Genomic DNA, 144,179 nt, shown 5'->3' with positions numbered 1-144,179 from the left:
TTACTAAATACTGTTATACAGTTTTATGATTTGTTTCATATACATATGTCTTCGAACATAGCTTTAATATTTTAAAGGCTTAAAAATACTTCTATATAAGTAAAGCATACCGAACAAAAATTAAAACACGACTACTCAATTAGTTGTGATTTGAATATTATACTTTCAATACACTTGAAATATTTACTGTAATTGAGAAAACAGTTAGTTTGATACATATTTATGTCATTTTTTGTAAAAAAGTTTAAAATTTTTTACATACTGTACTAAAATAGATTTTATTGAAAAGACTTAACCTTTAAAAAATTTTAATAAAAAAACTAGTATGAAAAACAAAGACTGCGGTTGTACTAAAGTTAAGCTTATACAGTAACAACCACTACTCAACAATTCAGATTTTAACAAAGAAGTTTTTATTAAAATAGTTGTGGTCAACCTTGTTCATTCTTTTTTACCGTGACGGTTTTTAAAACTATTGCTCTAATTTTTATCGTAAATATTAAAATCCCTTGTTTATATCGGTTACATATGAGCCTCATGATTGAATTTTTTTTTGCAAGTGCTTTAATATGGCCACAGTTCGGTTAAAACCTTAAAACCATTTCATTAATCATAATTTTCATGTTTGTTGATATATTTTAATTTTATTCATTTTAATATAGTAGAATATTTTACTTATAAACTTTAAACTAAAACTTTTGTGTTAAAAACTAAGGGTTATATAGTTAAAAAATACTGTTTTCAACTTAATGTTTAAAAACATATTATAAAGTGAATTTATAATATAAAAATGTAGAAAAATCTATATAAGTTATAAAATTTTGTTAACTATTTGAAAAATGGAAGGAAAACTTGGGTCAAAGTAGTATTAAAAAAAATCTTAGATAATAAAGATTTCAGTTACAATTAAAAAATTGCTTGATATTTGCAAAAATAAAAACTTTTGTTTTTCACGTAATTATACCATGATTAATAGTAAATTTTTAAAAATGAGAAACGATTATGTAATTATTTTTTATCAGTAGTTCTAAAATTAAAAAAAATTACATAATAATTTAAGTATTTGTTTTCGTTTAGTAGACTAATTATGAAATTAAAAAATAAAACATTTAGATATCTTAGCTTGTTTTTTAAAACTAGAGCAATACTATTTATTTTTAGCCCAAAGGATTTTAAATATTTCAAACTATGGACGCTATACTGCTTTGATATAACTGTTAATTTTACTCACTAACATTTGTTTTAAAATTATTTTCTTAGTTGAAACCAGTTTTGAATTAGTTTAACGTTTTTAAACTATTTTTCAATTTAAAAGCTGATTGTAGTACTTTTTGCACATACTTTAGTTGTTTATGAAAAGGCTATGTTTAATGCCAACGTTTCTACACTAGTATATATGCTTACAAGCACAATTTTTAGTGATACAGTGCTTCCTCACTTATCCGGTTCTTCGCTTATCTGGCCGGTTTCAGTCAAGAAGTTATTTTAATTATTTCAGCAAAAATAAAATTTTACTACAAATACATGTTTAATTTAATTTCGATAACTAAGCAAGAAGTTTACAATTACTTTCCAATTTATTTTCAAATTTATTGTTACAATTTGTAGTTTTTGCGCTTAGTAAATGAAAGCGTGTTATATTACACATTCGCAAGTTTTTTCTAATTTTGATAAATTAATTACATACACTTTACACAGTCAAAGCATCTGGTTTGAAAATTAGATGTTACAAAAAAGGAAAGAAAACATGTTTAACTAACAATTGAAAACAAGCTAAAAGTTTGCGAAAAGGCAAAGATTAATGTGCCAGTTTAGCACAAGCAATTGAATTTGAATGACATTTTGAAGAGAGAGGAAAAATTTAACGATTAAACCTCCATTTATTTCTTATTCACAAAGAGTTCCGATTTTGGTTAAACTGTTTACGGTGTAACCTGTTTTCATTTAATTATTTTTAAACTTTACCCATTTTTTTCGTCTGTTTTAATTTTTTGGTTCTTTAAAGAAGATTAAATGAATTAAATTAACCAAAAAATCATTGTACATCTTTTTACATGCATACATAATATTAATGAGGAAGATTATAAAAAAAAGCAATACTTTATTTCTATCCGACCAAAGGCTAATCCGGCCATAATTACAAAAAAAGCTTGCCCAACATGACCGGATAAGCGAGGAAGCACTGTACCGCTAAAAATAAGAACTTGACTAACAAGACCCGCATTTACAAACTAATCAATTAACATTTCTTCGCATAAAAACTTTTTTTTAACAAATTTACATATCTAAGGTAAATAAAGGAATTTAAATTTAAAATTAAAATCACATTTAGTTAAACTCTATAATAACATAAGGTATACACTAGCTTCTGTAAAATTGACCTGCGATATCGCAAATCAATCCATAGAAACTAAACTTCTAGGTAGTACAAACTATATACTATTTCAGGGGTCGGCAGCCTTTTACATGTGGCGAGCCAATTTTAATGAAAAAAGCTGCTCACGGGCCGCACTGTATAAAAAGTGTTTTTTTGCGGTCCGCAGTTAATTGAAAATATATCTATTTATATATCCTATTTAGACCGAAAATATGGTCAAGAAGCCATAAAAGAGACAAATAAAGCTAAATTCTAAGCTTTTTACCATAAAGATGTCTTCTTCTTAATATTTAAAAGTAAGTTTTAAGCTAAAAGTACCTTTCAGGCTGCAGATTTGGGGTGTACAACTATTCAAGTTCGGATAATTTAAGTTATAAAAATATCTGTTAAATGCCACAACTAAAAAAATAAAGTATACTTGAAAAAAGTAAAATGCATTTGTAAGTCTAATTAACAGCTGAAGTACTTTTTTTTGTAAAATTTTATTTTTTGAGATATGGCTAAAATTAGTTTTAAAATTTATTATATTTAATTAACTAAACATTTTTTTTTTCAGTTGAGCATTTACAATCTGAACCTTTCTAATCAGACCTACAATCGCAATTTTTTTTTCAAATATGTGACAGTTTTTGAGATAAGTCTTTAAAACATTGTTTAAAGAACTCGGATCATTTGAATTTGAATTTCCCGAATTTGAGTTGTCATATAACCGCAGATTAGGGCTTTCAGGACTGCAGTTTGCCGACCTTGTTTTATAAACTAGTTTTTTTTTTAAAGCAATCTGATTCTTTTTAGATAACTTAAACATTCAAGGACGGATACTTTTCCATGTCTAGGTTAAATTTAGTGTGTACTTTGTTTAAATCACTTTATATTAAATTTTTCTAACGCAATAAAAACAAAATGCGTTTCAGGAGAAAAAAGTAAAGTTCTACAAAAGCTTATATCTGTAGGAAATCTTTGTTGTAACTGGGTTTCAAAGCAGACTAAAAATAAGTTTGGAAGATGAGTCGTACTCTAAAAAGTCAAAGTAGTTAAACATTTTTAGAAATTTTATTAATATCATGTGACAAAGAAGTTTATTCATAAACGTATAGATTTATTTATTTTGTATTGTTTTTTTTTAATCAGAAAGCACGAGTATCAAACGATGATACTGTCAATTTTCACAGTCAAGGTAGACTTTGAAAAATTCTGAAATATAACTTATAACAAAAAGTTGAAGTTTACCTTAATAATCTGAAAAACGATCTCACCTATTTACCATGTATAATGCTAAGCTAAGTAAAACATTTTCTGTATAAGTTTAACATTGAAATACAGCAGACTTATACAAGAATATCAGTATACCAGTATGTCTATAGAACATGATTTAAAAAAACCAATTTTGATAATAAAACGAGCTTATCTATCTTAAAATCTTGGATCAGCAGATGTTAAAACTTATATTGTTGGTAAAATAATAGACATAGTGGTAGACTTGGACTAATCAGTAGTCAGATAAAAATTCTATAGAGTATTTTGAACTAAAGCGGTTGCACAAAATTAGTATAATTTATACTTGCAAAATACCAAACAAACAGAGTTCAAAATTATATTTCAAAGAAGACACTTGCATTTCCGAAAGATCTAAGCTTCGAGGAAAAAAAGTTATAAGTACAATATTTCTTAGATCAGGGTTTCCTAAACTTTTTTCATAAGGCCTTCTTTAGATATGTAATATTATAGGAAGGTTTTTTTCGCTTTGTTTACATCGTTTAAAAAATTTAAAGTTTAAACTCCCCTCTTTAAAGTAATAAAAAAAGCTATGGCCCCTCTCAAAAAACTACCATAAAATATGCCCAAGACCTTCTTTTTTTGCTCTTCATCATCAACTCTAGAATATATAGTGACAATTTCAAACTATGGCCAATTCTTAAAATTTTCCATAATGTTTTGTATAAGTTTTAAAACTACCCTTAATACACCTAGGACTTTTTTTTGCTCTTTATCTTCAACTCCAGAACACCTAATGTCAGCTTTAAAATTAAACACACTTAGGACCTTTTTTTTTGCTCTTCATCTTCAACTCCAGGGTATCTGCTGTAAGTTTCAAATAATGGCTTTATGCCTCCCCCTTTGCACCCTTTGCCCCCTTTGTTGCTTATGGCCTAGCTTTGGGAAACCCTGCTTTCGATCCATTTTTTCGTATGGAATAAGAAAATAAGGATTTATTATTAAATGTAATAGAAAACCTGTTGGTAGGTAACTAGCATGGATTTCAAAAAGTGTATATTGTAGAAATCAATTACAGTTTTAACTAATCTTCTTATAGCTCAGCCTATGCGTAGTAGTCACATATCAATAATTTTAAAACCTTCATTATATAATTTTATAAAGTTTGTTAGGTTTTTTAATTTTTAGCTCCATAAAACATAGTTGTTTGTTTTTCAATTAAACAAATTTTGATGTCATGAATAATAAATGTATAAAATATATAATATACTTGACGTTTGGCTAAAGTAAATGTTTATTTAGTCAGTTAAAAGTTCAAAACTCATTTTAAAAATAACTTTTTGGCATAATTTTAAAACACAATCACCCCATTTGTTAGATATTGCCCCTTTACTAGTTATTTACCTATTTACTTTTTCGATCTTTTACTAGTTAATGCCTCCTGAATAGGCGATATTTCCCATATCGTCTATTATAGATATGCTACGCAAGCTTATTAGCTAAATTAAATAGTTTTTGAACCTAACAATCTTTAGTCTTGTTTTAAACGAAATAAATGAGACAAATATTTTTACCTGTAAATACTAATTTAAACAAAATTAAAGTATATTAGAAAAAGTGCCAATTTCTAGAACAAATTTTTTTTTTCGTTATCACAACGGTTCATCTGCTATAAAAGTTTTAAAATATAAGCAAAAAAAACTGTATACTTATTGTTAAAAACCTAATCATTTTAAATAGGCATAGAAGAAGTTTCATTTGTGTAAACACAAGTTTGCGTTATTTGATTAACAACAATTTAAGAAATAAACAATTGTTTTTTCAAATATCAATATATACGTAAATAATTAAAATGTATTATATGTTTTTTTGCTCAAACTGGGTTAATAAAACTTAAAATTGTGATATAAAGCTTAAAATTAAAGAAAAAAAATTTTTCATTAATATATAAATCATATATTATCTTTAGTTTTTTTTTCCTTAATAAGTAGAAAGAAACGAAATACTTTGAACTGCTTAATTGAAAAACAATTTATAATTACGAAATGAGAAAAATACGTTTTAGGGTTAGAACCAATTTATTACATACAAACAAAAAAACAAAATATAATTTGCTTAAAACCGTTGAATGAGAAAAGTACCATACACTATTTTTTTTTATGTTTCATGTCCTGTGAAGGAATTAAAAACAAATTATCTTATAGCTAAATGTGTAAAAGGTTTAGCAAAGAATTTTCAAAAATTTTTAATTCTAATTAATTTTTAAGTGTTTAACTTTTAATTTATTAAAATAGTATATTAAAGTTTGTAACGAAAACTTAAGAAATATTTTTAGTGCTATGCTTAGGTTTATGATTGTTACATTAAGAAGCTGGTAAAATAAGCGTACAAAATTTTTTGATAGTTTGCACGGTTTAAAAAACTTTAGATTAGAAAATGTTTTAAAAATATTTTATTCGTACTATCGATAAGACTATTTACCGTAAAATTTCAAAACTTTGGAAACAACAATACGAAGTGTAATCTTACATAATTAATTAATTAAAAAAATATATCAATTAAGCTTTGGATAAATTTTTTTTATTAACACAACTTCTAATATTAACAGGTGTACTTTTTATATAAACACAAACAAAATGTATTTTTGTGCTCAATATAAAAAACTTGTTTATGCATGTTTTTTTGTCAATTAAAACTTTTTTTTTGATGTTTTTAAACTTGCAATGTTTATTTTAGAAAGGCCTTTACTTGTATCTAAAGTAGTTGTATATGCCAACATATTAGGTAAATTTTTATTCCAGTGATGCAACCTTTTTTATTTTGTGATTCAGTCTATACTACTGTCAATAAATAGCTTGTGTTAAACAAGGGCTTATGGTTGGTTTGTGTCGCTAGAAAAATATTTAAACTGATCTGAATCGTATTCAAAGATTATTTATTTGGATTATAAAATTTATATAAAATAAGTATATTTTCAAATTTATGTTAATTTATTTTTTGAGCTCATTAAAATTTAACTATATCATGCGTTATGAAAAATGCCTGAAAATCTAAATTAATTTTCGCTGTGATTAAGCGCCGTATTTATTCTGTAAATACGACACTCCTGCTGCTTACTTTTCAATCACGGAGCACGAGCAACGTTAATTTGCGTTTGTTGACGTTCAGATATCACTCCGTGATGGAGAGTTGCCGTTTCATACACACAATGCAATTTTGAGTCTTCTGTTGTACGTTTGAACAGTTTTTCAAACAAACGACAAATATCTGCTAGTTTCACGGTGCATAATATTCAGACAAATGTTTTGATCTAAACATAAGAAAATTATGAGATAACCTTGCCACTAGGATTAATGTGTTTTTGTGTAAACATGGCCACGAGCTGTGCGTGAATTACACCATCAGTAAAAATCTCAAAAACTAAAGTTATCTTTTCCGTTCAGAAAGTTTAATTTATCTTGAGAACGTTTTTACCTATGAATAAAATAAAACAATGGACTATTGTTTTCAGCAAGTAGTAAAAGCCAAAAACTGTAGAACTTATGTCTTATGATTTTTATTATTATTTTAACTATTCTTATGCATACATTATTTTACAAAGCTCACTAGGTGCAATTAAGTTTACATCTTTTTATTAAAGCTTAATTTTTTTGTTTGTTAGAAAAAGCTGAATGTAGCGGTATGAGAAAATAATAAATTTCTAAACCTTTTTGTTTTTAATAAAATGACCTGATTGAAAACAACATTACCACGATAAACTAAAAAGCTCTTTACATACTTAACTAATAGATGATTTACATACAAACTTAAGCAGTCAAATAAAAAAACAATTTTAGTTTATAAACAAGTTCATATCATACTTATTTGAACCGAAAAACAGTTGTTATGTAAACAGCAAAGAAACTTCTGAGCGCGTAAGAGAAGGTCAAGCTTAAAAAGATAAAATAATTATAACATACTTTGAAAATTAGCAAAACATTTTTTACATTGCAAAGCTATGATCGGTTTACTTAAATCGAGGGATGGTGAAGTTTGAAAAAAAAAGAGTATAAAGCCGGCAATGCATCATTGAATTTGTACATGTTCAAAGGCATTGAGGCTGCAAACATTATCTAAAAAATACTTAAAATTTCACAAATATTTATTTTATTCCGTTGATCGGTGAAAGATTAAAAACCGAACAACTTATTTTAACCACAAATAAAATACCAAAAACGGAAATGCTAATAGCTGTCTTTAAACAAATCATGTGTTTGAAAACAGCAAAGGCTAATTTTTAATGAAAATAAGCAAAACCTTTAACTATTTAATGCATTAACGCATTTAATAATAGTTTCTATGTTTTAGTTTTAAAATTTTCAACTTTGTTTATATATTTGTAGTACAATAAATTTCTAAATAATATACATCTACACATCTTAAAACAAATATATTTCTAATGTAAAGAATTAGTAAACTTATGTACTTTAAATAGTTATTCTAAAAGTGTTATTTTTGTAGTTATATAAACATTTGTTGTTACATTAATAAAAAAATTCTGATTATTTGTTTACATGTAAAGTAAATAATTATCAAAAAATATTACATCTCAATTGAATATGTAAAAGAGTTTTCATACAGTCATTTTCACATGTGCAGATAGTATTTAAATAAACACATTTTTTTTTTAAATATCTTTTTAAGAAGTAAAAAAACTTAAAATACTCTACACCATACTTATTTATTCTTTCAAGTTAAATATATTTTCAACATTAAAGTTATGCAATTATTAATTGTAAGTAAAATTGTAAGTTTTAAACTTTTTCTTTAAAGATCGCTTTAAGATTGATACGAAATCGAGCTTTTTACAAAAGGTAATTCGTCATTGTAAAAAATATTATTTGATTAAGGATTTAAAATTTCATAGCTCTTTTTTTGCTACCTATAAGTTTTGATATTTTATGATCACTTATATAACCACAAATACCAGTAATTATTTTGTTAAACACTTTTAGTTATTCTTTTACTGTTACATGAGCTCTTATCCTTCTTAAAAACATAATTTTTCGGTAACAGTTTTGATTTTACCGTGATTAAAATTTTCACCACAAAACTTAAAAATAATAAGTAAACATCTAAAATGTTTTCAACTTGTAATACAAAAACAGTATAGATGGCAACTTAATTTCAGGCATTCTCTTAGCATTGTATAAATGCGTTATTTGTAGTTGATAAAAATCGTACAACAGTTGCGTTTACATGAAAACAAAAACTTGTTAGTAGTTAAGACGTATCTACGCATGAATTCTTAATAAGATCAAAAACACCTAAGTACATTTGTGTGAACATTATTTAAAACAATTAATAAAAACACGCTAATGTAGTTTTACACTAATAAGCATGCTAAAGTAACGTCACTAACACTTTGAACGTGACACTGAAAAAAACAAAGTTGTTAGACCTGACAAAAAACAACTGTTTTTCGTTCCATCCCCGTTCCTGGAAAACAACTTTATTGTGTAATAAATTTACAGATAAGAAAAAAAGTTGTACAATTTATTACTTTGTAATTTACATTTTTGTTCAAAGTTATGAATTTTACAACAACAAAAACTTATGATACAAAAAACATAACAACTAAGTTATTTTTTTCACTTTTGATTTTTGTGTTTTTAGTTTCTGTTTTGTTATAATTATGTCATTTATTATAAATTTGAAATAAAATTTAATCGTGAATGTAATAACAAACTAATGTTAAACTTATTTTCTATATTTTATATAACCTCTAAAAGTATAGCTAACAAGTTTTCAAGCTGAATGAAATTAAAACTTATTATGTTTTGTTTTTTTCAATTTAAATTTTATTAGGTTTTAAATTGTGTTATATATTTATACAACATTTTATGAAGCATATTTTAATTTAGCGTAGCCATTTTCTGTACGAAATAATTTAAAATCGGTCAACTATCTAGATTTTTAAAAGAAGTTTTAGTCAAACAGGTATGAAACTTATTGAAAGTAGATTTACTTAAGTTTTCAAAGTTCTTTGATCATATGAAAAGTAAAAAATAACATTTTTTACCCCAATTAAAAGTAATCTAATTTGTCAGCTGATTTAGACAAATTTTTTATTAATGTTTTATCGTAGTTACCTTTTCCAAATTTATTAAAACACTAGTTGTAAGTTTTAATATTTAGACTAATCAGTTAAGTAAACAGTAGTTTTTGTTTTTGTAACAATATTATAGGTTTTAAGTTCAGCAACGAAAAACAAAACCAAATTAAACTTTGTTACAAATTTTAGAGTACAAATAATCGAAAATAAATATGATTGCTTAGAAAAAGATAAATATTAAAATGTAAGTTATATTTTAATTATTTTTTATAAAAAACAAACAAGTGTTTCAGTAAAACGAATTAGAATACTTTTTTAATCCTATTAGCCCGTTCAAACCTCTAATTGCCAAAGTAATCTGGTGCCAGGGTTTAACGGAAATATTTTTGGTAACGCACGCAAATGAGTTTTATAAAAGTGTGCATAATAATTTTAAGTTTATTGTAGTTTTGTTCTTTTTAATGATTTGTACTTTTTTTTGAATTAAGTTAAGGTTTTTGAAAATTTTAGCTTTCACTTATACTTGTAAGTGCGTGTGTGAGTTTTGAAATCAAATTTAAAAATTGTCAATTATTAAATCTGAAAAACTAAACTTAAATAGTACACTTAACCTTTGTTTTTTATTTTAACTTAAGCATACAAATTTTAAGGCTAAGTTACTGTTTGAGCACTAAATAAAGAAATATGTAATAGAAAGTTCAAAAAGTTAGTCAAGTTAAATAAGTTCTATTGATTTATTTAGTATATAAGAAGCTAAGGTATAAAACTTTAGTAGCTAATTAGATTGAAGGCTTTATGAACGAATGAACATTAACAAAACAAACGTCATCGGTTAAATCTTACAAAAAGGATATATAAATCAAGTATTTTTATAACTTTCATAGCTCCGTTGAAGTGTGTTGACTTGTTAACGCACAGAAACATGTGTTAGTTAAATAAAGAAAGAGTACTGTTTAAATTTGTTATTATTATGTATACCAGTGAACTTGTTTCGCTAGGATATTTATTAGCAAACGGTTGACTTTAAACTTTAAATAGTTAAATTAAATTTTATAAACCTTAAAGTATACGACCCTTATTTTAAATACACAAACGAATCAAAATAAACTTGTTATACAAATAATTAGTTTTTTTTGTAGTATATTTAATAGTTTCAAAAAATATACAGTTTATTTAGGTCATAGGTAGGTAGCGTTTTATAAATAATGAGACGGAAGTAACATAAAAAGTTTTTCGTAAGTCCAATTTTCTTGGAAAACATCTTTCGTGGACAACACGTAAACTTCAAAGAATACTCTTGGTTTTTTTCTAAAGTAAAACATTATTTTTAATTGTATTATACAAGCATTACTATCTACTTACAACAAGATGAAGAATGCATACTTGTAATTTTTCTTTTAAAATAGCAAGAATTCAATTTCTTACATAATTTTTTTAAGATAAAATTAAGTTGGTAGCCGTAGTTTCCCGACCAGTTGATTAGAGAATGTTACGCTTTTTATCCTAAAAATTAGAAAAAAAAACTTTGGTTCAGTGAACTTAAGCAAAATTTAATTAAGTCATTCTTTATGAAATCTAAGGCAAATTTTTATAAAACTAGCTAATTAGGAAAGTATTCTATGTTAACTATATGTCAATTTAAATGATAATAAATGAAACATTTTAGCATTTAGTATAATGAAAATTATAAAAAAGTTCAACAGCTATTTTAATACTTTAAGTTTTGGTCTAAGTACAGTAAAAAATTGTTCGTGTGCTTGATTGATTATAAAAAGATAGTCTACACGAGCTGCATGATTGAAAAAACATTGTACTATAACATTTAATTAAAATTGTATTAAAATAATCCGTTATTAATTTTTTGTTATTATACGTCAATAAAAAAGTGCTTGAAATATTTGGTCCGAGGACCTGGTGCACTTTTAAGTGAGCAATATTGTGTAACATTAAGCAAAAAAAAAAGTAAATTTAAAATAGTTTTATAAAATAAAAAAAATTTCCATAAGTTGTTCTCTTGACACCTTTTCGGCCAGCTCCGTAACGTTGCCCATCTTTATAACACAACAAACTTTTTACATATTTACAAGCTGCATTTCAAAATTAAATAAAGGTAATAAAAACAACTTAAAAGTTACCACTACTTAATAAAATTAACTTTTTTAGTTTTGATAATTTACAGAACTTTAAAAATTTTAAAGATAAAACTTTTTCTACATATAGTTTTGTTTTACAAGCACTAAATTTCAATCTCAAGTTTTTAAACTACTAGCTTGCTAGTAAAATTGTTCAAAGTTGAATATTTCAATTTAATTCTTCTTATTGCAGTATAATATTGAAAAAAAAATTTCTAGGAAAAGTCTGTGACTAAAAAATTTATTCTAATTTTAAAATAAGCTATTTAGTTTAGGTGTTATAAAAATTCGATAACTAGATTAACTATTGAAAATTTTTATAATAAGTAGTAAATACACCTTATAAGATGTTCCTAAACATTTATATATTAATGTTAAATAAAAACTATGTGATTTTACTCTTTAGAACTAATTTATGTTTTTAAATTATACTAAATGAGATTTTTTTCTCTGAAACGTTTGTGTTGATAAATATTTTATGTTAGTAATTAATAAAAACAACAAAATAGAACCAAGCCTCAACTTTGTTTATACGTAGCTTCCTATTTTTCAAAGCATCTTGCAAAGCATTCATGTAAAAAATTCTAAGAGCATATTTTCTATGAAAAATATAATTAGCCAAACCTTGAAAATTTTGTGCAGCTTTCATCTTTTAGACATGTTAAAAAGTAATAACTATTTGAAGTATTTGTCTTACTTGAAAGTTTTTGAAATTAATAACAGTAAAGATAACTATTAAGTAATTTTGAATACTAGAAAATAAGAACATAAGTAAACTTTCAGTCAATTAGCTATAGCTTATAATCCAATAACTAAAATATGAGTATATACACAGTGTATATTATGGACTATAAAATATTTATATAGTAAAACATACAAGCTATGCATTCTTTAATGAACTTAACACATGTCTAATGTAAAATTACTGTTTAGATACTATCTAACAAACAGGAGTTTTAATAAGTCTTTAGTATAAAAAACTCTTACAAGTTTGAAAAAGTTTTAACTCATACAAAAAAATAAACACTAAAGTGATTTTATTTAAAACTTTATTTCTAGTAGTCGTTTTAATCATAATTAATTAATTTAACTATCAATAACAGAAGTATTTAAAAATTTGAAACTGACCATTAAACAGTTTTTCTAAAAATATAGAAGATCTTAAAGTTTATATTTTAAACTAGAATTTTTATAAATGTTTACAAAAAGAGCAGTTTATAAAGTTATCAGCTCAATTATGAATAATTAAGACAATTACATATTTTTTAAAGTTGTGTGTTGATTTATAAAAGCTAAAGAACTATATTTTGCATTAAAAAATTTAAGTTATACTTATGCTACTTTAAAAATTATACTAGTATTAATTACATAGTATTACACTTATCAATTATCAACTGTACTGTTTTGCTAAGTAAAATTATCTTATAATTTTTTGGCAAGTTTTACGATTGCCTCACTTTAGAAATAGTTTTAAACATAACAAAAAGTCAAACTTAAAATAGAAGTTCATTGAAGTTATTTTAAAGCTTAATAATAAAATTTTGAAAAAATACTAATTACTAAAAAACCGAAGCTGTAGAGTTAGAACTAAGATGAATAAAGCCAGTATCATTTGAAACTAATGTTAGGACTGTGTATCTTATCTAAACCATTAAAGTACTAGGTGGTACAGTATTTCCATTAACCTATTAAAACAAAACTATTATTTTTTTTATTATTAAACAAATTAAATATAACAAATTGTATGTGTACTCTCTTTGAACTAAATACAATTTAATAATTAAAAAAATATCATCAAGAAATTAATCAAATTTAGTTTAGATGTTTAAGTTTTAGAAAGTGATAATATTTTTTTGTAAACTAAAATTGATTAAAACTTCTAACTAATATGGTTTTTATGTTTGTAATATTTATAAATAAAAATGTTTATTAGAACTAAAAGTTCGAATTGTATGAAGTTTTGCTCAGTATTTAAATAAAATATTTTTTTATTTAGAAAGTTTTATAAAACATCGTATCACTATTGATTAAGCAAACTTAAAAATGCAACTTAGCGCTAGATTTTCTAAAAAGCAAAGTCTAATTGTTGGGCTACTTATGTATATATTTTTAGATTTGTAAAATTGTTTACTACTTAAATATTGTTTATTTTTAGTTAATGTTAACTTTATATAAAAAAATTAGTTTTGTAAAACTAGTAATTTTATTGAAATAGAATGGATTTTTTAATTTTAAAATAGTTTTATAAATTTGTTATGTGCTTGATAATAATACTTTATACGATTTGTTTTTATGTTTGTCACATTTTAAAGTAAGTACTATAGTATTTATGTACATTTTTATTTTTAGTTATGTTTAAATACATAAGCATATTTAGTATCAGTAAATATACCTCCATATTTTAGCGTAAAAATTACTAGCTTTAAATACAACAAAAATAATAAAAAATTTCGAAGTTTTACTCGGTTAAAAAACATTATTAATATTTTTTAAAGCTATATTGAAAATTATAGGCGAATTTTTATACTTTGAACCGTTTTTATATAGGTTAACTAAAAAACTCATCATTATATACTTTAAATTCATTAGCCTTTTAGTAGAATTTTATAGTTTATTTACACACATATATAAATGATATGTGTTGTTCACATTCTTAAAAATATGTAATAATTTACAATTAATTACATGCTCGACGCTATTTTAACCTAAATCGATCTATAGGGATATTTTCACATTGCTGACCACCTACTTAACTATCCGATCCCGAATTCGGGACTCATTATTACGACAAAAAACTCTCTATTTTGGCTGAGGGAGAAATATATATCACTTGATTTTCTCGAGTTATTTTATATTAAAAATTTTAACCCAAAGCTAAGTACAGTAACCTCTCGCGAGTCTAAGCACTCGTTTGTTTACTTACTCTCGATTAGTTATAAAATATAGAACTCTCAAAAAGGTTTAAACCCGTAGAGGCAAGAAACAAATTAAAAAAAACTTTGTATATACATAAACAGTTTTTATAAAAAAAATTATCTTATATTTCATCATTGTCTTTTCCAAGGAAGATATCCATTACAGCACCAAACTACAATATAAGTGACACTTGAATAAAAACAGTTAAGTTAATAATAGGGTTGATCATACCTATTCGGTCATCAGACCACAAGTCTTCGGTAGACTGAGACCGGTTTAATCCTGATTAAGGTTCATTAGTCAGTTACAACCGAAAAACTTGCAGTTATCAATCCACAAACGGTTTATACATGCAAGTATGAAGCAACCGTTTGCTGGCATTAATCAGTGACGTTGATTTAAGTAAACAAGTGATTAAAAGTTTGAAACTCGCCAAACTTCTTATCGAATGCATTATCAGAAAAAAACCAACATAATAGGTATATTTGATACCTCTAGTTTAAGTACCCCTTTTTGCTTTAAACACAATGTGCTTAGGTTCGCTAGAGTTTATTGTTTAATTTTTCGTATACAACTAACAACTATATAAATTACAGTAGTTATACGTTTTATTGTTTGAAAAAAAAAAACAATAATCAAAGATCTTTCCTTTTACAATAATAATAAATACTATTTTATTTTTTATAAATTCTATAACGCAAACAGAGTTTCGTTCAATGAGCTCGTCAGTGCTCAAACTAAAATTCTTATTCTATAAGAATCTGAAAAAGGTAGTTATTAGGTGTTGACTTTATTGTACATTTAGTTTGTAATTTATCTATATCAATTATTGTAATTTATTTGCATATTCTTATTTGTTCTCTTTAGATTTTTTATTTTTAGTGCTAAAAATAAATTTGATTTTGTCAAACTTTAACCAAGCGTTGAGTTTGTAATACTTTACTAAATTAAAGATAAAAAATTCTAATAAAAGCTGTACATAAAACAAATATAAAAGTATAATTATATATAAAATTATATAAATCATAAAAATACAAATGTAGAAGTAAGCATCTTTTGAAATTTTATACTTGAAAGTTTAAGTTAAGTTATAAACATTATTATTTAAAAAATCGTTTGTAAAAAAATATTTCTTATTTTTATTGCTCTCTGATTTACTATATGCAAATTAGTTTTTGTTTTTTACATTTATTTTTTTTGAATGCCACAAATGATTAATTTAAAACAATATTTTAGTCATACATATATAACAGTATGTATTTATTATTAAACCTTTTTATTTTAAGATTTATTTTTCAACTTTTTTTAATGTATCATTTAATTGTTTTTGTGTTCATATTAGCATAGTATATTAGATATATTTTAGTTTATTCAAAAATTTATTTAGGAAACTAAACATCGGTCAAAGAACTCGTCAGTGCTTGCACTATTTCCTGTTATAACAGTTGTTCAATTTTAAGTACTGACGAGATTTTTGAGCGAAATTTAGTTTGCCAAATTCTATTTCAAAAGAAAAAGCTTTTTCCCTTTTATGAAGTCGAGAATTCTAGTTGTATTCTAAAGAGTCAAACCTATGGTATAATAATTTAGGTCTGAGAAGAAAAGTTAACATCGACTTTTATTCTGTTTTTTTTTAAATACTGTTGTTTTATAACTAATTGTAAAATTTTTAAAGCTGGTTAGCTTTATAATCACAAAAATATAAAATTTCAAAACTAAAAATTTATAAATTGTTTAAACAGTGTTTTTTTTTTTAATTTTTACAAAAACGATGCGCAAGCTTTAGGATTCCCATGTTCTTTTACTAAGATTTATAAGTATAGCTATTTCATTTTACTTAACATCCTAAAGCTATTTTCGTATTTTTTATTATAAAAAACTTTTGTTGTTATAGTGTTTAAAGCCTAATACATTTCTTAAAATAGTTACTAAAAGATTATTTAGACTGTATGTTATATTCACTTATTTACAAAGACGAAATCTTTAAACTTATTTTATATTTATTTACTAGTAATAAATAAATTTTTATAGTTTTGATTTAATTACATGTAAAGAAGTATTTAGTTTATCATTGTATTTTCAGAATATAATCAAACATACGCGTGATCTATGTAAATCATATAAGTTTGTTGAAAAAATTAAGCAGAGTTGCTGCTATTTTTTTTAACTATATTTATCAATATATATTTAATAAGCTTTCACTGAATTTTTTTTTTAATTTAAATTTTCAATACAACCCGGAAACGGACAATTTAAGAAAATACTTCAATTATATCCTTGTGTACAAAAAAGTTGCCTTATCTGAAATAAAAATACTATGTTTTACTTGTTAAAAGATCTAATTTCACTATGCAGTTTTAAACAGCTTATTATTTTAAGATTTTTTTTGTAAAAGCCTAAATTTTTAAATCATATTTCTTAAATTTCTTTTTCTTATTGTTTGTTGTTTTAAACTTTCTAAGAAACTCGTTTAAAATATTTAAAAACTGTTTGATAAAAACTTTTAGTTTTTTTACGACAATAATTTATTAAAGCTTTAAAGACTTTGAAAACGGTTATAAAGTTTAAAAACAAATATACAAAACAATAAAAATCATTTAAGAAAATTTCTTCTTACAGTCTGATAGTTTATTTTGTTAATATTTATTAACACATTTAAAAATATTTTGATAAATTCTTAGACAAAATTAAAGTTTTTTAAGTGTTATACAAACAATTTTTGTTCTAACATCTCAAATTATTTAACTCTTTAGCTAGTTCTTTTTTAGCGTGATTTAATTACACGGTATAGGTAACAAACATACATCAAATAAACGGTTTACATAAATAATCTAATTAAATTCAAATTTCGTTTAACCTCTATTTAGAACTTTTTCATAAAATTAAACGTTTAAAATTTTCAAAAATCTAAACAATAAGCTTTTCCGATATTAAAACAAAACGTATACTATTAAAAAAAGATTAAGTGATATTTTAACTTATAGATAGTTAACCAGTTCAAAATAATGTAAAACTATGTAAAAAAGCTGCAATTAACATTTACAATTGACATTTTAGAAGTCTAATTATCTATTAAAAATATTTTTCTACATAAAACACACAAACACAGTATTTAAAAAAAATAATAATTACTTAAGTGACATATCTTTACATTTAAAGGTAGCTACTTCATAATGTTTCTTTTGAACTGAATATTATTTAATCATGATTTAACAATTAAATTGTTTATATATCTCATTGCTCCTTGTAAATTAAATTATAAAACGTTATATACAACATACTTAAACTATACTTTACAACATTATGATACACCAAACCAAACACAAAAATTGTTGCACAACATCTTGTTTGAAATTAATGTAGATGATTATTTAACCTGAGAAAACTCGCGTTCAGCATTGTGATAAACTGTGTTCACAGAAAGACATACAAGTCAAAATTCATTTCCTCGAAAACTTGAACAAGCAGTGTTATAACAACATGTTAAAAAATTAACACAGTAAAGTAAACTTTAGCTAATAAAAAAAATCGACTAAGCCTTATGTTACATATAAAGTTGTATTTGTTAAATTTTTAAAATAGTTTTATATTGTTTTAGCTTTTACTTTTTTTTTAATTGAAGTAATTCTGTGCATGCTTTTCCAATGTAAAATTTACATCAAAATTAATTGTATAATTTATAATCAATGTTTAAACAACGTTTGATAAGTTCAAAGCTATTTTTTACAACAAACTATTATACAAAAAGTTTCAATACAACAGAGTTTTATTTCTAAAATAAAATTATAATTAGTTCTTATATTAAGTTTTCTGCTTAGCAAATTATAAGTTAATATATTAGCTTTTTTAAGTATATAAATGAAAATATTTTCAAGAAATGATAAAAAAATAATTTATAAAATTAGATTTAAGTAATTCAAACTAAAAGTTTAAAATAAACCAGAAAACCCTGACTTAATATTTCAGTAATGATTTTTTCAAATATAAAATAAATAAAATAAAGTATGAAAAATAAAAATATATTTTTTTTAAATAAGGACGTTTATTAAACAAAAATATATTTCAACAAGTTTTCATCAGTGTGATACAACTGTTACAAAATAAAGAAAACTTTTAACATATATATACTTATAGTTGCATCAGAAATTAAAATTATTTACGACAGTTTAATTTTTTTATGGAAAAATTAATATTAAACGTTCGTCATCACGTTACATTAGGTTATATCGAAGTAAATACAAATTTACAGTGTTAGAGAGTACATACCTTAATTATAAAAAAAATTAAAAACAAACTACTGTAGAAAAGTCTTTAAATAAAAAGTCTACCTCTACTGCCTTTACCTTTTTAAGTTTTAAACAATTAGTAATTGTTTTCATTTATCAAGGAAATTAAATTTAATACTTTGGTATGCTATTTGCTAATGAATAATATTTAATTCTAAACATTAAAATAAAAAGAGTTATGTATATTTATCGTAAAAGTTATATTTTGCTTATAGAATTTGTGGCCAGAAAAAGTACTTTTAAGTGTATTTTAATTTTACTTCACATCAACAGTTAAAGTTTCTATATTAGATTTTTTTTATTGTTTATGATACTTAAGGATTTTGCTTTACTAGAATTTAAATTATCTTTTATGGTACTTGCTGAACAACTTATCTTAGATAAGAGATTCTACACGCTATTTAGATATGGGTGTAATATTATGTAATAGATATGGGTGCACGACATTTCAAACTCTGCCAATTCAGATATTTGTCACTTAACATTAAATATCTAATTTATTAAATATTAAATAAGTAAAGTGTTTTACCATCATAATCTTATTAATAAAACTAACATACTGGCATTTTTAGTAGATATAAATTTGTTCAATAAAATTTTGAGATATGGCTAAACAAAGTACTAGAACTTTTTACAATCTTAACATTATCATTATTATCATATACCATTACTATTTTCTGCTTTCAGATTATTTTACCTTTTTAGTTTAATTATTTAGACCTAGATGAGCACAACTTATATACAATACAAGTTATATATATTGCTTGAAATGTTGAAATATGTATTACTGTTTGATATGCAGCCCCTTAACTTTGTTTTCTAAAGAACTCGAATTGTCATGTAACCAGTAGATACTAACTTAGCTCGTTTTTATACCTGTTTTATTGACATAACGACATTATTATAGAATTAAATTTAATTGTTTTTTCATTAAGTTCTCTCTTTATAGTTAAATTTATAAGAATATATAATTATATTTATTTTTATACAGTTGTGAAAATGAATTTAAAAAACTCATAATAGGTAAATAAAGTTTCTTTCTTCATACAGCTCAAAGAGTTTAACTTTTAAAGTTTTATAACTTATATATACTATAATAAGTTGATATGCCTGATGGTTTTACAATATGCAAGATTTATTCGCTAAAGTTTAGTTTTATCTAATTTAGTTTCTTATCTTAAAAATAATTCTTATTTAGCTCGAAAAATTTAAAGTAGATATGTGGTGTGGAGGTCAATGACTAAAAGGTTTTTTTGTACATAACCTCCTTTAATCATACTTTTGAGCGTCCATTTTAAGCTTGAATAAAAGGTAGAAAAGTAAAGTTAAATGTGATAAAGTTTCTAAAACCCACAGTCAATAAGAAAAATATTGACGAAAAAAAATATTAAACTAAAAACTAGTCTTTTTGTTAAATAAATTAATAAATTCTCTAGTTGTTCTGAGAAAGACTATTTTTTCATAATACAAGTGCATCGATTAAAATGATACTATTAAAAACTACAACTGAACTAATAACCAGAGAAAAAATTAAATAAAAAGATTACACATATTATTAATAATTTTATTTCTGATTTATATTTAAAGTAAATTAAACTATTTCAATAGCTATCTAATTGTTTTGACTTTGTTAATAAAAAAAAATGAAATTACAAAAAACTATTAAAATAAATTGTTTTTGAGTTGTTTAAACAAAAAAGACAAGACAAACCCATCAGTGTTATTAAAAAATATATATAAAGCTAAACAAGTAAAAGTAAATTTTAGTTTACTTTTCTTATAAACAAAAGTTCAAGCTTTTTAATTATTTGTTTAACTTTAAAGATTACTTACATTCTAATAACAAAAAAAAACTTTTAAAAGCCGGCAAAACAAACGTTTGAGCCCTAAATTGCATACTAAAATATTTTTGAGCTAAAAGTATTGATTTAAACTTGAGATAAGAGAGTAATTTGTATTTCTTTCATCTTTTGTACCTTAATATGGTTTTGAATAATAAACGTGTCGAACAAAAACATCTAATTTATATTAAAATGGTTAATTTAAATACGTAGTTTCTTATCAAGATAAACTCAATATAGAATTCTAATTATCTTTTATCTACTAATTCTAAGTTAATCTTAAAGATGCATATGATACTGATTTTAAGCATTTAATACAAATTTTTTATTAATATAACCTAAACTAAAAGCAAATACAATTTTGTTGTAGAAATATGATATACACAAAGATAACCGAAAGTTAGTTTATCGCTTATCAAATTAAGTGCCAAGGTTCACACTATGTTTTGGTTTTTATTATGTTATAATTATTTTTTAAGTGTTTTATGGCTTTATATTCTACTTTAGAAAATTATTTGCCAGATGCAATTGCTTCTTCGCAATACTAAAGCAAATAAATTGATGTAAGATTAACTAAGAAACAAGTGTTTTTATGCTTCTGTTTGTTGTATTAAAATAGATTGTACTAATTTTGAACAAAGGAAGGCTTAAAAGTAAGCAAGTACATAAAGTTCTAACTTAAATAACTTTATCAGGATGTCAAAATAATATTGTTTTTTAAAAAGATTCGAAAAAAAAATATTATAATACATTTAGTCAGAAAACTTAAACAATTTAATAATTTGTGTACTTGAAAAACAAAACTTAGTCACCTACGTGTATATATTTTTGAAATAACTTAACAAACTAAAGTCTTATTTGCTTGAAAGTGTGAAATGTCGCTAAATAACGAAATTAGCTCATTAGTTTTGACTATAAATTTTAAATATCTGGTCGGAAGTTAACTTTTTTCAACAACATAATAAATTATTTTTTGTATCTATACATTACTTTTGCTAAAAGAGATTTAAACGCCACAAATTATGTGTGGATATCTTAGTGCTTCGGCTATGTCTTATTTTACGCTCGAGCAAAAAATTAAAAGTGCTCAATTTAAATCATTACAAATTCTTTATTCACCGCAAACAATTTAATGGATCGTACGTGCAAAAACTTATTACTTTCCACCGTAAAATCACTTTACCTTAAATCTTTTAAATCCTGATTCAACCATATTTTATAGAACATTTTTTTAATAAAGAAGTTTAAATTTTTATTAGAAGTAAAAACGAAACAGTTTTCTTAATTTTTGATTACGGATAAGTATAACATCAAAACTTTATAAATATTAAAGATATATTGCAAAACCTTTTATTCTATTTTAAAATGTAATTAGCCAAAATAATATTCTGATAGCTTCTAAAATTTTAACTTTTCTAGTTAATATTTATCAATTTCCATTTAATTTATGCAGTAGTAAATTTATATGGAAACTAGGAAAAAAATCACAAACTAGATTGAACAAAATATTTAATGGTCTTATAACTAGATAAACTCTGCTAGTTTGATATAACATATAAAAAAAATCTGTAACATTTATAATTACTGTATAAAATCAAAATAACTATTTTTTTTAATATATACTTAAATAGTACGCAGACTTTACAATAATACTATAAGTTGTTAAACTATTATTTGAAAAATAAATGTTTTAAAAAGAAATAAGGGAACTAATTACAAATATTTGTATCAAAAACTTATAACATATTTTTTTTATGTTAGTTTTGGCTTAAAAACTTTCTTTTCATTAACGTAGTTAGTGAAATTCCTTAAGATTCGTTCTTGAAACTTTTGTTCTTGAGTTTATCATTACTCTGTTAATAATGTCAGTTGCAACCAATTATTCACTTATTTGAGCATAAAAATGAAGCCGCATAACAATTAGTGAAGATTGAAGCTTTAACATTTGAGTTTCTGACTCATTTTTCTCATCAGCGCAAACAGCGACTGTTTGACGTCATAATGGACAGTTTGTTGATGTTTTTTTTGCAGTTGGCAGTTTTAATTGCCTACCAATTTTATTGTTTAATTTTTTCGCAGACTAGTTTCGAAAAATTTTAAAAATTCAAACAATTTAGTAAAATAAAGGGTAAAAAAAAAAAAACTTGTAAAATCATAAGTACACATACAACTAGTTAAAGTACAAACATAAAGTTGTTTCGAAATGTTTTAAACTTAAATAAAAAAAGTTTTTGCGTCTTATCGTGCAACGGTTCGAAAATGTATTTATGTTACAAGCTCGAAATGTTGAGTGTTAGTCACGTAGCTATATATAATGGAAAATTTTCTGATAAACTAGATCATTGTTCACAAAAGATAACTTTGTACTATTTTAATTCTACTTTTAAATATTTTTTTGTTGAAACGGTTAAAAAACAACTTAAAAAACTTTGATCTTTTAAATACTAAACAATGTTCTATTGTTTTCATATAATTTTGTTAATTTTAAATACATTCTTTTAAATGAAATAGTTCATTTTTCACAACAACAGTTTTAAAGTTGAGTATTTTTATTTCCAAGAAAAAACTCAAATTTTCTTATTATATGATTTAAGGAAATATATGAATAAATCAATTTTTTTTATAATAGTAAAACTGATTTTATAAAAACTTTATTGCTTATAGATAACAAAATTTTTTTTTTTTTGATATTCTGAAAACTTTTTAAACAAAATCGCTTTTTAGTCATAATTAGTTTTTAATTAATATATTAAAACTTGGTGGTTAATAGACTTTACCATATAAAGTGTTTTGGTTAGAATATTTACCTTGTGACAAGATAATCACGTTTCCCAATAAAAACACCAGGTGCTTATGTAAAAGCTTTTTATTTAAACTTATTGTATAGAATCTTTTTCTATTGTTTTTTTAATGGTATACAACCACCTAAGTACTCTATACAAAAGGAAAGCTTTTCAGCTAATTAAAAACAAAATCTAGATATTTTACGCAATAATTTAAAATGAAAAATACTTTAAATATAATAGAATAGTTCACTTATGACTAAACCTTTAAGTTTTATAAGATGTTTCAGATATAAATAACCTCAACTTTTCTTTTTTATAAATCACAAAAAGGTTCTTTTCTTGAAAAAATGTTTCTTGCATGTAAATTGTTTTGTAGACATAACTTTGAGTTATTTTTGCAAATCTTGTAATTATAGCTCGTAAAATATACATAAGTTTTATTAATTTCCGGAAAAAGATAAGCCTCGTACTAACTAATTAACAAAAAATTATTCATCAGTTCAAAAAAAAGTGTCTTTATAAAAAATTCCTTGATAGGACATTATTTCTTCTAGGTTCTTTTGATATTAATTTAAAAAATAAATAAAGTGATAAAAGTCGCTTAAAAAGTACAAGTGGTTGTATAATATTTTGATTTTTTTTAAATGCTTTATTTTGATTGTTTATTTCGTTTGCTAGTTTTTGATTTACATAAAAACCTTAGTTTTTAAAACTCAAAAAAGTCTAACTAGCCTTGAATTAAAAAAAAAAAAGTTACACGCATACTTTTTTTAACTCTTCATTTACTTTTTTTAAATATGAGTTATTGTAATACACAAGTAATTATTTATTGTAATACTTAGTTTATCTATCTTCATTCTCGAACATACTACCGTAGTATTGAAAAATCACTATAAGCTAAAAAAAAAGTGATGTAGGTTATAGTATTGCAGTTAATGTTTATGTTGGCATAAAGATGCATCAAAGCGTGTAATTTATCAAACACAGGTGTGCATCTCTTACATTAAATTTATGTTCAATTTCATAATAAATTTGAATGTAAAAAAATAACTTATAGTAATATTTTAGTAGTTTTATGCTAATTCTTATACCTGCCAGATTTTATATTTTTTTATCAGTGTTTTAGTAATTTATCTTGTTGACTGAGGTTTCACAGTTCTTAGATTTTAATTACTTTGAATATTTGCTTAGTGCGTAACACTTTTAACCATTAGTTAACATGATTAATAACATTTTAGAATTAATTATACACCTTACGTTTACTAGATAGTTACTAACACGATAAACTACTTTAAAATAACAAGCGAAATGATAAGAATTTAAGATAAAAACTTATTTATTTAATCTGTAAGTTACTGAATTATGTTCATTAACACTTACCACACATATGTTTTGTTTATTTAAAAGTAGGATGGTAACACTATAAAATTAACAAATATGTTTTATAATATTTTCATGTTGAAAACATTATTATGTTTGTAAAAAAAAGTTCAAAAAGTTTTTTCTAAGGACCTGGTGCACGAAAAACTTCTCAGTTATCGAGTCGTACACCACATATAGAGTTTAATGTATTTTCCAGGACTAAACATAGTAAAAAAAGAATAAATAATTATTGTTGGATAATATTTTTAGTCTTCTTAGTTTGTACGAAGATAATTTTAAAACAAAATAATTGTTTCTTAAATAATTGTATTTAGAATATAGTTGTACAATCCGTAACTATGCGAAAAACAAACAAACTAAATTATTATTTCAGTAGATTTAGACAACTACCGTTTTAGATAAAGTTTGAAAATAATTTTCTACATATTAATAGTACTTTATAAGCAGCTATAATTTGTTGCCCTTTTGATATGATTTTTTTAACAGTATATTTTTAAAAGTAAATTGAAAACAGTCGTCATCGAAAATAAAGTTGAATAAACCTCAAAAATAAAAAATTAAATACAAAACAGACTAAAGTTTGGACGGAGCATACCACATTAAAGAACAGCGTTAGACTTCTGCTAATACGATTTTCTTACCGCGCATACCAATAACCGTAGCTTAATCTCAAATTAAAACCTTAAACAATAAATAACTTTAGCAAAATTTTAGTTTGTAAACTTAAAATAAATTCAAACATCACAAGAGCTTCTTTTATTTGTTTGTCCTACTGTTGTTCTAATTTTTTTTCAAAAAATTTTTAAGCTGTAATCTCAGTCGAAAAGTATCAAGACGCAAAAATTGTAAACGACCTATTATTACTCCTTCAAAATAACACCTTAAGTCTTTTTCGTGGTTCCCAGCGGCATTCCAACAGTACTAAATTGAGTGAAATGGATGGCAGACTAAAGTTTAACTCATTGAAGTGAAAAATCCGTGTTATTTGCTACCAAACAATAAAGCTCTTTCAATACGTGAGCTCGTTATTGGTGATGTTTTTCGGTGCAAAAAAACACAAATTTTAAACAAGTATCAAGTTAAGGCACTGCAGATTACTTAATGTCTACCTTTAATTCCGTGTGCACAGTTTGCTTGCTTTGTTCTAACTCGTCTAAAGCCATTCAGCTTTGTTCCGAAGCATCTTTACTTTTTAAGACCTTTTTTTAAACCAAACGATGCAACCACACAACATTATTTATCGTTTCAAATTAATATGAACTCGTTTTTAAGACATAAATAAATTAAAATCGTTCTCTTTTATATATAATGATTTATTTTTTCAACTTTGTGTATTAATTGTTAAAATTAACTCTGTTTATGATAGTTGCTTAGATCTAAATCTAGTATGTTAAATTAAGAATTATATAATAATTGTACTCTAAAAAACAATAAATACTATAATACAACTTTTTCAAAAAAAAAAATATATCTTTAAATTTTCTTTTGGTTTATCTTAATACTACGAGAAAAGTTTTGAACTGTTATTTACAATTCACAGGTATTTAAAGAATAAAGCTATCTTACCAATGTGTTCAAAAAAGTAGACACACGTACTACTTTTATTTGTATACCAAAGACAGAATTTTTTAAAGTAAAACTGTTTTTTTTTTCTATTTATACATACCTAAATTAGTCTACGTATTTTTCACACAATTATTACTATAGTAAAGTGTGAACTTAATTTGTGTTTAAGGTATACAGAAAAAGAAAACTGCTATTTACTTAAGACGATCGATCTAATTTAGAGAAAAATAATGAGTAAAGTTTATCATAATAAATTTTTATGAACAAGATTGTTTTTTGTTCGTTAGTGGTTTTTTTTTTACAAACATTCATAAAATAATTAGTTTTTATATACTAAAAAAATTTTTAAATAAAAAAAAGTTTTTTTAACCTACCATGTAAACTTTTTGCAATTATACTACCACATTTATAAAAAAAGGTAAATATAATAACAACAGTGGGATAAAAAAATTATAAAAATGATTTTATTTAACAATAAGCTAATTCTATTTTCATCTATTTCTTTAAATTCTAAAGTGAATTTATGTTTTAAATTCTAAATCATAAATCTATAAATTATGCTGTAATTGAAACTAATTGACGTTGCTTTCATAAAGAAAATGCAAGGTTTTAACATTTTTAGCAAAGTAAAAAAATTTTTTGTGTTGTTTATGTAAAATTACAATCGCAAGTAGTCAAATTTTTTGTGTAAAATAACAATTTTTTGAATTAAAAATCTCTTATTTAGATAAAAAAAAAATAAATATTATTGGTCTGAGACTGCTTTTGCAACTTATTTTTAAGCTTAACTTTAATTAATCAAGTTATATAAAATGTTTAATTGTTTTTGAGTAAGAGTACTTATTAAGAAAAATTAAATATTTACTTATTTAATGGTTTTCGAGAAAAACCTTAACTCGTCAGCATGTTTATATCAGTTGTTTTGTATTGCTTAATTTAACAGACATAAGTTTCTTGTGTTTATCAATATGTTAAAGCTCAAATACGTAGATATTAACGTGTAAACAAGTTCTCTACATGCTTTTTTAGTGTTTTAAAGTGCATTTTGCGAGCAGTTTTACTATATGTGTCGAAAAATAGTTAAAAACAGTTTAAATTTAAAACTGTAAATTGGTTAGATTTTTTAGTTTTTAACATTAAATTACGATTAAAAATTCAAATATTTAAAAGTTTGTTACTATTACTGTCTGTATTAGTTTTTTACTATTATAGACAAGTTCATAAAATAAACTACTTTTACAGCATATTTAAAAGCTAACAAGCACTAAATATTCAATGTGAAAAATAAGTTATCTTCTGTAAGATGTTTAATGTCAATTTTGACACATTGGAAAATTGAAGATAAACATATGTAAATGAATTATGTAAGTTTTCTATACACATGAGAGACCTCAGTGAGTTTTAAATTGTGGTACTTACTAAGATTTGATTTCTAAAAAACAAATGCAGTGTCATTGAAAAATAGAAAAGCTTTTAATAGCTTTTGAGCCATTCATCAAAGGGCAACTGACAAAACTTTAAAATATTATTTGACTAAATTAGTTTTCAAAGAAATTTTCACTTGGATAACGATGAAAGGGAGGGTTATCTGCAAAACAAAATGCACTGATAAATCTTTAATTCGACTGTTTGTATAAAAAACAAACCTTCAATGAGATACTGTTCTTAAGCTATTATCTCCACTTGACCTAAATTTTACAACTTTTTATCGGGTCTTCTTAGGCTTGCTACTTACCTATACAAAAACTTTTGAAACTTAATCCTTTAGTACACCTTTAGTAGTTATTTTTACCAGAAAGTTTTCGAATATGGCTTGTGTTTTCTATTACTAATAAATACTATATTGTGATTTCAAAATATAATGTTATAAATAATTTTTAAATAAACTACACAAACAACTATTTCTAAAACAACTTTCAATAGTTTACTTTTAAAGCAATTAAAAACAAATGAAAAATTTACAAAAGTAACACTTTTTAATTATGTTGTTTGTCAAAAATAGAAAACTTGTTAAAAATTCCTAAACCATTTTTACAAACCATTTAAAGAATGGTATTCGAAAGAAAATAAAGTCGAAAAGATTAAAATACTGCTTCTAAACTTTCTATTGGAATTGTTTAATGACTATTATAAAAATAAAAATTTAAATGTATGCTTACATAAAATTTGATGTTAATCTCTTGTGTAGTATAATTTAAACGCTTATAACTGGTTTTTAAATAAGGTAATACAACTCTTTTTCCAGCTTTTAAGTAAAAAACAAAAATGTGATATAGTATTAAAAAATTAGTATTATTTTTTCACGATAGGCTTTTTAATATGAAAACCCTTAAACGTCTAAACAATGTAAAAAAAAAACGCAATGAACTGACGGGCATTGTTTGAATTATTCCATTAATGGTAACTTTGGCAGACAAATGCCCGTATACGCATGGTAGAATTCTTAAAGGAATTCCTTATCGGTAGAAGCCACGAAAATTGCGTGAAATAAAGCTAAATTTTTTGCTAATGATCCGTGAAATTCCCGTCCTAATTCTTATGTTTTTTTGTGTTGTTATGTCAAGGTCACGTTTAATAAAAAACAAATAATTTTATTATCAGAGTTAATTATCTTATTTATCTTGATATTAAGCTTTGATATTAATAAATACAAATGTTCTACTTATTTTGTTGCATCAAGTGAATTTAAAATATTTTTATATTAGATTTTTATTGATTATTTCGTAATAAATCGAAGATTGTGTAGTTTATTATTGCTCACTAAAGTAAACAGTACGATGTACTAAATATTTTGATGACGTTCAAATGTCAGAAAAAACACAAAGAGTCATTGGTAGTGTTTTTAAAGCTTACATTTTTATATGAGTCATTGATCTACTTAAATTTTTGAGACCATTAACATTTTTATTACTTCATTGACGTAATACAAAAAAGGTTCAAAGTTTTGATTTATACTAAAGTATCTGACTTCTATTTATTTCAAATGTCTTTATACTAATTTAATCTTACAAATTTAAAAAATATTTTATTATGAAGCATTTGAAGAGCACTTTGAATTTAAATTTTTGCCATTATGTTACTTTTACAAATATAGCAACTTATTATAATCTGAAAAGTTGAGAATTTAAAGAAACTTATTTTTATATTGTTTGATTATTACTTTGATTTAAAGTGGTATTTTATTATTAAATTTTGATATATAATTTTAAAAACCAGAATATAGTACAAAACATGTTAAAAAAAAAAAGAAACAAAGACTTAAAAGAGAATTCGATTGTTCAAAAATATCTGTAGTGACAAACATACAAAGCAATGTTTGTACGCATAATTTTCAATATCTGCATTAAATGGATAACAGCTTTATTTAAAATTAAAAGTACACACTACACAGTAATCAAAAATATTTACCGTCAAAGTAAACATTCTACGAGTTTTTTTTTACCAATTTCGTTATATATTAGTTTGTGTTGGTTTAAAATTAAATACTTAATATAAATTTTAAAGCAAAAAAAAAATGCCTATAGTATTACATTATGATGACATCACAAGGAAATTCGCTTCAGGTTTCCGTCTTTAGAATTTCAAGTTTGCAACGTAATGTGTTTGAAATTGTTTCCTGTTTATTCTAAGCTAAGACTAAGAAGTCGAGAAAAGTTAAAATTAAAATATTTTAGTTAATATATTTGTTTTAATACTGAATACTATCACAACTCTAGTTTTATTTATTTAAAAACCCAAGCTAAATTTTTAAGTTGATTAAATTAATTAATTTTTAAACTATATCAAAAATATTTGAATTTAGGAAACTATAACTAGACTTAAATGAAACTAGGTATTAAACGGCATTAATACTTACTTATTCAAAATAATCAACGTTCAGTTATAATTTTTATGTAATTTTTTTATTGATGGAGTAGATTATTAACAGAAGCTAAGAAGCACTTTATCAGCTTTTCAAAAGAGTATCAGTGAAAAGCTTCGAGTACAAACAAAAACAATGATATAAATCTGTAAAAAATAATTAAAATAAAGTTTATGTTTTTTTAACTACTTAAGTTTTTTTCTTAACTAACAATGGAATAAAGTATTGTTTTTATTATAATTTTTTTTTAATAAAGACTGGCTACTAATCAAAAACGTTTCTATAAATAGCAAGAAAGTATTTGAGATTACCAGACTTCCTTTCTTACAAGTAAGAAAGCAAATTAGAATGATTTAACGTTTAAAATTTTTAAAGATCCACTGAAACCGTTGTTCCTATGATTTATTCATTGTTTTGTGTTTGGTAGATGTTTGCCCTATCGCAATAAAAAACAAAAAGTGTATGAGAAACCAAACGATTTGGAGGAGAAAGCTTTGTAGTCTGCTTTATTCTGACGAGAAAATAACAAATAGCTAAGTATGATGTCATCAAAAACAACTGTTGTTAAAATTTAGTCTGTAAAATACAAATGGTTGTTTTCTTAAGTGTGTACTAAAAAAATAGATTACAGTAAGATGTCTAAAAATGTAAATAGTACTATTAACTAACTAGTTTTTCTTTAATTTGAAACTTAAACATTTCAAAATCTGTCTTTTTGTGTTAAAGATAATAAAAAGTTAACAACAGCTGTTTTACTAACTTTACAGTTATACTCATAAAAAGTTCTCGTTTCAAAATTAAAAGTTTATTAAATAACAACATCAAAAAAAAGCAAAGAGTAACTTAATGCTGGATAAAATTGTTTCTTGTACTTTACTAGGCTTAAAATTTTAAACCTTTATGTGCAAATAAAAACTCAAGTTGTTGAATTACATAAATCTTAATACGTTCAACACATTCAACAAAACTATAAAATTTTTAAGCAAGTTTAGTTTTCTCTTGATACCTGTACTTAATTGTGAATAACAAAATTTAACAAAACAAAGTAGTTTTTTAACATTTAAATTAAACTTAAATCACCAAAAAACTGCTTCTTGACTTTTAAGTAGGTTATCTGGGATTGTGTCAAAATTGCACGAAGACAAAGCTGCACGAGGGGACTAAATTGCACGAAGATAAGTTTGCACTAAGGGTCAATTTTGCACGAGTTACAATTTTGCACGTAGGGTCATTTTTGCACGAAAGTAAAAAAAAAACATAAAAGAAAATATATAAACAAAACTAAAAAATAAACTAATAAAAAAACAAAAAAAAAAGAGTTACTGACCGAGGGTAAGGGTTAGGGGTAACAGTGATAGTCAAATAAAAAACAAAAATTATTATTAAAAAAACAATGAAAATGAATAATTAAAAAGAAATTAATTAAAAAAAAAAAAAAGAGTTATCTATACAAAATTTAATAAAAATATATGTATAAGTAATTTTCAAGTTTAAATATAGTTAGTTAACATAGTTTTTGGTTTGAAAAAAAATTCTTGATGTTAAAAGTTAAAAAAATTTATTTCTTAAAAAAACAACAGCATAAGTAGATTATTCAAATTTTAAAAGTATAAAAATAAGTTTATATATACCTTTTAATAATTTGAAAAAAAAAAGATTTCATTCGTATAAAAAGACTTATATCTTTTTGTGATTAAATCATAACTTAATGTAAACTAGTTTTCAGCCTAACTTTTTTTTTCACAACTTAAAAATAATATGCTAAGTATGTCTTTTTTTAAGTTTGTTTAATGTAAACATATTAAGATACTTCTGCAAATGTAAGATACATTTTATAAAGTTAAGCTTTACTTTAATTACTTTTCTATATGAAGAGTTATATAAAGTTTTAGACAAAGAAAAAAGTGAAGTTTTGCATTGATTAAAATATTTATACCTTAAAAAATATGAGTTAACTTTACATTATGCTAAAAGTATAACATTGACTTATAATTTTGCAACCTGATTATATATCTTAAGTAGTGCTGAAAGATTTATGTAGGTTTTGTTTCTATTTATCTCTGTATTGTTATATAAAGCAAGGTTAGTTATGAGATTAAATAATATAAACGGTTCAAAAAAATTAAAGGGTAATAGTATCTAAGATTTTATAATCTTATTACACCTATACTAAAACCCTTTTAAATTAAGCAACAGAACTTATAAAAGACTAAAATTTTCCTGTTTTACTATCATTTTACTGACTATAAAATTTAAAAACAATTTCAAAAATTAAGAAATTTTAATTACTCTAGTTTACTAGAACTTAAAGAAAAACTAGAGTTTGATGCATTGAAAAAACACTTAATTAAATTAGCATGCAGGTGATCTGTTATAATAACCAAGCTATTTTTTTTACAAACTCGTTCGTTTTTAAGTAATTTGTCACCTGTATTTCGAAAGTGCAACATTGAGTTATAGCAGCAAAACTATGAAAACCAATCGTTTTAATTTTGAAAAATGTGAAACTGTATTTTCGATAAAACTAATCTAAATTATAGTTTCAATGTGCTTGTTCAGCTAGTTTATTTGTTAATAATACACTTGTTAAAAATTAACAATTTTGAAAGTATGTTTAAAACTGCACTTAAATTCGTTGAGGTTTAATATACCTGAATAAGAAAAAAATTAAGACCGTTTTTCGAGTTTTCTTGAACTTAAAAATTTAAATATAAGACATAAATGAAATCAAATAAAACCGAAGATATGATGATAAGTAAAAAATAAGGTAACTGGTTTCTTTACCGCCGAAGTTTGTTTTAAACAAAGCTAAAAGTTATTTTAAGCTTTTAAGCATATAATATATTTGAAGTTAAATTGATAAAAAGTACTTATTTAAAAAAAAACTGTAAAAGAAACCTGTATGTTTTATTAAACTATCAATAATATCAAAATTTTCGTAAAGTATTTAAAAAAACAAAGTAAAAATAAAAAAGGCTTTAATAAGAAAGATTAATAGGATTTCAAAAACCACTCAAAATTTGTGCATTTTACTAAAGTTTAAACAAACAATAGCAGTTTAAAAACATTTATTTTCTTTAGAAATTTAAGTGTGTAACTTTACAAATACTTAAGTTGTTTTGATTGAAAAGTTTATATTGCAAAGTATGCAAAAGTATTTTGAGGAATGTGAACTATGTGAAAAGGTAGCCTTTTTTATTTAAGTCTCAACAAACGTCAGTATTCGTTTAAAAATAGCTTTGAAAAAAAAAGTGTAATTGAAGAGCTATGGCTGAACACACTTTATTTTAAACAATAACGTGAACAAGATGTTTATAATAATTTCACATAATAAAACAATGCTCCGTGTGCCGCACTGTGCCTTGAGACTTTTTATTTGCTCTGAAATGAAATTAATTTTTCCCACTGCTCTGCTTTTATGTTCGACGTTTTAATTCACTTTTGATTTAATTTTTTTTTATTATAAAATGTTTTCTTGTGAGAAAAATATCACCATCAACAGAAATAGGAACTATTTTGGTTCTAAAAATTTTTAGACTTTTCTTGAAAATATGTTAATCCGAAATTTTAGTGCTGAAAAACTAAAAAAAAACATTTTTGAAACTATATTAATATGTTTATCAATATTTCATAAATAAAAAAATTAAATCTCTAATACTGGACAATTAAAAGGCTATTTATAAAAATAATTATTCTATTTATCTTTACACGAAAATTGCAGTGTGAATTTTTAGTACAAAACAAATTTGCTTTTTTTCTCAAAAAAGTTTTGAACTTCGTAATTTAAACTGGCATTCAAAGCTATTTGCCTTCCCGCGTCGATGCGCTTGGTTGAATTTTGCAGAGTAAAATAGCTGCTTGCTTAAACAGAAAAGTTAGCATCTTTTTAGTTTGTCTAAAGTATTAGAGACGATGCTTGTTTTTTTTTTTCTAAGAATTGTTTACAAAACTGTGCACTTTATGTTGTTTAGACATGGTTTTTTGTAAAGGTTTTATTGATGTATACTTAAGTTTTAGTTAATCATGCGCTGTAAAAGAATTTTAGTCAGTTTTTTCAAAGTCTATTTGATAAAAAATGTAACTTATTTTTTTTATAGATTTTAAGATATAACGTAATATCAATTAAACCAAAACTTTTATTAGAAAAAAATATTGTGTTGTTAATTTTCAATGAAAAAAAAAGTAAATACTTTGAAAAGCTTATATTGCTGAAGTTTTATCGTCTTCAGAAACATAGTAACTTTTTTACATCGTTAGAAAATTCAGGTTAAAAGTTTATCAAAGAAATCATTCTGACATCAAGCAAAAACCTTTGAATTAAAGTTAATCACGTGGGTAGATCTATAACTTTTAAAGATTCATAGTGAAACGTAATTATTTTAAACACTATAAACTGTGACCTGTTTATAATTGGTATGAGTAATAATAAGTCGTTTATTATCACATATCTAATTATGTAATTATTCACAAACTGTAAAAATATTCCAAACAACAGCTTATATATATTTTAAAAACTATACATTTTTTATACTCTAAAAGAATTTATGTTTTAGTGTTTCAGTTTGTTGTTGTTGTAAACTCTACTCTATTTACATGTTTCTTTATTTAAAATAGAAACATATACAAAGATACATGGAAAGGTTCAAGTTTTTTAGAGTACCTTTTTATTTTTTTATGATCATAAACAAGACTTTTAAACAGAATAAACACGATATGTCAAATAATAGAATAAGAAACATTAAAGTCATTTTTAAGAACTACTATAGCAATTTTGGAAGTTTATTTTGGTTGAAGAGGCAGTTATCAGTACTAAAACTTTTTCAAATGAAGACAGAGAAAAATTGAACCACCGACTTTTATACTCGGCTAAAAATAGCTCGCTCTTTTCCTCAAGCTTCAGTAGCCAATAGACAAGAGCCATTATGACATCATGCGATTTTGAAAAGAGAAGCTGCCTTTTTCAGCGTCTCTCAAAGCCTTTTTTCTCACTCACGTGCGATATAACATAATTTGTGCAGCTTATGAGTTTAAAACTCAGCGCATCTTTTATTGTTTGCAATGCTGCAGCTTTATTAGCATTTCATTGTTCAATTTGATACTAAAACTCTAAGGTTTTGTTGCTTGATTAATAAGAAGCTTAAGATTGAAAAATTAAGCGAACCAATATTATTTAAACTTCAAAAATAAGTATGGTTGTATCAAAATTTTTCTTAGTTCCATGTAAACAAGGCCAGTTAAAAAAATAAAAAGCATTTTTGAATCTTTTTATGAAAGAAACTGTCAAAGTTAGTTTAAAAAAAGTGTAGCTTTTTGTTTCATTACAATAATTTAATTTTCTTTTTTTAAACTAAAGTTTCTAAACTTGAAAGTTAATATTTTAAGCTGGGAGAAGTGATCTAGTAAATTTCGTTTTAAAACATCTTAGCTTTATATCACTTAAAGTTTTATTTACTACTATTTTCAATACTTGCAGATGTAGTTATAATTAGTTTTCAGTTTTTTTATAACTAATAAAATACGTGTGTATTTTTTTTTTCAGATTATACTAAGTGTTTATAAACTGACTTTAACTCAATTATAATTAGTAGTAATTTGTTTAATTAACTTGTTATTTTATGTTTTTTTCAAACAAAAAGTAACAAATTACTGTATTTGTCTGTTTTATAAAGTTATTTTCACAAATTTATACAAGCTTTAATTTAGTTTATACTAATTAAAAATACTTTTAAAAAATTTAAGTATAATTTTCGTTTTAATAAAATAAAATGTGTTTTCATTTGTTTGTAAAATTAACTTATAGTCATTGTTATATACAGAGTTAAGCTAGTTTAAATTATTGACAAGTTTTAAGTACTTATAATATAATATTGTAAGCTCTAAAGTTGAGTACTAATTATGTTATAAATGAGTTTTACTTATAAAATAAACCTAAGGATGTTTGTTTTGAAATAAGTTTAAAGTAAAAATGTTATAAAACTGGACTTTTAATAAGCAGACCATCCTTTTATTAAGGTGTTATATATAAAATAGAAGTTGGAAAAAATTTTTTGTTCTAGATATATACTTTAGAATAGTTTTTTCGCTGTGTGACGTTTTGTCCGCTGACGAAGCAAATCAAAACATCATGGATTGTCTACCCAATCAAATTTTGTTTCAAGAACTTCAAATAATTCACGACTTTGGTTATTTTGAAGCCATACCGAGCCTTGAAGAAAATTGGCAACAGGTTTGTAATATAGCTTTACAGTTGTTATTAGGTAAAAATCAGTAATGACAGAAAATTTTCTTTTGTATTTAAGTTTGCAATTAGATCTTCCTCATAAAAATATAAATTATCACATTTTCTTTTATTTAATATTAATTAACTAAATTACGTAAAATTTATTGTTTAAATAAAAAAAATTAAGAGATAAAGAAATTGTAGTAAAATGTTTTTGATTAAACTTTAGCGTCATTTTTGATTGTTTTTTTTTAATATTTGTTTTTGTCGCGTTTCTCTATAGTTAGCTAAAACTTATTATAATTTAAAAAAGTTTTATAGTTCTTTATAAAACTATTAAAGTTTTTACTAATAAATTATTCATGGCTCAAAACATAACATAACCATAATAAATCAGATCACACGTCTGATAGTAAACCGGCACAAATATGAAATTGAAAGTTTTCAATGTTTCCTACAAGAAAAAATTCGTTTTAAAGTATCAAAGGTTGCCTAAGGCAACAATAATAAGTTTGGTATAATATTAAGACATATAAATCTTTCATGCCGTGTTTGAAAATAAAACATCTACAAAAATATTTATCAGTTGAACAGATTTAAGTAAGTTACGATTGAAAGTTTTCTCCATGGGCACTTTACCACTTGCATTTGTTAAACACAAATGAACGCAGCAAGCACAATATTTTCAGTTTACTTAAAATAAAACAAAGAGAACTGAAGTAACTCCCTTCTACAACTAATGTTTTTATTGAGTGAAAAGCATTGATCAGTATATTTACGATATACTTTTACAAGTCTTGAAAAAAGGCATCATCAAGTTTTACGCTTACACTGAGTAATCTTTAATTTTTAAGTCTAGGCATACTTATGACTTTTAAATCTATCTATTTTTATTTAGAATCAAACATCTTAACAAATTTTGATAAAGCATTAAGCAATAAACACTAACTTTGATCTATGCAAACACCATTAAGATACAAACCAATTAATAATTTTGTAGATTTAAAACTTTTTTTCATTCCACAGACGAGGTTTCAAATGGAAAAGTACCTGCTCAGACCGGAAAGGTGCTCCAAGGACCCGAATCCGTGGAACAAGTTCAGCATTCCGCCCAGGTTCAAGGACGGACCGGGACTGACGGAAGAGGACATCAAGAGGAGGATGAAGAGGAGCGTTTCAAACGGAGTGGCGTCCACCTCGTCATGGGACAGCTCGACCGGAGTGGAAAACTCCCAAAGAGTGCTTCCGAGGTACAACGAGGTCATAAAGGTGGTTCAGTACCAAGCCGCGAGACCAGTTATTAACTTCACTCCGCCGACAAGCCCCGAAGACGACAGCACGCTGCTTCCGCCCATTGCCAAACGACCGAGGAAAGCTCTCGGCTGTCCGAAAAAAACTCCTAACATACAGCAGCTCAATCAAGCGAGACACTTGTCGAATCTCAACATAAAAGAAATGAAAGTCGGAGTCACGGCTCCTTCTGCAAACTTTCTGACATTTAACAAAGGAGTCTCACCAGGGCAGATAAACACTTCTGCTCAAGTTTTGCCGAGGCACGTCATAAAGGTAAGCACACCGGGCAATGTGATGAACACTGTGGTTGGAACCAGCAAAAAGCCAGTCGCTGCCACAAACTTGAACAACTGCAAGTCAACAGCTGCTCCGGTAGCTAAGACCACTTCCAACCAAACGAAGAAAGCAGTAGGTAGACAAAGATCAACTGCCAGCACAACGGATTCGGGTAAAAAGAGAATCCACAAATGCAACTATCCCAACTGCAACAAAGTTTACACAAAAAGTTCTCATTTGAAAGCTCATCAGCGAACCCACACAGGTAACTTTTAAAACTTATAAAAAAGCAATAGTTTTAAAAAATTGATAATTATTTACGCAGTTTTGAAAAAATAAAGTTTCACAGTACAAAAATAAGTCTATAAAACAACTTTTCAGTAGCAATATGAATGGTTTTATTGATTTTACTGCTCGATACTACTTTTTTACTTCTTTGTTTTCACTCGTGCGAGAACGCAACGGTTGCATCTAACTCAGCCAAACAAACTGCCAAAGCAGGCACACTATTTTGTGAATTATTGATTTTGTGAGCGTTTGGCGCATTGTAGAATTTTTAAGTAATGCAATAGCAGTTTATTTTATCTAAAACTAGCTTTCAGAAAACTAATAGATTTAAGCTATTACTATTAAGCTAAAGTTTATAAAAATTAATACTTAAAAAGTAAATTTAAAACTATAGAAGTATAGAAACTGTATACATTAAAGTAAATCGATAATGAAAAAGAAAACAATTTTAAGGACTGTTCAAGGTTAAGCACCGATAGTAGTGATTTTACGACAAAAATTTGTTTAAAAGCTGACCATTGTACAAACAAACACAATCGTTACATGATACAAAAAAGCTTCAGTGTTTGTTATTTACTTTTATTTGTACAATTTTCAATACCGCCCGGCAGAGTTTACTTTTTGCACTTAAATATTTGCTCGATTTCAGTGTATGCTAAACTTTGTTTAATTCCGAAAATTAAAAATTTTATTTATTAAAGTCATTTGTAAGCTTTATCTTTGACTGTTGCGTCACTAAACTTTCATACTCACAAACTGATTACTTCCGATTTCTTTTAACGTCATACTTCGTGAGCTTATCTACGAGCGGTTGGTGAAAGTTTCAAAAATTTTTCGTTCGTGTGCCAAATATTAAAAAAAAAAAACACTGAAACGTTTTAGTGCAAAGTTGTAGTACAGATAGCAACAACAGCTAAAAAATTGTGACGTCACATCCAAGCTTGCTGTGTGTAGCTCTATAACAAAAACATGCCTTCATATACATGCATGGCTAACTACATGCTTGCTGTATGTACTTTCCGTTAGTCACTGCATACACTGCTGCTTCCGCTTGCTTATTACGCACGTTCATATCCGTTAAAATTCAACAAATTAAGAGATACTATTAAAAAAAAATAAAAATTTTAAAGCGTTTGTAATGCAACTAAAAGCAATTTGATCAGTTTTGAAATATTTTGTGAAAGTAGACATACACTAATTGCACAAACATTTAGCTCTCTTTCGCTTTTTTTACCTGTCTGTTTGTTTGTTTACTTAAATATAGTTTTAAAAGTATAGTAACTAGTGCTTAAAACTCTTGAAAGTTTATTAGTAAACTAATAGCTATAGTTAGCTAACAAACTTATCAATCTAAACAAAACAAACATTTAGCTTACTTTTATAAACAAACCGGTACAATTTAAGTAACAGACCTAATTTTACATTTAACAATTTTCAGGAGAAAAGCCTTACAAATGCAATTGGGAGGGTTGTGAATGGAGATTTGCAAGATCAGACGAGTTGACCCGTCATTACCGAAAGCACACTGGGGCTAAACCGTTCAAGTGCCCACACTGCGATAGGTTTGTTGTTCGTCCGACTTAATTTCGATTACTTAAGAGCTCATTGGTTTTTTGAGAGCTCAAGTGGCGAAAGCGCGCAAAGACGCAACTGATAATCAAAGAGCTATAAAAAAAAATGTTTCATTATTTTATAACTCTTTGTTAAAGTTAATTTACTTAATTAATAAAAGATTTAAGTAAGTTTTGCAAATTTATTGCAAAAATAGCTTTAAACTAAAATACAACTACTGCTATGTGATGTGCACACAATTACATAAAAAATATTTTATTTTTAGCTGATTTTTATTACCCTTAACAATCACGTAAATGCAAATGCTCAAAATGTTGTTGATATATTTTCGAAAACTTATTTTTTAGTTATTGCAAACTTAACTTTTAATTTTACTGTTTTGTATGAATAATAAAAAATTTCGTTTCTTTCATATATAAAACTTATGTTTTTGTATTTATATTGACTAAAAATAATATTATGGTCATTGATCAAGTCTACTTATTTAGTGTTAAATAACAGACACTAGTTTTTTAAAAATAAAATAACTTTGAGAGAAGTACAGTTATAGTATTCGTTAAAACTCCGACATTTTTCGCTGAATCAATAATTTTATACGTACTTTTGTTTCAAAATTAAAAAATAAATACTTGAAACATATATAAGCACATTTTTTATTAAAAATTACTAAAACATACAACTTAAATTTAAAATACTTAGAACTGATGGTTCGTAAATTTTAAAATAATATCTTTTGACAAGTACTTAGTATAAACTTATTTTAATAAAAACTTAATAAATAATAAGAAATAAACAAAACAGGTGCTTCTCGAGGTCGGATCACCTTGCTCTCCACACCAAGCGCCACCAGGCGACGGCCAACGCGACCGGCACCAAGCCAGTGAAAGCTCAAACCAAATCAGCCCAAGCTTCAAAACAGCAGCAAGCCGCAGTCCGACCGGCGACCGCGGTCGTAGCCTCAGCTCCGATGGAAACCTCATCTCAAGCCTCCAACTTCTCGCAAGCTGCTCCCCAGATGTCTGCTTTGTCCCTCGCTTCCGTTTTAGACAACCTAGTTCCAGCAAGACCAGTAAAATCCACATAAGAACACTTTAAGCATAACACAACGGGAATATTTCGACAAAGAGTTGGTTAAAAGAGTTCGTGTACAAAGGGTGGTTGAGCAAAAGGAGTAGAAGAGGTTTATTGGATGAAAGTGTTCTTCGGTTATGCTAACTTGTTTACTTTTAGAAGTCATGCGCAGTTTTTTTATACTTATCATTTTTTTATTGTTAACTAAAAAATTAATTTATAGCTCAAAAGTTGAACAAAAAATATAAACAGTTTGAAAAATAATACACAACCCATTCTACTTGTGACAACTCGTTAAACTTCGGATTGAGTTTTCGTTTGTATTTTGCGCGCGATTTAACGTCCGTGCTGCTATGATTTTTATTACTAGTTATTATATTCCAATACTTAAACATTAGTTACACTTGACTTTATGTTTTTTATACAATTGCTTGGCGCGCGTGTAAAATGTATCAAACGCTTATTAGGTTATTAACTTGTTTTTTATGTGTTGTAGTTTTTAGTTTGTAGCATTACTAATTCAGCCCCAATTACGTATCAAGTATTTCGAAAACGTTCTAATTATTTATTTGTGACCAACTGTGTCTATGTTACAAATTTAAAACGTGAAAGTTTTGGGTTTTTAAAACACTAAAAACTAAGGCTTTATGATCTGTGTACTGCCTTTGAAATCTTTATTTTGATGTCAGACTTTAGAATTTCAAAGCTAACTTCTGATAGTTAGACTAAATTATTACAAATTAAACATTTTATAAACCTGTGTTTTATAAAGTTTTAAATTTCTATATTTTTTTATACTTGTTATGTATTTATATATCTGCTTTTTTTTCAAGTGCTTCGTTTTTAATATATTTTTTACTTGTATGAAATAATAGATTTTGTTTTGTATTAAAAACTTACAAAATAAAAAAAATAGCTTTTCTCTAAAAACACGTTGTAAAACTACTTCTAAGGTAATTACAGTTGAGTCTAATTTTTATTATATTTTAAATGCTTGCTTGTTTAACTGCTTGAAATAGAGATGTTTAAGTTATCTCTACTCATAAATTATTAAGCAACTTTTATTGCTATAGCCTTTTTTGGCGGCATACACAGCAGTGCTTTGCGCTTCTAGAATTTTTTTTTTTTTGAAAAAATTGACCAAAAATATTTAGCATGGTAACTAGTGCAGTATAAAATTTATGTGTGTATTGAAGGACGTTTTGATATTTTGCAATTATAAAATCACATTAATTATTTAAGTGCTGCACCACACTGCCAACTAAATAAAAATTCTCTTTTTCTTTAAATCTTCTAACATAGGCAACCCAACATAAAACAAGTGACTTACTGTTTGTAAAACCTTCTAGATTTTAAAATACGTTGTTTTCTATAACTAATAATCTTTCTTGAAAGTAAGTCATAAATTAAACAATTTCAAAAACTTAACTATCAAAATATGCAAACTTATTTCTATAAACTAAACTTTTCAAAGGGTTGCCTTAGAAAGAGCAAATTTTGCTTTTTTTTTTGTTTATTCTACTACATTTTTTCAATAAACCATTTATTTAACAATGATCTCTTTTTATCTTTATACAAATTAAAGTAAGATAAGTTAGTGCGTTTATGGCATTTGTAGTTGTATAGCAAAACTGCGTTAAAATAAGTATTATAGGCTTAAAAGCCATAAAAGTATTAAGCAAACATGCAGTTGTATACTAAACATGTTTATAATGACATGATAGTATACATGAAACTTTTTACCGAGTAAAACGATCTTATGTAACAATCTAGTCATTGTAGCTACTTTTTGTACTAAAACTTTTTTAAAGTTGAAATATATATGGTTTCAATAAATACTTTTGAAACATAGTAATCTGCTTAAACAACATAATTAATCATACTTAATAACAAAGAAAAAGATAAAACTACTTTAAAGAGTTTTTGTGTATAAAGGTAGCCACTTAAATTTTAAAAACTTTTGTAAAAACCTTTAAATATTTCTCAATTGTATATAACACTAATTTGTAAAATCTAATAAGACCTTCTTGATCCTGAACTATGACTTCTTAATAATTCATTTCTAAGAAACTATTTAGTTTTATTTTAATTTATAAACAAAGTCGATATAATACTTTTTGATTGATTAAAAATATCAAATGTTAATCTTAGATAATAGCTAAAAAAATAAACTTACTTAGACTGTACATAAAATACTTTAAATACAAAATAAAGGTAGTTGAAATAGTGTTTTAATACATCCAGTTTTGTAATCTATTTCAAGAATAACAAATAAATCCACAACTTTTAAATTTCATTTGATAAAAGCTGTTTTAACAATGATAGTACCATGCAATGTTCTAAAAAGCTTAAGAACTGAATAAAATCATTCTAAATAACTGTTTTACAAACTTATAGACAAAAAAAATCCTATTAAGATTTCTATAAAACATATTTTAGATAAACAACTAACTAAAATTTGTGTTTTAAAACAAATACTATTAAATCCTTTATTTCCTGCTTTCCAAGTAAACTCACAATATGTTTATCGTTTAAAAACACGAAATTTTTTTTAGTCACTTAAAAATTATGGTTTTTCATTATAACGTTTAAGTGAAAACAGCGATAAGAATAGGTCATAACCTATTGTTAAAACTTGCGGAATTCGCATACATGTTGTTTTCGACCTTAAAGGAAGTAAAACTTACCACTAAATTCAATATTTTTAGCGGTTAGCATGAAGTTTTTCACGAGAACATAAGCTTCTTTAAACGTTAAAAAGTTTGTATGTCAATGATATCGGTAGTTTTTTATGAAATCTTAAAGAGCCTTTAATTCAGAATAACTTGTTTCCTTGAACAAAAAACAGCAAAGAGTATGCAAAAATTAATACTTTATTATGTTTAAGAATTTTTTGATTTATTTCATTTTTTTAGAATGTAGACAAAGTTTTTTTTTATTAAAAAATACAAAAATAACAATAACATTTTTCAATTTATTTAAGACTTATTTTTAAGTTGTTTATTTTGTAAAAGTTTGGTTTAAAATTATTCTTAAATAGTTACAAATTATTTATAACTTATTATTATGAATAAGTCTTTAATTATTATACATTGTAGTATTTAATTAAGAGTAAATTTATATAACCCACTAGCTTCACTTATGTAAATAAGTGACAAAGAAAATTTAGCTGAAACTTTTTTTAGAACAAAAACTTTTCATTACATACTTATAAACCTCTTTTGTGGTTTTATTTTGAGCCAGTTTCAATTATAATTTGTTTTAACAATGAGCAATCGGTTTCATCTAATAGTTAATTTCGTAGCAGCGATTAGTCTAACACTAGAAAACAAATTCATAGAAAAAATATATCATTAAATTTGTAATAAACATCTAATAAGATTTAATGCTAGGTACTTTTTGAAACCATCAAAGAAATAGTTCAGCAAGAAAATATTCTTTGAAAAGTTAATTCTAAACTACTAATATTAAAAAAATGTTTAGTATTTTATAACAAAAAAAGTCTTATTTTATTTTACTGCAAACAACTAAAATAATAATAAAGATTGTTTTTATATCTAACTGTGTTAACCGTGCGTAACATAAATTATAATTTATTTTTATAAATGAGTTGTTGTTGTACAGATATTTTTATATCAAAAATATAGAAATTAAATTGCCAGGCCGTTATAAAAATAAAATATCTTTAGTGTAAACTAGTAACTCTCACGCTGTGCACCTGTGCTGAGTAGTGTGCATAGAAATTCCTTTACTGTGCACAGACAACTAAGTAAAGTGAAAAGTATTTATATAGATGACGTTAATTTTGTTTTTTCTAGTAAAAAAATATAATTTTGTAAATATTAATAGTTCTTAACACATTTTATATTTGGACCAGGGGGTGTTTTGACTGGTTTCATGTGTCCTGTTTGACCACCTAGAAAACTAGGATAAACGTAATGAAAAATCATTAAAACTTTTAATAGAACATTTTAACTTATCTAGACCAATAGATCCCAAACTTAAGAGGTGATACCGCCCTCTTTTAAAAACCATGATCTAGATCAGGTTCTAGAACAGGCAATAACGCCTCTTTAGGGGTAAAGTCATAAAGCAACGGTAAGGTGAGTTAGTAAGGCAGAAAATAAGTGAATTGGTAATTAACTAGTAAAGGGGCAATACCTAATAAATGGGGTCGTTTATGAAAATTAGTTGGGAAACCCTGGTCTAGACACATCGTATTACTTTTGAATTGTTTTTATTTATATAATTTTATTAATTAAAATATTTTCTTAAATTGTTTTAAAGAATAGAAAACTATGAGTCTAACTTAGTAAGACTACTAATACAACTACTTTTTGTAAACAGTAAACAAATATTTTGTGTGTATTAAGGAACAATCTTCTTAATAAAATTTAAAATGAAAGAAAAATTATTCCTTTAATAAAATGCTTTGCAATAGATTTTCTTAGTTCCATTTACTATTTAAAACTATTTTGCAAAATATTTATGTATAAGAGTTTTTTTTTAAGTTTTGTTGTCCACAATAAGTTTGGTATATATATATTTTTTGTATTGTTAAGACTAACAGCAGAAAACATTCCAATTTAATTTAAACCTACTTATCTTTATACTCATAAGAATCATATGATATGATTGCTATTAAAGGTTACAATACAAACATATATAACTACGTGTTCTAAATTATAGTAGCTTCTTTGGTCTTCTTTTTCCTGAACTACGACTGCAGAAGAGATTAAGATAGCGTGAAGGCTTAATTGTGTTAGCCGCGTTTGTAGTACTACTAGTGGCAAAATATGTTTTTTTGGTAAAACTTTTGAGTTAGTAAAACTCAACCACACGAAGTTATTTTCAAAAGACTATTAAAAACTGAACAAAAATTAATCATAAATAAACGTTTTTTTTTCATAGAAAAGATAGTTTCAGCTTCGAAAATACTTGAGCTCTGTTTAGTAGATTTAGTTCATTTTTAAGAAGTAAACTTGGCTAAAGTTAATACAGAAGATTAGGTGGCTTACAGCAAAGCTATACTTATAAAGCTTTGAAAACGAAAGTGAAGAAGTCTCACAAAACTTTACAATTTTTTTTGCTATTGGGACGAAAACACTACAAAAACTTTAGACGGTAATGACTTAGAGAAACGTATGATCGTTTTAGTATGTGTGAAAGAAATAAAATTACAAGGAATGTCAAGGTAAGAAACAAACAATTTTTAACTTCTTATATATATTTAATTCTTGCAAAGCCCGTTTTTTTAAGTTCCTTTAAGTACTGGAGATAATCTTTAGTTAAGTTTGTGAAGCCTTTATAATAGGTGTCTATTTTTGAAGATTTTAATATTATAATATTTTTCTTCAAAAAATAGTAGCTTTTTAAAAAGTAGTATTATATATTAAAAAAAAACTAAGCAAAAACCAAGTTACTATCTCTTTTTTAATAGTTCAAAAACTGAGCAAGAACTGTCTAAAGATGTGAACATTAACGAGTCAAGGGAGTAGTAAATCAGATACTTTCGATAAAGACTGTGTAGAGTGTGTAACCAAGCTATGTTCAGACTTTCAAAACTCATCAAAATAAAAATTAAAAAATGGCTTGTTTATTGAACGATAAAAAAGCTCTCAAAAAGTGTGGTCTAAGGAGCTTGTGTACAAAGGAACCTTTCGATTATCGAGTCGTACACCACATGCTTATAAAATTTCGTACGAGCTATTAATTATATTTCTTTTTATTATCTTAATATATTTAAATCTTAAGTAATAAAACAATCAATTAAACGAATTGTAAAAAAAGAAAAATAAACGAAAGTTCACTGAATTTTGTGTGTAAAAATGTACTTAAAAGCTTGTCTAATAATATATATAAGCTGCCTAGTTTCAGCGTTTGAAAATGAAATTAACAACAAAATATTAATAATAACGAGTTTTTTGGTTACTAAAACCACTTTCAATCCCTGTTCGATTAGTAAATGTAATTAAAAAAGTTGAAGTTATTTTTAGCGAATTAAAATCAAGGTTTCAGTCATTTTACATTTTGTAGTTTTTATTAGATAAAACTATTGTCAAACTTTAATAGTTTTATAAATACATTGTTTTCAAGAGTTTCAAATGTTTAGTATTTGTACTTAGGTTAGTCTTTTATTTGTAGCTACTACTTTATATATTTTTGTTTTCTTAACTAAATGTGTTAAATTTTTATTATTATACTCAGTATACAAACAGAGGGTCAAAATTATTTTTATAAAATTATATTATAAATAATTGTTGAATACTTTTAGCTTATATGCTTTTGTAACTTAAACCTTGTTAGCTATTTTTTAAATTTATAGTCAATTAAGGAGTTTAATTAAATTTCTTTAAACTTATGATATTTAAACTTAACGTCTTTACTAACTCAAACTGTTTATAAAAATAAATATATACCAAATTAGTTCATGGCCTTTATCATTCCAAAACACCCTTAAACATAATTTGTTTAAAAATTAAAAGTATTTTTTTGGTTTCGTGATATACAGTGCATAGAATTTTAGCAAACTGTTAACTTCTTTTTTTTTTTTAAGTCGAAACTGCCCTCAAAGTAATTATCAGCTAATGTTTTACACTTGTTGTTTGTATGATATTTACCATGTAAAAGTATTTTTTGAATTGAAAATTCGGATTTTTCGTTTTTTTTTTAGTCCCCTATATCAGAGACCAGCACCCTTTTACAAGCTGTTCGCTGTATTTTTTTTTTTTTTTGAAAAGTATAGTGTTCTAATTAAAAGATATAATAGCGAATTTGTGATAAACTACAAATTAAACAGTTAGAACAGTACACAAAAAAAAAAGGAGTATATGTGTATACTTTTATTATAAAAAGCTTGGACTTGATTCTACTATATTAGCTAATTTTAAGTTAAAAAACACGTTGCGAAACAAAATATTTTGCTTAGCTGGTCTCGTTTGGCCTTTGGACCGCAGTTTACCTAACCGTTTTGCCTTATATTGTTTAATGTATACCTGGGGCGTGTTTTTCAGTGGTTTCCTGGAGCCTATGCGACCCCTGAAAAATAAAACTTACAGAAAACACTAAAAACTATTTTACATATGTTTAGATTAGCTTGGGTTTTTTATGTAAATTTTTAAGCAACAAATTTTGAATTCATAAACATTAAACTTTCATTACTTTCTGGTGTCTTCCTTGTAATGTGCTGTATCAAATTTTCAGTTAAATTTCAATTGTCATGTCATAATCAAATTAAATCTTTTTAGAGCATATTTGTAAGAGGAAACTCTTCATAAATTATTTGAAAATGCTGGCATTAGTAAATCAACTATGATTTTGCTTTGTTTTCAAAACTATATACTGCAATTTTACTTCCAAATTGATCAATGTTAGTTACAAAAGCTTAACTACAGTAAGTTACTTGTAGAAAAAAATATGTGAAGTAAATAACTCTTCATTGTTATATAAAAAAATGAAGACTTGGATATATTCATTTAAGGCAAAAATAGTGAAATTGTACAAAAATCTACTGAGCAAACTATTTTAAAGGAAATTAAAGATTATGCTAATTTTTAGCAAACGGCCTTAGTATTCATGACACTTACCTTTTCTTGATAAGATAAGTAAAGACTGACATTTTTTTTTAATTAATACAAATAACCAAAAAAGAATAATTCTACAATAAAAAAACAATTTTCAAATACAATTCACTTTTAATCATAATCAGACATACATTAAGAATAACATTCAGGTTCATCATACTAAACGCGTTTACTTTTTAAGCTACATTTAGCAAACAAAAACTTTGAGTAATATTCAAACGATACTTGTTAGACTAAGTTTTATAGAATGTGGAAGAGTATTACTAAACTTCCCTATAAAGGTATTAATAAATTTTTTGAGTACTGAATTTTTACATCTCTTATATCAAAGCTCAACATATGACAAACCTTAAACAGCTACCAGCTTTTAAGATATAGGACTGTTATTCCAATACATGCGACATATTTAACTTACAACTTGCATTTCTATAAATAGCTGTCAAAAAAAGTTTCAAATGTAAGCAGGCTTTGTCATGCATGTATTGGTACAAAAAGAACACAGTTTGATTATCTAACTTAAATCTGTTTCGCTATTTAACTTTTTATCTGTATACGTTTAAAAATGTTGGTTTATCGAGCAGACTTATTCAACTTTTAAAGAAACTTATACTTACCATATAAACTGCTGCATTTTTTTTAGTATGAACAACAGTAAGAACAATTTCACCTGTTTTTGATGGCTAAATGGTTAATCTATTTGATTTTTAAACTCATTTTTTTGATAAGAAGTTTACAATAAAGCTTACGGAGGTGTTAAAAAAATTTAATTTAACTTAGTTTTGACAAAATTAAAGATCTGTTGAGCTAAACTTTTATTATTTTACTAAATTTAAATATATTTGTATGCTAATGTAAAATTTCTGACTTGGTCACGATTTTAAATTAATTAATAATATTTGTTTACGTTTTTTACACGATAATACTAATTAAGTTTTAAGTTAATATTTAGTAAACAATATAAAAACATGATAACATCTTCTTTTACATAAAAACTAAACAAACTTTACAACATTTAAACAAAATTATAAACATTTAGTTACCTGAGAAAACTAAAAACATTGTATGTTAAAAATTTTTCAAATCTTGTTAAAAGCAAAAAACTCCAACACTTTATAAAACAACAATCGTTAATTAACACACTTTTTTATAAGATAGAAGAAAAAATAGTCAACATAACAAATCTAATTTTTTTTTAATTAAAAAGCAGCACTACAAAAGAATAAACTGCAGCAATTTAGAAATTTTTATAATATTACACAGTTTTCCAACAAATATATAAGGCATGGTAAGCTAACAATAATAAACTATTAACTAATAAAACAAATCAGGTTCAAAATACTATAATAAAATTTTAACACATTGGTGTACATATCCTTTAAGATTTTTAGTTGGTTATAAAAAAACTTAATGGTAATGTTTCACCTTACCAAAAGTTAGAAAAAAAATTTGGTTTGGTCATTTTATTACTGTTTAAACAGTACAAAGAAAATGAGGCGTTATTATAAATTAAAAAAAAAAAATTGCATAGGTTAATTACTCTAACTCATTGATAGAAACACCTTATAGTATAAAAAATTAAGAAAAATATATTATAAATAAATTTTCTACACAAAAAAATAATTAGCTAAAAAACTAATTGATTATTTGTTTTATACGTTAAATATATCGAAACAAATGTTCAATTCTGAGGACTAGAACTTAAAACTCGAATTCTAATGATGTCTCTTTTTAACTGTGAGTCTTTTCCTTTTATTGACTTATTTATTTCACTAATTTCAATGCTAATCTGTATAAATATAATGAACTAAAGTTAGTTGTATAAATATGGTAACATAATTTATAAAATTCAAACCTCTTAGTGGAAAAATTATTTAAAAACACTTTTATATACCTTTTATGGTTTAAAAGAAAATACTATTAAAAAACTTCATTAAAACTTCAATTCCATTTTAGTTTGTATTTGTCTCAACAAACAGATATTATAAAAATTAATGCTTCAAAACAGTAAAAATACAAACTTGTTTAATCTCATCATTTACGCTACTTATACTAATGGACTGATTAGGATTATTATTGAGGCCATGAATTAGACGCGTTAAAACTTCCCTTTGTTCTTTCAGTATCCTGAAACACCATAGTGTTAATGCACAGATTTAAAACTGCTTAAGTCTTAAAAAGTCTCAGACAGTTTTTGATATGCATAGTTTATCTAAATAGTTTACAAAAAATTTATTAAAACATTTTTGGCTTTAATTTTGAAAATTAAAACAACACATTAATGAAAACAAGTACTAGAATTATTGTTGAACTATTTTTAACATTACTAAACAGAAAAATTAACAGCTTATCGGCAACACAAAGTAAAACTATTCAACAAACTTCAGTTTCTCCTGCTCGGCTTTTATTTGCTTCATCCTGATGTTTATCTGCTGAAGTTCTTCCTTCACACTATCTCCGCTTGCTCCAGTGGCAACTATATAAGTTTCAGAGGTGCCACCGCGAAAAAACGCGTCTTTGAAACTTTCAAGTGAAACTTCTTTGCCAGCATTTTCTTCAACTGCCGAATCAGCGTGATCGCGACTATCATTTGACACCCCAGGTGGCGAAGAGCGATGCAGCGTGTTTTCGAGATCAACTTTGGGCGTTTGTGGGTCATCGGGGAGCAAGTGGTCGCCGTGGTTGGTGATGCGCGACACAGCACGTTCTTTCGAGCTCGTCAGGTGGTAACTGCAAGACGGAACGAGGTTTTCTCGCTCGATCGAGTCGTTGAGAAATTTGGGGAGTCGCGGCTTCGGTCGACGACTTTTCAGCGGCAAAACCGGAGGTGAAGGGGTGAAGCTGGGACTTCTGGAACATTTTAGCACATTTAGTTATTTTCCAATCATTTTAAGAAACCAAGAACTTTTTTGTTACAATATAAAAAAAAATACTAGTAATAATTAAATAAATAACTTATCATTTAGATCACGGTGATAATACAAAACGAATACTATAGCTTTTTTTCTTAAAAACCAAGAGTTTAAAAGCTCATTATCAAGCATAAGTAAGTTATAGTCATATCTTAATAACTATAATTTTGAACTGTTATACATATAATAAAATAAAGATTAAATACTATTCTAAAAAACTTAATACAGCCAGATCATCAAACACTATAAACAACCATTGAATTTTTTTTCAAACTTTTAAAACATCAATTACATACTTAAAAAAGACTTATACAGTTAGAAGCTTATAAAACTATTTAATTTTATTTACAATAATAAAGCATACTTTAATTTTTATTAATCTTTGACTAAAACAACCTAAAAGTATTCGGAACTAAGTATGGCTGATAAACTTCGCTACTACTTTTTGTGGAAGATGCATTTTCCTTGTTATCTCTTTTGATAAGTGAACACGGCGCCATGACATTACATCGCCTTGCTAACCATGACTGATCCTTACTTTCACGTGTTATCTGCTGCCATTTGCGGCCGTATTTCCAAGCCAAGTGAAAATCGGTGAACAGAACCTTTGGTAGAGTTTAAAGGTAAAAAAAAATTTACAGTAAAACACAACATGTAAAAATGCTCTTTTAAGTCAATTATCTACTTATAAACACTTATAAAACAAATTATATACTCTTAAAAACATTATATTGTATTTAAACATAACTAAATAGTAAAAATATACTGTAATGATAACAATTCAAGTTCATATATTTACTCTACGATGTTTATTGAAAAAATACTTAGGAAAAGTAGTTACAATCAAATCAGACAAAAAAATCAATTACTAAAAAAAATTATACGCAAAACTTGCTTTTTTGAGTGGATAATTTTCATTTTCTTTTAAAGAATTTACAGTGTGGCTATGAAATCTCATCAAAGCTCTAGATCCTACTTTCAATAGCATGTTTCTTCTGTCTTGCATAGCTACATCTAGTCGCAAACTTAATTTCTTTTGCTGTTTTGTGTGTTGTTGCCATGCTCTTAAACACTTTGATTCCAATGTTAATGCCCAATGCCATAAAGCTTTGTCTAAGAGCAGTTATTTCGAATTTTGTTTTATTAAGAGATGCAAAATCTGACTACATTTAAAGATTTTTAATGGAATAAGGATTATAGCTATTATAATGTCGTCATCTATCCTACTTACTCCTTATTAATGTATAACTTAATAGTATTTAATGCATAGTTATAAATACATACTTGAATATAAAACTTTTTAAGATTTTCGGATAATATAGTTGGTTTTGAAGCGTTTATTCATTACATCTAACATAAAAGTGTTTAGAACAACTATCAAGCAATGATTTTTATGCAGAATATAAATACTAACCAAGTTTTAAATTGTCTTGACGTTTATTCTCAAGACTCGCTTTCCAAGCCCCATAACAACTTGTAAGCAATTTATTTGCATGAAAATTATAAGCTTGTTGCGACAATAGTGATTTATTTAATGATTGGTACCTGAGTGTATACAAACGTATTAGTAGATAAATATTAACATTTTTAATTAAAATTTATTGCTACAAAATTAACATATACAGTGAACAGAAACTAAAGTAAAACTTGTACAAAAATCTTTAGTTTTACCATACAAACGGCTAGTTCGTTCTATTTTTTATGTAAAGTCTTTAAATCATTTTGTTTTTTGATAATGATAACTCGAAAGTAGTTATAAACAAGAGAAGAATAATATTCTTGATATAAAAAAATGTAAATGAATTAGTTTGAAGTATATACAAAAGTTAATAAAAAGTTCAATACTTGTTTATCAAAAGAGCGTTGAAAGCTGTAAAAAGCAATTTTTTATCATAGTGCTGGCTGGCAACCATCATTTTAAATCGAGATTGAGCGAACTCTATTCTCCGAAGCCTCCATACTTTGAAACAACGAGCGAGCTTTTTCAATTCTAGATGCTCAGTGACCCTGTTGAGATTGATCATCTGGCTGTTTCTTTTCTCAACTTTTTCATTTGTCCGTTTTTTCCACCTGTATTTTCAAACAAAAAACTGATTTAAAGAAAGTATAATTTTGTGTATATAACTTTCACTGAAGAAAATTCAAACACAAATGAATATTATAAAATTGTACACATGCTTGTTAGAAAAATGAACACTATAAGATTTATAAAATAATTTAAGGTAGTTTATGTTTAAATTATAAAAATAAAAACTACTTTGTTTTATTTTTTTTTTAATTTATCGAATACAAATATAACTTTATATCTTAAAACAACGTAATGTAATTAATTATAAAATTAGTTATACTCATAAAACATATTTCAAACTTAATTTAAAGATAGCATAAGCATTTTAAAGCTTACAATTTTTGTGCTGACCATATGTTGATTTTAAGAAACATAAGCACACAAACCTAAGTGAAACTAAACATTTAGTGTATCTTAATTTTTTGTTTATAGACTCGTAGTAACTTATAAAACATTTTCTCAGTGCTTTAATTGTTTTTATATTTTACTATTGTAATTATAGTTTATTATTTGAACTTATACGTTATAATATTATAAATTTTAATATATAAATTAGTAAAAATGTTTAACTAAATTATTAGTATTAGAACATTGTAAATAAAGACACTTCTTATGATAAGTATTTCTGAAATAATTGCTGCTAGTAAAATAAAAATACATCAATCAAGCATGCATATGCTATCAAACAGTTATTTTAATCCACAAGTATTTAATACAGATTATAAATACTTTTTTATTATTTAAAATTCAGTAAAAAACCTTTTTCAAAACTTTTCAATCTACGAAAAAGGTTTTTAAAAACGTCAGATCTTCAAATGACAACTTAAAGTTTCAACAAGTTTTTATTAACTCTAATCTTAACTTCAAGCTTAAATATAAAAATTATCTAGCATTTTTTTTATTTAAGTTGTACAACATTAACTTTGTTTAAATATATTATACTAGCTTTAAAAGTGCAAAAAAAACAAGTAAAATTAAATTTTGCACTCGAACAAAGATATAATACTTTAAAACACATTATATTCAAAAATACCGTATAATATCTCTATACCTAGCCAAAGTTTTATGTTTCAAACAACTAGAATGATGATGAGCCGCTATTTGGTTTAATTTTCTGGCATTTCTGCGTTCCATTGCACTTCCTTTCCATATCAAAAAAGTATTGTGTTTTGTTTCTTCTAGGATTTTTTTTAGAAAACTTTCACCAAGAATATTTTTGTGTTCGATCTGTAACAGATATTTGAATGAAGTTTCATAGAAACTAGTGGATAGCTTAATTTCTTATTTAAACAAACCTCTTTATGGAAAAGCTTCCAGCTGTATAACACTTTTCGCAAAATACTTTTCTTATAGTGCTTGTTTGCAATATCTACTTTTAATTTTTCATTCTTTTTTTCTTTAATATATAAAGACCAAATTTTCCAAGCTTTAATTTGGACATTAGTTTCAAAATGTTTTTTTGCATGATTGTACATTCTAAAACTGGTTGTTAAAACAGTATTCAAATATTTTTCAATTTTTACTTTTACTAAAAACTAGTATAAATAATTCTAAGTTAAATAGTTAAATATAAATAAGAAAAAATATTTAAGCCACAAAAAACGAACTACAACATTATATAAAATAAATAATCTAAAAGTATAACTTTTTTAGTATTAAACTTATCTACAAACTAAAATTTTTGTAAGTTATTCATACTAATAAAACTTTTAGTAAAACGTTTAACGTAATAAAATAAAGTTTTGTACAACTTTTAGTTACCTAAATTTTTTTTACATTTTTATTAACTAATTCTAATACGTTTTTCATGTAGTTTTAGACAACATAATCATTTCAAAACTCACAAATTAAATTAAAACGTGTCTTACGAACTTTTAAATAAAGCTGAGTACACGAATTTCAACAAAACTTTATGTTTTGTAATTAAGTTAAAACATTTATTCTTTTTACGAAACGATGTACTCCTAGTAATTTAAGATCAACGTAGTACTTTAATTACCTTTTAAAACACAACATTCTACTGTAGATAACTGTAATGTATTTATCAACCGCTCGAAAACCATCAACTTACGCGTCAAGGTTGCTTTTAACATTCTGTTTGAAATTTGACAAAGACCTTTGAAGCAGCAGCCTCCTGTAGAAAACACAAGCGACTGCTTGCTGCTTGCTTTCTCTTAAAACTTCCTTGCTGTTGTTCGCCCACAACTTCCACGTTTTGGTCAAACTTCGCTCTCTGTGCATCAACACTGCCTACAGTAACAACAAAAGTTTATAAAATTTACAACCAGAAAGGTTTATGGAAGTTTGCTGAGTTCAACAAATTTAACAATCTGTTTTTGATATTCTTTCATGGCAATTGAAATAAGCAAAATACATATAAGGCCTGTTTTATTCAGTGACAGTTGGGAAATAAATTGTAGTTTTAAATTTAAGTAATCGAATATAGTTTCAAGATCCTAAAGCCGCTAGTAAATTTTTGTACAGCTGATTCTTTTTTTCAATAAACTAATCCAAAAGTGGAAACATCAAACTCAGCTTTGTAAAAATTACTTGCATATGATGCAATAAGTACTTGAAACGTACTTAAATAGTTTTATTAAAAAAAACTTATACAATAACTCACAAAACTCTATAGTTTTCTTAATTTTACTTTACATTTATTTCATAAAACGAAAGGAAATTACTAAATAACTTTTTTATAATTTTTTTGAAAATCAACAAACCATGCGTTCCATTGTCCTTATATCGTTAACAAGCTCATACTTAGTTACCCAGGTAAAGTAGTATTTCGTCAGCAAAACTTCTCTGTACATAAAACAAGTTTGTAAAATACAGCCGCTAAGAGACGTTAGAGATTAATCATTTATACTTAGATACATAAAATGTATAATTATGCCGTGTTTAAAACTAAACCTAATAGACTAGACTTTAGTTTTATTATTAAGTAAAAAATAGTTATATTCAAAATCAATTACAACTACAAAACTCATATAATTAAAGATATTGTTATAAAATAAGTGAAAAATACAAACAACTATTTATGTAACTTGAATAAACGGCTAAAAATAAGTGTGTATTTTTGAATTCAGATATTATAAAGCACTGACCTTCTAAAACTCTCCGCTAAACATGCTCTTTCTTTCTTATCAATTTTTTTTTGAATTGATTGTTTCAACAAAGAGAAGTATTGTGGCAGCAACTATGATAAAATTTCATTGGTTGAACTATAAAATTCATAAAATAACTAAAGTTATAGTCCAGAATCAGTACTTAACCCTTCCGCTTACATACTAAATCTAGAACTTTAAACAGTTTGAAATAAACTTCTCAAACGATTTCATTTATTTCAAAAAATCTCATACACATATAAAATTTAACATGCACTTGGTTACAATTATTAATATAATATAAAGTGTTTGTAAAGCTGTATAATACCAATAGATGATTTAAGCGTCATTTATACTTCAAACTAAACTCTAAAATAACTTTTAGTAAAATGGTAAGTATTATTAACATTAAAAAAGTTAGTTTATAGCGGTTATTTTAATATAAAATAAACGTTTTGAATCGTAAGAGACAAATAAAAAATTAAATAACCATTATTTCTAAAACTTTAAGACCATTAATTTCCTAAACTTATAAAAACTAAGCACATTAGATAATGGAAGAAAATATTTTTTGCACATTAGATTGCTTAGTATATACTAATTAGAAAAATTTTTTTATAAAAAAAGAATTGTTTTTAGTAGTAAAGATTAATAAAGTGTGTTAGGAATCGAAAAATATACTTACTACAATGTAAGATAGTTATTCAGTTTTACCGCGAAACAGTTTATCAAATAATGTAAATTTAAACTTTTGCAAAACACTAGATTTGACTACTAACTTTATAATTTTAATGAAATAAAATAAATTAACAAGTTTTGAATCGTATTAATATTCAAAAACTCTTAAGGATTTAAACTTATTAACAAATTTTAACTACATATGAACTAATAGTTTTAAATTTTTTCAAATAATTAAAACTATTAATACTAATATTTTTATTAGATTTAGATAAACTTAAACCTTTTGAGCTTTTAAAATTCAAAAGTATAAAAAAAGAACAATTAAAACAATTAAATAACATAAACTAACCTTTTTGTTTAAAAATTTATATGCAGTCTCATTGCTGTGTTTTCTATCTTTTTTCCAAGTATTATACTGATAGAGTTTGAATAAGTACTTTTTTTTCAACTTAAACCTTAATTTTTTTTACACAAATTAGACATCGATAGAGTATGAATTTTATTATATCTACAAACTTCTAATGTTTTTTTATACACCTATTTTTAAACAATGTTTATTGTTAATTTCAAATATACTGAGTTGAATAGCCTAATTGTGTCGCTGCCCTGACATTACAACAATGATCTTTATTTTTGACTTCTTTTTTCTTGGGAACATATAATTATAATTTTAGTGTAATATTTTTGTCAAACACTTATCATCATTTAAGTGAAACAATTATGCTTTTTACAGCATTATTATAGTCTAAAGTAGTGGTCTTCACGGTATTTGCAATCTGTGAACACTAAGCTGGAAAATGTATGCATCCCAAGCTCAAAACTGCCTTTTTCCTGTTCTTCATTTCATCCAGTCTAAGTTTCGAATAAAAAGTGAAGTATTCCTGAAAATATGTTTTGCTCTTCACCACCAACCTCGGAATATCTGATGTAAGCTTCAGAATAAATTTCAAGCACCCCTACATGAGTTTTGTGCACACTGGTGTGCACAGGTTAACACCGTGAAGACCACTAGTCTAACGAGATTTTTTCAAAAAATATCGTTTATGTAAAGTTAAGCAAAATATCATTGTTTTTAGTAATAAAGTTTGTTGAAACTACTTTTAAAGTGTTAAGATTTAAAAAATATTCTCTTATTTTTTATCACATAGTCCTGAAAATTTTTAGGCCATTCTGAACAGACTAGCTAAAGTTTCACGGTTTTTTTACTTGCTTTGTTTAAATAAAACAAAGCCTTAAAAATATTTATAAAAATAAAACTGCTTTCTATTAAAATTTCATTCATTATATGTAAGTTAAGTACTTTAATCACTTTTATTAATGAATATACAAGCAATACCACTATATCTTAAAAAATTTAAAGTTAATCAAAAAAAAAATTATTATTTAATCCATATCAAAAATTCTAAAGTATTTTATTAAACAACAGCTAGTTAATATTTACAAAGAACTACAATACTATATAACTTTTGCTAGAACTACTTTCTTTAGAAAATTTAGGTTTTGATACGACGCTCACATTTACAAGGTTTATATTCAACTTTTAATCGCTTATATTGAAGTTATTGTAAAAATTTACAAAGTGTATCAAAATTTGTTAGCAAAAAACACATTAGCAGCACATTAAATATAAATTTCAATTTCAAAAAGGAAGTAGTGTTTTCTATAAATGGCTATAAAGTAGACTTACTGATAATGTTTTCTTGCTATGTTATTCAGTTCAGACATGTCTGAGTCTTCAACTAATTCTATTGCGTATTGCCATCTTGACCAAGCACTCTTTTTTTGCTAAAAGTAATGAAAATATAAAAAACAAACACACCAACTAATTAAAAAACTACAACTTTTTAAAAATAACTCAAAAAAAGAGCAAAATTCAAGGAGGGTAATTAGTTTAACATTTAAACATAACAGGATTCTAAAAATTATTATTTATAATACTTAACTTTCTTATTATATGCAGATAAAAAGTAAACAATATTGAAACAAAAGTATTGTTTAAAATCGATCAATTATTTATTCTAAATTTTTCCATCCAGAAAATAGGTGTAATGTAGCCGTATTTTACTTTTTTGAAAAAGTAGTTAAAAATTAAGGAAAACTAGAGTCAAAAAAAAGTTTTTTAATATTAGTTAACTTATTACCTTATCCCTAATTACTTTAAAATAATTGTATATAGTTCTTTCTTTATCCCTAACCAAATTTAATAACTACGGTTAAGATATAAGGATACAAGATATAAGATATAACAATAGAGGGTTTGAAAAAAGATTCGTGGATTGAACATAAACTGATCAAACAAAAGTAATAACAAATACAAAGAAAATAAAATTGATCATCATAATATTTTAACAAATATACTTTACTTATGAAGTTATTAAATTTGTTTTTTTTAAGGAGTTAAGATTTTTTCAGTTTGGAATGCTAAAATAAATTAAGACGTGAAAATATTTAATGTAAAATAATCAATAAAAACTTATAAGACGTTAGAATATTTTTATATTAAGAAACATAAAACTATAATTTTTTTGTTTCTTAATGTTTTTTTGAGCTTGTATAGCTCTAAAAGCTATAATACATTTTCATATTTAATGTAATATTCAAAAATACTCACACAGTAAATTCGAAATTGGTCTGCTAATTTCAAGTTTTCTTCCTTTAGTTTTCTATTTGTCGAATAGTTCTGAAGAAAATAAAATACTTTCGCCTGAAATTTTTGTTTTAAATTAGATCAAAATATTTTTTTTTAACATAAAACTAAAAAACAAGCTAGTAAAAAAGAATAAAAGACTTATTTTTTACATTTACCACTACTTTTAAAACAATAACTATAAGAATGTTCAGTTCATATATCTTAGGTTTTATAGTTTATAAAGATAGAATGCTCAAGTACCACTTGAAAATCTTCACGACAAGCAAACTCAACTATAGTAAAAACATATTTATCAAACTGGTTCTTTAGTAATTTTTTAAATTAAATTATTTATCATGTAAATATAAGTTCTACTAACTTAAGATTACTAACTTTTATTTAAAATATTAAACTTAATTAAAATATGTTAACAACTAATAGCTAACAAACAATACTAAATTCTTATAAGAATTATAATACTTTAAAAACAATGCTACTTATAAAAATATTGATGGAATACAGTAAACTAATTTTCAATAGAAATTTTTTAAGCTATATAATGCCAACTAGTTTATACTACAAAATATTCATTTCAATTATTATGAAAAATAGTTTAATTTTAATTCTACAATTTAAAAAAACAAACAAATTGTTTAAATTATTAGGTTTTCTACAAGTTTCACAAAAATAAAAATAAAATAAACGAATCTCAAAAGAGATAGCTTTAAGAACATTTAATGTAAATACGCTTTTCCGCAATAAAAATAACTCAACAGGGATTTCCTAAATAAAAATTTCAAAACTGTTTATCAAAGTATTGATAAATTATTTTTAATAATGATAAAAAACAAACTATAAATTATTAAATGGCTTTATAAACTAAGTCGTCTCGATTTAAGAGAAAGTTTCTTTTGGGATTTTTAAGGGAAAATTTACATTTTAAGACCTTGTCTGTTGTAAGTGTCTCTGTAAGCTTAATTGCTGTTCAAACTAAAAATAAATATAAACTTAAAAGTTTAATACTTTCTAATTCAATTTTTAAAACACATAACTCAAAATAATTTAATAAAATAATCAGAGTACGCTTACTTGCAGCAAAAGCTGATCTTTATTTAAAGTTTCTAAAATAAAAATCCTTATGTAAAAATCTATTAAACTACGCTTAGAAACATTTTTTACTTCTATCCCATCATTTTCGCAGTAACATTTAGTAGTTTTAGAGATAATATATTTTATAAAAACGACAAATTTCAAAAAATTAAGAAGCTTTCAATAAGCATGTACAAGTCACAAAGTTCTAATTTAAATTTGTTTTCGTAATAACTTAAAGCTGAAAGGAGAAAATTTTAACGGTAATTGAACTTTCATTTAAACTAAACAATGGGTTATCAGGGTCTACAGAAAATTACAATTGTTGCTATCAAAACAATATGCTACAACTAACTCCATCAGTTGAACTTTTCTTTTTAGCAAGTAACTTATATGATAAATTGAACGTTCAACAATTTAATGATAAAATATGTTACTTTTCAAATTTATATTTTTTAATAAAAACTTTTTCAAAAACTACATTTGACTTAAGTTACTTTTTTACTTAAAGAAATTTTTTATCCGGAGGAAAGGCAACAAAATATAAAAACTTTATTTCTAGTTAGTTTAAACTATAATACTTAAAACAAGACAAAAATACTACATCTAATAAGTTTAAAACTGATACAAGGCGAAAAAAAAATATTTATAACACTAAACTAAGCTGTAACATCTTAATAGAGTTTTTTTTAATTAGATAGTGTAAACTTACTATTCATTTTTAATTTTATAATTTTAAAAAATGCATAAAATTAGATGTTTTGGTATCAAAAAGATATGACAAACCTTCAATGTTTTTTTATAAAATAAGTTAGCCTCAGCAATTTTTAATATCTTGTCCTCTCTTAATTGAACAAACATTTTCCATTTGTTTAAGAACCTTCTTTTAGTGAAACGCATATTTAGCTGTTTAATAAGATATGTTCGTAGTTCTAAATTTTCTTTTTCTTTTAATCTATAAAGTAAAATAATAAAAGTTTTTTTTATTAGTAACTTTCAAATTTTCTTGTAATGTAAAAGTGTATTTTTTTTTAAGTTTATTTAATAGAAAACTTGAAAAAAAAAAAACTAAAAAAAATATATAAATTAAGACTTGATAAATTTTATTTAGCTCTAAGCAAAATGCAATAACTTTTTTGACTTTGTAAATAAATAAAAAAATACATTTAAGTAGTTTTTATTATACACATATCTATCACCCCCTAGGGGCCATAAGCAATGAAGAGGCCACAGATAGGCAATTAGGTCATAATTTGAAACTTACACAAGATATTCTGGAATTGATGAAGAAGAGCAAAAAACAAGGTCTTAGGCGTTTTTAATGGTAGTTTTTTCTTTAATCTAGTTGGAGGGGTCATAGCTTTTATAATTTCTCTAAAGGGGGCCTTTCGAAAAAAAGTTTGGGAAACGTAAAGTTTCTTTTGACCAATAGTTGCTGTTTTTGCTTTAATTTTTAGCTGTACAACTACAGATAAATATATATTGTATTTAAAACTATTTTAATCGTATTAATATCAGACTTTTGATAGATAAAGCATAACTTTTTGAAACTATAAACAATTTTCCAGTTATATATTATATAATTTGAATAAGCAAACGTTAGTAAAAAAAAAAAAAAATCAAAACCCTAAAAATTTTACCCGTAAATATAGCCTATGAAGATTTATAATTTTAAACTTAAAGAACACTTCATAAGTTAGAAAATATTTTTTTATAAATCATTTTCTAATACTGCTTCAAAATTAGTTTTAGTCATAAACAAAAACAATTCATAATGTTTAATTTTATATATCATTGGTATCCATAACTATACTATTTTAGTTAGTAATACTTTTATTTTTAAGTATCATGAGAAAAATGTTATATTATAAAACTAACTAACATAATAGTTTATTGACTATAACATTTTATTTAAGATTTTTCCTACCATATAAAATGTTTAGATTACTAAATCAGCACCAAAAACAATAAAATTCTTTAATACTGCGAAAATAAGTACAGTAAATAGATAACATAGAAACTTACTTAATCTTCCAGAGCTTAAAACACTTGGTGCGCAGGTGACTGCTTAGAAAACTGTCAGCAATGCCTTTTAATTCCAGTTTTTGTCTTTTAAAATAAAGATAACGAAACCAAGCCATCAAAGCACGGCGAACAGTGGAGTTATAATCGTGTTGCTCAGCTACTTTCAATGCATTTTTAGCTAGCATTCGTTGAGAAGTTGCGTAGCACCATTTGTCCCAAACCTTTTTTCAATAAATTATTTTTGAAAATAGTTTAATTGACAAGGTTGTAAATTATAGACTTTTTGTTCATTTTAAAATTACTCTTATAGCTCAAGATATTTTTTTCAGAACACCTTCTATAAATTACTTGAGTATGTAGCTATGCACAATATCATGTATCAAATAAATTTTTAGTGCTCAGCACGCAGGTATTATAACTAATAAAAGTTAACCCGTATAGTTAAGAATACTTTTTTTTTCAAAACCTGTTCTAGTTTATATCAATTAAGTTCTTACATTCTTCAGCAACATAAATATTCCCCAACATAAATACATAAATACAAACCATCATAAGATTCCTAATATTTTAACCATAAATTACTTGTATACTAATTAATACATTGTGAAAAGAATATATTACTCAGTGATATAAAAAGCACAGCTTTTGAAAAGTTTTGAAACCACTTTACTATAAAACTTTTGAAAATATAAAAATTCAAACAAAAATGTATTTCAAACTATATTTTTTAAGGGTATTTAATTCGTGGGTAGGTGTCAGAAAAGCACCGCGTCACTTTAGCACTGAGAGTTGCAAGATGCTTGCATGTAGAAAAAAGAGGAACTTAAAATCTTTATGTATTGTGATGTTCAAAGTTATATGTATTTAAAAATTAAGTTAGTAAGTTTTTAAACTTTATATATCTCACCTTGTACTTAAAATTTACGCTTAAAGTTTAATCTTAATAAAATTCATTTAAGCCTTTTAAAAAAGCTTTAAGAATCCTAGAGCTTGTATATATTGCTAGCTTTATAAAAACAGTTTTATGTCGAAAACTTTAAAGTAAAAGTATCAAAATATTTTTATTTAAAATTATATAGTAAAATAGATTAATAATTTTGTAATTTTACTTTTGTTATAGTTTTGATTAAAGCATAAACTATTAACTTATTTAAAGCTTGTTAATTTTTAGTTTACATGTTGCATTCCGTCTAAAATTTTTAAATGTAATAGTACAAATGTTATTTAAACATAGAAAAATAATTTCAAAATAATTGTTTGCTAGAATGTCACTCCGTGCTAAAGTGTCACTTTGTGCTAAAGTGACGCCGTGTGCTTTTCTAACCCGTTCCTGTTATAAATGGTGATTTAAATATTTAAATTTTCTAAAACTTGTAGTATAAAAACCGAAACACTGATTTATTGAGAACTTTAAAACTCACTGAAAAGTAAAGATTATTTTCTCTGAACTTAAGTGCAGCGTACTCTTTTTCCTTTAAACTTTGTTGATGCTGTATGGCGCATTTCCATGTGTTCCATACATGCTCTTTTCTTTTTAAAGCTGCATGTTGGTATCCTTTTTCATACAACTTGTTTTTTATTTGTTTGATTTTGATGTAGACCTTTAAAAAAAGATATCCGTTAGAAGAAAAAATGTAAAAGATACAATTGAATATTTTTAAACAATTTTTATTAAGAAAATAATATATAGATTTAGTTACATTGGTAGAAGCTTATTTTCTGTAGAATAATTGGACTGTAGTTCATTTTATGAAAAAAAAATGTTTATACTAGAACTAGATATTATATTTATGTACCATTTGCAACTAATTATGTAGAGGTTATTCATTTTATTTTTTTATTTTATAACACGAACGTTTTCAAAACTACAGTATCAATTTGATTGAGGAAGAACGGCCTACGTTAAATACGCAAATAGCATTAAATGGAAAAGCAAAACTATTAACAATTTATTACTTAACAAATCTTTATTAAAGTTTTTCTTGCTAAACTCTAAAACTTGTATATATTAAATTTGTTAGTATGTCATAACTTAAATTTATTTTTTAAACTGTTTTACCAAACAAATATTTTCAAATTCATTTAACATTTATCATTTGAAAATGGAACTCAGTGTACTTTTAAAAACGTTCGTGTAATTAAATTAAAATTAAAATGAGTAACCTACATACTTAGTTGCAAATGGTACATAAACACGTTTAAAAACTTTTCTATAATGGATATAGATTTCGCCAGCAATCCCAAAACAAGATTAATAAATCCTAGCTATTCAGACATAGGTCAAATTAGCAAAGGTATAATTGACAGAATCAACAATGTATTAAGAAAATCAACCAAATACCTACAGTGGCGAAGTTCCCAAGAAGTCTTAAACTGGTACAAAAAACTAAAAAAACACAAATACAAGTTCATGAAGTTTGACATTGTGGAGTTTTACCCATCTATATCAGAAAAGCTATTAAGTAAAGCCTTAGCTTTTGCAAATGAAAGTACAAAAGTAAGCGAACAAGAAATTAAGATCATCTTAAACGCATCTAAATCTGTATTACATAACAAAGAAGAAGTATGGGTAAAAAGAAAGAGTAACACAGAAGAGAATGAACTTTTCGACATCACCATGGGAGGTAAGCATGGAGCGGAAATATGCGAACTAGTAGGTCTCTATATACTACATAAACTCAGGTATGCGCTCCCAAACCTAACAACAGGATTGTACCGCGACGATGGCTTAATGGTCATAGAAAAAAACAAAAGTAATGTTGATATAGAGAAAATTAAAAAATCCATGCACAACATATCAAAAGAAATGGGAATAAAGTTAGATATTGAAAATCCTTCACGTAAAATTAACTATCTAGACTTAAGCTTCAATCTATACAACCACACATTCCAACCATATAGAAAAGAAAACAGCAAAAATATATATATTAATTCAAAGTCCAACCACCCTCCAGCAATACTGAAACAAATCCCAAAAATGATAGAAGAAAGACTTTCCAAAAATTCTAGCAATGAAAATCTATTCAATGAAATAAGTAAAGATTACAATGACGCAATAAAGTTAAGTGGCTATAATTACAAAATAAAGTTCAAAGATGAAGATGATGAAAAGAAACAGCCTAGAAAAAGAAAAAGAAAAATAATATGGTTTAATCCACCATACTGCAAATCAATAAAAACAAACATTGGCAAGAAATTTCTCCAAATAATAAACAAATACTTCGGAGTAGACAGTAAATTCAAAAAATACTTGAATAAGAACAACATCAAATTAAGTTACAGCTGTTTGCCAAACATTGAGACAATCATAAAGAATCATAACAAGAAGCTCACAAACTGCAACAAGAATGATGAAGATGAAACATGTAACTGCAGAAACAAAGAGAAATGTCCTTTGAAAGGCGGTAACTGTAGAGCAAAAAATGTCATATACCAAGCCACAGTAAAAACTGACAATGCAACTAAATCATATATTGGCCTAAGCGCCAACCAATTTAAAAAAAGAGTGGCAACCCACAGAACGACAATAAATAGCAAACCAGAAGATAAAAATTATATTCAATACAAACAAGCAACTGAGCTATCAAAATACATCCACACATTGAAGAACGAAAATAAGAATTATGAATTGACTTGGACAATACTGGAAAAAGAATATGAATCAAGACCGAGAATCGAGACGTGCAGGTTGTGCTTGAAAGAAGCATTAAAGATCCTACAAGCAGATAAGAACTGTATTAACAAAAGATCAGAAGTAATGAGCTCTTGCAGGCACAGAAACAAATTTTTATTATTCTATTGGAATGAGTCTAAAACCTAATAATTTAAATATTTTTAGCATTTTAATCATCCGTTAGTTTTTTCAGAATTTTGTTAAGAATTTGTTGTGTTTCCGTTTATATTACTGCATTTAGTTTTTTAATTTCTTTTATTTTTATTTATTAATTAATACCAATATTTAGTTCACCTAATTATGCATTTTTCATTAAAATTTGAATAGTTAATGTTTATTTATTTTTTACGCATCAATGAGTTCAGATTCACATTACTGCCAATGTCTAAATGTTATTTACTGTTTTGAAATTATTTGAAAAGGTCGGCTAAGGCCCACCGAAACCGGTAATAAACCAAAGCAGTGCTTAAACATTTGTTTTTATTATATAATGGGTATTATAAATTTATTAAACGTAACCCCTTATACTAAAGACTTTAGTCTAAATGCTAAAAATTATATACACCTTCAATAAAATATTTTTTTTTAAATAAAAGTTTTTATAAAAGGTAAAAACTAAAAGCAGAAAAACACTTTATCAAAAATCCGTCTTCTTATACAGTATATTACGTCTTATTATACGACCTTCTTCAGTTATCAATACTAGTTGCTTATGGACTAAGATTTTTTTTTTGAGTTCATAAAACTTTAGTATTTTTACTAAAAAACTGCATTTCTATTGATTAATAAATAAAGTATTTGTACTTAAGATCTCAAACTTAATAAAACTAGTAAGAAGTAGTTTTTTAAAGTGTATTTAAATTTAAGTGAAAATTTATATTCAATAAATACATGAGTATAAACAACAAACTTAACATACATCAAATACTAATTCTAACTTTTAACACCTATAAATGGAAATTTATGCAAAAAAAAATTATAAAAGAAAGAAACTGTTTCTAGAGTTTCAAAAATTACATTCTTGTTAAAAAATCCTACATAAAAGAAAAACTTTTATAAATCTTATTTTCAAAAATAACAGGGTTGCCACTCGTTTTTTCAACATTTTTTTCAGGTTTTCTAAATATCTTCCAGGTTTTTAAAAGTACACATTTTAGGGTCTAATTTTAGTTTTAAGCTAATTTCTGTATAAGAAACTGTGTTAAATAGTATAAAAACATTTAAAAGATATTGTAAAGTTACTTTAAATGTGTTTTTTAAATTAAAAATTTTTTGATGATGACAAAAAAATCTTATTTATAAGATAGATTTTTTGTGTCTAATAGAAATTTTACTATTAAAAATGTTAAAATTATTAAAAATTCCAGGTTTTTCCAGGTTTTTTGATCAAAATTCTGGGTTTTTCCAGGTATTTTTGGCCTAAATTGTCGAATTCCAGGTTTTTCCAGATTTCCAGGTAAAGTAGCAACCCTGAAATAACCAACAAATCTGATCCCATTAAGTTTAAAAACTTATAAACTGCTTTTAGAACCATTTTAAATTTGAATTTACGAACATTTCAAATTACAAAAAAGAAATAAAACACCAAAAAATTCATTTTCGAATATATAATTTGTATAAACTACAAATAATATACAATTGTTTAGTTGTTTTCATTTTATCATGTATTAATATTATTTTAGGACTGAATTAATATTATAAATATGAGTTTATTGTTTTAACTTTGATACTACATTTTTCGTTTACGCAAATATCAATTTTCATAATTCTAAAAATATAATGTTGAGTTTAAAAGAGATTACTTCACTAAAAATTAAAACTAACATTTATTTTTAATTGTATATTCAAAATATTACTGTAAATAAAGCTAAATTGTACTTGAAATTTTATGCTCAAAACTCCATTTATAAAGCCTTAAATTTAATAAAACTTATTTCAGCAACAAACATAGTTTTTTTTTGTTAGTTGTTATAAGTTATTATGCAAGTTATTTATGATTCTAAACTACAAAAAAATTTAATAAACAAATATTTTGCTCTCAAGTATTCGCGTTTTTAAGAAACTTCTAAAATAATTTAAACCTAAAAGAAATTTAAGTTTGCAGGTTTTCTAAGAATAGTTTATAATAGTACAAACTAGACATTTCAAAATCTTACATAAAATGTATTTATTTTTAGATGTTTTAAATTAAAAGCTGACAATTAGGAAAATATAGTACTTATAGACTAACAGATAAACTAACTTCAGTAAAGGAAAACATATATATAGCATAAACATTTAGTTTTCGTAAATATCTTAAATCTATACTTAAAAATATAAAACAAAAATTAGTTGTTAAGTTTAATCTTAATAAAAAACTAAAAATTAACAAACTTTCCATTGTTTTATATACTTCACATACAAAGTCTTTGCATAAACTTGGTCTGCTTTGTTTTTAACTATTCGTTTCTGATGCCTTTTTAAATTATAACAATTCCACTGTTTCCAAAATCGAAGCATCAAATGAAAACTAAACAAATAAGCTATATGTTATAAATGTTCTTAATAAAGTAATAAAAAACAACTCAAGAATTTGTAACAAAAAATTAATGTAAGTTGAAAGATATAACTAAAAATAGTTAAAAAATCATAAACAACTAATGTATTGTAGAAATATCATTTATACTTTTTATGAAAAAAAAATTAATTAACCAAATAAAAGTAAAGTAATGGCTGCTAAAAATTATTTAATACGTAAAAATACTATATTTTACAACCGTATAAACTTCAAAGTATATAAAATAGTGTTAAAAAACTAGGTTTTTTTATTATAAACTATGCAATAGTTTATTAAAGAAACTTAAACAGTCTTATGTTGATCAAGAAAGAACAAAAAATTTTATTAAGTATAGTACATTTAAAATATGTACAATAATAAAAGGTATAGCAAAATGGTGCATATGATAAAGTTAATTAACTTTTTTTTTTGTGTTAAATCTAATATATAAGTTAAAAATATTGTCATATAATGTATAAATCAACTAAATAACCATAAACTCTACTTGTTGCATAAAATTATCTTTTTAAACAATCAACAAATAAAACTTATGATTTTATTTAGCTAAGTTGATTTTTTTTGATGAAAATTATTATTTAACATAGATGGAACCTCACTCAAACGAATTCAACACTCATGAATTTTGATACCACTTTCTATTATACAATATATAAGAAACTACTTATTTATCAACTAATAACACAAAAAACATAAAAGTACAAAACTATCATCAGTATAAATTAAATATTTTTGTTTTATATTTTTCAGTTATAGCATGGAGTTTTTGTTACATAAAAACTTGTAGTGAATTTTCGTAATGTATTTATATAAAATGAACTTACTAATGAAAAAACAAACATGTGGTCATAAAGTAGATCTTGTTTAATATTTAATCATAAAACTGCTTTTAGCAGGTATAATGACAGAAAACAAAATATAAGATTAATTATAGCCTTACAACTACAAGAATTTTTTAAAGGTTGTTGTTAATACGATCATTATACTAAGAAAATTCAAAGTTATATCAATTACTAATATTTTTATAAATTGAAACTTGGTGCTTTATTTAAATAATTCATTATACATAGACTATATTAGGATTTTAGCATAAAAAAATATTCTTAATGCATATTTCAGTATATATAATATAAACTCACTTGTAATGCACTTGTGCTTGGGTTTTAAACTTTAATTCGAATTGATTATGCCACCATTTTTGCTTCAAAGTTAAAAAATGTCTCTTTAGTAACTGCCTCTTATAAAAATTTTCAGATTCAAAAATAGTTAATTTTCCTAAAACTTTTGATTTCCAGATGTAGAAAAACTTTCTTGCACGATAACGAATTCTTATCTCTTTTAAACGTCCACCTCTGTAATAAAAATATAACTTATAGTGTTATTTATAAGTAAACAATATTCTCTAAAGTTTCTAAGAAAAAAGTTAAATGACAGCTACAACAACTTATTATTTTAAACTTTTTATTTAAGGTTCCAATTAAAAATATTAAAAAAATATTTCTCAATGTCCTTGATTGACTTTAGATAAAAGTTAACAAAAACAATAAAAAAAAAAACATTAAAGAAACTTGAACATTTTTTAAACAAAAAACCTTTTCAGGTAATAAAAAATAACTTTATTGTAAATAAATTCTAAAATAGTTGTTTTTCAAACTTTGTTTCACACTATTGAAAGATTTCTACAGGAAAATATGTAATGTATAAGTCAATTAGTATTTTCTAAAAATTTACATAAAACTTATTTAGAAAACTTTATTTCTAGTCTGCTATTGCATTTCATAAATGGTTAAAATAAAACAATTATCTATTTTATTTGTTGCTAAATTATATTTCTTTACTTATTAGTCGTAATTTAATTTAAGATAATTTTATTAATTAGTATAAGAAAAGAAAACAATACTTGATGATTTTAACATTGAAATTCAAGTTGTGACATTTCAAATTCTCGTATTTTAGAGGTATTGTGAATTATTGGTTTTACTATTTTTATTACTAATATATCTTTTATTAGTTGGACCTCTTTGTACATTTTTTAAATTCTAAGTTATTATTTGAGTATTGCTCCTTTTTTTTAAGAATTTGAATTGTTAGAATTTTAAATTGACTTATAAATGATATAAAAACTATTATTTTTAGAAATTATCATTTGCTAGAGTTTCTAATCGAATTTGGTAGCCTTAAAACTTTAAAAAGTTTAAAGAGTGAAAATTTGAACATTATATCAAAGAAAAAAAAACAAATAAACTGATTTAAAAAAATATTAAATAAACATTCACCAAGTTCTAGTTGGTTCAATTTAAAATAGCTTATTTTCTTGGTCTTTTACCACATAAAAAACTTTATAGCCTTTTAGGTAAGTTTTTTTTATATCTACAGTATTTTAACTAAACTAATTAGTTTCTTTATAGCAAAAACAAAATCAGCTAATTTCCTATTATAACTGTAATCTAAAAAAATTTAAAAACTATAGATTACTTTACAAATACACTTCAATACCTGTTCCACGTATATCCTGCAGGTCTAACAACAAGTTTTTTCTGTATTTTTGGTTTTTTTAAATAAATAGGTGGAGCTACTGAGTTTGTTCTGCTTTTGGATTGTTTTATTTTCATTTTGGTATTTTTCATCTCTTTTTTGACTTTTGATATTCTTTCATCTTCTTTTTTGGTTTTAAAACTGTTCATTTAATCTAACAAATCTAAATAAACATGATGGTATTTTAACATAAAAATGTAAATGTTTAAGTACATTAAAACTAAACTTGAAAAGGTTAGTTAAGTTCAATTTATAGTGAAAGTTTTAAAAAATTCTAAATTAACACATTAGTTAGTTAGTTGACCTTAGTTGTGAGTGTTCACATTTTATTTATTTCTCCAATACTCATTTTGTTAACACCCTTGTTTCAGAAAATTTAAAAAAATCATTGCCTTTACTCATTGCCCAGGATATCTAGTATAAGTTTCAAATCTCTAGTAAAACTTACTATAACCGTTTTTTGCCTTTAAATATAAACCCCAGAATACCTAGTGTAAGTTTCAAATTTATCCTGAATTTTACTTAAGTACCCCCTTATGGCCCTTTATTAGTATTGCCCCCTGCAGGTTATTGTCTTCTGACTTTCTAAGATGGTCCTTTAGGGGTCCATATGGACCTTTTTAAAAATTCTGGCCTTTTAATATTTTCTGACTGATTAATTCAGTGGTTTTCTGCCTGATCTAAAACTAAGCTTTTGTACAAACATTTTATGTGCACTTTAAACTATAAAAATTTAAATTATAATACACTTTTTTTTATGGTTAGAGTGTCTATACAAACAATTTTTTCAACTCATTTCTGGAGTTTTTTTTAGTTGCTACATATATCTTATTGCTCGGAACAGGCACTGACACCCAGGCTGCTATCCTAGATTCAGACACCCTTCCAACAAGCTCAACAAGCTGCAGTGCATCGTCATACCGTCCACCATTACATGCTTCCTAGTAACTAGATTACAGGCACCTGTCAAAGCACCCTCTCAAATTATGTTGTTTTTAATTATTTTTAATAATAGATAAACACAAAAAATAGCATTTTTCATTCATAATTTTATCTTATTAAACTTATTTTGTGCAGATAGGCAACTTCTATGAACACTAGTGGTACACAGGTAAATGCAGTTAGAACCACTAATTAATTAAAATCAGTACTTAGTTATTATCTTAATTTTATCCAGTTTAAATTTATGCAGTTTTAGCATTATATGTTCATTGGTGTGCTGTTAGAGTCTAAACTGGGTTTTTTATACTAGTATTACAAAGTTGGGTCGGCTGCAGTAGTAAAGTTTTGGAATTTTTCAATTAAACTGAGATGTAGATGAAGTAATACGTAATTACATCTAAACTGAACTCCTAACCTTAACATATTTTACCAAAAATCTAAATATTTACCCTTAACCTACCTTACACAGACATATAACAATAAAACAAAAAAAATTATTAGCTAAAACTTAAAACAAACAGAAGTCGAATTTTTGCCAGTCAGAAGCGCCTAGAATTTGCAGGAGACAGAAAAAAGCTAGTATAATTAAGACTTTACCATGTAGTTAGGTAGTAAGGAGACTTAAGTTCTTTTTTAACTAAATAAAATAACTTCAACAAAACGTAAAGTTTAGCAAGGTGTGTAGTGTGTACACCATAAAATGAAAACTTTTGGTATAAACTTAATAGGTTTAACCTACTTGAAGCAGTAAAAGTAATTTCTGTCTAAAAAACATTTTTAAGATATCTAGAAAGTTTGTGGTAGTTTAGAAGTAGAATTTTTAGAAGTTATATGATATATCATTCAAATTTCAAAAGTACTTATATATTTCTTTTTTACATTCATAAAAGAGAGGTATGTATATAAAAGTAATTATGGAATATTATCAAAATTGTTTTGTTATACAAGGATTGGGTTGTTGGAAAACGTAATCATAATCGCCTTGGCTACCTTGTAAAACTTTTACAACCGCAACCTGAATATCTCAAACAATGGAATTGGTGAGTGAAAAAATCTAACTGACGATTGCAACACTTGCTACGAAGAATCGGGAACGGGTCACTTTTGAACGAGGGGACACTTTTGCGCGAGAATAAAAAAAGATATATAAAATAGATAGAAAATAAATTAAAAATAAAAATGAAAAAATTTAAAAAGATTAATTAATAAAAAAAATATTACCGACGGAGGGTTAGGGTTAGTCTTAGTGGTAACAGTGGTAGTAAAAAAAAAAAAAGTTACAATAAAAATAAAAAACTAGAAAAAATAAACTAATAAAAATATAAAAAAGAAAAAAAAAGTTACCGACCGAGGGTTAATTAGTGGTAACAGTAATAGTATAGATAAAAATAAAAATTACAAAAAAAATATAAACAATAAAAAATAAATAAAAATAAAACAAAAGAAATACAATAAAAAATAAAAAGTTACCGACCGAGGGTAAGGGTTAGAGGTAACAGTGATTAAAAAAAAATATGTACCTAATAAAAATTATTAATCAAAAAATACAAAAAAATCAAATAAAATTATACATAGTAAACCATAAAAACCGAAAAAATTAAATAAAAATTTACCAACTGAGGGTAAGGGGTAAGAGTGAAAACAAAAAAAATATATATTAAATCACTTTTTTTTTAATTCTATGCAAAAGTATCTTCGTGCAAAAGTGACGCCGTGCAAAAGTGTCCCCTCGTGTTAAAGTGACGCTCGTGCAAGAGAGTCGCCTTGCAAAATTGTCCACTTGTGCAAAAGTGACCCTGCGTGTAAAAAGATCCTCTCCGTGCAAAAGTGACACCCACCCCGAAGAAACTAAGTAAAAGAAAAGAAAACAAATTAGCAGACACAAAAGGATGAGTATAATTTATTGAACGATAAATTGGTTTAACGTTTTGTCCAGGACTATATTAAGGACTATGAAGGACAGGATTATTATTCTTTACATAGTCTATTGATACATAAACTTAACCTATACTTACAATTATTAAGTAATTTACTTTGCTACTACAAGTTGAACAAGAATTAAACTTCTTTTTCAAACAAAACTTCTTATCTTATTAGTTTTTTTTTAATTACTCAATTTTTTTACAACATTTTAGGAAAAAAAAAATTAACAGCTAATATGAATAATTTCTGTTAGATGTGATAGGTAAATTTTTTCTAACTAATAATAAGTTATCCAAAAAAATACTATCTTTTTGTGTAATAAAGTCTTTTTTTTTGATAATTGCATGTGTTTTACATTTATTTAAGTTTTTATTATAAATTAAATTACTACAAAACTTAAATTACTACAAAAAGCAAATTCAACAACTAACTTTTTTTTCAAATTTTTTATAGTACATGCCTAACAGAATGGGTAGTAATACTTTTTTTCAATTTCGGCTTCCTCTGTTTTAATTAAAACTTAATAAGATTTTTTTTGTATTTAGACTTTTTATTTGTTATATGTTAGTTTTTTAGTTATATTAATATTATGAGTTTATTTAGCTAAGTAATATTTTTACAACTTGTCGTAATTTGAGAAAAATTTCATATTCTATTTAATGCATTTGATCGTTTTATTCTGCTTATTTTATTTAAAAATTAAGTTTTTAGTTATTTAAATATTACTATATAGCTAAAAGTAGCTTTCGTATACAATAAGCTTAAAGTTGATGATGTAATCTCAAGCTATACGCAAAGCTACACTGAGAATATTACCGGCTATGTAAAAATTATATTCAAAATCAAAATTTTATACAACCATATTTATAATCTACTATACATAATTTATTAAAAACTTATACATAGAAAATACTTATTGGTTTTTTTAGAAGTTGGAAGTTTTCCGTGATAAAACAAAAACAATTTTAATAGTCTATAGAAAACAACTTAATCTAAAAGACAAGAACATAGCATTAAAAGCTTTTTTTAATTATCCAAATACAATAAAAAAAAACTAAAAAAAAGTGCCTAAATTTTTTTTAAAGATTATTTTATAGACAAAAATGATCTTTTATAAAGAATTGATGCTAGTGCATTTTCAGAATTGAAAATTTGAGAAATATATTATGAGATCACAATATAAAAAAAACCTGTGAGTAAACTTTACAACAAGTAGTATATATAATTAAATAGCAGCAGATAGCTAGAAAAAAATCATACACGCTAAATTTTGTTTTGTTTCGTCCTTCCATCAAAATGCTCAGATTTAAGTTTAAAGGATTTTTGGTTGTGGAGTATCGAAGAGTTGCAGCGTAAAACATATTCCAACGAAACTTTATTGATCTCAAAATCTTTGTAGGTATTCCATTGTCCACTGAGTGCCTTACAATGGGCATAGTAAATATCTGACTTGCGAAAAATTACAGCATAAAGCTCATAAACGGATGCGGTTTTGTATTTTATCTCAAAAAAGTTCCTACATCTACTTCATCCGGATAATATATTCTATTTTCTTTTTTGTCAACACCTGGCAGTTTGAAGGTGAGAACTGGGGGCAACTGATCAATGACAAACTTTTCGGTGCAACCTTTCAACTTCTCACACTTGTTGCAGATAATATGCGTGTCTGCATTGGTTTTCTTGGTCATCTCAATGGGAACGAGTCTAAATTGCACGAGGTTACTAAATTGCACGAAAACAAAATTGCACGAGTGCAAAAAATTGCACGAAGCTAAATTTGCACGAGGGCACAAAATTTCACGAGGGAACAAAATTGCACGAAGATGATTTTGCACCTAAGGTCAATTTTGCACAAATTACATTTTTGCACGAGAGTAGAAAATACAGAAAAAATAAAATAAATAAACAGAAAAAGAAACAGAAAAAAAAAGTAAAAAAAAATTATTTAAAAAAAAAAAAAAAAGAAAAAAAAAGTTACTGACCGAGGGTAAGGGTTAGGGGTAACAGTGATAGTAAAAATATAAAATTAAAAAAAATAATTAAAGAAATTAAAATAAAATAAAAAAACTAGAAAAAAATAACTTACCGACCGAGGGTAAGGGTTAGGGGTAACAGTGATAGTAAAAAAAAACTAAATAAAAAAAAATTAAAATTAATACAGAAACTGAAAAATAAACAAATAAAATTTAACCCGTGAAAAAATGTCTCCGTGCAAAAGTGTCTTTGTGTAAAAGTAGTGACCCTTTGTGTAAAAGTATCTTCGTGCAATTTTGTCCCTTCGTGCAAATTAGACAGCTACCCACAAAAAGTTGTCACGCATTCTTTGCAGGTGGCAACGTTCCAATCCGCCTGCCAATTGCTTAAAAACAAGTGACGCAATCAGAACGGCTTAACTTTTCGCAGCAGTACGAATGGTCTAAATAGTTGAACAGGATTGAAGTGTGATTGAGAATCTAAACTAGGGAATTTGGAAAAGTAAATGAGTTTGTTTTGATTGGCGGGAGATTGTATTTCTTCAACTAGACAATGTTCATAAAATCATGAAACTTTGTGAATATGTTCGTGAAGATTATTTTTTACAGTAGTTAAAACTACTATTTAAAACGTATTTTAAAGTTAAGATAATGATAATGCTTTAATTAAAGCAATATAAAACTTGTATTAAACAGTTGGTGCAAATAGAATAAATTTCTAGTTTTTTTTAAATTGAGACGCTTCATTTCTCTCGAATCTACTTCAAAATTAATAAATTTTGTGAAGGTAAAGTCTACTGTCAGTTATGCTTAAATAATTGTCGCTATTCAGAAATTTCCTTTTATGCGTTTGACAACTTAAAACATAAGACAACTCATGTATAATTTTTGCATTTAGGTTTTTTAGGCTTAAAATTATAACCGTTGTGTAAAAAAATTTAGACTGTAAAACAAAACCAAGTACCAGGGGCGTAGCGTGGGGAGGGAAACTGAAGCATGCGTGCCACCCAAAAAAAAAAAAGAAATAAACAAAAGAATGTAATATCTTTATCCTTTGTTATTTATTTTTTCTGCTTAATTTGCCTTTTTTCAACTATGTTTATCTAATATTCGAAAAGTTAAACGAAATTTTGAATACGAATTAGTGACAAGTTAGGGAAATTACCCAATATACTGATTCGGTGCGCAAGCGAAAGTGCGCACCGATGTTAATGAAAAACTCCATAAGGAAAAATTTTATAACTCCATTAACTTCATAAGAATTGAGACTCAAAAAGAACGCAACTAATTAGTGCACCGCAGTAGTATAACCTTATGATTGATTATTCTACAAAAAGTTTACAAATATACGTCACGCTTAAAGGAAAATTAAACAATTTTACAAGTTTTTTTTTATGCTACAATAAATGTTAAGACTACTGCTAGTTTTCTGATCTTTATTTTTGTAAACATACAAGAAAAAGCGTGTCGGCCTATGAAAAACAAACTTTCCATGTGAATTTTATTTTAAACAGATACAATCAAATGAATTAAATTAAAAAAAAAAACTTTTAACTATTTTACAAAGTTTTAATAAATTGCAATAACAGTTATAAAGTTGATCTATTTTAACTTCTGTGTAACTTCATCTAAATTATGTGCAATGAGGTGTCGTTATCACTGTTGTATTGTAAATTAAATAGATTGATTTTTTTTTGTAAATAAAACAGATGCTTTCGTTTTATTGAATATATTAATTTTAAGAAATATTAAGTTTACTGTAAGCAGTAAAAATAATTTTTATTTGGTAAGTTTACATTTGTTAAAGTATAAGTAGTTCTAATGAAATATATACTTTTTATTAATTGTTTAATTTTGTAATATATAAGTATTTTTAAAACAGTTACTTTGAACTTATTTTACTTAATGAATTAATTTCAATTATTTTACTTATAAAAAGATCTTTTTAGAGCTAATTACAAAAGTCTTAATGTAGGGGATTTTTTGAGAAATAATTTGCGCACCCCCTGACCAAAATACTACGCTACGCCACTGCCAAGTACTGAAAGTTATAAAATATTTTTTTTTAATAAAACTTTTAAAAAAATTAAAATTTATTTTTTTCAAAATAAAAACAATGATCGCTAAAAGAATTTAATTAATTTTTAACAATTTTGTAAAATATTTTTTTTTTTTTGTTTAATCATAAACTTGTTTTACATCATCTAATAAATACTGTTAATAAAAAGTTTATTTTAATTTTTCTATAATAAATATAAGTAAAAATAAAAGCTTGACGTAAATTAAATACAACATAAAAATAAAAAATCAAAACTCATAATTAATTTTATCATAACATTCAACACACGTTGAAAATTTATATATTTTTAAACAAAGAATCATTTTCTTTAAAAACCTTGGTTGCGAATATTCAGATAGAAAATTGTTTGAGAGCTAAACATTACATCTTACTTTACTTTTATGCTTCTTAGATTTATACAACTTTGTACCAATATTTCTCAACCATTTGTAATGAAAGTTCAAATTAACATCTTGTTAAATAGTAAAAACTTAAGCGTAAGAACTAGATTATTTTTTAAACACATTTACTAAAATTAAAGTACTTTAACGCAAAAAAAGTCTTTAATACTCTTTGTATATTGACACGGTCCTTTTTCTTATAAATCTTCAACAGAATCATAGCAAGAAACATCTGTTGAGTCATTTTCAAACACACAAACATAATTTTCTGTCGGCATAGCGCTTGCGAGTCAAATGATTGCAAAAGGACGAATTTTAACAAATGCTATCGTATAGTTCGCACAAGGTGTCAATAACAAGCAACTTGCTTTTTACTGCAACTAACGCATGGTTTGATCTACGTCCTACCAAACTGGGCATGTTAGACTTTTTTGCTAGCACATCATACGATTCTACAGTGTCTAAATATAATCAAAAAAATTACGATTATAAACTACAGTTTGATACCTTCCTCCACACTTCTTCAAGCACAGCGCACGCTGCTTTAAATCTCTTTATTCATTGCAGCAACTTCTTCCCATTGATAGACTTTCGTATCGAAGTTAAAACAAGCGGCTGTTAAATACCGAAAGTCTTCACCTCTAAAAGTCTTCTCGACCGTTGTACCTTTAAGCAACTTTAGTCCAAGTGTTTGTGAGTGGAGAATATTTTTCAACTGACATTAAACTAGTCTCATCTTTTAAACATTCGTTTACCTGGTTTACATCTCTAATAGCTGTTTCTGAGAATGTATCATATACTCAGCAAACAAGTATGTTAGACTGTTTATGTGCACAGCACCTGATTGTTTGGTTGATACTTGGTCTGTTTTGGTCGCAGACGTCTTTGTTTTTTGAGAAGTCAGTCAATGCTGCAGCACTTTTCTTTGTTTTAGTAAGATAGAGCTGTCACTCAAAAGACATTTAAGACGTATTGTATGTAATATCATCTCAAGTTAATGTTATAAGAAGTTCAGAAGTTTATTTAAATAGGCTAAATGGAACTTAAGCTAGATAAAATTAAGTTGATTAAATACTTAAAAGTCTGTCAGCTATAAATTCTAGGTGCTTATGGTTAGCTATTACTTTGCTTTTGTTTATTTAAAGTGTTAATATGTAAACCGTTAAACTTATTCATTTTACATTTAGGTTAAAAGGAAAACGGTTTAGATTTAAAATTTTTGGTAAAGTGTGTTAGGGATAAAGGTCTTAATGTTATTTATATATACTGCTTTAATATTACTTTACCTAATTTGCATTTTATTGTGAATGAAAAAAAATCACCCTACTAAAACAGCCGAGCCGATCTCTTAAAACTGGGTTGGTGTCACTTATGCATGAGCGTCACTTTTGCACGAGGGGACACTTTTGCACGACGACTCTTTAGCACGAGGAGACACTTTTACACGGTCGTCACTTTTGCACGCAGGGTCATTTTTTTACAGCGTCATTTTTGCACGAGGAGAAACTTTTGCACGGCGACATTTTTTCACGATGACAATTTTTACGGCAGCATTGTTGCACAACGATACTTTGCACAACGTGACATTTTTACGATGAAATTTTTGCACAGCGACATTTTCGCACGATGACTTTTTTGCACGGAACATCAATTTTGTATTTTGGTAAAAAGGTTTTTAGCTAGTATCAAATCTGTAATATAAAAAGAAATTAAAAAATAAAATTTTATAGCATACTTATATTAATGGCACAATACCCTGGTAATGGCAAATAATGAAAGACTTAAAATCTTGAACAGTAAAAGTTAATGTTTGAAACAAACTAACGAAAAAATAAAATATTCATAAACTTTATTTAATCAGAGTTATTTACAAAAGATTCATACCAGGGAAAAAAAAAAATTATTTAGAAACTAGGATAAAAAAATACTTTAAGTGTAAGAAAAATGTTCTAGTTTATTTTGAACCTTAATATATTAATCAACAGCTATGCCTTTTTATTAATTTTACTATACGGTTACAAGTTTATTGTCCATATGATGGACCTAGGCATCAAAACCTAGACCACTTAAACTGAAAAACACATGAAGAAAAATAGTAATAATAAACACAAATAGTTTATTTATTAAAACAAAGATAATAACATAATTTTATATAAAGTTCATAGGTTAACATAAAAAGCAAAATTTTAACCACAAACTTATAAGTATTTACGCTTTGATGTAGAACAATTAACATCAAATATTTAACTGCATTGACTAACAACAAAAATAAAAACCTCACGCTGCAAGGACATTAACAATAGACTAGCAAGATAAATGATCATTAAGTACATTGAAAATTGACTTAATATTAATAGAGTAAAGATGCTGCTCATAAAATTTAACTATAAACTAAGCAAAATCTTCAAATTAAATCGACGGTTGATAAAAATTACTTATTAATTTTACTAACACAAATATAATTCAGATAAAACTTTTTTAACTTCAATCGAAATTCTTTAAAACTTTTAAAAGAAACTAGTTCATTTGGTAGTTTGTTCCATATTTCAACTTACCGATAAAAAATAGAATACTACCAAGCATCATCATTGAAACATTGCAGCGTTTGAAGACTAATATTGTATATTTTTTCGAACAAAGTTCAAACTTTCAAATGTTACTCTCTCATTGGCTTATCATGATTTTGCAACATTATAGTGATGAAATAATCCAAGTTTAAATATTGAAAAATGCGCTATCTTATTGCTGTTTTTATTCTCACGCTAAATATAAAATAAAAAATTAACATCAAGTAAAATTTGAAATACCTTTACACTTTAGTAATTAACTAAATATGTTTTTATTAATTTAACAATTGTTTAAAATTTAAATAAATTTAAAATATTTATTTAACAACTATATAATGCTAATTATAACATCAAGAGAATATAAGTAAAAAACAATACTTAAGATTCGTGTTTTAAAGCCTTACTAAATTAAGTTTATCTTTCTGTTCAAAAATTAACGAGATTGAGATGATTTTTATTTAAAGTATTCAAAATTGTTTTTATTTAAAATTAGAAAATGTGTGTTCATCTAGTTTATTTAAATTTATATTATAAATATGAATTAATGAATTATGGTACGTTAAAATATTGTTCTACGTAAAACTTCAAACAAAAACTTTTATTTAAGAACTATATTTAGCACTTACGAGGTCTTTAACCGAATTTTTTTTTGTAAAATAAATTCTTAAAGGAATAAATTTATAAAAACTTTACATTAAAATTTCATTAAAAAACTATCACATTTTATTCATGCAAATTAACTTTCGTTTAAAAACGAATATTATTTAAATTGACAAAAAAAATATTTAGTTTTCTAAATGAGAAAATAAAAATTACAAGCGTGCAAAAGTGAAGTTCCGTTCAAAATTTAAAATTTATATTTATATATTTTTAATTTATAAATTTATTTGTGAAAATATATCGCCGTGCGAAAGTTACGCTTTGCAAAATGTCGCCATGCAAATGTAACGTCGTGCGAAAGTTTTGACGTGTAAAAATGACGCCGTGAAAAAATGACCCTGCGTGCAAAAGTGTCCCCTCGTACAAAAGTGACCCTCCGTGCAAAAGAGTCGCCGTGCAAAAGTGTCACCTCGTGCAAAAGTGACCCTCCGTGCAAAAGTGACGCCGTGCAAAAGTGTCCCCTCGTGCTAATGTGACACTCGTGCAAAAGTAACGCCGTGCCTAAGTGTCCTCTTGTGCAAAAGTGACCCTCCGTGCAAAAGTGACGGCGTGCAAAAAAGTTCCCTCGTGCTAAAGTGACGCTCGTGCAAAAGAGTCGCCGTGCAAAAGTGACCTGTTCTCCTTAAAACTAGCTTAGATTTAAAAACTTTCTAAGATAGATATTTAAGAGAAGAGAATATTTGTAAAATGTTTTATATGTAACATTTTTTCTAATTTTTAAAGAGAAAAGGAAGTTTAAAAAGTTCTTTCTATGTATTTATATAGCTTATTTAAAACAAAGTATTGTTTTTTTTAGCCTAAAATTATGATTAAATAAGACATTAAATTTATTATAATTTCAGCTTGATATTGGTGCTTACCTAAAGTTAACCATAACCAATGTTTTTCTTATATAGATTTGAATTTAACTATTCATCCATACAAAATTGTATTTTTTGTATACATTCCAATCACTGAATTTCAATCTTGCAATGTTCATTCAGAGAGTTTTCAAGGCTTATTAAAATTCCTACCCCATCAGGAACACATAATCTTAAAAGCATCTAAATATCTTAATATCAAATTTGATATAAAATAAAAGCAATAAAAGTATAAAAAAATTTAAATTGATTGCATAAAAACCTGTTGAAAATTTTATAAGACTTGCTATTATGGTCAGTAAAAAATGGTATTTCCTATGGAATCCTCATCGCTAAAAAACAAAGCTACATTTTAATTTTTAAAGACAAAGTTATGATTTTTAATATGTCTATATAAAATTACTCATGTTGATACAATAAGAAATCAGTTTTGCCACTCAATCAGCATAATTCAGGCTAGTTTGAAAATTTTTAAAATATCAGGTTGACTCAGGTCTAGTTTGATTTTTCTGAAAACTCTAGACTCTTAATTTGAATATAATTCTTAAATCTCAGGATAGTTGTTTAATTTTTAAAGTTACGATTTTACAAATTTCTTAATTAACTGTTTTGGTATTTCTTTTTATTTAATCTTATACCTACATACCTACATGATATTTAAAAGTTACTGATATTTAAAAGTTCCTTAAATGTTGTTGAATAATGTGCGTCAATTATTTTGTAGAAAACCTAAAATTGTTTAAGAATAAAATATAAAAGAACCCTTTATTCTATTATAGAGGTGCAGCCTTTTTACACCAGTTTTTAAAGATATAATTATCTTTAGTTTTAAGTTTAAAATATTAAAACTTTTACTAACAGTTGTTGCCACTTTGAATCACTATTGAAAGGATGATATATTTATCTTAAACTTTGACATTTTTTATACACTTCTGGCTAAATCATGCCAAGTTTAGCTAAATCAGTATTTGGAAAATTTTGAAATTGTCAATTTTTATCTGTTATAATTGTTGAAAAATTCTGAATTTCTAAAAAAAATGAATTTTTTTTTTAATTACTATAACTTTAAAGGGCAGCAGTTGTTCAATAAAATTTTGAAATTTCACAGAAGCTTCTTTCTTCTATATCAGACCTAATAATAAATTTCTTTTTTTTTTGTTATGAATGATATCTATTTAATTGCTACTATTAATGTTATTTCAACTTATCTTGAAAATAACATTTTTAATTTTTTTAATTTTACTTCATTTTATTAAACTTTTGACACTTATCAATATCATTTACAATGTTTGTTTGTTTATTATAGTAAACTTATTTATTTTGCAAAAGTTTTCTTCTTTGTGTTGTTAAAAAAATTATTAAATATCTTAATTAAATATAATCAGATTCCTCTGACGTTAAAATTATATTAATATTACATTGGAACATATCAAGCAAATAATTTCATAAGAAAAGAAGATAAGGTTATATATTACATAATATTTTTTTAACCAAAATTTGAAATGCCATTAATATTAATATTAAAAAATGCCTAAGTACATATCAATAATAAAAAAAAATTCTTGTTTAGCCCTAGTCTAGAAGAAATAAAGTATAAAACTAAAGAATTCTTAAAAAAAAATTTAAAGTTTTGTTGAACAACTGCTGCACCATTAAAGTTATAACATAATTACCAATGTTTTTTTAGTAAGTTATTATATTGTTTCTAAATATCTTTATTAAAAAATTTTTGGTATTTACAGTCTTAATTTTACTAAATATTTAAAAGTATCAGTTTTTATCAGTCCGTGAAAATTTATAAATTTCTAAAACAATTTTATTTTTATGGTAGAAAAACATCAGACTCATTCTTCCCTATACAACAATAAATGTTTTTGAAGGTCAAGCAAGCAATAGTACTTTGATAATATTGTTATCAACTTAAGATTATGTATCTTTTTTTAATAGATTAAAAAAAAATCTCAATAAGCATTTAATTTTTGAGGCAATATGTCAAGTATAAATGCTTGAAATGAATTTGTAAAATAAATTTGAGAATTTAGTTTTTGTTTTGATTATATATCAGTAACTTTTGTGCCAGTTGTACTATTCAATTGACTTGTTCAATAGTAATTTGTTAAAAAGTGAGTACATTAATTAGTTATAGGGGAGTATCATAAAATGAGTACCAGTGTTGACGTACCAGTGTTAATGTTGAAAGTTATTCCAAAGTTAAGAAAAAGTAAACCAGCATCCTGAAAATAAATATGTCTTAAGCACTTACATAATATTTCAAGTTTAAAAAACTATACTTTTATGATGTTTACACAGTTGCCACACACTCAGGATACTCAGGAAAATTCAGGATATTTTGAAGTTATTGAAAGTCTCAGGATGACTCAGGACAGCTTAGGATAACTCAGGATATTTTGAATTTTTTTTTTAAATCAGGCTAAATCAGGATAGTTTGGATTTTTTATGAAAAATTTAAGATAGTTTAAGATTTTTTTTAATATTCCAGGACAGGTTTTTCTAGATTTTGAATGAGTTTTAGTTGACTTAGTTTCAGTACTTTGATAATTTAAAACAAGTTTTGTTGAAGAACTTGATTTTTATTAAATTTGAAAAAACTTAGAAGATTTGAAAAAACTCCGGATGACTCATGTCAGTTTTTTTGACATGGTAAAACTTGAGATTATTTACAATATAGTTTTTTTTTTTAATAAAATAAAAATGCCACACACTAAGTATAACTCAGTAGAGCTTGAAATATTTGAAAGTCTCAGGATAACTCAGACTAACTTAAAGTTTTTTCAACTTGTATGACTTAGGCAATTATGTTTTTATATAAAAAATTCACGATAGTATTATGTTTGAACAAGCCATCTTTTTAAACTCAGTTATTTTTTATATTTATATATTATATTTATACTTTTTCAATAAAATATTGTAAATACTGTCAGTGTTTCACTAACTCATGAAAATATTTGCACAGTAGTTAGCTAAAAGAAAATTTCTGTGCACACTAGATTGTCAAGTTAATACATTTCTTAAAAAGCTACACTTTAGATATTAATTTTTTTTTATATGTATTTTTACTAAATAGATTTTAGTAAACAATAGGCAACTATTAAGAAATTTATTATAAGTTTGGATAAAAAATAATTATGATTTATGGTTTTCTAGCAGATACAATTTATTACTAAAAATTTCACAAAAACTTATTTAACACAAGTTTTTTTTTGAAATTTTAGAGGAAAGATATTTTTGACTAATTGATAGTTTTTACCCTTAGTTAAAAAGTTCTATATCTACTAATAAAAATAACTATTTATTGCAATCATCACATTTCAGCAAGATATTTACAAAAATTGATAGTTATGAACTTCAGTGGGGAAGCTCCAACACAAAAGAAAAGAAAACCTTGGCTTGGTCAAGCTGCACCACCTGGTTACGTGCCTGGATTGGGAAGAGGGTTTGTTTAAATTTATATTATGTGGCATTTAATTTTCAGATTGTTTTATCACTTGTAATTGTTTTAAAACTGTTAAAAACTATTATTTAATTTTACCAGTAATAACATGATATTTAGTTACATCATAAAACTTAAATGCCTAGAAAGCTGGTTATAGTAAGTTTTTAAATCTAAATTAGTGTTAAATGTTGGGTTTCCTAAAGGGGGATATAGCCCCTAATAACCCCTCTAAATTGTGTACTACTTTGCAAATACTTTAAAACCAATCTTAAAAGACTACATTTAATTGCCTTATAGAACTGTAAGACTTGAAAATTTACACAGGGTTGCCACTTTACCTGGAAAGCTTGAAAACCTGGAATTTGACAATTTAGTCAAAAAAAAAACTGGAAAAACCTGGAATTTGAGAAATTTAAAGAAAAACCTGGAATTGTAACAATTTTCACTTGTTGAGTTGCAAAATTTTGATTTGACTCAAATCTATCATATAAAAAAAAATTTTGTAATCATCAATTTTATCTTTTCAATGTTTTTATCCTATTAACAGTTTCTTACCTTTAACTTAACTTTAAACTATAAATATACTCATATATCAGTACTTTTAAAAACTTGGAAAACCTCGAAAAGTTTTTGAAATAACGAGTGGCAACCCTGTACTAATAATATTTTGATCAAATTAAATCAAAATGCATTCAGCTTTACATTAAATGATTTTTGATCTCAGTAATGAAAAATAAAGTTCAAATGATTCCTTTTTTATTTAGGTGTTGTTTCTAATGAAAAACATAATTTTTAAGAACAAAAATTTTTAGTTTTTAAACAGATTTTTAATGGTCTTTAACATTTTCAAGTTTAAAAATAGTATACAAGTTATAAGTTAATATTTACAAGCTTAAAAACTAAATAAAAATAAATTACTTTAATTTTTGTTGTATTTTTTAGAGCCACAGGTTTCACAACAAGATCTGATATTGGTCCAGCAAGGGATGTCTCTGATCCAACTGACGACAGACATGCAGCCCCTGGAATGAGGACAGTTGGTGATCAATTGAAGGCTAAAAAAGAAAAGGAGGAAGAAGAAGATTTGAACGATGCTAATTATGATGAGGTATGTTGTGTTATTTCTATTTAATCCATAATATTTATAGTACTTAAAAGGGCATGGGGGGTGGGTTAAATCTTTTTTTTTTCTCCAACGGGCTATTACTAGTATAAATGTTTAATATTTTTGTTTAATAAAAACAGTTAGTTGTTGCTATAATTTATTTTTTTGTTTAATAAAAGTTTTATTAATTAAGTTACAGTTAGTTCTATAAATCAATTATTGAAGAGGTTGGCAACACATTTATGAGCTAAGTTATTCTATATAGTCTTTTTTACAGTGTGGCCATTAAACCTGGAATCCTGCAAAAACCTGAAATTTGACAATTTAGGCTAAAAAAAAATAAAAAAAATTGGAATTTGAGAATAAAAACTGGAAAAACCTGAAATTTTAAACAATTTTTGCATGTTAAGCAGTAAAATTTTGATTTGACGCGAAAAATACATCATATAGATAAAAATGTTTTCTCATTCTCAAATTTTTTGTTTTATAAAAAATCTTATTTAAAATAGTATTACAGTATATTTTCAATGTTGTTATACAACTTGACACAATTTTTAACCTTAAACTTTACTTTAAACTAAAAACGTGTACTTTCAGAAACCTGGAAAAAATTTCTTAAAAACCAGTGCCTACCGTGTTTTTATTGTTTTTTAGTTTATGCCTTCCATTTGAAAATTTTTCAATTTCAATTGCTTTAATACTAAAATTTACTTAGGATTTTATTAAAAGGTTAAAAGTATCTATTAACTAAGATAATACTGTAAAATTAAATTTATATATAAATAATAAGATGTACTGCACTATGTCCTTAATAGTTATAATTTTTATAGTAAGTTTTTTTTAATTGTGTTTAACAAAAAAAAGAAAATTTTAAATAAAAACCAAAGTATTTTATTGATATAAAGTTTAAAAAAAAAAATCATGTCTATTGTATTTTCACACCTACAGTTTTCTGGTTACGGTGGAAACTTGTTCACATCAGCACCATATGAAGAAGATGACAAGGAAGCTGATGCAATTTATGAATCTATCGACAAAAGAATGGATGGCAGGAGAAAGGAGCACAGAGAAAGAAGGGAGCGACAGGAACTGGAAAAATTTCGTGAAGAAAGACCTAAAATTCAGCAGATGTTCAGTGACTTAAAAAGAGGTCTTTCTGAAGTTAGTTTACACTTGATATTGGCTTTTATAATTGAAGTGTAGTTGTTTTTGATACATTTAAATTTAGTAGAAAAGCATTGCTTAAAATAAGTTTTGTTAGCCAGTAGCAAAATGTTGGCTATATTCAGCAAAACTTTTTTTTTGCCATCATACAAAAAATAGTAATATTATACTGAATTCCGTTTGGTTTGATCTGGGGTCGAAAAACTTGGGTTTGCAGACCAAATAAGTATGTTGCCTAAAAAGTATTTTAAAGCCAAAATCTGTCTTTTTACAGATTAGTGAAAATAGATGGTTTTATGGTAAAATATGCTTGTAAATATGATCTTAATTTAACAGTGAGTAATTATTAGCAGAGTTCCCACTACCCTATAACTCCCTAGAAAAAAATTTAAAAAATATGTGAAAATTGCTAGATATCCCTATAAAATACGTTTTTTTTTGTAACAAAGCTAAAACAGTGACACCGCTTGGTGGAAAACACACAAAGAAGGTCATAAATATTCTTTTAAATCTAAATCTTTGCAATTCCAGTACAAAATTGTGACTATATGGCGCCACCTAGCAGATATTTTTTTATGATGAATACAATTTATCCGAAGATAACTAATTTAACTAAAATTAGAGCTCAGAAACCCTCTAACTTTCGTCTATTTATTAGTAAGCAGGGTTGCCACTTGGAATCCTGGAAAAACCTGGAATTTGACAGTCTAGGCAAAAAAAACCTGGAAAAACCTGGAATTTTGAACAATATCACTAAAAAAAACTGGAACTTTAACAATTTTCACATTTTCAGTAGTGAAATTTCAGTTTGACTCAAAAAATTTATCATATAAATTAAAAAAATTGTCATCATAGAATCTTTTTTTATTAAAAAACATCTTTAAAGTAGCTTTAAAATATCTTTTCAATGTTTTTATGCCATTTAAAACAGTTTTTTACCTTAAACTTAACTAAAAACTAAAAATAGACCCAAAAATGTGTATTTTAAAAAACCTGGAAGAAATTTGAAAAACATTGAAAATTTTTTGAAAAAACGAGAGGCAACCCTGAGTAAGACTGTGCTTATAAACGGTTAATGACATATATTACTTTATGTGCCTTAAAAATATGTTAGTAACGTTTAAAGTTCATTGTTTTTTTGATAATTTTTCTATAAATTTTCTAGATTTTATGGATTTCTAGCTAAGTTTTTTGAATAAATTTTAGTGGAAACCCTGTATTAGTGATTTATTAAATTATTTTATAAATTTTTTGATTGAAAAAAAAAAATTTACTGTAAATTATTAAAATAAGGCCGACCTACGGATTATGTTTTTCAAGGAAAAATCGCCCGCCATTTTTAGAATTTTTCTTATCTCTGGGTTAGACCGAAATAGCAGATTCTTTGATTGTCTGCCTGACGAGTTGTAATAAAAACTAAACTGGTCGTAGGTTATTTCAATAAACTTGTTAATTATTGTGTAGTGTAGTATAGTGCTGATTAAATAGACGTTTTAGAGCTTTTTATTTTTTGAGTCCAATAGTTTATATTAGTGTCATTAAAAACAAGTCAAAATTTTATTATATTTTTTTTTCATTAGGTCACTCCAGACGAGTGGAACGATATTCCAGAAGTAGGTGATGCTCGAAACAAACGCCAAAGAAATCCGAGATTGGAAAAAATTACTCCAGTTCCCGACTCTTTGCTTAAAAGAGGAATGGAGCAAAATCAAACAGTAAATAAACTTGATTCTAGGTTAGTTCTGGTTTTTTTCTGTAGTAATTTTTAATTGCATTAATATTGTTCAACATTTTTTTTTACCAAAATTAACATTGGCTCTTATTTGAAAGCTTAGAGTGTATACTAAAAGATACTTTTTATAGAACTTCTAAAATCAATTAACTTTTGACATTTAATTAATATTGAATTAACATTAACATTAGAAAAATAAATCTGATACATCCTTACAGAATCAAAAATTTCCGAAGCCAATTTTCTCTAAATTTTGAAATGTCTAATGACAGGGTTCGTGCGCGTCAGGCTAAATCAGGCTAAGTCAGGCTAAATCAGATTTTTTGAAAAAAGTTGAAAAACATCATGCTAAATCAATTTTTTTTTTTTAATTTGAGAATCTCAGTTTTTCTCAGTTAAAATGCTTGAAAGTTGTTGATGAAAAAAAATTGATAAATCATTTTAAGAACAAATTGAGATCTGAATTTATTTCTAAATAAAGATTTAATGATTAAACACAAAATCAGTCAGTATTTGTAAAAATAAATGCTTAAAACCTTTTGTTGAATCTCTGAAAATTTTTAAGAATCTTTATTATTTTGTTTTGAGTAGATTATACTCGTCATAATTATGAAAATTCATAAAAAAAAATACAGTTTAAACATTACAGTTAAGTTCAAAAACTTACCTGTTTCTTTGAATTTGTTTTCAGAGCTTAGTGAGTTGAACTGGGTTAGTTTGTAATTTAAAGGCTTAACACCAAATACTGTTTAGATTAAAACTCTTGGCAGTTTATTCATATGTTTTACTGTTTGTTTAAATTTATTAGAGATATTAACAACACTAAAACTTAGCTTTAAGATATAAGTACTAAGTTTTGTGGAAGTACAAGTTTTAGGTACAATTTATTTTTCTTTACAAGATCAAAGTATTAAAGGTTTTTTTTATTTATTTAAGTGTAAGCTTTTTAAATCTGATATGACATCAACAATCACTGTATATATTTAGAGTTTAGGATTTATTTTTATGCATCAATTTTAAGTATTATTCAAAATACTATAATAAACATTTTTTACTTATTTTAATACTCGTGTAGGCGTTTCATTTTAAATTTCAAATAAAACTCGACAATGCACGTCGTTTTATTATAAATCTTACGGCTTTAATGTTTTTACTTAGTGCTTAATTAAATTGAACAGATGTGTTTATTAATATAAATTAAATTTTTACACTAGTAATAGATTAGATATAACATTTATTTTAAAACTTATCACTGAATTTGTTATGTTGAGGGCATAGGGGGGTTAATCACTTTTTAACAATTTAATCTTATTTTATCTAGTTTAAACTCTAAGCTATGAGTTGCTTTTTGCATATTTTTAAATCTCAAAATATTTTTGAGATAAAGCTGGTTGAAGTCGGAGACTACATTAGTACTAATCAAGACCCCCCAATACCTAAAATGACTTCTAAAGGGGATTTTCTTTACTTTGAAAAAATGTCAAGCTAAATTGGTCTCAGTCAGGCTAAAAGAAAAAAAAAATCGCGCACCAATCTTGTAATGAGTCTATCTCCTTCTTCATTTTTAAAGCGGTTTATTTCAAATATTCAGGAGATGGTTTTCTTAATATTACAAGAAACTTTAGGAAGTGCATTTAAAAAATAATTGAAAAAAACTTTATGACCAAAATATAAAAAAACATTAACATAGAAATAGAATATATGTTTTCTAAGAGTTGTTTAAAATTTATTAAAGATTACTCTGAGAAAGTTTTAAAGTAATTGCTAAAAAACTGAAGTAGGAGATAGATTTTTAATGAAATAGTTTAATATCTAACTTTAAACACTTATATCTCACAAGTTACTTCGATTTTTAACAAGTGGTAAAAAGTAACTAGTAGCTTATTTAAGTATGTAGAAAATGAGACTAAATTAAAAAGAAAGTGTTTTACCCACTCTATGCCCTTAACTTAGTTTAAAAAAAAATTATGTAGATTTTTTTAAAAGTTAATTTATACCATTTCAATATGTTAGAGTTTTACTATCATATTAAATTGTAAGTTAGGTTTTAAACAGAAACCTAACTAAGTTAATGAAAGTAAAACTAAGTTTTAATCTTTCAGAACAATGTCAGGTTTCAAAACGCCTTTCCCCCAATCTGGCACAGAAACACCCTCTTGGTCTGCTCCTGCAGGAGAATTAGATATGAAAAAAATTGGACAAGCTAGAAATACTTTGATGGACATGAGACTTAGTCAGGTTTGATAATTTAATAAAATATACACTGTCTTACTGTTATAGCTTACTTTATTTTTTATAACTGATTTGAATTTCAAATATATAATAAACAAAATTTAGCTTATTTAATTGTATATTTAATTTTTTTTTTGCTGTTTATCATTAGTAAAAAAAATAATTGTTTTTGTTTTACCAAAATTAGAGCGAACTCCTAGGAATGTGCATAAACTAACATTGATTTTTACTTTACGCTTAATGTATGACGATTTAGCTACTTTTTCTCATTGTAAAACTCTTTCTAATTTTTGATAAATAGTTAGTTTTTTTATTAGTTTTTAACATCAAAATTTTATTTCAACATAGTTTTTTCAAGCAGAGGGCTAAAATTTTTAGAAAATGCTTGTTAGATGATTCCTTAATAATTTTTCATTTGTTAACATTTGGTTTAAATATAATTTAGTTGTTATGGTCAATATAAATTTAAAAAAATTTTCGTATGTTATAAGATTTAAAGTATTAGAAGTACAAAAAACTAAGATTAGTCGATTATTCTGTTTTGTTTTTTTTTGGTATTTTTTCAATGAGCTATATACTACAACAATTTGCAGGTTTCTGATTCTGTAAGCGGACAAACTGTTATCGATCCAAAAGGTTACTTGACAGATTTGCAGTCCATGTTACCAAAGTATGGTGGTAGCGTTGATGATGTTAAAAGGTTTGTGTGTAGTATCTAAAAATAACTAGTAGTTCATTAAATATATCTTAATTTGAGAAAAATAAAATGTATAGTTTTACTAGTTTTTTTGAGAACATTTTACCTACGTAATATTGAAAGATTATTGTTGTGCTTGACTCCTCTAAAGTTTAGACAATAATGATACAGTTTAATGTAAGGGTGGGCAACTTTTCATGTCGGCGAGCTAAATTTAGTAAAAAAAAACTTATTTGCGGGACAGACTTGTTTTAAAATATTCATAGCACGTAACTAAGTTATACTTTAAATTAAAATTCATAAAGCCAAGATTGGAATGAAACATTTTATGAATGAATTTTGTTGTATTCATAAACCATTTGCAACTTAAAATCATTATATTTCGTTTTAATAGATTTGATTAAAACTTAAAGTTTTTTAAATTGTTCTCAACTCATTGTTCAAAGTTAAATAATCTTTCAGCGTACTTTTTTATTACCTCTTATACTTATGCCATAATCAATATAATTTTTGACAAAAAAATGAGTTGGATTCGAAAGGCTTTAAATATAAAACAAAAACCATAGTCAATGAAATAATCTTGTAAAAAAAAACTAATATTGGCTTAAATTTCAACTAAGAGCTCACTTTAAATTGTTTTCACCGGAAAAGTACGTCGCAGACTATAGATATCTATTGTGTGCCATACGTTTCCCAAACTTAGTTTAAGGCCTTTTTTACAAAAACTAGCTCCGGTCCAATAAAATCATAGGAAAGAAATACTTTAGATGGCTTATTTTCTAAAAAAATATTTTTTTAAGTAAAAATCTATCTCCTCCTTCGTTTTTAAAGCAATTTACTTCAGATTTTCAGGAAACATTCCTTGCAATGTTACAAACATCTCATAGAAATAGGATTAAAAAAGGCCAAAACTAGTTGTAGTTTTTACCTTGTATGTGAATCCTATTGAACTCTAATTTTGATGCTAATTTCTCGAAATTAGATTTGGATTTTTAATACGATAAAATGCAACTGTTAGTGTAGCTGTCAATGTAAAAATAAAACGAGCTTTAGTAAATATTTTTTAATTAAAGTTACTTAAAGTTAAAACTAAAAGCTGAATCAAACGTGAAAAAATGCAAACAGAGCGCGAACTTTGATGAAGTCAATTCGTGAAACAAATCCTAAACACGCGCCTGGTTGGGTTGCCTCAGCAAGACTGGAAGAAGCTACCGGCAAGTTGCAAGCTGCCAGAAACATCATTATGAAAGCTACGGAAATGTGTCCTAAGGTAAAAGTTGTATATAAACTATTGTAAATACGGGTTTTGTTTAAGTTTAAACAGATAACAATGAATAAAAGACTTAATTTTTTTAATCATTGTTGTGTATTTATTTAAATCAGATATTCCAAACTTTTTTTTTCAAATGGCCCCCTTTAAAGAAATAAAAAAGCTATGGCCCCCTTAATCAATATTACTCAAGCTACCATTAAAAACACCTAAGACTTTTTTTTTCTCTTTATCATTAACTCAAGAATATCTAGTGTAAGTTTCAAATTATGACCTTATGGCTTCTTTACTGCTCATGGCCCCCTGAACATCTGTCATGGCCCACTTTGGGAAAGCCTGATTTAAATGCTTACCATTTATGCTGTAATTGTCTTCAAAACTGTAATTTTCTGTTGTTTTCCAACTTTGTTTTCTAAAACATATCTATTTACTTAACTTACTTCTAAGCAATCAAATGCTATTTGTCTTATTGTATAAGAAAATAAGAGTTTAAAACTTGTTATTTTATAATATTACTATAACTTAAACATGACCTTTTGTAAAAGCATTCAAATACAAACAATGGACCACAATTTGTTTATCGTCAATTTACTAGAAATTTTAAATTTTACTTAAAATGTTTTTTATTTTAATTTATTTTCTAGACTTAAAGACTAAAATTTCAAAGGTTACTAATCTTAAATTGTTTATTATTGTTAGAATTGTATAGCATTGTTATGACATGTTGATTGTTTTTAATTAAAGAAAACAATAGTTTAAACAAACCACAAAAATACTTTTTTTTTTTAAGGAACTTATAGTCAAAATTATATAAATTTCTGCACATAATTTAAAGTTTGATGAAGATTGATTTTAAATTGAAGGAGTTTTCAATAATAATAACCTGATTTTGAAATTTAACATTTCTCCTTCTATAATTTACTTAATGAATTATCCTTTCTATCTTAAAAGTCACTTTGAATTTCGAAAAGCAATAAAAAGTGTCTGGTAGATGTGATATAACTCTACAAAAAAAATTCAACTTGTAATAATAAGTTGAATCTGTTCTCCATGTAACCTTAATTCAACTAAATAAAAGTTTCTTGGTCTCATAAGTAAATTTTAACAGTCGGAACAAGTTTGGCTCGAAGCAGCACGTCTGCAACCGCCAGAAATCGCCAAAAGTGTTTGCGCTGCCGCAATCAGTGAAATTCCGACGAGTGTTGAACTTTGGTGCAAAGCTGCAGATTTAGAACAAGATAATACTTCCAAAAAACGAGTATATAGAAAAGGTTTGTTTAAAATTTTTGTTTAGTGCTTACATTTTCTAGGCTTTTTTTTTCGTAATGTTAATTTTTTTTATGTTCGTGTACTAATTACAGTAACCTATCAATAAGGTACGCACTTTGAACACAGCGTAAAAGTTCGTACCCAACCGGCAGTGCGTTCCTAGGAAATTTCAATCTTAAATTACCTACATTTAGCTGAATACGAATATTTTCTAAGCTTACAACTGACTATTAAAACAAAATTTCTCGAAACAAAAACTTTTATCATATAAATAAAACATAGTTGTAGAAAAGACATACAAAAAATTATATTCTTGAGTATATTTAGAAATATGTATTTATATTTTGGTTTATATTCCACCTACAAAGTTATTTTACTTAAGGAAATAGTTCTGATATGACTGTATTCTTAACTTATATAGTTTGCTTAAAAAACTTATTTTTGAATACATTTTATCTATACAAATTTCTACCTATAAAATTTCGACCGTATTATAAAAAATATAAATAGTTTAAAATTTACTTATAATTAATTATTTATTTTTCCCTAAAACTATCAACTATTATACAATTATTTTGTTATTTGGTCGGATAAATAACCTGATAAAGTTGCACTAATATAGTATAACATAAATAAATAATCTATATAGTATAAAAATCTAATGTTCAATGAAAAAAGTATTAATTCAATTTTGAACACAGCGTTTTTCGGCTAAAAAGTGTGTACAATACTGGCAGTTCGTACCTAGGAAAAGCGTACTTTGTTGGCAGGCTACTGAACTTTACAAACTGCTAAAAGTTTTACAGGAGCATGCGTTTAAATGTACTTGTGTTTATTAATAGTTATTTAAATTTTTCTACACTAATCCACACGTTGATCCAATTTTTCATCCGTTTGTTTTCAAACAGCACTGGAAAATGTACCGAACTCTGTGAAGTTGTGGAAGCTGGCAGTGGAGATGGAAGAAGCCGACGATGCTCGCATCATGCTCGGTCGCGCCACCGAATGCTGCCCGCACTCCACTGAACTGTGGCTTGCTCTTGCTAAGCTGGAAGAATACAAGAAAGCTAAGAAGGTTTGTGTTTTCAGTTAAAAAATCAGATTAACACAATAAAGGCATAGAGGGGTTAATCTCTACTTTAGAATTTTGTTTTAGTTGGTAGAGTTTTAGCTATGCTATAAATTACTTTTTGCAGCTTTTTAATATTCTAACCAAATTTTGAGATATAGCCACTTAAAGTCAGAGAGTGCAGTAGGTTTTTTATAGGAGTTAGAAAACTAAAACGGTGAATAAATAAAAATTACCAAAAATGCCATCCTACGTTTTTGAAGCACTTACTTCAAATTTTCAAAAGTTTTTTTAATATTAGGACCAAATTTTAGGGAGCTAATTTTTTATTATAGTTAAAAAACAAATGTTACTAAAATAAAGTAGCGTTTTTTTTAACAAAATAAAATATTCCGTATCTTACAAGTTTTTCGTAATTTATTAAATATTATAAATAAAGTTTAACAAAAACTGCTTAAATACTGTTAGAAGAGACATAATTTTAATTGAATATTCTATTTTTGCCTTTTTAGTTTGCGCCTTTCTTAAAATCCCATTGAACTCTGTAACTTTGATCTCTAATCAATTAAAAGTTATATAAAATTTAAACAATTAGTAAGTTTTGAATAGTAGTTTAGTTGATTATATAATAAAAACTAGAAAAAATAGATTTTTTTACTTTCACTTTGTACTTAACTTTGCCTAAATTATAAAAAAAATTTGATTCTTTATGCATTTTACTGTAGAAATCCTAAAATTTTAAAAGTACTTATTTTTATTGTATATACATTTATAAACTACCGAAAATTGCCTTAATTTTTTTAAACTATATGTAGGTACTTAATTCTGCGAGAAAAAAGAATCCATCAGATCGTCATATTTGGTGCACTGCTGCCAAGCTTGAAGAAGCTCATGGAAACGTTGATACCGTGCCAAAAATTATTAAGAAGGCTATTGAAGCCCTCCGACAGGAAAAAATTGATATAAACAGGTTACTTTTGTTATTGTTTTCATTAAATTTTTTTCTATACATTCTCATTACTTCTCTTACAATTAATGTTCAAAATATAGTTATTCAAAGGTTGACCTTGATGTACACCTTTAGTGTTTATTGCTAAGAAAAGTCAGGTCAAAGCATTTTAATCATTTCTCTTAATTAAATTAAATGTTTTTTTAAAGACAGGAGAGACTTGAAAAGTAATGCGGCTATAAGGTTTCCCCGTTCTTAATCTTTCAGATCCGATTGCAATTTTATTGATTAATTAATGTTAAGTATAATGTTCTCAGTAGTTAAGGAAGTAACCATGTTTTATTTCTCATAAGCCTTTTAATAATTCTAGTGGCAAGCATTCCTTAAGTCTCTGATTTTTATAAGTTCTGTTGTTGTCTTAAGTTTTAGAAAACCAACAAACATGTATCTCTTTTGATGAAATATCAGTTTAAGCCTTATTTTCTCGGTATTCTACTACTTCTGTTGGGCCATATTTACTATTAAAAACCTTACGCGGGTTATTATAATGCTGGCCTTTATGTTTAGTCGTATTTGTATAATAAATTGTTTGAATTAAGTTTCTGCAAAAAAAATCAACTCATCTTTATATAATCCCTAGGTTTCGCAACAACACCAGAAACAAATAACAACTAGCTAACTAATTTTATTTTTACTAGCAATTCTGAGGTTAATATTATTTAGAATCATATTTTTATTCATTCACTTTTTTTTTCTTTCTCCTTTAAATTAAATTTAAAAACTGTTTCCCTTATTCAGGCCCCTGCATCAAACTATTATTAGTATTAAACTTACATTTTTCTAGTCACAAAAAAAGTTTACTATTTTTTGTTAATTTTTGAATTATAAAATCAGGGTTCCCACTTCCCTATAAACACTTTCAAATTTGAAATATTCTGTAAAATAAATTACGTCTTTTTGGTTGGTGATTGAAATTTGAAAGCCAAAACAGTGATACTGCGTGGTGAAAAACACAAAAAATTTTTTTTTAATGTTTTTTAACTAAATCTTTGCAATTCCAGTACAAAACTGTGACACCATGGTGCCACCTAGCGGATAAAAGCTTTAAGACTGTGCTTTTAAACGGTTAATGACATATTGTACTTTATGTACCTTGAAATTAGTTTGTAACGTTTAAAAATACGTTTTTTTTTTGATAATTTCCCTAAAAATTTGCTATATTTTATGGATTTCTCTATAAATTTAGTGGGAACCCTGTAAAATACAAGTTCTTTTTTTTATTTGAGTCAGTTTTACAACAAGTCTAATGAAAGTTTACGGTATAGTTAGATTTATTATTTTAATGTAATTTAATTTGCTCTATAACTATTTTATATACTTATTTTAAACCACTTTTTTTTATTAACAGAGAACAGTGGTTTGAAGATGCGGAAAGTTGCGAAGCTTCAGGATCCGTGAAAACATGTCAGGCAATTATCTCAAATGTTATAGGTATTTATTGCTAATTATAATAAGACTTTTTTTTATTTTTGATAGATGTTGTACACTTTAAAAAACATCGATTTATAAAAATAAAACAGTATATATTTTTATCAATAATAGTTTTTATCTACATATATATAGTGCGAAAATTTTTTTGCAAAAATTAAACTCTGCTTAGAACTAACAAACAAAATCAACTAATTTTTAAAAAGTGAATATAAACTTTCGAAATTAAACTTAATATTACTTTCAAAATTTAACAAGTTTTTTAAGTTTAAAAAAAACTTTCAAATTTTTATAAATTTAGAGTCACTTGTTCAAACTTTGTACATTTTTTATGTTAGATCGAAGCAAAATAAAATTTTTGCTTAAAATTTAAAAGTACATCATAATGTTTTTAGGTTAGTTTACTACTTTTTTTGTATGCTTTGAGTATTTTAGTTTTCAACTTTTAATAGCAGTGGGTCTTAGGAAAAAACAATTATTCTGTTTTTATTTAACTTATTTTTTTGTAAAAAATTTAAACTAACACATATGTATTTAAAATAGCTGTTTTTGTACTGAAGTTATAGTTCATAAAATACTTTTATATTTACTTGATTAAAACTCTTATTTTTTGTTTACCGCTTAAAGACTGTAACACCGAAACAACTTCAACCAGGCATCAACATCGAAGAGGAGGATAGAAAGCACACCTGGTTGCAAGATGCCGAGAGCTTCATCACGAGGAAGCGGTTCGAGTGCGCCAGGGCGATCTACGCGCACGCACTTGCGGTATTTCCAAGGTTAACTCACACATAGTGTTACGAATAAAAATGCATTGAAATTAAGTGCAGCAAGTTTTTTGATTTCTTGAAACCCATACTAGTAGTATGAAGTGCATTTACATAAGTTTTGTTTAAAATTAACGATGATTCATTTTATTGTTTTCTTCGATTGGTAATTTAAAAAATACTTATCTTGTTAATGTGTGTACTTATATAATTTTAACAACAATACAACTAATTTTAAAATGTATGTTTTCGTCTAGTAAATTCATTTAACAAAGTACAAAGCAAATTATTTTTCGTAAGTTTACGGTTTGAAGTTTTCTTTTATATATACAGTAAGAAGTCAATATGGAGAAGAGCAGCATTTTTGGAAAGCAATCACGGAACCACGGAAGCTTACGAAGAGTTATTGAACCAGGGAGTGAGAAGTTGTCCGGATGCAGAAGTTCTGTGGCTGATGGCGGCTAAAAGTAAATGGATGGGAGGAAAAGTTGACGATGCCAGGTAGTAATATTGTTTTTGTTTTTAAACACGTTAAATTGTTATCGTTTATTTGCTCGAATTCTTTTAGTTATTGATTTGCAGTGTGTACCTCCAAAATAATCAGGTGTTTAAATTGATAAGTAGCGATATTTTAGCTATATTTAGCAAAACTACAATGTTTTCGCCATCATAAATAAGTGTTGAAATCGCACTGAAAAATCGCTATTAACAGTTTCTGAGGCAATCAACGGCCGATTTTGTCCTTACGAAGAGTCAATAAACAAATGTTTAAATCAAAATAAAGAGGTATTAGCATTGAATCATCCGTTTTTGAGCATAGCCAAGAAAAAATTGATGCGTCTAAATCGTTTATAATTCAGTGTCTAATTAATTTATAGTAGTAAGGACGAAACCGGCCGTAATTTCTTTTGGAATCTCTTGTTGATGGTTGTGCGATGCAGTTTAATGCTTGATTTTTTTATTTCAAACAATCACCATATTAACACTAAATTTATTTTTATAGAATTATCTTGGCTTCAGCATTCAAAGCAAATCCAGACAGTGAAGAAATTTGGCTGGCTGCAGTCAAGCTAGAAAGTGAAAATAACGAGCACAATCGCGCCAGACTGCTTTTAGAAAAAGCAAGAAGGCAAAGTTGTACGGCACGAGTGATGATGAAAGTTAGTTGTGAAATATATGAAATAAATTTAATTGAATTAACTTCTTTATAACTACCTAACACTGCTAAACTACTTTGCTGTTTTAAAAAATCTTACGTAAGAATACTTAATTTATACATGCTATACAACATATAGATATCACGGTTATTCATGGAAAATTAATTTTTAAGGTTCAGCATGTATATTTAAAGTGATTTAACATAGACTAAATGTGTGATGCAAGTACCACGTGTTTAATAGAGTTTTTATTTGTGTCATTTATGAGAGTTAAAAACTATACCAACTGCTTGTGGTACTCTTTTGTTTAACAATCTTACATTTTCATTGAAGCCATATATCAAAAATAACTTGAAATTGAAATACATCCGACTCTTTTCATCATTAACCATTCATCTTTAAACTTTAGAAAAAGTCCATGAATAATCTTTTTAAATTTCAATGCAAAACTTTTTGATATTTTGGAAATAAAAATTTTGTTTTGAAAAAGCGACCCATTTAATTTATTTAGTTTTTCTTGATAAATTTTAATGTTTTTAATATTTTTTCAATGTTTTTTGAGTTCCAACATTCAATGTCTTTTAAACTATATAAGGAATGTTTCCTAAAAACTAAATGTCTCTAGCTCAAAAATTGAAAAAGATTATTTTAAATAAATGTTATAATTTCTGAAAAAAATAGAAAATGAAAAGTTTGCACCTCAATACGCTTGTATCGGAAGCTTTTTACAAAAATTTCAATGTCTTAAAAAAATAAAATTTTCAAACTATTTAAAAACTGGCTTGTCTTTTATACTCGAGGTTTTATATAAGAACCAATGTTAATTAAAAAATGTTGAAAGCCCCTTGGCCTTATTAAAGACTGGAATATTTTTTTTAATATCAGTTATTTAAAATAATTGATTCACTATACCATTTGACATGATCAGATTTTAAGTAGTAAGCAGCTATTTATATATACCTGGAGGATCTCTTAATAAAACTATATTTTGAACAGTTATTTATATATATAAATAAAATGAACATATATTAAAACATGTTAACTTTCATTCAAACATAACATAAACTTTTAGTCGGCAAAGTTGGAATGGTGTCTAGGTAACATAAAAGAGGCAATGTCGCTGTTAGATGAAGCCTGTGACAAGTATCCCACTTTTGACAAACTACACATGATGAAAGGTCAGATTTATATACAGCAAAGAAAAATTAGTGAAGCTAGAGAAGCTTTTAACAAAGTATGTTTTTGTTTATTTTTTTACTTTCAAGTTTTGTTTTCAATTTCATCAATATAAATACTCTACTCTATACTCTTAAAATCCACATATATTGAGAACATAATACTTAAAGACTTTTTTCTATGTAAACAATTCACAATAAATCTTAAATTAAAACTACAGGGCCTTGTAAGGTGCCCTCACTCTGTTCCAATGTGGATTCTGCTGTGCAGACTCGAAGAAAGCCAGAAGAGAATTACGCGCGCAAGAGCTGAAATTGAAAAAGCTCGCAAGAAAAATCCGAGGAGCGCTGATTTGTGGTAAGTCACTTTCGATTAACTTTAACTTTACTCATTTGTTTGTTACAAGTTTCATTGTTCTATTATATTCGGTTAAGGGCCTTGTTGAAAATCGATCTGTATGGATGATTGCTGTGCAAACCGTGATATTTAGTGAGTTTCTGTTTTAATATGTTTTAATTCAGTTCTATTTGCCTTACTTTAGTTTAGCATACTTACGTTTATTGAAATATTAAAAGATAGTTCATATTTACTATGTTGAGGGTTGGCACTTACTCAAGCTACTAAGGTAACTAAGGCTATTAAAAATATTAAAGCTGAGGTTAACTGAGACTAATTCTAGCTATTTTAAACTTTTTTGTAAAACTTAGGCTGACTTTGGCATATTTGTTTTTTTTTTTCGCAAACTTATGCTGGTTTGGATATTTTTTCTAAATCTTAGGCTAGTTTTTTATAATTTTGAGTCATATTTTTATTTATATTAAGTCCTTTTGTTATTAATTTAGAAATTTTTCAGTTTTTTGCTCACTATTTTACTCATAAACTTAAGCTGACTCAAGCTGGTTTTTGGTATCAAAGTTGGCTTTTTTCTCTCAAAGAAAGGCAACCCTGTCCGCTTTGTTATTCATTTAAAACAGCAATTAAAAGCGAAGACTGAAGTGGACATTTAAAAGTGTGTAATTTAATAATTTAGTATTAATTAAAGTTTTAGAATACTTAAAAATACTTATTACAAATTCAGGAAGTTACTAAGTGTCATTGTTGAACGGGTTATCAAACTGCGTTTTGCTCATATGAACTAATGTTTTTCAATATATGAATCTTTAAATTGAATTGATTCCTCTATTAAATCTGCGTACACCACAAAAAAAATTAGAGTATACTGAAAATCTGCATTGTCTAAATGTTTCAAAAAAATTAGAAGATTCTATAAAATCATTCTATAGAAAAAGTTTGGTTGCTTAATTATTGCAAATAACACTATGCTTATAATTGAAATTATTAATAGCATTATTTATTTTAAATCAAAAAGTTTTGTTGTTGACACAAGTTTAGTTAAGTTTTTTCGTAAAGCACTAAAATAAATGACTAAACAAAAAACATACATGAACAATTGTGATAGCAAATCATATATCTTATAGGTGTTAAATTATTAAATTTTTTGAACTCGTTAATAGTTAGTTATGTTTTTTTTAAGTCATTGTTTTGTTATTAGTATAGTTTATGCATGACACCTACCACCATATAAACATTTAGGATACCCTAAGAAAGTCTGGCCATTATAAAAGTTTGGAAAAGTATAAATTAAAAATAGTCATGATAAAGAAAAGAATCCACAATTTTTTACCTCGCAGCGGGACTTTATTAATGGTATATACATGTGTATTATACTTATTTTCATTGGCTCATAATAACATTATGAATTTTAAAATAAATACATACTTTTTGCTGATCTTAATTTATTATTTTACTAGATAATTTTTAGTTTTTGTAATAACTTACAAATGTACAAATGAAAGAAAATTTAAAAGTTATAAATATAAAGCTGGTAGTATTCTAATTATTCTTCTGTGATTTATATCAGGGTCAGAAGTTTTGTATTAGTAACAAACCTCATTTATAAAAAAAAGTCTTTCGCGGGTCGGATTTTTAAGAAAAGTAATCTTCGCAGGTCAACATAATTTTAAAAATTATGCGAGAGTTTTTTTTGAAATCAAAGTTGTAATTAAACTAACATTACTGTTTGTTTAATATAATCCAAATTAAGACCATATTTGTAAATATGTACTAAAAAAAGCATAGTTTTTGAAGTTTTTCACAAATTAATTTCAGCTAAAAGTATCAGGGTTTACAAATAATCTGGAATTAGAAAATTTAGGCAAAAAAAAAAGAACTTAAGAAATTTTGATAAAAACCTGGAAATACCTGGAGTTTTAAACAAAATCACCAAAAACTCTGGAATTTCAAACAATTTGACTTGTAAACTTATGAAATTTAGATTAGATACAAAAAGTCTATGATTTTTCTTTTTGTACTATTTATAATTTTTTATAATAAACCATATTTAAAGTATCTTTTCATTATTTTTTTATTATTTAAGACAGTTTTTTTCTTTAAATGTGTTTTTATACCATAAGTAAACTGAAAACTTGTATCTAAAACCTGGAAGAAATTCAGAAAACCTGGAAGAAGAATCCTAAAAACCTTTGTCCACCCTGTGTATGTTTCAGGTCGGACATTTTTGTTTTGCGGACGAAACTTGTCCGTGAACCGTAGTTTGTTGACCCCTGGTTTAGACTAGTAAAACCTTTGAATTTACCCCAGGGTTTAAAACAAATAAAATCTAAAACACAACTGCTTACATTGGTCAGGATAAGCAATATTGGTCGGGTAAACTAATGTCTTCATTTTTTAATTTTTCCTAGAACTGTTACTCGTGGTTGTTAAAAGTACCATGGTCGATTTTCCAATAAGTTTGAATTCAGAGTAAAAATTATAGGTTTAAAATCAAATTATGTGAATCAAACAAAATAGGTTTGTTTGCTTGAGGTTTAGTTGCTACAATTTGACTTTTAAAGCGTGTTTGAATTTTGATCATGTTAGATAATAGTGTTTTTGAAGCTGTATTGTGTGAGCTCTAGTTTTCTAGAGTATCAAAGTCAACATAAAAGTGCAAATCAATGTTATTTTTGCCTCTCCCTTGTGTAATGTTAAAGAGAACTTAAAAAAATAAGATATCACCTTCAAACGGGATGGAGCTCCCATACAACGGCAACAAAAAACAAAGTTTGGTGCAGAGACAATTCTGTGAGGTTTTGGAGCAAGGAATTGTGCTCTCCTTCATCGCCGAATTTCATCCCAATGAATTTTAGTGTTTGGTCCATGTTAGAAATTAAAGCCTGTAAGTCACGACACACAACTGCGAGTCTTTTTAAGGTCATTGATTAAAGTTTTGGGCAAAATATCGCAGAAAAAGCTGAGAACAGCAAATGAGAGTTTAAATTGTTGATTTAATCGAGTAATTGTTGCTGAAGAAGGGCATATTAAAAATAGATTGTTGGATTTTTTGCGAGGCTTTTAAGTAGAATAGGATGTTTACAACTTTGTTTCCTTAATAAGTTTAGAAACAGTTGCAGTTTATAGTTAAAATTTTTTCTCACGCTGTTTATTTCAAAAACTTTATATTTTTAATCGTTTAAAACCTTTCTGTTTTAGGTTTAAAAATAGTTGTTATTGTTTGCAGTATATGAAGTATTAGTTTGTATTTTTAATTATTACTAAGACAAGACTTATATAAAAAAGCTTAAATCAGTCCAGGACACAGTTAATTTTCATTTTTGATTATTTTTCTGAATCAATAAGGACGGATTATAAATCTGAAAACGTTTTGAACTTATGTAATATGCAATTAATTTGTAGATTTTTCATAACTATGTATAGATTTTTTCTAATTATTATTAAGTAAATATAATTAGTGCTTTCTATTTATATGTGATTTTTTTTACAGGCTGTATTCGGTTCGTCTTGAAAAACGTGAAGGTAACAGTCACTATGAGTCGCTGTTGGCCCAGGCTCTGCAGGAGTGCAGTGACAGCGGGTTGTTGTGGGCGGAAGCAGTAAAGCTGGAGAGCCGGCAGGGAAGGAAGACGAAATGCATGGATGCCATGAAAAAGTGTCATGGTGACGCTTATGTGTTGCTGGCTGTTGCAAGGTTTGTATAATTATTGTTGTTTTGTATAGTTGCTGTTGAAAATTTAGTATTGTTTTATGTATAATTGTTATTATTTTGAGATAAAATTTTATTTTTTCAAATTAAAAGCTATTAAAACAACGAATGAAAAATTTAAAGGTACTTTTGGAGTGTTGGTCAGGTTGAAAAAGCAAGAAGCTGGTTTTCGAAGACTGAAAAAATTGACCACACCATAGGAGATGTCTGGGCTTACTACTACAAGTTTGAACTTATGCACGGCAATGAGGTTTATTTTGAGTAGTGATCCACCATATACAGATGTTTTTTAAATCGATACCAATATATTTTTTTCAAATTAATGCTAAATCACACTTCGAATACTAATTGTTAGTTGTTTATTACCTACTATAAGGCTGAAAACTTTTTTTTGTCAATCGGTTAGATTTACCAGAAAAGTCTTTTCCAGGGTTGCCAAAAAACCTGGAATTTTTGACAATTTTAGTAGTAAAGTTTGGATTTGACTAAAAAAATCTATCATATAGGCAAAAATATTTTGTCATTATCAATCACTTTTTTATTAAAAAATATATTTAAAGTAGCTTTAGAGTATCTATTCAATGTTTTTATACTATAAAACGATTTCTTACCTTAAACTTAATTTTAAACTAAAAATAGACTCCAAAATGTGTGCTTTTAAAAACCTGGAGAAAATTTTGAAACCTGGAGAAAATTTGCCAAAAACCTGGAATCTTGTAAAATGTAAAAATTTGAAAACAACCTAAAATTTTGAACAAAAACCTGGAAAAACCTTGAATTTTAAACAATTTTCACATTCAAAGTAGTGAAATTTAGATTGATTGCAAAAAATATTGCTATAATTTTTTTTTTATAAAAAACATATTTTAAGTAGCTTTACAGTGTATTTTCAATGTTGTTATACTATTTATGACAGTTTTTACCTTAAACTTAATTTTATATTAACAATTGACCAAAAATTTCACTTATGAAAACCTGGATGAAATTTCTCAAAAAATTTTTGCAACCCTGTCTTTTGCAAGCCGGACATATCAAAAAATCAAACTTGTGTGGCCACGTAGTTTTCAAAAACTATACTAAAAAAGTTTTAAGCTTTTAAAGCAGGATCATATTGAAATAATCATTCAATATGCACTACTGTACTGTTTTATAAATTTAGTTTGTTTTTTTTTTTTCATTGGCGTTTTGTTTCTAAAGAAAACAACTACCGCTTCCTTTTTTAAATTAACTGGGTTCGGATCTATTTTTTAAATTAAGATCCTTGAACCAGGTAGATCTCTAGTTTTGATCTATTTAAGTTTTAAATTATGCTTTCGATTCATGTTAAAGAAAGAGTTTCGCTGTAATAATAAATAGCCAATTTAATTTAATTTTCATATAGTATTGTCATTCAACGTCTATAATATAAGGTATTATCCCTAACACTACCTGATAGACATTATTAAATTTTTTTGTTTTCCAGATGCAGTCTTATAACTAACCACTGCTGGTACTTTAATGTAGTTATAGTTATTTACTTTTTAAGATCATTTAGGCATTAGTAGAACTGTATACTCACAAAAAATATATATTAATAAAATGAAAGTAATAAAGCTTTGTTTAGAAAATTGTAACTGTTTATTTTCGCAGGAACAACAACAACTAGTTATGAGGAGATGTGTTCAATCTGAACCTAGCAAGGGGGAAGTGTGGACGAAATTTTCCAAGGACATTGCTAACTGGAAACTCAAAACCCGTCATTTGCTTCCCATAGCTGCAAATTCTGTTTCAGCTACATTTTGAACCTCGTTACTTATTAGTATTTTGTGCTTAAAAAGAAATAAAGTTTATACATTCTGACATAGGTAACAAATTAGAGCCGTTACCAGTTTTGGTTTTTTTATATTACAAAGTGTTTTTAAACATTGGAACTAATTACATTTGACTGTCTAATAATTATACTTTATCTTAATTTAGTGCATTTATAAGTTATAACGGTCAACTTCATGTATGTAATTTTTTTTCGATTAAAGACCAATGTTCTTTTAAAATTGCAGCTATGTTTTTCAAATAAACAAAATTCAAGCAATCTCGACATTATTTATAAATATACTTAATGGATTTTTTTTTCTCATCAGCAAAAACTTAGTTTTCAAGAAAGTTAAATTACATAGTTTTTTTACAAATTGTAGGTTATTAAATACTACAATTCTAATTATTTTTAAACATAGTTTATATAAGTTAAGATATAAGATAAGAAAACTATAAATAAAGTTTAATAGAAATTAAGTTAGTCAGTCATAATAGATTTTTTCTAAATGGATGCGCTTTTTTTTACTGAATAGTACAAATTGAATTAAAATTTCAATCTTAATAATACTTTATACACAAGTATTACACAGAAGTAAATTTTTTTCACAGTTTATTTTACATAGTTTAGTCCTTTATGGTTTTAAAGGCTTTACTAAACTTTTCTTTAAAAAAGTTCACTGAAAAAATCATTAAATTTTTTTGTTGAACATTGTTTAACAAACTTACTTTAAGTACAAAACTTTTAAGATTGATAGTCTAACTACTTCAAGTATTTTTCACAGAACATAAGAGTTAGAATGCAATAAAGGTTCCAGACTTACTGTCATACTCATAATGCACTACAAAATCTAAAGTGTGTGTTACTCAGGGTTGCCGCTCATTCAGACTATTTCAAATATAAAAAACTCTATTTAGTTTTAATATTTAAAGAGTTATTCGAAAAACTCCAAAAAAAATTAAATAATTTAATTAGTTTTCTGTCGTAATTTAAATTACTAAGTAAAGATAAATAAACATGCTTACTACCATATCTGCATATACAATTTATTGTTAAATTTTAAGGCAAATATGTTTTATATTGTTTTGTAAACATATATTTACAGTCATACTCTTGTGGTTATTTTTAGACGAATATCAACGATAAAGACGCCCAAGGTAAAAGTAATTGGCGCCAGATGTTAAAAACACGTTTTAAAGAGTTTTCAAAAAACTTAAGACAATTCAGAATGACTAAAGTTATTTGTCCGTAGCAGCCCTGAAGGTGTGAAGTTAAAACTAGGATATTTTTTTTATGTAAGTAAATTTGTTTTCCTTTTCGGACGTTTAAAGCATGGGAAAAAGTACTTGTTCCAAAAAAAAAGTACTTTGTAAATATATTTTAACATCGAATTTTAGTTTAAGAACTGTTTTTACTAGTTTGTATTCGAAATAGTACAGTTGACTATTTTTTTTTTAATTCCATCATAAAGAAAAATATCGAAATTAATATTACTAAAGTTCTAATTATTCGGTTTGATTTATATCTTGAACTTTAAATATAAATTATTAGTTGTAGTAATTTGTTAAAAAAAAAAATTGGCACACAGCTTGAATAATACGCAAAGTACTAATTTTCATAACTAAACACCAATCGTAGTTTATAACTGTTGTGAATGTTAAAAACACTACTTTATTCCGAGTAGCGAAGTAAAAATGGCTTAAGCAGTCTATAAATAAATATGTTCACGATCCCACCAATTATTTTACTTCTTTCTATAAATTCTACTATCACTGTTAACCTTAGTCGGTAAGCGGTTTTCGGATTTGATTGGGTGGGAATTGTGTGTTCCTTTATAAACGACATCGCCATATAAAATGTAAAAATTGGGTCCAATTTTTTACAAGTAAAAGGAACAAGTTAAAATAGTTCAAAAATCAAAACAAAAAAACTAAGGCAAAAAAAAATCTTTGATGTAAATAAACTTGTCAGAACTATATATCGGTACACGGGGTGTCCTAGAAACTGTATAATTTTAGTTGTTGTAAATTTCAACTTTCTGATATTACGAATAGATATCAAAGTTGTAGCAGTAGATTTTTTATTTACAAACTAAACTAGATAATTACCATTTGATAAAAACGAGTGGTGGTAGCCAAACTCGATTTTAATCAAAACGTTTAATATTATTTAAGACACTATATAGCTATTTTTCCGTATAATTATTTTTCTCAGTGATATCTTAACTCACGAAATGGATCAATGTATCTAAATTGGGATTAAATAAATAGAGTTTTTGTAAAACAAGTGCCATAAAATATAAGTATTTTGATTTAGTCAGGGACTATTTGAATCAACTAAAGTCCTAATGTTTGATATATAAATGGTCATTCTCACACTTTTAATACAATTCACCAAAATTATCGTTAAAATTTACTATTTGCTTGTGTTAGTTAGTATTAATTTGCTTTTTAACTTTAGATGTAAGAAAAAAGTTCAAAGTTAAGATGTATAATCGATAAATATAAAATTAATTACTTTTTTTTCATTGTACAAAACTAAAAAAGAGGTTATAGAACGGTTTATTAAGATTTTAGTATCTGAAATCTCTATATAACCCCTGCACCTTAATGTTTGGTTATAACTGTATAAAAGCTTTTAATTTCAAGTATCTTAATTTACTGTTCAAATTGTTTCGACACACTCTACAAAACTGCTTTTAGTTAGATTAGGTTAAATGATTCCTAATAGCTTTGAATAAAAGATAACTAGTTAAAATTTTAAAACTAAACTTCTTACAACTTAAATAAATAATGTTAATATCTTTAACCTGAAACCAAACTTCAGTCTTCAAACTAAACATGTAAATTTTCAAACTGTTTACTTTAAAATATTTTATTTTAATTTTTTAACAGAACTTTCAATTTGTGCTAACGTACCTAATCACTCTTTACATAAAAGCTATTTAAATTAATATTTCTAAATTCTATTATTAATATCAAACTAATAATTCTACAATTTTTTTCTTAAAGTTTTTTTTGAAGTCAATATCTACTAGTAATAAAAATTATATTTGATACAGAAGTTTAAAACTAGCTTTATTTATATAATAAAAATTTAAAATACAAAGTTTTACATATAATTATAAAAAAATAGTATTGAAATGAGCAAAACAATTTTATTTATTAAAACGTTTGCAAAAAAAAAACTATACGTATTATCTAAAATCTAAAGAAATTTTTAACACTTAACACATAGATTCTATCTAATTTACTAAGCTAACTTTAAGCAAAGTTATCTTAAACAAAATCTGTACTAACGCTTTTAAGATTTAATCCGAGTCAATTAGTTTAAAACGGTACAATTATTAATAAAGTTTATGAATATTTTATAAATAACAAAAGTTTCTTTGTAAAGTATAGCTTTTTAACTTAAAAGAGAAATAAAATGAATAATATAGAAAAAACTAAACTTTACGTACAAATAGTTACACGTTTTATAAATGATAACTGTGTATTAAATTTAATTTATAGCTTTTTAAAGCAAAAAGTATATTGTAACATTTATTTGATCAAAGACAAATAGCAGTAAATAAGAATTTGCTTTTATAGTTCTACAATTAAAAACTAAAAATTTCTATCAGTGAACAAGTTAAAAAAATTTTAAGTTTGCTTATACTGCATAACAGCGTTTTAACGTAATAATTTTTTAATAAATTGTAAAAAATGTAAAAAGAAAAATAAAGACATATATAAATAACTAATAGCAATGCACAATTTATGCATGTACTTGAAAAATATTTTACTAATTGAGGTTTTATTTTATTAACTAACAACTTTAATATCTTTAAAGTTAAAAAAAAACTATTGCTGTATAACAAAAGTTTTTATAAATGAAATAAATTTACCAAAAAAAATATGTAGAGTAGACTATAATCAACTCTTTTTAGTAGTTTTGTAAGCTTGATAAAAGATTTAAACAAAAACAAATGAAAGGTTTGAAAAGTTTACAAATAAAACTGTAGTTGATATAACTAAAAATGGATGAAACATCATTTTCAATATATCATCTTATTTCTAAAGCAAACTACAATTTTAAACAGTTTTTAAAGTAACTCTTTGTATTAATGTTTTAAGTCAAAGTTAAATTACATCAAGTTATACACCTTCATTGAATTTGTTTAATTTTTAAGATGTTATTGTGTACACTGTTTGATTTTTCTGATAACCTTTATAAATAAGAGTTTTCGCTTTTAAACTATGCTTAAGCCGTTTTTCTAAACATTTACCAAGATAAATACGTAATCGAAAAATAAGATAAGTAAAAAAGAAGTGCACAAGGGGTACAAAAACGAAACAACCCAAAAGCGATGATATTAGTGCAAGCTTCGGATCATTTTTCCAGCTTAGAATTTCATATATTTCAGCACTGCCGCCAGACTGGTAAAATATGTATGTGAAGCAAATATAAAGCAAACAATACGCAGTCACTGGGTAGAAATGCAAAACTCTAACTGGTATTTTGGTTACTAACAGTTCAATAAACACTAAGATGCTGCAACTGAGATGAACGTGAACTGTCATTACAAATAACGAGACGGAAGGTCCTACTTTGTTTATCAAACGGCCAATCCAATACAAAAGTGATGCACAGACAGTAGAAGTTGATACTAAGTTAAAAAGTATCCACAATGTCTGATACTTTAAGTTTGATCGTTGACCATCTACAAAATGTATATTTTACAGCACACAATAATTTATACTTTATTCTTTTTTTCAAATAAAGTTCCTTGTTTAAACAAATAAAACTAAATAGCTTTTGTTCTAATTAAAACTATCAAGAGTTTATTCAAGCTTTTCATGTTTAAATTTTTTTACTAAATGTTTAAGTGTCTTGAGTTAGTTATTTTTGGTAGAATTAAAAAATAAAACTTATTACTTACTCAATAAACTTTTTTAGTAATCATATTTTAAACTCAGTTTTTAGTTCAACTACCATTTGATTACAAATGTATAGAAAAAAAGTTATGATATTGATTTAAATAAAACAGAAACCTTACTTGTTAAATTTTCTTCAAGGTCTTCTACACCTACTCGTGAGTAACTCATACTTCTTAATACTACGTAAAAGTTTATGCCTAAAAAATGTATAAATTTTTTACATAATTCTTTTTTACAATCTAAAACTTATAAACAAATTTACTGTACTACAGAATTTTAATCAAAGTTAATGAAAATGTCTAAATATTCAAATTAACTGTATTATATTATATTCATAAAAATCTGAAGATAAAGTAAGCAAAAAATGAATGATTTAATAAAAAATAAATTTAATGCATTATTTTTGTAACTTAAAAAGCATATTATTTATTTGTTCATTTGATCATTTCTACTTCTACATTTTTTTATAAAAGATAAATTTTATAGAAAAAGTTATTTATAGTAGTTCTTATCGCTTTACTTATAGTTTTCAAATGTCTATTAAAATATCAATAGAAAAATTTAGGTATGCACAATTTTTTTTAATCTAGGATGTTAAAACTAAGTTAGGAGTGATTTACCGTAATTCAGGAACTAGATATTTTACTGGTATTAGTTTTATATTATAAATATAGTAAACTATAAATCTAAATTATTTTACTCGACATATTTTTACTAATAGTTTTCTCGTTTCCTCAGAGATCTATCTAAGTTTTCAGTTTTTTTTTTCAAAATCAATTGGACTTAAAAACCATTAAAAAATCAGTTAGTTGTTATATTCTGTTCTTAATATTTACTTGAAAAGAGGAGTTTTATGTGAGACATAACTTACTTTTTATGTAAAGAATATGTTCAAAAAATTGACTTTATATAGAAATATTTGAAATAATAAACAAATTAATTTTTGTTTCAATAGTAATTAGGCTTTTTGAAACTGTTTTTAAATTAACCAGGCTAGTTATGTATAGCAATAAAGCGAATAAAAACAAAAAAAAATTACCAACTCAAGGATTAGTCCAAAAAATAATTTTTATTCTTTAAGAATTGTTCAATGTAAAAAGCAAATATATATTTAACTAAAAATAATTACCTAGTTTTTTGACCATTAGAAAAATTTGTCTCTTAATTTTTTACTTAAAAAAAAATTAAGTATATAAGAAGTTGATTATTTAGAAGGTTTATATTTGAAGGTTCCAAGATAATCTGAGAGAAACTTACTTAGATAAAATACTTATAAACAAAGTGTAAATAGGTAATTAGGTTTAAATTTTCATATGATTTAGGAAAACACTGATAGTCATTTGATATCTGATGATAGTCCATACTAAGTTAATTGATTAGGTACCAAAATATCGGTTCAGCTTAGATTGTAACAGTAGTTATAAAACTTAGTTGTGCCTAAAGACTATTAATAAACAACTTTTTTTTGTGCAAGTATTTTATTAAGCCCTTGATATAATTGTTTTCAGAACAGTCAAGTCGTTAATAAAAATTACTGTTCGAATGCAAAGTTGATACTATATAGCTAATTTTATAATTGCTTTTTTTTTCTAAAAAAATAGCTTGGAATACAGTTTTGGTATTCTTTTCCGCTTTTATGTCTGTTTATCTCATTATAACTGAATTTATATAAATAGTTATATGCTTAAAGAGTAAAAAATTAATTATGTACCTGTCTCATACAAACTTAGCAGAGAAATCAGATTAAAAGAAGTGAAGAAAAAGATAAAAAATTATTATTTACTTTAGTAGGTAACGGTATCACTACTGAACATATTCTTAAATTAGATAGCTGTTATTAAACAATGAAAGTGACAAATGATAGAAATACTTACTCTTATAAGCCCAGAAAACTTATGTTAACAAAACAAAACTCGGGCTAAACTCTCTAATAATGATAACTTTGATATATCAATAGGATATTTTCATGGCGTCGGGGTTAGCGATTTAATAAGTCTAAATTTTCAACAAGATAACATCAATTCTAGTTTCATACAGTATAGGACTATATAGAGACGGTTGCCATGTAAACGAAAATTAAACTTTGGAACTAACCGTGAAAATACTGTAGTCTTGTAATCTTATATATAACAAGATTTACAGAAGCTTTGACACTGGTGATACTCATACGAATTTTCTGGATGTTTCTTTGGACCTGTCTTTAAACAGCTACTGCCCATAACAAAAAGCTTGTTGAAAAACTAATTAGATCAATAACGGTTTGAACCAACCCATAAATATACGTGATAGTATTCCTAAAATAACCAAAAAAAAAACTGTGCAGGTTATCATAAATAAAGAAAGTATTCGACAACAGAAAACAAGTTCTAGTACTAGACCTGTTTATTTTGGGTTTAATAATTTTGAAACACCATCTCAATATTTAATTGTTGCAGTTAAAAGGTTTCATTAAGTCGTTGTATTTTTACTTATTTTATAGCATTACGAAAGTGGTTAAGAGTACACTTTTGTAGATGAATGAATTTGTATTAACTTTTGTAGTTTTTCATTTGGATTTTTTATTACAGCTTTGTAGTTTTATAATCCATTCAGCGGTCAAACTAGTAAATAATTTGCAAACAATGTTGTTTCTTAAAATCGGTAAAACGAGTAGTATTTTTTTAAATCATATAAATATTTAATTTTAGCCATTATTTACCGTGATAATAAAGTAAGAATAACTGTGTAATTATAAAAAACATGTTTAGAATAATAAAATTATCCGAGATTTTGTTCTAATAAAAATGTTTATCTAATAGCTTTTAGTAAAATAAAAATAAAAAACTAGCCTAAGTAAATAAACTGTAAAAGTTCAGTCCAATGGCTGATATATGCAAAGTATATTTCGTCATTATTTGTAGACCAGTCAACTAAAATCCATCCTAATGAATAACACATCATAAAACTTCGATAAACTAGATACTTTGTTTTACTGCTGGTCCACTGTTTTGTAATAAACAGAAGTCAAGAATGATCAAAGATACAAAAAAGTCCAATTCGACAGGTTTAATACTTATTTATGTAAAAAATATTAAGATTATAAAATATATTTAAAACATTTTCTAATCCTTCATATTAGAAAAATTTAACTATTGTTTTGTTTTAATTGATGAGCACACTAAAAACAAAGTTTACTTTTTAAACTTTTTTTTGTAGTTTTTGAAAGTGAATACTAAACTAACTTTAAAATTAAATCTTAGATCAAATTTAAACCTACAAAACAGATATATAAAACAATCTAACAAACACTGTTTCTTAAAAGTAAGTAAATAGTTAAAAAAGACATTATCTTTGTTTAAAAAATTTAGTATTTTCGAAAGGTTTTTGAACTAGGTAATTTAAAGTAAAAATAATAATTACAATCACCTTTAATTCTAAAAAATAGTCTTTTTCTGCCTTTTTAAAATTTAAGTTTTGTAATTGAAACTCTTTTCTGAAAGAAACGTTTTGTTCGTCTAAAAATGAAAGTTGGTTCATAGCTACTCAAATAATTAGTTTTTAATTTTAGTTACCTGTTGGAAACTTCATTACGTTTTTTTCTTATGCTAAACTTTAGCGAAACTAACGGTTAAACAAAATTCTGAACATAAACAATCTGTAAACTAAGCTTATCATGTGTTTAAGTTTGTACTTGTTCTATAATCTACAGTCTACACAATAAATTCAAAGAAATACGTTAAATGTCTACAAAAACTCAAGTTGTATTCAATATGTAGTTTAAAGTATAAACTTTACTTAAATTTTTAATTTCTTTTGCTAAAACCGAAGTATAATTTCATAATTATTTTTAGTATAATTTAAAGAAAATCAGTTTGAACATATTTATTTTGTTTAAATATTGTTGTAGAAAACAACATACTTAATTTACAAAAAAAGTTGTTTATATTTTTCTTTTGCTAATAAAATGTTAAAAACTACGTAAAAATTTTTTTTCTTAATTTAAGACTTTCGCTTCTTACTCTTCTTTTTAAAATAAAAAAGACTTTATTTTTTAGTTTTAGCTCTATTTTTTTAAAATATATAATCTAAGATTATGCTTTAATTCTATAACATTAAGCTTTGAATTAAGTATTCTCAATTTGCGAGTCTAACAAAACTATAACATAAATGTTTCTAAAATAGACTTCCATAACCATTCTTATTCTTAAAACCATTATTTGAATACCTTAAAGCCTTATACTCGTCTTGTTCTACAGTTGAACAAAGTTTCAAAAAACTACTTTTTTGTGATTGAAAAATTATTTTAGCAACATATCAAAAACTTTTTAACATCAAAAATATCAAAAACTGGTTCAATACCTTAAGTTTTAAAACTTTACTTCTTTAATTTTATGAGAAAATTTTTTTTACCTGTACAATTTAATTTAATTATCATAAAGGTTTATACCTCTATCTTTTTCTTCTTTGTTTAAATTTAAATTTTTATACAAGTTGTTTAGATTTATTTTGTAACATCTGTGTAATAATTTTTTTTTTTTTTTTCAATGACGATTTAAGCTAATACATTACTTTGCAGATTGCATATTGTAAGCGTAAAACTTAAGCAATTAAAAAGTGTTAGAGTTTTGCGCAAAAAGTATTTTTCTAAATATTATATAAGCTAGTCCATTTTGTTTACTATGAGGATATTTTTATTATTTCTTATTTCTGATTTTATTTCATAAAGTAGAAATAGCTAAATGACAGTTTTTTTATTTAAAGTTTTTGTTTTTGATTTAAAATTAATGCAAGAAATTAACCTGTTTTTATACTTTTTTTCAGATAGTTTAAATAAACGAAATCATTTCCAAAATATTTAGCTGTCGTTTTTAATAAAAAATAATTTGAAGTTTACAAAATAGTTAAGACTATTATAAAGCTTAAAAATTAAAACATTACTATTTGTTATAGTGTTAAATTATATAAAACAGCTGTTTTATAACTTATCTAAATCTTGTTAACAAAAATAAAAGTATCTTTAAAAATAGTTAGTCTAATAAGTTCTATTTTTAACTTTGTTATTTATTCCCTTTATAGTGATAAAAGTATTGCTAACAAATATCCTAATATATACTTTAATGCTGTTATAATATTATTAACATTATTGCAACTGTTATATTTTGTCTAAAGCAAATAAAGTATTTTTATTAAAGTTTTGAAAGTTTATACTTGCAATTTAAAATAACAGCTACTTCTTAAAAAAATAAAGTTTCAGTTATTGTAATCGTTATTATGATTGTATCAAATACAAGCATTTTTTAATTAGTAATCATTTCAACAGTATTTAAAAAATGAGTAAAAGAACAAAAGAAATCAAGATACTTGTTATTTGAAGCTTATGTTTTATTAACATTTGTTTCAAACTAAGAAAATTGTAAAGTTAATATTAAAGTAAAATTAATAATACTGGTCGTAAAATTAAAGGTAAAAAAGTAAAAACTGACTCTTATTAGAACTAAATATAGTTTTTTTTATTTATTATTTTATTGTTTTTGAAAGTTTATATAATGTAGTATTTTTTTTCGTTTTTAGACTTTATCAATTTATACCAAAACACTTCAATTTTTTATACTTTATTAGCATGATAATTTAAATTAGTTCTAACAATCTTTAAGAAAGTTAGAAAAAAAAAATTTCTAGAACTGTAAGTAAAATCTTCAAATGACTTATTCTATTGTTGTGTTTTTAATGTTTATTCTAAAACAAATAGAGATGAGTCAAAATTAAAAATCGACCAAACAACTATTTTGACCGTAAAGAAAATGTTATATTACTACAATATAACACTTTAGTTGATCATTTTTTAATTAAATTATAATACTTTATTTTCAAGAACTTTATTATTTTAATATTAGCTACTCTTTTTTAAATTACATTTGTACAAAGCATTGTTTCAATAAATCAATTAAAATAACCAGAGTTTTTATTAAAGTTAGTTTCTAATAGTCGATGACGAAAAAAATTACTAAAATCTTTAACAGTTCATTAAATAAAACATTAAGTGTTCATAATTAGTTTTTATTAGTAACGTTTTAGTCACTTTTTATTGATTTGTGCTCATTGATTCAGTTCTTTTTTCAGTGATTTTCTACGCTAAAAGTGTATAAGTTAAAAAGTCTAACACGTGTAATCAGTTTACTATTTTTATACAATTTAGAAGTTTTGGTTAAATTAAAATTAATTACTTTATGAGATAAAAGTAAAACTATTGTAAAAGAAAATATTTTATTCGACTAGCTAAGCAAAATTTAACTCACTTAAATTTAATAAGTTAAACATTTTCATTATTTTATTAATATTTTCTGCAAGCCTTAAAGATTATGTATACTTAATTGTAGTTTTAATAGTTATGTTGTTTATAATAAAAAGTGTTGGAGCTTAGCATAAAAATTAAATTGCTTTTGATAAGTTACTTTGAAAGGGCATACTTTCAAATTTTAAAAATATTTTAAGCATTTTAAATATAAGTTCAGTACAATGTACGTTTTTTTTGTTTTTAATTTTTGTTTTAAAATTTGAAGAAAGACGTCATTTGAATACATTTTAAAGTATTTTTTACAGCTTTTACTTTTTTTCATTATGAACACTTAACAAAAAAAACCTTTAGTTTATAAAAAAAAATGAGTTATAACTGGTTTCTAAGTATATAAGTACCTATGATAAAAGATTAGGTTAAAAACAGTTTATTTTAATAATGTGTATATTAAAGTAACAAACTCGGTATTTATACTGTTTTTCTTAAAACTTTTTGCAAATTTTTAATAACGATTAAGCTACTAAAGTTTTCTCGGTCAGAATAAAAACAGCGATGTACTTTGAATATTTTAAATTTAACGTATAGACCAGTAACTAAAAAGTTTTAAATAAAATGCTTGTGATTTTAAAAGTAAAATATGAAGTTTATTTAAACAATTATTATAAATTTTTCATTATATATTTCATATATTTCATTGCAAAAGTTACAGTAGTTTTTTGCCTAAATATTATATTGCAATAAAATTTTTATGACTATTTTACAATGCTATAAAATTAATTTAGTAACTTTTAGGCTTAGCAAACCAGTAAAATTTTAAACAGTTTATTAACTTTTAGCTTTGTAAATAAAACTTATATTAAATTATAGTATGACTTATCTTTAGTTTTTGTAGTGTAATTTCTATAAATTATTACTCTTATTATTTATTTTTTTAAAACAATCTTCAATTTTTTGTTTATTTTTCTATTATTTAAAATTTTTTTTTTTTAAATCAAGTTATAATTTACAAATATGATCTTAGCTTTTTTTTTTTGCTTGAAAGATTAATAAATTATTTATCTTGTTTTTTTTTAATCTTTTTGTTTTTGATTGAGCTTGATTTAAAGGTTTTAAGTACTTTTCTTAAAACCTTTATATCAAGCTCAATCAGAAACTTGATTTTCTTCGTATAAAAAATTGTTCAAAAACTGACTTTACTAAAAACACAAATGAATTTATATTTATAATGGAAATTTTATTATTCATGTAAACATCAAATTACCAAACGTTTTTTTAATATTCTACCAGAAAACAGTTTATATCTTTCAGTTTTAAAATCGCTGTTTATAAAATTTTACATTTCATAACTACCTTTTAAAAATGTGTAAATAGTATTTAATATATTAGATTTTGATATCATTCACTTATAAAATTTGAATTTTATCAAACAATAAATAAACGTTAGACTTTCATATTTCTAATAAAATCAGAGTATTTTTAGATTTTAAGCTTATACTTTAGAAAATATAAAAGCATGACTGAAAAATCATTTTTAATGTATTCAAAACTTAGAATGATGATAAAGTTTATAAGTTGAAAGATTATTTTATTGTATCAAAGTAGTAAAAATTTTATTTTGATACAAAACAAAACACTTGTATGTGATTACTATTAGGCTTTTACTGTTTTTAAAATAAGCATTTGTTAAAAGTTATAAGAAGTTGTTTAAAACTAAAATATATTCTAGTTTTAAAGATTAATGCTGGTTAAAATTTAGTTAATCTACCGAACTAAAACAATGAGTGAAGAATCAACAAGTACTTTATTAGGTTAGTCTTAATGTAATTGTACAGCAAAGCATTTTAAAAATGTAAATATTAAGCTGATACTTAATAAAACTATAATGACGTAGATAGTACTTGTCTCAGATATCCCAAGAGGTTTAGATTATATTTTTGCATAAAATTATTATACTATCGTTAACAACACTGTTAACACTAGACAATAAGTTTCGTTTTTTTGTGTTAAACTAGTATTTTGAAAATTTTAAATGTATGTACTTCATTCATAACTTTTGTTGAACCAAATGGTTTTAGTACTTTCGTGCAGTTTTTGTGCCAAAAATGAAATGTATCTAAAATTAGAAGTTTATTTGAATAAAAATAGACGTTATAAATATTACAAGCTTCTATATAGTGAAAACTGTTGTAGTATTGATTAACCTTAAACGTAAAACTCTAGAAATAATTTTTAAAGAAACCTTTTTTGTCCTTAAACTTTCATTAGTATAAATTTTGAATTGTTTATGTTTTACAAATTTTTTTCATGTTAACATCTTAAAAATTGGATTTTTGTAATATATTTGTCTTTATTAAAAAGATTTTTTTTTCATGAGAAAAAAGCTGTTAAACTGATCATAATTTGCAGTCTTTAAAAGAAGAGATTAAAGTTTTGAGATACTTAAAGAACTAAATTTTGATAAAATATTAATTAGTTGAACAACTTAATTTTTTTTTTGTTTTTATTTATAAAAATGGTTTATCTATTCAATTTTAAGTAAGTATTAATTTTACTCATAGTTTAAGAAATTTAAAAAATTGAATTAAATAAAATATAAAAGTTAAAACTACAGTTTAGCATTTATTATTCTATCATTTTATTTTTAGTTTAATTAACTTTAATTTCAACTAATTTTGTATGTTAAATTGAAATTCACTCTGCCACGCATTTTGTTTGATGTCATTTTGGACTTTGAGCGTGGCGTGTTACTATGCTCGGGGTTACTCTAGTTTACATTTTGTTACGAACAATACGTAATTGTAGAGAAAACGCGCCTAAAAGTTTATTATAGTGCGCTAATTTTCTAGACCGTTAGAGCGCAAAAAAGTATCAAACTCTTTAACTAACAGTTTTACAACATTTTAATTTGTCTACTGGCTAGTTGGTTTTACAGACAACTTTAAATAAAGCAACATTTTGTAAAGTAAATTTAAAATATTATTCTGAATATTTATATTTAAGTTGCTTTAGTGTTTTGTATGCCTAAATCTTTTATTAAGTACCATTTGTATCAAAATTTAAAGGAATTTGTTTATTCAGTTGAAATATTTAAGACAGTTTTAAATATAAAATAGTCGTTTTAAAACCTTTATTCGAAAATATTTATGTTAGATAGTTTTGCTAGCTTAAAATATTTAGTTTTAATAATTTATATGTTTTTCTGTGTGAAAGTTGGTGTATTTAAAAAGTTAATTTATTTATTTGTTCTGTTCGTTGTACAAATAGAAAATTTTATGAGTTATAAGAGTTTTAGTAAATAACTTTAAATATTTGTTTCAATGCTACGACTCTAATTAGCTTTTATTTTTTCAAGTAAGTACATTTTTACTTTTTTCTGTAGTTGACAAAACTTAGTTGATTGCTAGAATCAGTGTTACTTTATGTATCTTAATATACTTTATCAAGTGTTAAATGTCATAGTACAACCATTAAAACATAATGTCGAAACTAACAGTTTGATTGTTTATTTATTAGAATAAAACCGGAAAGTCTAAAGTCCAAAAATTAAAATTGTTTTGTGTTGTTTCAAAACTTAAGTCTTATTTAGAATTTTTCTTGCAAAAAGATAGACTTATTAAGTGTTTTTCCGATTAACAATTTTTCCATTTTTAAAACGAATCTACGACTTGGTTAAGAAATGAACTTTGAACTAGGAGTTTTGACTTGCAGTTTGAGCTAGTTTCAATAAATAATAAAAGAGAAAGCCAAGTGCAGTGAACTTTAATAGAAAGAGAAAAGGCAGAAACGAGAGCCAAAGTTGCTTAAATTTAAACTTACAATGGCAATTGCAGATTATAAGTACTTTTAGTTTGAAAGACAACAAAAGTTTTATTAGTTAAGGCCGTTTTTATAGTGAAAATTACCAGTGTTAAAGAAGATCTCAACAAAACAAAAATTTGGCAAATCGAATTCAGCTTAGTAAAGTAAAATGGGTGAGTAAAAGAGTTTGTTGTTTTAATTAACAAAACGTTTTAAACACAAAGGGATTTTATCCTGCTTGGTGCAGTTTTATTTTTCTTTATAAGACTTTTATGATTCATTAGTAGATAAATTTTACATAGACGTAGATTAGAGATTGCTCAATAAAAATAAACTTATATTAATGTTACGGATATAGTAACATTTATTCAGTCAAACAAGTGTCATTAAAACAAAAACTTTTCTGATAGATAATGTTAAAACTTTTAGCACTTATTGTTTTATTTTTTCATTTTTTAAAGCTATTAGTCACGCATAATTTGTCTTCTTAGGAAGTTTTAGATTTGAGAAAATTTATTTTATAACATTTTATCTTGGTTTTGTTGTTTAACAAAAAATATATGCTAAATAAATTAACGTAATAATTTTATAAAATTTTTTTGTAATATATTAAAAAAAAAACTTATTTTAAGTTATAAAATGAAGTAACCTTAAAATTAAAATCAAAATAAACTTTCTAGTAATGGATATTTAACATATTTATTAAAAAAAAACAGTATACAACTACAAACATTTTCAATAAAAAATTATTTAAACTTGAATATTTTTATACTTAAATATAAACATAAAACTTCATAACCTTGAAAAAAAAATATATGTTTTTTTAATTAAAGATACGTAGATTTAGTGTTTATTAGAAATATTTTTACTAAAAATTTAGTTATCATAAAAACAAAGTATTTATAATTTTTAATACTTAAAAAAATACTATTAAAAAGCTTACTACTTTTTGAAAAAGTATATAAGCAAACTGTAATTATAGAAAAAACTAAAAAATATATAACTTCAAAATATTGGTGTTTTATTTTAGCTAGAGTTAAAAATTAAATAAATTTCTGTTTAAAACTTAGGTAAATAAGTTTTTTTTCAAACGTGAAAAATAAGTAAAAAGAAATGTTTGAAACAACGAAAAATATCTATAAGTGATAGTAAAATTACTTAAAAAATAAAATCTAGAATTGCATAACGCAAGGATAAACTAGTGTTTGCAAGAGATAGTTTATAAATGAACAAACTTTTTTATGAATCGTTAATACATTATTCAGCATAGAATTATTAATATTCAAAAAATAATCGAATTGTTAAAATAAGGTGCAATTGATTCACTTTTGAAAAACGGAGGCATACAACGAGTAAATTAAAGATAGCGCCTTTTTCGAAAAATATTTTAAGAAAAAAGTAAATTATACATGATGCAATAACACCTATAATAAAAAAATGAACGTGTTGTAAACTAGTTTTTTGGAACCACATGTCTATGCATATGTATTGAAAAATGTTTTCAAAAACTAGTTTTGCTTTTTACATTTTTTTAACTTTTTCAGGAGCGTTTTTAAGTTTATTTAAACTAATTATTGCATTAACAACAGATTTTTAATGGTAAAATATCACTTAAAATATAAGAAACTAAAAAAGTAAAACATTAAGGCTAGTGTTTGTTTTTAAGTTTAATAATGTGTGAATATATTTTAAAATGAGTTTTAATACACATTTAAAGTTTTTCATGATATATTTATTTTTATTAAAAAATAAAACGACCTATTTATTAAAAATTCTAAATTCAGAAAAAACTAAATAAAAGCACTTTAAAAATATTATTCATTTGCAGATGTTAAGAATATTCCTAAATTGTTTAAAGTGTAGTTGAAAAACGTTTTATTCGAAGTTTATATTCATATGCTAGCTTAATATCAATAAATGACCAAAGTTTCAGGAATTATTTTCTCTTTATGTTAACCATTTATTTTAATTATATTAAATGTCATCTAAGAAATAAAATCCTGAAAATAGTTTTTTTATAAAAGTTTCTTCGAAAGTATTAAAACAGTAATTATATATATTTCTTTTTTTAACTAAGGTCTTTGAGCAGACATAAAAAAATAATAACTTGAAAGGAAAAAATTAAACAGCATTAATCTCACATAAACTTAACAATAGTTTTTTATAATGTTTTTCTGTTAGTTAAATAGTATACTTTATTTTATATCAGAACAACTTATATGAAATTAAAAACTATATAAATAAGAGTTATAAAAAACAAATACATTTACTGAGGTTTGCGACACAGCAGCAAAAATAAAAATAGTATAGTTGTTTTTACTGCACTGCTAAGGTTTTTGCCACTGAACTGTTGTAAAATTAACAAGCATACTGTTTGTTATATTTTTAATTATTTTAATTTCTTGTGTAAAATAGTTTGACAATCCAAATGCATTTTTACTGTATAATTTTCCTAGTTGAAAAAAAAAAGCTATTTATAATTTTTGTTGCATCTGTCTCAGTTGCAGGACTTAAAACTATTACAGATTTCAGTTTGTGGGCAGTGACTGGATTGTTGTTGTTTTTTGGAGGTTTTAGCTTTATGATTTTTCCACACTTTGTAATATTTATCTTTGAGATTTTAGCCTTGTGATTGTAGTACCACCAAGGGTTTTTAATTTGTTTACAATAATTTTTGGTTATTTAAAAGTTAAAAATTACACATGATGTAAAACACTTGTTTTGCCTAGAAAATTTTTTTTGTTGCAAAGTGTAGAGTTGAGACTGATGTTTTTTATTTTAAAAGGAAGAGTAACACATGTATTTTAGTACCATTAAAAATAGTTTTTTATCATAAAAAATATTATCTTTTGGACCTTGGAGCAACATGATTTGCAAGAGTCTTAGTCCTCAATGAATTTAAACTTTGAAGAAATTTCTGAAAATAACTTGGCAATCCTCTTAAAATAATTATCTCATCTGGCACAAACTAATTATACCTCATGTTCATTTTCTTTTAGTAATTAAAAGGAAAGTTGTATGTATATGCTTTTTCATTATATGTTCACTTAACTTATGAGAAATACCATTTTCAAAGGTTCAACATTTAAAGTTTAAATAAATTGAGATTAAAGAACAAAGTTTGTTGATAGTTTTATGTAACCTTTTTAGTTAATTTTAAAAGTTATAGAAAAAAAGTTTATTTTTTTGAAATTTTAAATGACTAACTTTAATCTTACCACAAAAATGTCATAAAAAAATTCTATTAATTATAAAGTTAACTAGTATGCTTACATAAAACTATCCACAAATTCTGTTTTTTAATCTCAAACTTTGTATGTTGAATCTTTGAAATTAGTATTTCTCTTAAATTGAGCTAATAAATATGCATTCAAGTGAGTACTTTTTGTGCCTGTGGTAAGGTTAAAGTTAATCACAGGGTTGCCACACACTCAGGGAATTCAGAGAAACTCAGGGAATTTTAAAGCTATTAAAATCTCAGGGAAACTCAGTTTTAATTCTTTTTTTTAACTCAGGGCAATTTTGTTTGTTTCTAAAAATTTCTGGGAAACTGATTTTTTAGATCTAGAATGAGATTTAGTCACTCCAGTTTCAATATTTTGTTCAAAAAAGTTAATTTTATTTATATTTAAGTGCTTATTTAAAAATTTTTTAGCCTTGCTGCTAGTTCTTCAATATTCTTAGAATTGACATTGTAAATTTTCAATAAATAATAAATTTTTTAAGGATTTGAAAAAACTCAGGGAAACTCAGGGAATTTTCTGGTCACTCAGGGAATATTTTTTGACTCAAAGAGTGGCAAACCTGTAATCAATTAATGTGTACTCACTTGAATGCATGTTTATTAACTTCAATTTTAATAACAGTTTAATATAAACTCAAATCATGACAAATATTTATTTCAAATTTAAAGCAAAAGCTACAATATATTTTCTAAGAATAGTTAAGAACTAGCCTCAAAACTAAAAAAATATTAAGGGCATAGGGGGGGGGGGGTAAACACCCTTTTTTGGTTTTTGATCTTATTTTATATAGTTTTTACTAAGCTACAAGATGCTTTTCACAGATTTAAAAAAATCAAAATAATTTTTGAGATATAGCCGGTCAAAGTTGGAGGCGACAATAGGTTCCTTATGGGAGGTGCAAACTAAAACGGCAAATAACTAAAAATCACTAAAAATCTATCTTCTCCTGTATTTTTTGAGATAACTACCTCAAACTTTCAGGAAGTGTTGTTCCTTGATATATTTAGAAAGTTCTGTCCGAAGGAATTAAAAAAAAATTAAAAATAAAAGAATTATATAAAAAATAAACAAAAAAAACAGTTTTTTTTTTGTTTTTTTATTATAAAATTTTTTTTTAATAATTTTTTTAAAATTCCTTCCGACAGAATTTTCTAAATACTGCAAGGAACATTTCCTGAAAATTTGAGGTAGTTATCTTAAAAAACGTAGGAGGAGATAGATTTTTAGTTATTTGCTGTTTTAGTTTGCGCCTCCCATAAGGATCCTATTGTTGCCTCCAACTTTAACCGGCTATATCTCAAAAATTATTTGAATTTTTTAAATCTGTAAAAAGCATCTTGTAGCTTAGTAAAAACTATATAAAATAAGATCAAAACCAAAAAAAGGTGTTTACCCCCCTATGCCCTTAAATAAGCATTTGAAAATCAATAAAAATCAAGTCCTTGAACAAAAGTAGTTCTATAAAATAACAAATTATTAAAACAGGATCAACTAAATCTCATTCTAGATCTAGAAAAAAATTTGACCTGAAATTTAAAAAGTCAAAGAGTCATCCTGTGATTTTCTAAAATTTCAAAACATCTTGAGTAATCCTGAGTTCCCTGAGTGTGTGGTAACCCTGTTCTTATAAAAATATTATTTGTAATGATATCCATACAAAGTTTCATAAAGTTCAAAGTCTATCATCAAACACAAATTAAAGTAAAGTTAGATAAAAGGCTTCTAATAAAATCAGGGTCTTCCAGTGGATTAAAATTATTTAAAAATTAAGCCTAGACTTTTAGTTTTCAATGCTGTTTTTTAAGGTTTAAGTTAGCAGTTAATAACTACTTGGAGTCAATCTTGTATTATGTTTTGTGATAATTATTTTGTTATGTGAGTTTAATTTCATATGTGAGTTTAAATGTGAGATTTTTTTTCTCTTCAGTTTAGCTACTAATTCAGTTAAGCTCAAAGTTGTCAAACATATTGTAGGCTCTGGTTAGTTTGGAGTTGTTAAAGCTGATTTTGGATGTTAAAAGTAGTACCCTGTTCAACAGAGCAATTAATTTAAACATTCTTCTCCATTACATTTCAAATTTGGTACTTAAAATATTTACTTATTAGATTTTAGTAATAAGTCTTTATAAGCAAGGGGTTTATTAGAGTCTGAGTAGGTACTTAGCAAACATATCTCACAATTGTTTTTTGCAGGTAAACAATTGGCACCATCAGCATTAACCTGAAAGATATAAAATAATAAATGTTGGGATTATCTTGGATTATCAAAATTTTAATATTAATATAATTAATATTAAATATCTCTGTTTACTAGGGATAGGGAGTACTTTAGTGATGTTTGCTGGACTTATGAGTCCTTAAATTTCCTTAAATATTTCCTTAAATATTTCTTAAATATTTCTTAAATTTAAATGTGTTTTTGCTTCATTAAGAAGAATCTGAAAAAAAAAGTATGCTTGCAGCCCGAAAAACTAATTTAAACCCCAAAAATCACATACTTTTTGGTTTTTGATTTAAACAGTAATAAAATCACTTATATATGTCTTAAACTCATAGTTTATGTCTTAGATGAAAGCCTATACTATTGACATATATTTAAAGACATATTAACTTATTTTGATGTATAATGACGTCATAATCACCCTATATGTGCAAAATTTGTCTGTAAAATGTAGGGGTAGTGAGTACAGCACATTTTTTTGTCATATTATAAAATTCAAATAAATAAACATGATTTGGATGTGTTTTTGCTTAACTAAAAAGAATCTAAAAAAAAAAATTATTTTGCAAACATAAAAAGTTGCAGCCCAAAAATCAAAAAATATTTAGGGTTGAAATCAGTTTTTTGGGCTTAAACAATATTTAATATTACTTTAACTTCAATTATTATTGATTGTTCATTTAATACTAGTTGAAGTTTGACTATTAGTTTTTTTAAAATTTATATTCTTACTTTTATTATTAGTTGAAAATTTTAGATTAACTCATGCTGACTGAGGATGCTTTGTACTGACATAACAATTAATTTTATTTTAGAGTTGCCACACACTCAAACCTATTCAAGGTAATTCTAAATAGTTTCTAAATTTTTTGATAAGCTTGGGCTGCTCATACTTTTTATTTTGCAAAACCCAGGCTAGTTTAAATATTTTTCTTAAGTTATTGGATAGTAATTAACTAAAAGTCTTAGTTTTTTCTTAAGAAATGAGTTTTTATTAGTTCTTATGCTAATATTTTGGTTTTGTAATTTAAACTTGATAATAGTGTTTTCAGTGTTTAGTTTAAATTACATAAAAAGATTGTTACGAGCTCAGGCTAGCTTGATGCAACTTAAGTTAGTTTTTGGTCACTCAGGCTGGCTTTATTGCCTCAAAAAGTTTTTGAAACAACTATATTTTCAATCCAAAATTAACATTAGCTTTTTATATTCACACTGTGTAATTGTAATTTTTGTGAATTCTCGTTTCAGAGTTGAACAAATTTGTTGCACATCACAGTTTTTATAATGTTATGATTTTCTAGATATATAATTACTATTTTATAAGAAAATGCAATTGGTAGTTTTAATATTTCTTCTCTGCCAAATATATTATTTCAATTTTTTTTTTCTTCAAAGAAAGATATTATGTAATTTAATAGGGTAGAACAGTATTTTAAATAATATTTATTGTATAACTATAACTGAGATATTCAAACGTTAACCATTTTTATCAAAAAAAAAAGTGAACAATTGAATAAAAACATGAGTATTTTGTTTTTAGTGCAAAATAAAATTAATTATTTAAAATTAAATCTTGAAAATTAAAACTAAACTTTCATTAGTATTTTTTATAATAACTATCATTTTTGGAAAATTTGTATATTAGCATTTATTCAAATAAAGATCTTATTTTCAGTGGTTTTATAGATAGTTTTTTTTTATATCTTCAGCTGAAAAGATTTTGGGAAATTAATGTTATTTGAAGCCCATTTTATAATTTAAGTATTTTATAATTCTATTCTTAACTAATATACTATAAGATACTGTTTACTTAAATATAATAACTTTGTTCTTTAAATGTCTTAACTTTTTTTTCAACTTTGGTCAATATAGTTTCAATAAATATTTAATGTTTTAGTTGCAGCTTTTTGTTCAACAAATAAGTTTTTTGTATATATAATAATATTATAGGCTATAAGAATAATTTGCTTACTTTTATTATGCTTTATAAGGAAGATTCTAATTTCTTACAGTATTGTTATGGTAAGTAAAGTTGAATTTTATAATTTTTTTTCAGTTAGAAAATTAATTCTAATTAGTTAACAGCAAAACTTGTTTAAAATAAGTTTTAAAGTTATATACAAAATATTTATGTTGTTTAAGGGCACTTTTTATATGTGTAATGTAAAGCTAATAAAAAAGTGTTAGCAGTTGATAAAATAAGTTAGAATAAAAGATTTAAAGTCAAATGTTGCAGTTTTTTATATTTGTTTTTTAGTAGTTTTGTCAGCTTGTTAATCTTTTGAATTCAGTTAGAATAAATGTAAATTAAGTTCTTGAAAACCTGTAAAACCCAGTAGACTAATATGATAAATATTCAAATCTGTTTTTTTACATAAGTTTTTTTTAAGTATTTAGATGTGATTTTTGAGGTAATAATGTTTTATGAAAACAATAGTAGTATAACAGTAGTACATATTATTTTAATAACATTTCAGAAAACTATCATTTTTGGTTCAATTATTACTCTTTAACTTAAATATCAGAATTAAATAGTGTGAACTTTTAAATTTATAGATTTATATGAAAATATTTAGCAAAATTTATGTATAAACGATAAGCATATATTTTTAAAAAGTTTTTAAATATAAAAACGTAAATTCAATAACTTCTTAATTTCTTGTTTTATGACTGCTATAAGTCAGTTGTGTTTACCCATTACAAAATTTAATTTATTTTTTAAGTTTTTATATTTGTAGATGCACTATTGTTTTATTTAATGGACAAATTTCTTGACTAAATAAATGTTATATTTTTCTGTTTACATCCTCTTTATTTTGTTGATTGTTTTAAGGGTATTTTATTTAACCACAAGTCTTCAAAACTTTTTAAAATAAGTTTTCAAAGCCAATCAAATATATATCAATCTGTAATGTTATTACAGCTGTTTTAAAAAATCAAAATACATCTTTAAAACTTATATTTTAAATAATTTGCAGATCAAGTTGTTGAATTAGCCAGTAATTACTCTTACATACTAGTTGGAATAGCCTCATACATTTCTTTACAATACCTCAAAGAACAGTTAAAAGACAAACCAAAAATGGCAGTGAAGGCAAAGCTTGTTCCTGGTAGTCCTACTGGTAAGTTGGTGTTTTATACACATGCATTTTTTTTTTCTCTTTAATAAAAATAGACTTAGAAGGAACTTGAATGTAATTAAGTCTACAACACATTTATATTATAATAATGAGATGAACTGTATTGTTACTGTACTAAATAAATTTTTCTTTTGTTATCTCTAGTTTTTAGTTCTTTATTATTTCAAAATTATTGTTTGATTAAAATTTTATTTAGATAGATTTTAAACAATAGTTTTGGTACCGGGTGACACAAAAAAAGTTAATCACAAAAATTTAAAAAATGTCAAAAGTTCTATTTATGTTTTTTTCAAAATTTTACTCCCATAAAATTTTTATGTTTTTAAGAACTAGAAAGTTTTATATTTTTACTAAATAAAATGTTTGTGTTACCAGAGCTCAAAAAATTTGATTTAAATGAGCTTCTTTGTTCTGCAAGCACACTTAAATCTTGTAGGAAAATCTTTGATGATATTGGTCATTCTAATTGTGATTGCTGGTTATATCTTAAATTAAGCTTGTAAACTGTTTCATGGGTTCTTAACATCTTGTCCCATCTATAGATCATTGTAAGACTAAAAAGATCAAGTATTCTAAACAGTTTTCAACAAGTGATTGAGGTTTTTGGATTAACTAAAATATTATTTGAATTAATCTGTGAATTAACAAGTTAGATAAAGTTCTACTAAAATAAGCCTCAGTAGTCAACCTACTCAGTAGTCCTTAGCATCACCAAAATAAAGTTTTCTTGACTTTTAGAAACAAAAGTATGTATACTTAAGTTTGAAAAATATAAAGAATTGACTAAAATTTAATAAATTCAATACTTTGTTTGTGCCTCACCGTTTTTTTTAACATAGTTATTAAAATAAATTTATGGAACATTTGATAAAATTAAAGTTTTTGATGTGGTTATCAAAGTATTTTGACTTTTTATAATTTTAGAGGGTCCATACCGTCACGTAGACAACCTTGGAGGATTGGTCGAAACAAGGTATAAAGACTTTAGAACTGTAGACAAAATATTTGCTAATACAGCTGCCACATATCCAAACAACCCATGTCTTGGTACAAGAACATTGATTTCTGAAGAGGATGTCAAACAACCAGATGGTAAAGTCTTCAAAAAGGTATGTCATAATTTATAGTAACAAGCATTTATTAAATATAAATTTTCAAACTAAATTTGTTATGATTTTAGAATCTGTAAAAATTTATAACATTTACAGTAAATTACTTATGTCCACTAAATAAAAAACACTAAAAAACCAAACAAAAAAAGAAGTTACTTTAGCCTACAACTATCAAGACATAATAATCCTTATAAAAAGTTTTATACATATAATAAATAGAATTTAAATTAATTTAGGATTGTTTGTGCCTATATTTTCATGTTACATCCTAATCTTTATAGTTTAATTGAGTTGAACAACTTAATTCTAGGCAACTTATGGTGAGTACACTTGGAGAACATTTAAGGAAGTATCAGAAGAAGTTAACCTCGTGGGAAATGGTCTTGGTGCACTTGGAATTACTCCAAAAACAAAAGTTGCTATTTTCCTTGAAACTAGAGCAGAATGGATGATTTCAATACAGGTGAACTATATGATAGTATATTGAAATTATAGCTTGGTGTTACATAATTATAAATCGTGATTATTCTCTTGTATTCATGTTGTGGATAAAGCAGTTTGTTTTCTGAATATTATTGCATGTAAAAGCTTTTGAAAGTAAAGTTTAAATAACAACTTATTCTACTTCATTTTTTTTTTGGGCATAATATATGGGCCTTTGGGGAGGTAATATATTTATTTTTTATGATAATCTAGTTTTAAAAATCTTTAAGTAAGCTAACAGTTGCTTTTTACCGTTTCTTATAATTGAAATTTATACTAGTTTTTGAGGTATGAGGGGACAAAATTTGAAAGTTCAATAAGATCTATATGAAAGGGTCAAGTTATAAAGAAAAAAAAAACTACTTCATTAAAAATTTATTTACTTCAGTTTTTATGCAATCTTTCTCGAACTGTTTAAATATAAGCTTAGCTTAATAATAAACATTCTTATTAAATAATTTTTTTATTTGAATTGTAACTATAAAGTTTTATCTTAAAGTACAAGGAATTTTTCCTAAAAAAATTGAAGTCAACAATTTTAAAACTGAAGAAAAAAATAGATTTTTAGTGAATTTATATTTTTCTGAGTATATTGACATTGAAAAAGCTGGGTCCATACGTTTGTATCGGAAACTCTTCAAAATAAAAAGACTAAATCTCCAAAGATAATTAAAATTTTTAAGTTTAATAAAAAACTGACTTATACTTCAAGCTTTTATTAAAGAGCCATTATTACTTTTTTAATGTCCTTACTCCTTATGCCTTTTTGAACATTTTATGAATTTCAAAACAATATTATTATCAAGCATGAAATTTGATTGTTTAATTTCGCAAAAATATACTTTTAGCAAGTATTTGAAAAAATATTTGATGTTTTTAATTAAAAAATAATTAGCATATCCTAGATGTATTTTGAACTTGTTTATAAATAAGAAAACTAAGTTAAATTAAGATATTTTTTATTTCAAACTAATGTAACAGGCATGCTTCAAAATGAACTTTCCCGCAGTTACAATCTATGCTACATTAGGTGAAGATGGTATTAAACATGCCCTTAATCAAACAGAAGTAACTCATATTGTCACAAGCTCAACACTTATCAAATCGAGGCTTCAAGTTTGTTATTTTAATTATTAATGTTTCAAAAAACTTAAGAAAATTTACTAAAAACCTTTTTGTTGACATTGATTATATAACTAAATTTAGTTCTTCTATATATTTCTAAGGTAACTTAGCTTAAGAAAATTTAAAAACTTCTTTATGCAGTTTAAAATTGCTTTTCCTACACAAGTTTTTTAAAATAGAGTAAGCACTCTTTGTTTTTAGCCTTTTTCATTATTATTTTTACTAAAATTACAAAGCAAAATGTTTTATCTGTTCTATATAAGCAAATAATAAAGTAATACGAAAACTTGAACTATTTTTTAATTCCTTAAAATTAGAAAAGAAATGTTAAGCTGTTGTTTAATTACAAATTTTTCATTAGTAATAACAAAAATAAGTTTACTTAATGTTTAAAATTGTTTCTTATCATAATAGTTAAAAGTAAATTACTAAGTTATTTAAAAATAAGATACTAAATTCATTATGTAATAATTTTTTTTGTTAAAAACGAATTAAGTAGCCAAAAAGCATATTAAAAACTTCGTATTACGTTAATTCTGGGTACAAAATCCTTTTAAAGAATCTTGAATAAATATTTGTTTAACAAGCATTTTGTTTGATTGGATACTGAAACTTAATATTTAATTTATTTTTGAAGCTTATGTAAAGAGATGACAAAATAAAGTCCATTTTGTTTGTTTATTCAAGATGAAAGTTTGTTTATATACTAGAAATAAACCAACAAAATATTTGCAACCTTTAAAAAAATAAAATCTGATTTAAACAACTAAGTACGTGTAATAAATTGACAAAATATATTTTAAGAATTTTATGTTTTAGTATTTATTTTCAACAGAACTGCGTCAAAGATATTCCTAATTTAACCAATATAGTCTTCGTAAAAGAACCTAATGTTGATTTTGACAGTGACAAAATTCCAGATACAATTAAGCTTACCACTTTTAGTGAGGTTTGTTTGTTTGTTTCTTTATAAACAATTTTAAATTTTTATGTTATCGTTTTTGTTACCGTTTTTTATTAGTATTTATCAATTTTGACCATTTATTAGTGTTAGACTAGCTTGTTATTTAGGTTTTATGTTACATAAATTTTTTGTATCAATACTTAGTAAGATTGAATACTAATAGTATTAATGGTTGCATTGTATTAAATAACATTTTAAATTTATAAATTAATATAAATATAAGTAAACTGATAATTTAATGTTTAAAAGTTGTGCATAAACTATGTTATGTACATTTTAATTGAAATAGTTCCAAGCATGTATACGCAGGTATACTTTATATATTGTATTTTATTTTTTATAAATCTCAAATTATCGTACATAAGGTTTAAATTTCATCCAGATTTGTAAGAATAACTTGAGTAATTTGATTTTATTTGAATATCAAAAAATATGCTTTTTTGTAAACCTTCAACTATTCTATCTGATTAGTTTAGTTTATACAAATAAGTGTTTTTTAATATATCATTTTCAAAATCAACCATCGGTTGAATTTTCCCCTTTCAGCTATCACTATTATAAAAATGAATCTTGAATATTTACTTTATTGAAGCTTTCCTATTCTTAACCATATTCAAAACCATTTTTCACATTCTGAAGTTATTTTTTTTTTTAAGTCAAGCATCTTAAATTATTTACTTTTGTTACACTTAAACAATGTTTGATTTCCTAGCTGCTTTACAACTTCGAACGCATGTCAATTTATTACTTGTAACTTATTAGAGAGGAACGGGTCTAAATTGTACGAAGACAAAATTGCACGAGTGCACAAAAATGAACGAAGCCAAATTTGCACGAGGGAACAAAATTGCACGAAGCCATTTTTGCACGAGTAAAAAATGTAGAAAAAAATAAATAGATAATAACTAAAAGTAAATTAAAAAAAAAAGTTACTGACTGATGGTAAGGGTTAGGGGTAACAGTGATAGTAAAAAATAAAAATTTATACATATAAAATAATAAAAAATAATAATTTCCAACCGAAGGTAAGGGTTAGGGGTAACAGTGATAGTAAAAGAAAAAAAAAAAATTAATCTGTGCAAAATTGTCTGCTCGTGCAATTTTATCACCTCGTGCAAAAGTATCTTCGTGCAATTTTTTCCCCTCGTGCAATTTAGACAGCTACCCTATTATAGACTCTAGGCCCTTGCTATATATTTTTGAATGTTCATGCCAGTTTTTTCATTTAAGTAGTGGTAGCTCTAGTTACTAGAGTCTAGCTAGTAAATTTTTTACATCTAGTTGTTTATACAATGTTCTAGTCTGCTCAAAAAAAAGCTTTCACAAAAAATTAAAATATTCTTTGATAAGATCTAGTACACTATAAACTAGTATTCAGTGAACAGTTTTAATACTATTTTATTCAACTTTATCAATGAAAAATAGTTGATTGATTTGGGAAACCCGTCGAGCGATGTAGTGAAAGGGCTGGAAAAGGTGGCACCGACAAAAGACGACTTGGCGATCATCATGTACACCTCGGGAACTTCCGGTAATCCGAAGGGAGTTCTCATTTCTCACGGAAACTTCGTCGCTGGCATGAGCGGAATCGGACAACGAGTCACAGATCTCAAGTGATTATAAGCTATGACCTTTACTGTGATATATTTAAATAAAATTTTATTTAAACTAGTCTTATAAAAAGAGTTACAATACAATAGTACTCTTTCCAAGTAAATTTAGATGAAATGAAAATTTTAAAGTACAAAACTTTTTTTCATTCATCAAACATTACATGTAGTTTTAAAGTTTTAAAAATAAACAAACTTTAAAACCCTTTCTTAACTGTTAGTTATGTATTAATTTGCAATACAAAACTTGTTGAATGTTTTAATAATCAGTTTAGCTGATAATCGTCATTACGACTGTATCATATACTTATAACTTAAATCTTTGTTTAATTAATTTATACTTGAAAACTAATTTTTGTTACCTAAGTTAATGTATTTTGTCTACTTCAATTTTCATTATTTTCAAACATTTCAAATTAAATATTTCAGTCCATCTGACGTTTACATTGGATATCTACCATTAGCCCACGTGCTGGAACTAGCTGCAGGTTTATATTTACAAACTAAACTAATTATGTTTTAAACTGTCATTTATTTTTTTTTTGTTCTCGTTTTTTCTCAAAAATGCACTAATTGTCTTACACAAATTTAAAAATGATTGAAATAAAAAAAATTGAAAATGTTTCTTCTAATATCTATTAACCAAAAATTAAATATTAAATACTAAATAAAAAGACAAATTTGTATCAATCATAGTTGTTGGCTACGTTAACTTATTGTTTTTTATAGAAAACATAATATTGATGGCCGGAGCGAGAGTCGGGTATTCTTCACCTCTGACTCTATCTGACAAATCTTCAAGAATCAAGGCTGGCACGAAAGGAGATGCAACCGTTTTAAGACCTACACTCATGGCTTGCGTACCTGTTAGTTAATATAAATTTAAGTAACTGTTTTTTAAATTTAATTAATTGGAATTGTAATTTTTAAGTTTTTATTCACTTTCAAGTTAAATTCTTAGATACATTTAGTTAAAAATATGGCTAACGTAGTTTGAATAGGTCGTGAACGTTATGATTTATATTTTTTAGTGTATTTAATGTACTTGTCAGTTTTTAAAGATTTTTATTCTCAGGAAATAATGGAGCGTATGCGCAAGGCAGTCATGCAAAATATAAAGGAGCAGTCTTCGACCATGCAGAAAGTTTTCAATTGGGCTTACAACTACAAGCTAAAATGTGTTGAACAAGGAACAGACACTCCAATCCTTAATAAGTTTGTTTACAAAATTTGTATTCAGTTTGTTGTCGGTCTTTGAAACCTTAAATTCGAAATTTTGTTTACCCATAAAAGATAACTTCATTACCTTAGATTAAAATCAAATACATTAATACAAAAATAGAAATGTTTGCTAACAAACATGAATATATTTAAAATCAAATTCAGGTTGATTTTCAAGAAGACGCGCGCGCTGTTGGGAGGGAGAGTGCGAGCCATGTTGTCCGGAGGCGCACCCTGCGACGGGCAAACGCAGAGGTTCATGAACGTGTGCATGTGCTGCCCGGTGGGTCAGGGGTACGGACTGACTGAAACGTGCGGTGCCACCACCGTCACTGAGGTTTCATTTTTGTACCATGTTTTGCCTTGTTGCTGCTGATATAGAATTCGTAGTTAAGATTTTTTTGTTAAAAATTTAATGAAAAAATTCATTTATTAAGTATAAGTATTTTTTGTGAATTTTATAAATATGATAAAATTAACTGATTTTGTATTTTCTTTTTAGTAAGATTTTGTTTGATTTTTGGTTTTCTAAATGCAAAAAGATTTTTAAAGTTAAAACAATAGTTATTCAGTAAAAACATTTACTAGAAAGTAACTTAAACAAACTTTTTTTTTCTGTTTATCAAAAGTATATTAGCATTATTAAAATTAGACTAAAAATTTCTTAAGTAAACTAGCAAAACTATTTTCTTCTAAACCTAATCAATAAAAAAAAAACTCCTATTTAATAATCGATAGTTCTTATTTTTCTAACTTGTGTATAAAAATTTTTTTTGAAAATAAAGTTTGCCAAAAGTCTTAGCTTCACTTAAATTATTGTTTAATAAACATAAAAATAACAAACATGTCATTATAAAGGTTGATGAGGACTTCACTTGTGGCAGAGTTGGACCTCCACTGCAATGCTGCGACATCAAGTTGATCGCCTGGGAAGAAGGTTGTTTTTTATATTATAAATACTGACTTGTCCACTAGAATAGTTTGTTTAAGTTTAAAATTAAACGAAATTTTCAATGTCACAACACAGGCGGATACTCACCAGATCAGAACCCACCGAGGGGAGAAATTCACATTGGCGGGCCGAATATCACCATGGGGTACTTCAAGAACCCGGAAAAAACAGCCGAGGACTTTTACGTAGACGAGGACGGCAAGAGGTGGTTTAAAACTGGCGACATCGGACAGATTGAACAAGACGGCTGCCTTCGAATTGTCGGTTAGTTGAAAGTTTTGTTTCAGGTTGTAGATTTAATGAGTTGTCTCACAGTAGACTTCCAATTGATTTTATTGAATTTTGAGTTTAGGTTTAGCTAAAGTATTACTATTTTGAAAAAGTCTATAAAAATGTATAGCTCTTTTTTGTTATTTAAATTTATAATATTGTTTTAAAAAGTGTATTAATCATATATTTCACATCAAGGATTAATTAATACGTAAAACCACGTCTTTGATAAAACAATAAAAAACAACAATTACAAGGTTTGATAACAGTATTCTGAATTGTTGTAATCTTTAAAGTATGCAAGAAAAAAATTTTTTAGAAATAATCAATTTTTTTTCCAACTATGTTTTGTAACAATTCAGTCAAAAATAAAATTATTGTTTATAAATCAACCTCAATATAATAAAGGTAATAGTGGAATTAATTTTATATACTTACAAATTATGATAGAAATTTTTTTAATAATGTCACTGGTTTTTGTTTATAACTGAAATTAGTTTTTAATCGCTCATATTTTACTGCGCATAACGGTTAGTTTTAAAATACAAGTAAAAACTAGTTTTAATCTGAGCAAATGTATATTTACATTTATTATATATTATAATATATTTACAAGTTATTAAGTAAATTAAAAAAAAATCTGATACTAATATGATAATAAAGACTAATTTTTTTCACAAAATACTTTTTAAATTAAGTCTAAAATTTTTAGCTGTTTATAAAACTAGCTGGCAAGATTTTTTAACATTAAACAGCACTAGTTGTAATACTACTAGTAGTATTTTATATATTAAACTATATTGATAAAAAAGTCAGCAAGGTGACACCAGAGTCACTTAAAAGTTTTGGATTACCGGTTTAGATATTTTTTCTCACAGAATAGTTTATAAAAGTTTTACGAAGTTTACGAACATCATTAAATATTAATACAAGGGGTTTTTAACGTTCAAGGAAAAGCACTTGTTGAAATCATGTGATTCGTAAATGCTAACGTACCATAGTGACACGACAAATAGTAAACTATTAATGAAACGTTTTTTCTAAACTAGCATGTAATACGCATCAAATGTAGATTTTCTCTTTAGTACATGCGTGAAACATTTTTATATCATTTTGCTACATTGAATTACTATGATCTACATTTAATTTGTTCGTTTATTTTTGAAAATAAATTATTTGAAAAAAGTTTTTTTTAGACATAACTTTACAACTACTTTGTTATTTTCATAAAGCTGATAGATTTTTTTATTGAACTGATACATTCATTTTTTAAATTGTATTGCTTGCAACTACTTATGTTTTAAAGTCACATCAAACTTCATCATTTAACAAAAACTGTTCATAAAAACCCAAAAAAATATAAGATATAACATTGTTATTTTAACTGTGATGCTTAAAAAAAAGTTATTACAGAGTTTTTGTTAATAAAAAAGTTTACAGTGACAATAAAAAAGCGTTTACAGGTTAACCTATAAAAATAATTAAGTTTACGGGTAAAAAATAAACAAAAATAATTTCAGATCGTAAAAAGGATCTAGTGAAGCTTTCTCATGGTGAATACCTTGCTCTTGGAAGTATTGAATCAAAATTGAAAACCAGCGATCTAATTGACAACATCTGGATTTTTGCTAGCAGGTTTAAAAATAATCATTGTCTGTAACTTAAATGAAATATATTTTTAGTGTTTTTTATATAACACGTTTGAAAACTTTCTCATATCATACTCTTTCTTGCAATTGTTAAAAAAATTACCACCAAATTATAACCTAAGATAAAGTGAGCTTCATGCATTAGTTGATGTAATAATACTTTCAACAAGATTTAATAAAAATAGTAATTTTTGTTTAACTTAAAACAAATTATCAGCTCGCAACCTTTCTGCTTGGCTTTCATTGTTCCAAACGAGAAGACCGTGAGACAAGTTCTCGGCAAAAGTGATTCGGACGATTGGGAAAAGTTGTGCGAGAGCAAGGAAGTTGAAACTCTTCTCGTGAAGTCCGTGCAGGCTACCGCCAAGACAAGTCAGTAATAATCATCTCAGCTTCAAAATGATTAAACAGTTTTGAAAATTTAAAACCTGATGCTGAGATAACGCGCGATTATTACAACGATGTTTTTTTTTCAGCCAACGTTCAAAAGTTCGAAATTCCCCGCAAAATATTCGTGGAAGCGAAACCGTGGGTCCCGGAGGACAACCTGATCACGGCGGCGTTCAAGCTGAAGAGGAAGGCTCTGGAGGGCAAGTACAAAGACGAGATCGCCCGACTCTATTCCAAGTGAAAGAAATAGCATGTAGTCAAATGGGTTGCAGGAATTTTCAGGCTCAATTCTTTTTACTTATACGTAGTATTTAACTCTTGTAAATAACTCTAACCGTTTATTTAGGCTTTTTAACTTGGTAGTTTATGATAATTTTTTCCAGTCAGATATTTGAAATAATGGGTTTACTGTGTTTTCAGAATAATTTGACATTTATTGAAATAAAAACTTGTAACAATGCAAGTATAAATAGATATAGTGCAAGTTGCTTAAATTCTAAAACAACTATTTTAGCAACTAATTTTAATAAAGTTTTACTAAACGATTCAGTTCTAATTTTATATGAATTTTAACTTTATTTTAGTATTTTATTGATGATTCTCTTAAATTTAAACACGTTTTATCTAAGGTATTTATGTATTTTATACATTCTATTTATAGAATATAGTTTTATTTATCACAGTATTTAATAGATTAAAAACAAATAAAATTTTACTTTAGTATTAAGAAAACAGTTATTAACATATAACAAGTGTTTAGATGCGTAGCTTACTTTTTTTATTTTCAATTGGTTTCAAAAATTAAGCCGTCTTTATTTTACTAAAGTTTTATGCAGTTTCTTTTCTTAAATAGCTTTTCCTTACAAAGGTTAACACATATTTAGTTTGTAAAAAAATAAAGTTTTCGGTACGAATAAAATTTTAGTGTCGTACGAACAAAAACAATTAAAACATTTTGTAAATAGTTACTTTTAAAATTTTAGTTAGTATCTTAATTAATGCGATTTGTGTAAAAATAAAAATTAAATAAAATGTTAACAATAAACAAAACTTTTTTTTCTATAAACTATTTTTATTTATTTGTTCTTTTGTGTTTATATTTTAATGCTATTTAAAGATTATATTGCAACTGAGTTAGTTAGCTGTTTCTTCTTGCGATATTTTCTTAATAAATTGTTTTAGCGAAAACTTTTTTTTACTTAAAGAGTATTATTCTACACTTTTTTTGATTGTGATTATAATAGTAAATTAAAAGGCGATCAAAAAATTGAAGCTGGTACATATTGTTTATTTACTTGGTCAAAGTATAAAATGCAAAGTACGTATTACATAAATGCAAAAACAAATATAAGAAAGAAGTTTCATCAATTTATTATATTATGTACAATCATGCAATCTACTTATGTATTGTGTATTTAAGTCAAAACAAAGTGACAAAATGAAACAAATAAAAGTTTTTATTATAACTTAGAACACAATAGTATTCAGTTTTACTTACAAAATCTGTTGTTACTATCAGCTTATCAGAAGTTTTTTTACACATTTAAACCTGTGTGTTTAAAACAATTTGATAGTCAAAAAGACTTGATTGGACACTTTAATAGGACAGTATCTATCAGTTTCAAAATAGTTTAAAGCATTTTTTTGATCTTGGTATTTTTTGAAAAAGTTACGAAGTTAATAATATATTGTAACATTACCGTTGAGGTACTAAAATAGTAAGCTTCTAGTTTTTATAGTTTCTTGCTTCCTGGAACCGCTCAGTTCCAACCCGCGCACAATTCCCATTCGAACAAATCTGAGAACCGCTTCCGATCAAGGGTTAGGGGCGACAGTGATAGTAAAAGATAAACAAGTAAAAAAATCGGATGAGAATATTTAAGTATATCGTTGCATCCTCAAGAGAACTAATAATCTGGACTTTTCCTACTTCGCACAGAATAGGTTAATTAGAATTTAGACCTACTGGTGCTTACATATGTTACAGGTTTAGGCAAAATTTGCTCTTT

The 144,179-nt window shown here is 25.4% G+C and overlaps 4 protein-coding genes across 4 annotated transcripts; 3 read left to right on the top strand and 1 right to left on the bottom strand.

Annotated features, from left to right (window-relative positions):
• The first annotated feature begins 36,518 nt into the window (after positions 1-36,518).
• Positions 36,519-42,732, top strand: LOC145831229 (Krueppel-like factor 7). Its single transcript, XM_082938377.1, has 4 exons — positions 36,519-36,684; positions 37,705-38,512; positions 39,974-40,097; positions 40,909-42,732. The coding sequence occupies exons 1-4, from the start codon at positions 36,583-36,585 to the stop codon at positions 41,189-41,191; spliced, it is 1,317 nt and encodes a 438-aa protein (XP_082794503.1). The 5' UTR covers positions 36,519-36,582; the 3' UTR covers positions 41,192-42,732.
• Positions 42,733-50,376: 7,644 nt separating this feature from the next.
• Positions 50,377-72,115, bottom strand: LOC145832287 (uncharacterized). The gene is made up of 21 exons (XM_082939606.1): positions 71,993-72,115; positions 70,636-70,848; positions 69,316-69,451; positions 64,691-64,870; positions 63,270-63,490; positions 62,031-62,199; positions 60,138-60,230; positions 59,214-59,311; positions 57,876-57,981; positions 56,846-56,937; positions 56,462-56,543; positions 55,810-55,988; positions 55,034-55,220; positions 54,790-54,965; positions 53,516-53,740; positions 53,085-53,215; positions 52,566-52,783; positions 52,067-52,275; positions 51,141-51,608; positions 50,780-50,885; positions 50,377-50,547 (listed from the first exon to the last, which is right to left on the bottom strand). Exons 1-21 carry the CDS (start codon positions 72,106-72,108, stop codon positions 50,440-50,442), a joined length of 3,513 nt encoding a protein of 1,170 aa, XP_082795732.1. The 5' UTR covers positions 72,109-72,115; the 3' UTR covers positions 50,377-50,439.
• A 14,638-nt stretch (positions 72,116-86,753) lies between these two features.
• Positions 86,754-109,070, top strand: LOC145831931 (pre-mRNA-processing factor 6-like). The gene is made up of 19 exons (XM_082939285.1): positions 86,754-86,870; positions 87,813-87,978; positions 88,924-89,136; positions 90,720-90,874; positions 92,974-93,109; positions 93,697-93,803; positions 94,926-95,070; positions 96,179-96,341; positions 97,248-97,414; positions 98,224-98,378; positions 99,766-99,848; positions 100,501-100,624; positions 100,946-101,113; positions 101,616-101,772; positions 102,842-103,003; positions 103,166-103,302; positions 106,790-106,993; positions 107,132-107,258; positions 108,638-109,070. Exons 1-19 carry the CDS (start codon positions 86,776-86,778, stop codon positions 108,788-108,790), a joined length of 2,817 nt encoding a protein of 938 aa, XP_082795411.1. The 5' UTR covers positions 86,754-86,775; the 3' UTR covers positions 108,791-109,070.
• A 14,742-nt stretch (positions 109,071-123,812) lies between these two features.
• Positions 123,813-142,990, top strand: LOC145831519 (long-chain-fatty-acid--CoA ligase 4-like). Its single transcript, XM_082938798.1, has 16 exons — positions 123,813-123,961; positions 132,233-132,376; positions 133,319-133,503; positions 133,817-133,969; positions 134,971-135,105; positions 135,950-136,063; positions 137,504-137,691; positions 138,118-138,176; positions 138,418-138,554; positions 138,764-138,903; positions 139,075-139,246; positions 139,768-139,846; positions 139,937-140,125; positions 141,652-141,766; positions 141,998-142,152; positions 142,257-142,990. The coding sequence occupies exons 1-16, from the start codon at positions 123,958-123,960 to the stop codon at positions 142,409-142,411; spliced, it is 2,124 nt and encodes a 707-aa protein (XP_082794924.1). The 5' UTR covers positions 123,813-123,957; the 3' UTR covers positions 142,412-142,990.
• The last annotated feature ends 1,189 nt before the right edge of the window (positions 142,991-144,179 follow it).

This window comes from Thalia democratica, chromosome 3, assembly GCF_965202585.1.
Source record: "Thalia democratica chromosome 3, ktThaDemo2.hap1.1, whole genome shotgun sequence".
In the NCBI taxonomy this organism is placed as follows: Eukaryota; Metazoa; Chordata; class Thaliacea; order Salpida; family Salpidae; genus Thalia; species Thalia democratica.
This window is presented reverse-complemented; position numbering and strand designations above follow the sequence as displayed.

Excerpts from the sequence above, each read along its gene's own strand:
- LOC145831229 (XM_082938377.1), top strand. The coding sequence starts at position 36,583 with ATGGATTGTCTACCCAATCAAATTTTGTTTCAAGAACTTCAAATAATT. Across the intron at positions 36,685-37,704 it reads TTGAAGAAAATTGGCAACAG|ACGAGGTTTCAAATGGAAAA; the intron begins GTTTGTAATATA and ends TTCATTCCACAG. Across the intron at positions 40,098-40,908 it reads AAGTGCCCACACTGCGATAG|GTGCTTCTCGAGGTCGGATC; the intron begins GTTTGTTGTTCG and ends TAAACAAAACAG.
- LOC145832287 (XM_082939606.1), bottom strand. The coding sequence starts at position 72,108 with ATGAAAATAAAACAATCCAAAAGCAGAACAAACTCAGTAGCTCCACCT. Across the intron at positions 52,276-52,565 it reads AAAATTATCCACTCAAAAAA|GTTCTGTTCACCGATTTTCA; the intron begins GCAAGTTTTGCG and ends ACTCTACCAAAG. Across the intron at positions 51,609-52,066 it reads TTAGTTCCGAATACTTTTAG|AAGTCCCAGCTTCACCCCTT; the intron begins GTTGTTTTAGTC and ends AAAATGTTCCAG.
- LOC145831931 (XM_082939285.1), top strand. The coding sequence starts at position 86,776 with ATGAACTTCAGTGGGGAAGCTCCAACACAAAAGAAAAGAAAACCTTGG. Across the intron at positions 89,137-90,719 it reads TAAAAAGAGGTCTTTCTGAA|GTCACTCCAGACGAGTGGAA; the intron begins GTTAGTTTACAC and ends TTTTTTCATTAG. Across the intron at positions 107,259-108,637 it reads AACTTATGCACGGCAATGAG|GAACAACAACAACTAGTTAT; the intron begins GTTTATTTTGAG and ends TTATTTTCGCAG.
- LOC145831519 (XM_082938798.1), top strand. Across the intron at positions 133,970-134,970 it reads AATGGATGATTTCAATACAG|GCATGCTTCAAAATGAACTT; the intron begins GTGAACTATATG and ends CTAATGTAACAG. Across the intron at positions 141,767-141,997 it reads ATCTGGATTTTTGCTAGCAG|CTCGCAACCTTTCTGCTTGG; the intron begins GTTTAAAAATAA and ends ACAAATTATCAG.